The 144,179-nt window shown below is 45.4% G+C and overlaps 1 protein-coding gene across 1 annotated transcript; it reads right to left on the bottom strand.

The window, feature by feature from the left end:
* Nucleotides 1-35,030: 35,030 nt before the first annotated feature.
* Nucleotides 35,031-138,319, bottom strand: ERG (ETS transcription factor ERG). The gene is made up of 11 exons (XM_044253102.1): nucleotides 138,193-138,319; nucleotides 91,324-91,541; nucleotides 75,127-75,189; nucleotides 56,817-56,896; nucleotides 56,031-56,234; nucleotides 55,108-55,188; nucleotides 53,102-53,173; nucleotides 46,225-46,293; nucleotides 45,503-45,559; nucleotides 44,747-44,794; nucleotides 35,031-37,813 (listed from the first exon to the last, which is right to left on the bottom strand). The coding sequence occupies exons 1-11, from the start codon at nucleotides 138,208-138,210 to the stop codon at nucleotides 37,293-37,295; spliced, it is 1,431 nt and encodes a 476-aa protein (XP_044109037.1). The 5' UTR covers nucleotides 138,211-138,319; the 3' UTR covers nucleotides 35,031-37,292.
* Between the last annotated feature and the right edge of the window lie 5,860 nt (nucleotides 138,320-144,179).

Raw genomic sequence — 144,179 nt, 5'->3', positions numbered from 1 at the left:
TCATTTTCATTCTCCCACCTCAGAATCCTCATTTCCCCAAAATGATCATGAAATAGAATTTAGGATTAAAAGGTCTCTGTGAAGCACCAGGCCATCTACCATGATACATTGTCATCAGATTTATTTATAATCACACTTATAACTATAGAGTACCAGCCTTGTATTTTCTGCAGAGATGCTGACCTCATAAATCTCCCCAAACCATTATAGAAGGTTTTTCAAGAATGGCCGGAATTGTATGAAGAGTCAAGAATCAGCCCCTTTAATGTGACAGTGTTGGTAGCTTAGACTGTGAAACAGTCCTCCTGTTCACTCTTTCCCGCTTCATAGCTCCTTCCTCAACCTCAGTGAATTCAAACACAACAGCTGTACACAGTGAAAGAGGCCACAGTTGACCAGGGTGAGAAATGCCCTTTCCCACCTGTGAAAACGGCCCCACAGTGTGTGGAAGCTCTGGTGAGATCTTCGCCTGCCATAAGTGATCCCAGAACAGTTATTTCTGCTGACGCTGCCATCACTCTCTCTCCCCAGGACACTTCCTCTGTTATCAAGTAGAGCAAAGCCAGGAAAAAGTAAGTGAATCAAGTGTTTACTTGGCTGTTGAGTGTTGATAAAATGTTGGCCTTTGTGTGGTTCTGGACGAGGCATGCACTCCACGACCCAGCCAGCCCCAGGGTACAAAGAGAGCCACGGAGCAGGTGATGGTCCTTAAACAATGCCCAGTTCCGGGTTTCCAGCCCATGTTTGTTCACTTACCCCAGAAACTTGTCTCAGGAGGGGCCGTGTTGATGCTGAGTCCGTCTCAGGGTCACTCTAGCTGAGTGTCCACGGGTGCAGGTCCCCTAGCCAGAGACCGAGTCCTAATGCCAAGCGAGATTAGGAGCCTGCTGGCAGGAAAGAACAGGGAGGGACAAAAAGAGCAGTCCCAAGTCACAGGAGCTGCCAGCTTGCTAAGCTGTTGTGAGCTTGTATGTACTTGTGGAAAATTAAAATCAGTCTTTAGCCCGGTTGAAGTAATCGTCAGACTGTCTGAAAACATAGACCAGGGAATGGATTTATAGACATCTTTTCAGATTGGGAGTGTAGAAGAGTAGACAGTAAGTGAGACAAAATAAGAAAATAAGAGCCAACTTAATGCTTTACTCAGCTGAAACTAGAGCCCGTCTTTCCATAAAGGCAAAAAGAAAAAAAAAAATCATGATTACTAGTATTACTATAATTATTGTTATTATTATAATGATTTAATGATCATACATTAATAAACATCCACTGAGCTGTTTGCTCACTTCTGCTGGTGTCTACATTTTCTGGCTTCCTTGAGATTCACTGGTGCGATGTGCCAAAAACGGGGCCCTTCTGAACACCAGAAGAAAAAAAAATTCTTCCAAGTTTAAAACCTGAGTAATCTAATCGGACAATAAAAGAAATCTAGATATTTGCACAAAAAGTAAACTATCACACAAAAGGATATTACCCCTGTGACTGACCTCGCTCCCCCTAAAAAGCAGAAGAGTGAAAAGCTCTGAGTGTTGAGAAACCCACTGTTTTCCTCCTGTCTCTGTTGTGAGTTGGCGCCATGGTCTTCAGCATGGTACCGGCTTCTGTATGTCCTCTCAAGTTCAGGGAGGGTTTGACATTTTCTGTGCTTGCCTTGATATGAGAAATCGAGCACACACGGAAGCCCTCTGAGAAGGGCAAGGGGCCAAATAGTAGCAAGGTCCAAGGGGCATGGGTCCTCTCACAGCTGGGCTTTTTGCAAGGATACGCATTATGTAATTATTCAGCTTTGTGGAAATTACCCTCGTAAGCATATGAATTATGGCTGGAATATAAAGCCTCAAATGGAAAAGGACAAGTAAGTTCCTTTTGCTTTTGTTCTTTCTTTGGTTTTAATTCCTTAGGCTCAGCAATAATTCCAGTGTCAGGTACCATAGATCAAAATCCCACGCACTCAGACACATAGCCACCCCAGGATCGTAGGCTCGTATCACTAAAGACTCATGCAGGAAAATTCCTTCAAGACTGATGACTGACTGAATGCAGGGAAAGAGTAGGGGAACAGGCAAAACCACAAATCAGGCAGAAAAAAAAAAAAACAGGAAGTAGGGGCTAGCTAAGTAGACATGATGATGTTCTGCCCAGGTTCCTCTTCAATGGAAGATATATGCCCCAGCTGCCAGGATGGTTACAAGCCCTCCCTGCATGGCCTCAATCACAGAGCGATGGTCCACAACCAGTGACAGATGGAGGAGGGAGTATAAAGGCCCAGCATTTGGCTCTTTTAGCTCCCAGGCTCCCCACAGGGTCAGCTGGAGTTGCCTGTCCTGCACCACCACTCAGCTTCTCCTCCAGCCCACCCATGATTTCCTTCCTTTCCCTTCCTCAGGTGTCCATCCCAAGTTCATGCTTTCACAAACATCTTCTACCCTAAACGCCATCTCAGAGTGTGCCCCCAGGTAACCCAACTTGTGACAACTAGGAAATAAAAAGGATAGACTTCTCCAAGACAAAGAGGAGAATGAGGAGGACAAGGGGCAGACCTCCTTCCGTTGTACCGTTGTCACCTATCCTTGTCTGGTCTCCTAGGGTGTCTATATCACCCTAGCTCTGTCACTAGCTAGCTGTATAATCCTGGACAGATCAACCTCTTGGGGCCTCTGTTTACCCACTGGCAAGTTGGGAGACTCATGATCCCACCTGCCAGTTGAGTCTTTGTGAGGGTCTACTAGGGTAATGATGAGAATGAGTACAGGGAACCATCATGCTCCACCTACTAGTGATCATTTCTCTCCCCTCCAACCAAAGCTTGGAAAGCCAGTAGGAACTTGAAAACAATCACCTAAAAGGAAGTGTTTTTACTCTGCCCTTCAATTCCTAAGCTGGCAAGGTGATTACAGGAACAGTTGGAGGCTGGAAGTGATGGGAAGTGGGGGGCATTGTTGTCCCATTAAACTCTCACACAATAAGGTAAGCTTGAGTCCCTGCTACCCACCAGGCATCAGGCCAGTCCCTCATACTCTGCATATGGGGGGTCATGGACATTAAGAATCTAACACACAAATAAAAACCTCCCGCATGGAAATGAGCCAAGTACCAGAAGTCACAGAAGACCTCCCTGAAGAAGTGGCACTTGAACTAAGAAAAAAATGATGGGAAGGAGTTACGTTGACAAAGAAGGGAGGGAAGGTGATTCCCAATCTGAGAAAATGCAAGTGCAAAGGAATTTCCATGAAGAAGAGAGCAGTGAGCCCAAGATCTGGAAGCAGGAGGGTGAAGCCTGGAGAAGAAGTAGGGGAGTGAGTTGTGCGGCAGGACCCGAGAAGTAGGTGAGAACCATATGGAACAACCCCTGGTAGGTGGGTTGAAGACTTTTATCTGTATCCTAAGTGCAAGGAGAAGCCATACAATGGCTTTACATAGAGCATTCGAGTAAGTATTCTGGGTACACAGGGAAGAACAGATGAGAGGCCAGAGTGGATAGTATTAATGACAACTAGTACTAATTGATTTAGTTTGCATCTGGCACACTCATAAGTGTTTAAATGAGGTGCCTGATGAAGCAGTACTATTATGATCCTTATTTTAGTTGTGAAGAAATTAAAACGCAGAGAATAAATAGCCAGTATTCCTAGCCAGGCTAGGAATAATATAAATCAGTAGCCAGGCTATCTGGCTGCAAAGCCACACACTTAACAACTACACAGCACTATGCTATGGGTAGACTAGATGGATGGCTTTCAGTCATCTAAGTTGGGTGGAGCATTGTAGCAGGGGAGAAGTAGATATATTCTGAAGATATGTAGGACATTAAAAGAAAAAAAAAACACAGAGGTATTAAGAGTATACTTGTGATGAGCAGAGAGCAATGTATAGAATTGTCAAATCAGGGATGCCTGGGTGGCTTCAGCCTTCAGCTCAGGTCATGATTCCAGTGTCCTGGGATCGAGTCCTGCATCAGGCTCCCTGCTCCCTGCTCAGCAGGGAGCTTGCTTCTCCCTCTGCCTCTTTCTCTCTCATGAATAAATAAATTAATTTAAAAAAAATAAGGAGTACCTGGGTGGCTCAGTCAGTTAAGTGCCTGCCTTCAGCTCAGGTCATGATCCCAGAGTCCTGGGATCAAGTCCCGCAGCAGGCTCCCTGCTCAGAGGGGAGCCTGCATCTCCCTCTCCCTCTGCCTGCTGCTCTGCATGCTTGTGCTCTCTCTTTCTCTGTCAAATATATAAATAAAATCTTTAAAAAAAATAAGAATTGTCAAATCATTATATTATACGCCTGCAAAGAATAAAACACTGTCTGTTGTTTATACTTTAACAAAAACTTAAAGGAAGAGAGAGAAAGAAAAGAAAGAGATCAGAATTCAGTTACAGATGGGTCAGAGAGATGGGAAGGAGATGGTCTCAAGGTTAGGGCTAAGGTGGAATTGGACGGTGCTACTCACTGAGATGTGGAGCATGGAGAGAGAACCAGGGTTGTGCTGTTTTGGCACAAGGGAAGGAGGTAGGGGACAGCAAGAGTCCCCTTGGACCTGCAGAGCACTGAGGTGCCTTGTGGATGTATCTGATAGAACTGAATTCTCAAAGGAGACATGGTCCTGTCCTCTCCCAGGATTCCAGCGCTTTCTGCTAGCTTATGATCCATTTGATCTGGCACGTTCATTTGTTAATATAACTAGTGTGCTCACAGGGGAACAGGCCACTATCAGCCTTCAAGTTTCATTCTTGGGGCAAGAGAATTCCTGTCGACATCGGATATCAGAGCTAAGTTATCCCATCAAGCACAAAAGTCCCTACGATGCAATGAGGGGACAGCTGAACACAGGGATGGTTAAGAGTAGAGAGTCAGGCTCTGTGTTAGTCTGCTCAGGCTGCCGTAACAAATACCACAGACAGGATGGCTTAAACATGAAGCGTTTGTTTTCTCACGGCTCTGAAGGCTGGAAGTCCAAGACCAAAAGTGTCTTCATGGTTTATTTCTGGCAACTGTCTCTTTGGGGCTTGTAGATGGCTGCCTTCTCAATATGTCCTCACACGGATTCCCCCCATGTGTTTGGAAGAGGGAAGGTCCCCTGGTGTCTCTTCCTCATCAAAGGATACCAGTCCTGGAGCGCCTGGGCGGCTCAGTCAGTTAAGTATTTGCCTTTGGACAGGTCATGATCCCGGGGTCCTGGGGGGGTCCTGCGATAGAGCTCCACATCAGGTTCCCTGCTCAGGTCAGTGGGGAGTCTGCTGGTCCCTCTGCCCTCCCCCTCACTAGTGCACTCGGACTTTCTCTCTCTGTCAAATAATTAAATAAAGTCTTAAGTAAAAAAGGATACCAGTCCTATTGGATTAGGCCAATTCCCACCCTACGGCTTCATTTAATTTTAATTACCTCCTTAAAGTCTCTGTGTCTGGGTACGATCACAATGGGGGTTTGGACTTCAACATACAAATTTGGGGGGAGGGACATAATTCGGTCCATAACAGATTCTAAGCCCCTCACTTATGACTTGTGAAATTACATCCTTGTACAATGTATGTATCTTTCTAAATCTCAGTTTTTCTATCTGTAAATGTAGCTACTGAGAAGACACAGTGAGATAATACACATAAGACGCCGGTAGCCTGGAGCCTGGCAGGCAGTAGTCAATCACTGACGGAAATTATTTTCTCTAGCAGACGTTACTCTCTGATTGTTCTGTATTTCAGAGCTTAGATCCCTGGACCACAGCAATCCCCTTCAATGACCTCTTGTTCTTATTCTTTTAATCCTGTGGTCTGACTTGCAAAAATAGTGACCGTGTGCTTTGAGGACAGTCCTGAGGTATCTGCCCTGCCAGGCAGGCTCATCATCGCAAAGATGGTTTGTCCCTGTTTAGGCACAGCCCTATGTGGCATTTGCTGCCTTGCATGAACACAGGCTTCACCTAGGACGTTTGCTCAATGAGAGTTCAGGGCAGAGGGGGACGGAATTTACTTGAAAAGCATCTCCCAAACTGACGTGAATTATGCGTAGAGCAATCCCCTGTGTAGGGACTCCCTCTTTCCTCACGGCAGGCTCCCAGGAGAAGACGGCCATACTGTCTGTGACCCATGATGAGTCTTTCCTTGGGAAAGAGGCAGCAGTGCTGTCTTGTTTTTGTTCAGAGTTTCCTTTGCTGAGGCCCCCAAAATGTATCTGCTGTGAGAAGGTGGTGGGTCCCATGGGCAGTGGCCCCTCATTGGGGGGTGATGACAAAACAGGCAAGTGAGTCACCCATTTTCTTGTCACCCAGGACACAGGAGATCTCTCACTTGGATGGTAGGATAGGAAATGAGACAGCTCAGACCCTTGGACCCTGGTTTCACAGTCCAATGGTCTGAATGAAAGAGGGATTCCTAGATACCCCAGATCCTGGGAGAGAAAATGTCCCTGCTTAGGAAACCATGGGGAGCACGACCATGTGTGATTTGGGGACAAGAATTCATAGGGAAGGGAAGACAGGCAGGCCCTCCCCTTCTCTGCAGTCCACGGCACCAGCAACTCCCAGGGAAGCCTCTTATGTCTGCTGAGATGCCTCAAGATTCTACCACTGTTTGCATTAGAAGCAAGCAGCTAAGTTTTCCAGTAATTCTCACCATCTGCACCGAAGAGGGAGCAAGAACTCATGTGAGTACAGTTTTTAATAGTTTCTTTCTTTCTTTTTTTTTTTTTAAACAATGACTTTCTCAAGAGAAAGGGGTTGGGGAGACTGAACTTCTACTTTTCTGCGTACTAGAAGAAAAGGAGGGAAAACAAGGACAGCAACCACGCACCTGGCCCCTTGCTACCCTTCCTCAGGATGGGAGGTTCATGTCTGGACCCTCGCAAGCTAGGGCTTCACAAGGCACCCCTGCATCCCTGTTTCCTGGAATCTGCTAAAAGAAAATGGCAAACCGGCCAAGCTATTTGACTGAGGTTTGCTAAGAAAACATAGTCTCCGTTTGGGTTGTTTTCTGAGGGGAGGGTCGGAGATGTGGTTTAAGTAAGAAAATTGCTCGTGGACAGTTATGGAAATAATGACTCTCTTCACTGCCCTGCCTGTCTCTGGCTAGAGTTACAGGAAGCAAAGTGGAACAGTGTTTTCAAATTACCTGGGGAACGCGGGCAGGGGGAACAACCGAGTGAGAAGACCAGAGCCAAGGAAACATCATTCTGTGTCAGAGATCAGGGTAATTCCGCAGCCGGAGCATGTGGTTAGTTACTCTTAAGTGGGAGGTGGGAAGGTTCTGGTTTCTGGAGCCTGGCTAGACTTTGAAATGAAAGGAGAGAGTCTACTTCTTCTGACTTGTTGCCCGCACTCCCTAGAGAAGAACGTAGCTCAGGTCTCTGATGTCTACCCACCATGAACCGCAGAGGACCTAATATCCTGCTCTTTTAATAAGGTTCACCTACTACACGTCAACCAGACTGTTAGACTTGCAGATGGTTCGAGGTAGCGACAGCGTGTAGCATAAAGGCATGAACGGTTTCTGTCGCTCTGGATCAACCCATGGAGTAATCAAAATGACTGGAAAATGTGGATAATGTTAGTTGTTTGATCATTAGAATTAGTTTTTTTGTTTTTTGCTTTTTCCCTCTGGTGGATTGTTGTGGTTACCTGTGTGATGTTCTGTGTCTCTTACCCTCTATCAATTTGGAGGGAAAAAAAAAAAAAACAGTTTTTTTTAGGGGAAAATCCTAAATCTCCGGAGATCTTGAAGCTCCAGTGGTCAGGGTGGTTCATTCACACTAACACAGTCGTTCACCAGTCTTTCTGCATTCTATACTCGCAGAACGCCTGGTGCTGGGCTAGACTTTGGGCCTGGCAAGGTGTGTCCAACCCCTGCCCTGGATACAGAGCGCTTTCCAGCCGCAGGATCTATGGCACCATGGGAAGTTAGGGGAGGAGCAGCAGCTCCTTCGGCAAGCTTCCTGAGACCCTGGACGCAAGACAGCTTGACTAGTTTGGAAAGAGACACTTGCAGAGCTGGACATGACCTCAGAGGAGGAGGCTCTCAGAGGCAGGCTTAGGTCCGAATCACCTGGGCAGAATCACAAGAGATGGAGCGGCCGGGACCCACCCCTGGAGGTTTAGGTGCAGTCTGGGGCTGCCTTTCTCCCTGCACAACACTTGGTGGAACCCTCATCGCCCATCCCGAGTGTTGTTCATCCTCCTCAGATGTGTGGAGTTGAAGCCTGGCAGGTCTGAGTTGGTGTCCAGCCTGAGAGGGGCACCGCCCGCCTTCTCACACCCACCATCTAATGGGGGCCTCTCAGCAGGATGGACATCAGCCTTCCTGGCCCCCTTTCCACTCGTCTCAGCCCTTCTTCCAGAGCCTGATGAGAGCCTGTTGAGCTCAAAAGATCCCCAAGAGCCAAGCTGCAAAGCTGTAGCTTTCAGAGTAGCTGGTCTGAGGGGCACGGAGCCGGCTGTCCTGGTGCCACCAGCAGCCCTAGCTGGCCAGGCCTCACCAGAGTCAGTCAACAGCCCCTGCTCAGCCCTCACCAGAGCAAGATGGCTGGCCACGTGCATCACTTGATCCCTGATGCCTCCTCCTGCCTTTTTGCCCGAAACATCACACAGCAACAGCAGGGGCTAGGGGCTTGCTGGAGATGAGAACCTCATGCTCACCCCAGACTTGAACAAGGACCTGAAGGGATTTATTTGTGAGCACATTAAAACTGGAGAAGCTCTGGTCTTTGCCTCCTAGGCTGGCTGTAGATAGCGCTCGCCCACCTTCCCCTAGCCCAGGGTAAAGGAGGAAGGGAAGGGAGGGGCGGGAGGGAGGGAAGAGAAGGAAAGAGGAAGGAAGTGAGGGAGGAAGTTGGTAGGTGGGGAGGAGGGAGGGGGATGGAAGCCAGGAGGAGAGGGAGGGATACCAATGTCCAGACCTACTGGCTTATGTGCAAATCGCATGACACACTGTTTCTCCTTCTTTCTCTTTTTCCCCCACATAAGCTTTGATGATGCAAACTAGGACCAGAGGGTGGGGAATTTAAAGAAATTTGAAGCAAATGACCTCTTCTGTTTGCCTTCCACTTCCTAAAAAGGAAGGCCTTATTCACCATTCCTGTAAGAGATATGAAGTTGTGGGGATTAGGGTGACTCGTCACCCAGCCATTCGGAGCAGGAAGTACATCAGACCCTAGAGTGAGTCTGCATGCAGCTAACTGAAACCCTCAATTAATAGGATTGGCTTCCACCTTTCAGGGAAAAGCAAACACTGAGAAAACAAATTAGCACCTGGCATTTATCCTCTTTTTGTAACATGCAGAGTGCCCTGGGGGCTGGGCGCAGGGGCACAGTCATCTGCGCCCCAGTGCTCTGAGGCAGGGTAGGGTGGCGGGAAGGGACTTGGCATCAGGGTCCGGGTTTCCATCCTGAGCGGCCACACACACACACGGGCCCTGTCAGCTTGGCAGCTGCTTACCTCCCAGTCTTGATTTCTTGGCCCATGCACTGGGGATTAAAAACATAATAACCTATTCAGTAGAGCCATTGTTGGGAAGATGAAGGCTTTGTGGGGCTGCGATCTGGTAGACACTCCATGGGAACGAGTACCTTCCCAGCTCCTGCGTACACTTGTTGAGGTAGTGAAGATGTCAGGGTTCAGAGCCCATGGCCAAGAAAGAATTCTTGAGATGTCTTTGGTGCGTGTGGGTGGTTTTTGTAAAGCCCCGGGACAGGACCCGTGGGCAGAGAGAGCGGCACTGGGGTCGTGAGGAGTGACTGATTATATACTTTCAGGTTGAGAGGGGGCCAGGGAGAGCGTGAGTGCCTAAGGAATTTTGGAAGCAAGGTTTCCAGGATCCTGAGGATTGCATGTTGCTGGGAAAAGGTCATTTACTACTGTCTAAGAAAACTTGAGCTATGGGAACCTTCAGATGTATATCGGTGGGTCACATGCCTGGAGGATGATTGCCAACATGAATCTTGGAGAGTAGAGACAAAGAATGTTTCCAAAGGATTTGTTTTGTTTTGTTTTGTTTTAACAAATTATATTTTCTTAAAGATTTTATTTATTTGAGAGAGAGAGAGAGAGAGCCAGCACAAGCAAGGGGGGGGGGTGGAGGGAGAAGGAGAATCAGACTCCCCGCTGAGCAAGGAGACTGATGTGACGGGGTTCCATTCCGGGACCCTGGCATCATAACCCAGCCGAAGGAGACACTTAACTGACTGAGCCACGCAGGTGCCCCTCCAAAGGGATTTTTATATGTTAAAGTAGACTTACAGGATCCTGAAAGTCAGGCTAAGACTGCCTTTTGCCCTTAGCAATGTATTAACATCAAGGCAGCAGAGTTCCTAGACGCAGGTCACTCTGCCTGTTCCAAGGACTTGTCAGTGGGCTATAGGAAGTAAGGAAATTTAATTTTTCTTTTGCCTTTGTTTCCCACATCACTGTCTTTGCAGGAGGTGAAGCGCACCCTGGGCTGGCCCCAAGGCCCGAGACCTTGGCTCTGCTGAGAGAGTTTTGGTGATGGCCCTCCCCCTGACCCTGTCCAGCTGACACCTGCAGGAGGGTGTTTCCCCTCTGGGGGGCCGAGGGGAATCCCAGGAAAGGTTTTCCTGCTCTAAAGCAACAACACACAGTGTTGTTAAAGCAACAACACACAGTGCTTAGGAGACTAAGCACTTCAGGGGGCCTGGACGCGGGGCAGCCCTGGGGACCCTCCCTTTTAGGAAACACAGCGCCATCTCTTGGAGGAGAGTCGCACTGACTTGGTTCTGCTGCTGTCTCTGAGCCTCTCACCTGCGCTTCCACCCGAGAACCCCAGGGCTCCTTCCCAGAGAAACATTCTTAACTATATAAGGGTCTCAAATATCTTTGTTCCCCACCCCCTTCCAGCCAGACTTTTCCTTCTCTCTAGGTTCACTGGGTCTTCAATCATTATCTCCAAGTTTCCGTCCTGATTTTCTAAAGTCATAACTCAGTCCAAAGCGTCATAGACTAGCTCTCTAAGAGGACTACAGTTAGCCCTGTAACCCAAAGGGCTCTCCTGCTTGCATCTTATCAGGGGCATGGAACATAGCAGTTAGGATCCTGGACTTGGCTGCCGGGCTGCCTACATCATGGTCCCTCTCCTGCTGTGTGACCTTGGGCAAGTTACTTACCCTCTCTGTGCTTCCGTTTCCTGACCTTTAAACAAGCTGCTGGCAGAAAGCCCCTCAAAATCTTGTTGTAGCATTAGGGGAGTTAATAGGTAAAGCACTTAGAGGAGGTCCGTGGTGGATGGAGAGCTGCACGCATACACCATCAATGGTTTTCAGTCGCTGTCCTCTCATGCGGCACTTAGCAAGAGGGGACATGATTTCATTCGATTTATTGGGTCACCCACCAGCCCAGTGTTTCTGTGGCGCATGCCATAAAATTAGATTAGGGCCACACTCGGGAATTTTATTGTTAACACATGGATATTATTAACACACGGACATTGTTAACACACGGACTCGGTGATTTCGATACTGGAGGTCCACAGCCTCATTTGTAGAATGGCTGTTCCCCCTGGAAGCCCCCCGGGGCAGGGCCTGCCCTATCGTTCCAGCCCCCCAACACCTGCAGAGAGGGAGCACCAGGTCCCCTGGAAGGAAGTGCTTGGTTCACATTGGTTTCCTCTTCCATCTCCTTTAAGAAATGGTTTTTGAATGAACGAATGCCAGATGGACTGGCCATTATGTTAAAATAACAGGACATTTCAGGGCAACTGGGCAACTGAGCACTCTCCTCTCCTTTTTACTCCATTAAGAACACGTGTGCATACATTTTCCGTATGAGAGCTGAGCCGTTTTCACGAACTCTGTCTGAAAAGGAGATGAAATAATAAATGGGTCTTTCACAACACGAATCTATGGACGGGTTATTGGCAAGGGTGATGGGGATTCTGGCTCTGAATTTCATGATGTTTTACAACAAAGGAATGTCTCCCTGTTGCATCAACCACCACACATGGACTTGTTCTTTAAACTGAAGGACATCTGACTGAGGGACAGGGGAAGAAAACTACCCTTCACGGAGTGTGCTGGTGCCAGATTCCTAACACACGCCTAAGGGGCGGCTGGGGCACTTATAGCCGGGGACAACAGCTGCCTGCTCTCACCCACGATCCACCAAGGAGGACCCTTCTCTGTTCTTTCTTGGGAAACGTGACCATGACTACAACCCTCAGCTGATAACCCAGGGCTCTTCTTGGCACCTAACACCTCCACCCCGTGATGCAGGAGAACACAGAGCTCACACGCAGACCCACAAGGGACCACGCCTGTGTCCTGAAGTCACGGCCAGAGCAAGGTCCACAGGAGGGTCCTGGTTCCCATGCCTGCTATTCCCAAACCCCAGGGGCCATCGGGAGTCGGCTGACCCAAAGTTCCCAGCACTGGCTCTTCCCTCCCGCAGAGAGACCTGCTCCCAATTCTCCGCATCAGTCTAAACTGAGACGTTCCAGGGCGTCAGAGCTCTGGGACTGCAACCCACAACACACACAGACACACACACAGACACGCACACACACATGTGGACACACACAGAGACTGCACCACACACTGGCACACAGATTCACAACACACACTTAGAGACTCACTACACACACACCTACACACACTTACAACACACACACACACACAGCCACATAGAGACTCACGACACACAAAGACTCATGATAAATAAACACACAGAGACTCACAATACACACCTGGGCACACACAGACACAGCACACACACACACACAGGGACATTCAAAAAGAGAAGTGTGCGCCCATAGGCTTAATCTCAAGTCTCTCTCTAGGCCTGCCCAGCTTCATAGTGGGGGGCTGCACCCAGCACACTGGCCGCTCCAGATTTCGCATATTCCAAACAGCACACCCCTGAGCCCTGATTGCCAAGCTCCCTGATCCTGGTTCTGCCGTCCTCTTTTGCCAACCTCATATAAGGATGGATGAACACAGAGAGCGTGTCGGGAGGGGAGAAGGAGAGAGACAGTCTCTGTAAACAAGGGAAGAGCTTGGATGTGAATTCTTTTATAAATATTTCCTATATCCTGTGAAGCCCGGGGTTTTTCACAGGACCACTGGGGACAAGAGAGAATTCAAGGGTTCTCGGTGTCTCCCTCTCGGCAAGGAAGCTGTGAGCAGGCAGGTACAGGCACCCTGACAATGAAGGTGGGCCATGCCAGGTGAGCGGAGCTGCTGTGTACTGGAGGCCAGGGAAAGGATGGGGATTGTGTGAGGCAGAAGGCAGTCAAGGAGGGCTTAGGTGGAGAAAGTGTCCATCGGGCTGGGTCCTGTAATGTAGGCTTCTGAGAAGGGTGCCTGAACCAGGCCAGCACTGACTCCACCTGCAGAGCTGGGCCCTGCGCTGTGGGGAGCTGCACCTGTCCTGGGCGCTGGGCCAGGGGGACAGCCAGAGCAAGGCAGTGCTTCTGCTGGGATATGGGTCTCGGGTTCCTGCAAGAGGGAGGCCTTGGGGGAAGGGAATGGAGGCAGTCATGTGAGTGCCCAGTCTCACTCCCGGGTCTCTGCTTTAAGACAGGTTTGTGTGACGGGCGCCCACTTAACGCCCTACTTCCTGCCTACCCCCCCACACGACAGGTGCACAGCACCTCCCCAACCTTACACCCGCCATCTCCAGTGGCACATAATATCCAACCTTTGGAAATCAGGGCCAATACTACATTTTTTTTTCTAAAAACCTGCAGAATGTGCTTTCATCGAGGCGATCAAAATTCGATTTACATTTATAATCTGAAGCAGTGAACTGAGGCTCCTGCTCCCAGATACAGTGCTGCTGGGCCTCAGTTTAAAGGGCCATAAAATGGAGTTTTGGTGCCTAGGGAGTGCCGGAGGATGACCTAACAGGTGGCCTCTGTATTCCAGGGAGATGAGAGATGCCTTAAAAAATAAAGCGTTCCAGCCTAGGAAGGCAAACCAGGCAAGACTCGGTCTCGGGCCCCCGACAGAAGCAGCGGTGCATGCGGCTCCAGCGGCCCCTGGTGGCAGGATGAGGTTCATCCGGCCCTCCGGAGCCCAGCGGCTGAGCTCCCCTCAGGCAGGTGCCCTCCCTGCTCTTAAATACCTCTAGCAGGGGTCTACCCTGGGGCCTTATCCAGGAAAGAGGCAGAGCAATTCCAAGTTCTCCCCATCGATGTGAACTGAAAACATGTTCCAAAGGAATTAGAACTCTGACACTGTAGCCCTCAAAACACACATGGACACACAGACACACAGGCATAGGGACGCACGCAGATACATGCACACACACACAGACACGGGGACACACACACAGATACACACACATACATACACAGGGATACGCACAGACACACAGACACACACATTAACACACAGACACGTACACAGGGACAATTGAAGACACCGAGACAACACATACACACACAAAGAGAAAAGTGTGTGCCCACAGGCTGAATCCCAAATCGCCACAGCCCACCCCCCCACCCCCAAGATCATGCTCTATTCTAGAGTGGGGGAGAAACATTACACTGAGGAGCCCTAATGGCCAAGCTGCCTGATCATGATCTTTCCCTGGTTTAAAACTGAGTTTCTTCTTCTCCCAACCTCAGTTAGGGAGGAGGGTGGGCAGTCCTAGGAGGGGGAGTGATGGAACAGCCTAGGCTTCTTCAGCCCTGAGCCAGGGAGGGTGGCTGATGGTTTGCATTCACGTTCTCCGCCTGCCCAGCCCTTATCCAGGTCATGGCAGAAGGTCCCAGTGCAGGTCAATCCCCACATTCCTCTCGGGAGGCTGCTGGCCCACCAAGCTGCAGTGCTTCCTGCTGAAGCCAGTGAGATAGGGGGCTGGTAACTCCCTTTGCAGGTGAGCCATGACAGCCCACCCTTCTGACACTGGCAGACCCTGCAGGGAGCTGATGTGAAGTAAGTTACTAAGTTGCGAGAGGCCAAGGAAGGACAGGATTTAGAAATGATAAAGGAAAACAGACATCCTGACAGCTGCAGGGGAGGAAATTGGTCCCATCTGACAGGAAACCTCAGCCCCAAAGCCTGGGTATGAATCTCTTTCACTTCTGAGCTGTGTGACCTTGGATGTGCCTCTTAACCTCTCTGAGTCTCAGCTTCTTTGTCCAAAAAACGAGGATTTTGATAGGGTGCGCTCCTAATGGTGACCCAATGAGCCAGCTGTGTGTTTACTTGAGGAGACGGCAGGCTTTCCTTAGCAACACGTGCAACAGAGGAGGAACAGTGGAATCCACAGCCCTTGACAAGGAACGTGGGCTTTTCTTGTCACTTGAATGGGGCGGGGGGCAGGGGGTGGGGCGGGGGGGAGGAGGTAGAACTACGAAACACACAGCTCAACTAAATGTGTGACATAAACATTGTAAAAACCCTTCACCCATGTTTCTTGCTGAAGTCTACACAGCAGGCGGTTGTCCCCAACCTCTTCTTCCTCTCCAGTGTTCCCCCCACAAATGCTTTCCTTTCCATGCATTCTCCATCTTCCTCATACTCATGGTTCTCAGCCTTGGCTGTCCATTCAACGCATCTGAAAAAAAACTCCTAAAAGGACCCACCCTTGGGTCCCACCTCCGACGGGTGAAATTGGAATTTCTGGAAGCTGGGTCAGGGCATCACTAGTTTTTGGATGCTCCGAGGTGATGTCCTATACCTCCAGAGTTGAAATCATTGCTCTAAATATTTTTAAAGTACTCCTTTGAAACATGAATCCATTTAGCACTCTGGCTTCTGCTCCCTCTCCCCATGTACCCAAGACTACTCATCGCGGTGTTGTTAGTATAATGAAGAAGCTGGAAACAATCAGAAATCCCCTTTTTTTTTAAAGATTTTATTTATTTATTTGACAGAGAGAGATCACAAGTAGGCAGAGAGGCAGGCAGAGAGAGAGGAGGAAGCAGGCTCCCTGCTGAGCAGAGAGCCCGATGTGGGACTCGATCCCAGGACCCTGAGATCATGACCTGAGCCGAAGGCAGCGGCTTAACCCACTGAGCCACCCAGGTGCCCCAGAAATCCCTTTAATAGTGGAGAAGTCAAACAAAATATCACATGTCCAAGCACTGGAATATCATGCAGCTATGAAAACACACCAGGCAGCGTTCATGGAAGTATTGTGCAATGTCTCTGGGGTACATTTTTAAGTGGAAATGGCAAAACATACAACAGAATACAGGGGATATGGTCTGCTAAATCTCACAGGAAAAGGTGAAGGAAAATAGAGGTTTAAATTCATTTTTTTGTATATTCATTTTAAAAACTATATAAAAATACATAAGAATTGAAGAATAGTCATTAAGTGTGAGTGTGGCCTCGGAGGGTGGAGGACAGGGTGAGAAGGAAGCTTTTCACTGTATGCTATTTTATACTGCCAGGTTTTTTTTTTTTAATATTTCCTAGTGCTTGAATCATGAGAACATGTTATTTAAAAATTAACGTAGCCCTGCTGATGATGCGCTTGACCATGTGAGCTGCTTTGGCTCCAGGGACGTGAGCAGAAGCCACATCTCAGCAAGCGTCTTAAAGGCCATGGCCTGATTGGTTCTTTTCTGCAAGAATGGAAGTCACAAACTGGGGGAAAGCCGCCCTTCTTCAACCCAGGTTCTAGAACTAGCAAGCACAGGGGCCAGGCCAGGCACCGAACACCGCCACTGACATGAAGTGTGAGAGAGAAATAGGGGCTGTCAAAAGCCTGTCTGGTTTGGGGGTGTTTGTCTGCCAGCAGAACTCTCCGGTACTCAGTCTGTTGAGGCCTCACACTACAGAGATGTTGGTGAAGGCGATGTGACCTGAACTGACTCTACACACTTTCTGAAGATAGAACCCATCGGACTTGACTTGGATGCATGGCAGAATAGGGAGCCTGGTTTTGCTTGGGGGCATGCTAAGCGTGAGGTGGTCCTTGCGCACCCCAGCAGAGAGTGGAGGCCATGGAAGGGGTCAACTAGAGCTACACCTTGGGAGCCACGTATTTGAATTTACACCCTCAGCAGACCCAGATAGTACCTCAAGCCACGAGATCACGCGAGCTCATCCAGACCGAGGTAGGAAGAGAAGCGTTCTGAAGCTTCGACCTGGGCGCTCTACAACGTGTAAGGCAGAGAGGTCTGAGAGGATCCTGGAGCGAGGAAGGAGCCCTGAGCAGGTGGCTGTATGGGCGGGGCCTTCGGGAGAGGGAGCGTGCGCACAAAGATGAGCAGGAAGAGACAGTGAAGTGCGTGGTGGAAGGGTTCCGTCCCTACTCTTCTGGCCCTTCACTCTCCCGAAAGCTGACCCTCCCATCACTTATTTCCTCGTCACTCTGCGCTTCTTGGAAGCATCTCGATGAGTTCACTCTTGCTGGGCTAGTTCTCATGTACCCCAAGATTTAAGTCTCTGCCCACAGTGACGGCCAGCCTTTCTCTGTCTTGGTTCAAACACTTAGGCTTAGTCACTTCCGCTCTTATGACCTAAAGGTGGGTTCGTCTTGTCCACCCTGTTTGATCAATGTGGCCCAGCCTCACCCCCGCTTCTCCAGGAGGGAGACTGCTTTTTGTCACTGGAGTTTCTATCTTACCGTGAAAGGCATGAGATTTGCCCAAGACTCCTCTCCCGCTGTGTCAACCTTCCCTCTCTTCAAGGTCATCACTATCTGCCAATGTTCTGGCAAGAGCATCCATCTGCAAGTCCTGGTCCAAGGGCTGCTCTCTCCACTTGTGTCCAGCACTCCAGGGAGTTGATCAGCCTGCGGACCCTGTGCTGTTCCAGTCTCTCTGTCCCTGTTTCTCCCCTAAACCAGATCCTCCCCCCCACAAGTCAGAGCAATTCTTCTAAGACAGAAAAGTTGCTGCTCACATGCACTCCTGAATTTCCATCCAGTAATTCCCTCAGAGCTGCTTTCAACCTCACTGGGACCTCAAGTCCCTTGGCGCCCCATCACTCTCATGGTGTCTGGAATACTCTAGAAATATTAGGAAAATATGTCTGGTTGTTCTTGCCATTATTAGGTAGGAGAGGAATTCTATATATATCCACGAATCTCCTGTTTCCCGGGAAATTTGGGGGGTATGGAAGAGGAGCCAGGAAATGGATGGAGAGGAGGGTTGAAGAAAGAGGAAAGAAAAGGGACAAGGAGCTATGTTAGGAGGCTAAGAAAGAAGGAACAAAACCATGTGAACCACGGTCGCCAAACTATGGAAAGAACCAAGATGCCCTTCAATGGATGAATGGATAAGGAAGATGTGGTCCATATACACTATGGAGTATTATGCCTCCATCAGAAAGGATGAATACCCAACTTTTCTAGCAACATGGACGGGACTGGAAGAGATTATGCTGAGTGAAATAAGTCAAGCAGAGAGAGTCAATTATCATATGGTTTCACTTATTTGTGGAGCATAACAAATAGCATGGAGGACAAGGGGCGTTAGAGAGGAGAAGGGAATTTGGGTAAATTGGAAGGGGAGGTGAACCATGAGAGACTATGGACTCTGAAAAACAATCTGAGGGGTTTGAAGTGGCGGGGGCGTGGGAGGTTGGGGTACCAGGTGGTGGGTATTATAGAGGGCACAGCTTGCATGGAGCACTGGGTGTGGTGAAAAAATAATGAATAATGTTTTTCTGAAAATAAATAAATTGGAAAAAAAAAAACATGTAAACTGTGTGATCCAGGGACAAAATTGCCAAAGTCACAGAAGTCTTGAGAAAACTATTTATACTCTCTTTAGTGTAAGTCCTTGAGTATACACAGGGATTATGGTGAAAATCACAGCAAAGCTGCTCTTCCCAGCAAAGAGATAGCCAGACCCATTCCTCAGAGGAGGAGGCACAGAACAGGACCTACCTGGATAAAGGGCAGGCATTGGCTTTATGCCCGTCCACTCACACTGTCTCCCTTGTACCCTGTGAAGCCAACGGTGTCCAAGTGTAAAACACTCACCAAGAGGAACCAAAGACATCACCGAGCAGGACCAAGGGGCCACATGAGCTCAGCATCATAATGCAAACAGGTGGCACGTTTGCATCTGACCCCACCATGACTTCCATTTTATGGAAGTTACTACAGGGCTGTTTCTCTATATAAAAAAAATAAAATAAATACATAAATGTATGAATCCATCAAACAAACAAACAATTCTGTTGATTTAGTGCCTGCTACTGCTAGAACCACTCATCACCTGGATTTCTGTAGCCTTTCAGGAAGGAGGCTGGCTGACAGGTGTTCCTTACCCTCCTCACAGAGAACACTTGGATTTATGTAAATTAGTCATTCTATTTTCTACTATTATCATAGTCAGTTTCCCATGAGTGAGCTATGGGCCCAAACCAACAGATTTCAGGTATTTGTTTCGAACACTATTTGGTAAAGCACAATGACTCCTCCTAGGTCTGTACTCTATTTGCTATTAGAAGGTGTGAAACTCATCCTGAAGAGTGCTGTGAAATGCAGAGTTGTAGAATCAGTATATCATATGCCTGAAACTCGCATAACACTGCATGTTAACTGTCTTTCAGTTCCAAAATTTTTCAAAAAAACAAATAAATTTTACATTTGTAATTTTCATATCAATAAAGCTGTTCAAAAATATATAGGCGATCTGTTAATTTTCTCATCTGATTAAATGGGGAAAATTAGAATAGACACTTTGAGGACTTTGGGAAAAATAATCTTTTTAAAAGAAAGATTTGAAACAAGGAGTTCGGTTTCTAGAACAATAACCTTTAATGTCTCAGAGTGACGGTATATATTTGGGCATTCGATGGAAGAAATGGATCATCTCACCAGGAAAAATAAAAGCAAGGGATTTTGCTACGCAATGTAGCGAGTTTGCATTAGCCCCAGCTAAGGATCTTCCCTCTATGGATTGAAATACTGAAGGCATCTGCACTTTGCTAGAGCATGATGGCCCCCATCGCTGGGCATGAAGCAAACCCAGTGTAGACCACTGTATGTGTGGGAACAGTGAAGTGCAGTCTGCAAGAGGCTTCCTCCAGACCCCACAATAACTCTTTCCTGGTGGTTGCAGTTCTCTCACTCCCCTTTGGGTAACATCCCTCCCTACCCATCAAAGGTCTGAATGTGACCAAGCTGACCCTAATTCTAGGGCACAGACTCAGACTTGCCGGTCTGTGCATCCCCAATGTTCAGCTGCAGTGACAGGGTCAGAGGTGGCCACGTGACCTAAGTCAGGGAGTGACAGGGTCAGGGGTGGGCGTGTGACCAAAGTCAGGGACGTGGCCTCAATTCCAGTTACTCCTTGTGTAACTACTGGAAAAAAAGAAGTGCCTTTTCTTTTGGAGTGGTTACAAGGTCATGATGTAAGCCACGGAGTCTCAGCCAGGGGTGACTCTGTTTCTCGTGGGCTCCTTGGGAATATGTTTAGAGACCCTGCTGGCTGTCATGCCAAGGAGGGCGCTACTGGCATCTAGTGGGTAGAGGCCAAGGATGTTGCTGACCATCCTATGATGCATAGGACAGCCCCCACAACAAAGAAATTTTTGGACCAATACATCAACAGTACTGGAGCTGAGGGAGCGTCTGGAAGCCTGGAGTTTTGTTTTGGCAACTACCTTGCCCTGACATAAAATGAGCCTGCCCATGGCAGAGAAGGCCTACCATGGAGAGATGGAGCAGGACCAAGTCAGAAGACCCGAGACAGAAAGACCTCTGCATAGAGTCTCTGCCTGAAGGTTCCAAATCTGCATCATCTGCACATAAAAACATCCTTACTCAGTCCACCTGCCCAGTGCCAGGACTCTCCTTCCTGAAGGTTGCAACAGGCATAACGATGATGATGGAAAACCAGTGTGTAAGAGACACCACCAGTGATAAGCGCCCAGAGAACCAGCCCTGAGGCTCGGGACTGTGCTGGGAGGCCTCTTTGAAAGCAACAGGACAAGGGAGACTGCTTTGTGAAGACCTGGAAAACAAGTGCCCAGGGGAAGGAGAGGAGTCCACTAGTGTGGCGGCCTAGTCGTGGAAGAGGCCCTGGGTATGAGGAGGAGGAAGAAGGGTGTGGAGGGACAGGTGAGCCGCGAAGCTGGGGCAGGAGATAGGGCGAATCACGTAAGGCCTTGCAGACCTGGTGGGAAGTGTGAGCTCTACTCTTGGCCTGATAAGAAGGTTTCAGGATGAAGAGTCCCATACAGCTCACTTTTGAGAAGGAACTGAAAAGTGAACATCCTCCATCTGTATCCCATACAGCCCATTCCATATAAAAATATAAAGTACACAGTGCTCCGTATCTGGCTTTCTTTAAGAAGCATGATTGCAATCATGCCATCAAATCCTTTGCATATCTTCATGAAGTTCCAGTCCAGAAGTTCCAGGATTGCCCTTCACGCTGTTGGATGGGAGAGAGCATTTCTGGTCTGCAGTCAAGATGCCGGATTCTTCACCTGGTGCTCTAACCCTAGACTGGAGCACAGGACATACACCCATGACAGAGGATTTCCAGCATGTACTCCCATGTCTGTCCCAGTTTCTGAAAGGACCATGGTGTGTTTATGTTCAGCATAACCCTCCCCAGCAGGGAGGGCAGCTGGCTCTGTGGTGATGGCAAGGCCACACAGGGCCGGGCTGCCTAGGTCGAGCAGAAAGGCACACCCCCACGGGTGAGTGGAACCTCAGAGCCCGTGTTCCCACCTCCCAGCCTTGCACTCTGGCTCAGGGATGTCCTAGAGGGGAGACCCACGTCATTGTGAATTGTTGGCCCAAGGAGGTTGTCTGCCCAGGGCAAGTGCCTTCTAGTTTGCACAAAGGAGCCCTTTGTGTTGGTAGAGGCTCTGCTGGCAAAAGCCAATCTCTTCTCTTGCCCTTTCCCGGTATTAATAGAGTGATGACTGCATTCCTCAAAGCCCCTGCTGCAAGGTGCATCAGTGGGAAGCAAGCACATTCATCATGTTCTGGGTATCCCTTGTCCTCTTTATCCCTTCCTCATTAGCACTGTCTGGGCAGCAGATGCTAGTTAACCGAGGATGCATAGCCTGATCACACACACTGGGCCTCTTAGAAAGCAAGAATTGGAGAAAATTCACAGAATCAGAAGCAGAAGCATGTGCATGGGTCACCTGTTGACACTTGTTCTGTGGCAGGACCTGGAGGACAATCAGGGCCTGGCATCAGGCTGCAGGAGGGGGACTCCGACCCCGAAGGGGTTTTAAACTTGCCTCTCCCAGCAAGACTAGGAGCTAGGATGCAACAGCGATGAGGGTGGCAAGACGTCATCTCTGGTCCTGTCCCAGCAGCTCAGATTCATGCTTGGGGAGCTCTGATCCCTCCCCTGGCGAACCAGGTCTCCCGGCGCAGGCCTTGCAGATGCAGTTTCTGTGATATGGCCGAGGGGACCTGATTTGCCCCCTTGAGCACTCAGCTGTGGCTGTTTGTCATGGAGCTTTGAAAGAGACCAGCTGGTTGGAAATAGATCTTCACTAGACTTGAAGCCTGCAACTGTTACTCTTGGCAGCTATGCAAATGCCAATCCAAGTGTCACTCTGAAGGTATTTTGTAGGTGTGGTTAACATCTATAATCAGGTCACTTTAAGGAAAAGAGAATTATCCTTAATATCTGGGTGGGCCTCATCCAATCAATTGAAGGACCTTAGGAGCAAAACTGAAGAAATTCTTCCCAAGAGTTTCCAGCCAACTGGCCAGCCCAGCAGACCTTGGACCTGTCCAGCTGGATTCCACAATTACAGAAACCAATTCCTTGAAATATACACACGCACACACACACATTTATATGCTATTGGTCTGTTTCTCTGGTAGAACCCTAACCGGTCTTTAGGCCAAGTTCAACTTCTGTTTTTTCAATGAATATTTTGGAGTCAGCACATCTGTCCTTGACCAGAATAACTACACCTGGTGGAATAACAAGACAAAAATATCCTGAGATCCTGATATCATGGATGTCATGCCAGTGCTAAACCATCTACCTCTGGATTTTGACATGGAGTAGATGCAAAATTCTACCTTGAGTAAGCCATTGTTTTTCTTCATTATAGCCAAACTGAATCCTACGTGACATATATTTACTGAGTGATTATTATTTGACCAACAGATGAGGAACGAGAACTTCCAAGGGTATAATGCTATACCCAGAGTCAAACAGCCAGCCAAGGGTAGAACTCAGTGCTTGCCTGTGGGGTTTTAAAGCCACACTATTTCAACTACAATGTGCAAAACCCAGAATTTCAAAGTCCTAGGTTGTTATAATGTCCCTTTATCATTGGGCCAGAGGGTGAAGGAGAAAATATATTTTTTAAGTAATACTATTTAGTCTCAGAACACCTGAGAGCCAACACATACTTTGACAATGGAATGAGTTAAGAGACAGCTAAAGATATTTCAGAAGCAGAGGGATCATCTTGTAGATCCGAGGTCAACCCAGGCTGTAGCACCTAAGCAACTCTTTAAGTCCAAAGCAATATACTACCAGGCTGGGACCAAAGCCATCCTGAGAACAGTTATCTACCAATGTGTAACATAGTTCCCCAACATATAGCGGGGTAAAGCAAAGAACGTTTATTACCTCACAGCTTCTGTGGGTCAGGAATTCAGAAGCAGCTTAGTGGGTGGTTCTGGTTCATGTTTTCTTGGAAGATTTCAGGCAAAGTGTTGGCCAAGAGCAAGCTCATCTGAATACTTTGTTGGGACTGGAGGATTAGCGACTGGCAGGAACTCCTCACCCCTGGGACCTCTTCATAGTGGTGCTTGGGTGTCCCTATGGCATGGCAGCCAGCTTTTCCTCAGAATGAGCTATCCGAGAGACAAGGCAAGGAGAAGGTCACAATGCCTTTTATCATCTCATTTAAGAAGTCACACCCTGGCACCTCTACCACATTCTGTTTAGTTGGAGCAGGCTAGTGAGTCCATCCTACACTCAAAGGGTGGGGGATTAAGTAAGCTCTGTCTCTTGAAGGGAGGACAATCATAGGGGACTTATAGTAGGGACAGACTGAATGCTGCACAGACATTCAACAGTAACTAACCAACAGAGAGCATTTGGCAAAGGAAGTAAACCTTCCGGGGAATACCAAAACCCATTGTGCAAAAGCAAACTCTGAGCCACTGCACAGAGGAAATGTAGCATCCTCTGGGAGAACAATCAGAATGCAGCATGTTCCCCAAGGCTGCTAAACGTTGCTCTGACAGAAGCCAGCTCTTAATGGGTGTGAAATTGAACTGAGTCTGTGTTTATCCTCTTTTTGCCATAGCATTTGAACGACATTTATACTGGAAGATAATCATATGTACAGATGAGAGGATTTTTTTTTTTCCAGACAAGTGTTTAAAATGACTACGCATAGCAAATAAAGAAATCACCACCACATGGGAAATGAAACACTGTCAGGTCTTTAAGAAACCCCATCTCCTTTCTTCCTGCTCACAGGTAATCACTGTCTTGACTTTGAAATGTTCAGTCTCTTGCTTTTATTCATATTTTTAAAATGCCACTACATGATCTCTTAATAATATGTTGTTTGTCTTTGCTTGCTTTTGAAATCTAAATAAATGGAACCATATTGTGTAGGTTTTCCTGTTATTTGCTTCTTTGGCTCAATATTAAGTTTGTGAGTTTTAGTCATTATGTGTATTCCCATTATATAAATATACCACAATTGTCTTATCTAATCTAATGTGGATGGACTTTTGGGTTGTAGCCAGTTTTGATTATTACAAGCGTGCTTGTAATTGACATTGTGGTTCATGTATCTTAGTGGACTTATGGGAGATTCCTGGTTTTCTATGGAATTTCTCTAGCAGAATTTTGGGTATACACTTCATCTGTTCTACAGTGAATGCCAAAAAATGCCAAGTGTTTTCCAAGGCGATTGTATCAGTCTCTGCTCCTACTAGCAGTGCATGAGCACTCTCTTTGTTTTCCATCATCACCATTATTGCTTCTGATTGGACTTTTTAATGTTTCCAATATGGTGGGTGTAAAGGGACACCATTTTGGTTTTAATTTACATATCCTTGATTACCATGAGCTTGATCACCATCCATACATTTATTGTCCACAATGTTTCCACTCTTGAAAAGTAAGCTTTTCAATTCTTTTACATATCTACTTTTTTTTTTATTGATTTATAATGGCTGTACATTCTGGATACTAGTACTTCACAAGTTATATGGGTCACAAATAACTTCTCCCAGTGTGTCGTTTGTCTTCACTGCCACCAAGAGAATAGATGAGAAATCCATAAAAAACTCAACATATATGAATACCTGATATAATCATAAATGATAGTAAAGATCAGCACACAAAGAATGAGCTTTTAACAAATGGAGCTAGAATAATTGGAAACCATATATCAGGGAAAAAATGGACTGGAGCACCATGTAATACCACACATAAAAATCAATAACATGTGGTTAAGAAATAAAATTTAAAATGCAAAATATAAAAGTTCTCAAAGAAATTACAGGAAAACATGCTCATGACCTTGAGGTGCAAAATAATTTAATGACAAAAACTACAAAGTATAAAAGAAATATATTCAAAGTATGAAAGAAATGTAATATTGAAAATAAAATTCTCTGTATTAAAATTAATGAACTTTTTTTTCATTCAAGGGGTATCATTGAAGACAGTGAACTTTGGGGAGTTTTTGACAGAATTGCAGTGAATTTCTAGGTGATTTTGCAAATAGACATCTTTATAACACTGAATCATCAATTCCATGAACATGATCCTCCCTTTATTTCTTTAAATCTTCTTTGATGTCTCTCAAAGAAGTTTTATTATTCTTTCATAAAGATCTTGTATACATTTATTGTATTTATTCTTAGAAATTATGTATTTTATGTTATTGTGAATAATACATTTTAAGATTAATTTTCTAGTGTATGTGTTAGCATGTAGAAACTCAATTGAATTTTTATTTCAACAACTTTTCTAAACTCTTATAAATTCAAAAAACTTAACCTAAGGATTAATTTGGATTTTCTATATGCACAGCCATATTTTCTGTTAATAATGAAATAGTCATCACTTTCTTTCTAATACTTAAATTTTTCCTTTTCTTGACTTAGTATAAGTGGTTCAGTGAGAACCACTGAAACTATTTTGAATAGAAATGGTAATAGTAGGCATCTTTCTTATTCTTAAAATGAAAGAAAATGTTTTCAATTTTAAACCTTTAAGTTTTACATTTGTTGAATGTTTTCTATAGATATCTTTGGGTTTTCTATAGATATCCTTTATCAGGTTAAAGAAGTCACATTACATTCTCAGTTTGTTAATAGTTAACAATTTATGGAAGTTTTGTTATATATTTTTAAATTTTATTTATTTTTTGACAGACAGAGATCACAAGTAGGCAGAGAGGCAGGCGGTGGGGGGGTAGGGAGCGGGAAGCAGGCTCCCTGCTGAGCAGAGAGCCCAATGTGGAGCTCGATCCCAGGACCCTGGGATCATGACCTGAGCTGAAGGCAGAGGCTTTAACACTGAGCCACCCAGGCACCCCTGTTCTTGTACTAAATTTTAAAAATGGATATCTGGTTGACTATTTTTATCCACTTTTCTATTCCAATGTAAATATTAAAGACTATAAACTTCTATGTGCTGCTGTAGCTACATTCCACAAATTTTTGGTATATATTTTCATTTTATTATGTCATAAATATTTTCTAGCTTCCATTTTATCTTTTTTGAAAATACTGCTATATTTCCTGAGTATAATTTTTCTGCTTAAATTTTTTAATGGACATGTAGCATAATTACTTTGAGTCAGAGAAGGTACTTTATGATTTTAACCCTTTATACATGCTGAGATTTGCCTAATAAGCCTACAAATGGTGATTTTTATAAATGATCCATATGTGTTTGAAAACAAAGTCTATTCTTCAGTTGCTGGGAACAGCTTCTTCATTAGAGCAAGTTTGCTGATCTTAAATCTTCTTGTTTTTTCCACATGTGTTATCAATAACTGAAATAAGTATAAATAAGTATATTGATACATGAATATGAATCTAGTGGAAGAAACTACATTATTTTAAAATCAAAACAAAATTGTTCCCACCAAGAGTTGCTGAGAACTTTGAATCCTTGCGTGTCATCATCACCATGGGCACCTCCATTTCTAGGTCCTGAAATTGAAAGTTTTCTTGTGTTCAGTGTACACTCATTGTCCCAAACTATAGAGAGCCTTGCTTCAGTGTCAAGCAAGGTCCATGACGGAGATGGAATCCCCAGGACCGGGCTCCAGCTCTCTAAGGGCTCTATTCAGCCACATCTCTGAATTCCTGTCACTTTGCAGGGCCTAAACATTCATGATGGTGCAGGTCCACATTGTTTGTGAATCCCACAGAGCATAATCTCCCATTCTTTGGGTAACTCTTCCCAATCTCCCTCCCATCTTAGCACTCCTATCTCTTACATGTTGTTCTCAGTAGTTCTTCCCTCAAGAACCTTCATAAACTCAACTCCAGCTACTCCATCCTAGACCTAGTGTTGGAAGCATGAGGTTCTGAGAGTTAATATCAGGTACTTGTACTAAGTAAATAATAATAATAGGTATGCATCATTCCGCCAAAGGTCAGCACCTGTGTAAGTATACTAACAAACAGCTACCCAGCTTCATAATGTTTCTGAGTTGAGTTCTTGCAGCAGTGAGTGGTTGAAAGTGCACCTGGCAAACATCACAATGCTGTGCTCTGTCAGGCTCTACTTGTTTCTTGCCCCATGTTTTTTTGTTTTTGTTTATCTGTTTTTAAGATTTTTTAAAAAATTATTTGACAGAGAGAGCAAACATGAGCTCAGGGCAAGGGACGCAGGGAAAGAGAAGCATACTCCTGGATTGGGAGGGGGGGCATGGAGCTGGATTCAGGAACCTAAGATCATGAACCTGAGATCAAGACCTGAGCTGAAATCAGATGCCTCACCAATGGAGCCACCCAGGCACTCTACCCCATGCATTAAGAAGTGTATTAGCTTCTTAGAGTCTCTTTCACCTTCAAATGAGGACATGAATTCCATAAGACTCTGAAGTCTATGAAGCTAGGGCTTGTGTTCCATTTACTTTTGAGTCTGCTGGAAGTAAGTTCATATCTGCTCTTGTAGGTTAGACCTTTGTTTTAAATGTATGAGTTAATGAATTTCTATTTCCAAGGTAGAGAGGGTCCTTCCAGGAGACTGCTTTGCTATTATCACGTTTCTCTCATATCTCACAACAATTTGAGATAACCTCAAATATCCTTTCACTTACTCCAACCTCAAGTCTTCAGATAAGCTCTCAGTATTTGTGTATTTTTCAGAAATTGTTAATATAAACTCAGTCCAAGGAAAAGATAGGGGTCACTTGAAAAAAAAAAAAAGTCCTAGAAATGTTTTCCCAAACTGCCTATCATTTGAATACTTATATTTTAAGATGTGTGCAGAGTCCATTTTTTATTCTCTAGTGCCTCAACCCTCCTCCATGCAATAGACCATAATAGGTTATACCCATAAGCATCACTCCTCTTCAAATGTGGTCCTCACAGATTCAAGAGATGTCCTGTCTCACACCTCAAATGTCACCATTATGCACAAGAATGAACATCCTATTTGACATTTCATTATTTTATAAATCAAAATGTCCTTGATTTCTGTTTCATTTTCTTTATGACTCTCATGTTTCTTTCATGAAGGTTAATTTTCTTCTAATCCCACACTTTTGCTCAAGAAAAGAAAATCTTGCCTAGAACACAGAGTATGCATCAAAAACCTCCCCCTTCCTGAAATACCACCTCCTTTAAGAAGACTTCCCTGATCAGCCCACTTAGCAGGACCTCTCCCTCTTTGAAACACACATATGTTGTTTCCATTCCTTCCTTCTAGATTGTAATCTCTCCAAGGCCAAGAACTCTAACACTTTTCTGTATCTTACACAGTGCCGTGACACCATTACATGCTTGTTGAGTAAATGAAAGCAGACATTCTTGCTCCTCATTGGTTTATATTGAACTCTAATAATCATGGTAACATTCTTTCCACAAACCACTCCTATAAAGTCTGGTCCACTGTTGGAAGCATGTAGGAACTGGGTTGAAAGAACTAGACAAAGAAAAGGGAAAATTCTGGTGGGCTCACAAGTTGTAAACAGATAAAGCACCATGACAGGGACTTCTCAAGGCAATCAACAGAAAACGTAGTTTCCAAGAATCCTTGGAAAGATATTCTGTTGACTGGAGCTGAATATTCTGTAGCTTGGGCTCATTTGGCTTGATTTTGCATCACCCACTGATGTAATTTGTATGAAGTTCCGTAGGAAGAACAGGGTCCTTTCATGCGGGTTTGTCATGAAGCCTCTGGAGATAATCCCAGCTCAGTGTCTTGTTGGCTAGAGTCATCCTAGACAACACACACACAACTGAAGGTCACACATTCACGGTTCAGCCTCCTTCCACTTGTCTTCCTCTCCTACTAGCTTTTCCCTCCTTTACCTGCCTTTCTACCATCCCATGAATCATCATTTTTTTGCCCGTCCTAGGATGGTTGTCCATCCTATGAGGCTTCCCCTTCATTCAGCTTTCTCTGAGAGGTAGAGCAGTGCAACACCTATGCCCTGGAGTCAGAGAGTCTCATTCAAATCCCCTTTCTCCTGCTTTACAGCCATTTGAAATTGAATTAAATATCTTAACAAGGGCTCAGCTTTAATTGAGTGAATGCATCAGTGTTTTCTACTTAAATGGAATAAAGCAATTAGCTGTAAGCATGGCCTGGAGAGCATTGGTTTAAAACCCAGTGACTGGGGCGCCTGGGTGGCTCAGTGGGTTGAGCCTCTGTCCTCGGCTCAGGTCATGATCTCAGGGTCCTCGGATGGAGCCCCGCATTGGCTCTCAGCTCCGCAGGGAGCCTGCCTCCCCCTCCCCCTCTGCCTGCCTCTCTGCCTACTTGTGATCTCTCCCTTCTCGTCAAATAAATAAATAAAATCTTTAAAAAATAAAAATAAAACAATAAAACCCAGTGACTGCTGCATAACCCCACTTCGAGATGCTCTGGGCCACAGGAGCACAACCGATAAGCGGACACGCACCCAATGTCATGTCATGAAATAGGAGGGGCGCCTGGCCGGGCGGGGCGGGGGGGCGGTGCTCAGTGGGTTAAGCCTCCAACTCCTAATTTCATTTTAGAGCTTGATCTCAAGGTTCTGAGTTGAAACCCCTTGCTGGGGGCCTGGCGTCTACTTAAAAAAAAAGAAAGAAAAGAAAAAGGAGAGCAGGGATTTCTTCTACGGAAAACCATCCTACTGACCTAGCTGAGACTGGCTCCACTGTTAAAGGGGAACAATTATTCTCCACTAAACGTGTTTCTGGTGGCGGAGCAAGGGAGTGGAACCCTTCACTCTTGCTCTGCCCCACCTCTTCCGCTGGCTCCCACGGGAAGAGGCGGGACCTGCCCTGACCGGAAGTAGATGTTTCTTGCTTGGCCTGTCTTCTCTAAAGAAAGTCGTTCGTTTCCTCCCATCGCTACTTTCCACCGATGTATTGGAAGATCCTTGCCGTCTAGTTAGTATAGCTTCATAGCTTCTACCCCGAATTCTTTCTTACAGTGTAACTTCTGCCCCTACCCCTCCTTAGGCTCTTAGGAGGCAACCAGCCTTGGCTGCCGGCCTCCAGTGCCTCGAGAGGCGGGAACGTTCGTCTGGGGCCGGGCTGAGGCTCCGGGGACAGCCCGACGTGCTTCGAGCTGTGCCACTTCCAATGCTGAGCAGGCTGTGACCAGCGAACCCCACCACGGTGACTGATTCATGAAAAAGTGCTGTAGGAGGCCGGTCTTCCTTCCCAGTGAGGACCCGTGCAGGGGGAGCTCAGCGGACCCACCGACCGGCGCCTCTGGGATGCACCTGGCTCTGTGTCCCCGGCGGACAGGACGTGTTTTCACCTCTGAGCAGGGGGGTCTCCAGTCAACCCGAGGATTCAGAGCCACGGCGCGAGTGATGGGAGGATTCTAGCACCTATAGGACATCTGACTCCCAAATGCACTGGTCCCTTAGAAGGGAGGGCGTGCAAGAGGGAGGTTGCCCAGCGGTCCTGCGTCTCAGACCCCTCTTCCCTGATCTCTGTACATGCATATATGACATTTAATCACTTGGCAGAACCCAAATTGCATAGGAGTGAAAAAGTCCTAAACAGCTAAGTGGTCCACTTACCCCATGTTGCTAAACAGCTGGTAAATAGTCACGTGGTCCCTAGCGAGCACACCCGCATCCAGGAACTCCTGGGCCAAGGTTGGCCATTCCAGATGCAGCTTCTCCGTTAAGGCGTTCTTCCTTGAGTCTGGCCCATGGGCACCCCACTGAGTCCACCTTTGGTCCAGACATTACCTTTCTGAATGTTCACTCATGCACACAGCTGAAGACATTTACTGACAGCCTAATGTTGCCGTGCACCATGCTGGGTCCTGGATTGATGGACCATAAATCCATGAGCGCCACCGAACCATGCCTCCGTCATTCCTCCATGGCATGGTCTTGCATTCCTTCATTCCCCTCGTCTCTCTCCACTGGACTTGCTCTAACTGGCCTGTGTCCCTTGTCAAGTGTTATGTCCAGAAATGATATTGGAATCCGTTCAAAAATGCAATAAATAACTCCTTTTTATACATTCCATTTTAGAAAAATGCAACCTAAGTTTAGGCAGTCGTGAGGAAAAACAGATTAAGGGTAGAGGTTTAGGAGTCAGATAGTATAGGAACAAGTATCAGTTCATCTACTTATCTTGGGTAAACAAAGCAAATGGTCAAATCTGGATGTCAGCAGCTTTACTTTTAATTCATATCACCAGGGCAATTAGAAGGAGTCGTGAAAGAATGCATTTGAAGTGCTTTGTATGGTGTCCAGCCCTTAGGTCATTAAATGCTGGTTATTCTACGTGCCCACAAAACCATGCATTTCTTTTCATATGTGCTTCTGATCCCAGGTATTTTTGACATAGTGCAGGTCCTAACATCATTGAGTTCTACCAAGTTTGTTAAATTTGCCCTGTTCCTTCAGCCTGCTATTTGGAATCCTGCATTCATCATATAACCTAATGTCCTCGTGTAATCTATTCATCAAGTAACCCGTTGGGCTTGTCTTCAATGTACCTTCGATGTCCTCATCCTAGGAAAGTGTGGATAAGTAAGGTCAAGGGCAGAGGCCTGGAGTCTGTCTTTGGAAACTTCCTTACAGGTGAGTGTTACCTTTTAGTGAGTATTCTTTGGCCATGCTTATTCAGCCAGTCATGACCTTGTAAAATCTCAAAATCATTTTATGAATTCCTCCCAGATTGAAATTTGACTACCATTTTGGTATTGTTTTCTTCAGAAAAAATGCTGTGTGTCCTTGGAACATGAAAAAGTCCTCTATTTCTTTTATTCATAAAGTTCTTACATTTAACTTGCTTCTTCCGTAAGTCTGTAATTCAACATGTTCTGGCACAAATCAGAATCAAATAATATTATGGCTTGCCTCGACAGAATAATATTTTGTGAAAAACTTTTATGAGAAAATGAATGAAGCTGTTTTGCTTTCTAAAATTAGTTTAAAATAAAAAGTATGTTAGAAAAGTATTCATGTTTCCTTCTATACAGAAATAACTTGCGTTGCTTTTTAGATAGAATTAAAAAAGTATGTAAATATTGTTGAACAATTAGCATTAGCCCTTACGTTTCAACATAAAGTTTTTCAGATTGGTCAGAATAAGACCATCAGACAGGCTGAAGGAGGCCCATATTACCAGTGAGAGAGGGAGCCACGGAGCATATGGTTTCAGATATACAAGGCTACTGAGGTGTGGCTGGTCTACAGGGCAATTTTAAGCAGATTTGATTGACCAGAGGTACTTAAAACAAGTTAGAAGACAGGCCATATATCCATGGTGTGCAGGCAGAATTCTAATTTGGTCCCCAAGATCCCCATCCCCTGGTGTACATGCCCTTCCCAAACCTCTCTACTGGAGTGTGAGCAGGACATGTGAATATTTTGGGTAATTTTGTGTTGATTTTTAAAAAGAGGTTATTCTGGGTGGGCCTGGTCTAATCAGGGGATCCTTTTTAAAAACGTCCAAGAGATTCAACATGAAAGAGAGTCTCCTGCTGGCCTTGAAAAAGCAACTTCCTTGCTGTGGAAAGGGCCATACAGTGAGGACTCCAAGTGGCCTCAAAGAGTTGAGAGTGACAGCCAGTAAGGAAATGAGACCTCAGCCCTATAAGTGCAAGACCTGAGATCTGCCACATCCAGTGAGCTAGGAAAAGGATCCCAGCCTCAGATAAGATCACTGTCCTATCTGACTCCTTGATTTCAGCCTGGTGAGACCCTGAGCAAAGGACCCAGTTACCTTGTGTCTGGACCCCTGACCACAGAAAGTGTGAGATGATAGATGTGCATTGTTTCCAACTGCTGGATTCATGGTCATGTGTTCCTGGGTGGTAGATAACTAATACACATGGGGACGAATTAACAGTAGGGAGGAGAGCTGCTCAGAGGGCCCATAACTCAGGAGGACACGTCCAGAGTCAACTAGCTTCCTTGATGGTGGGTTTTCATGTGGCCACAGGAAAACCTATACAGGACTGATATTTCCCACTGAACATTGCAAATGGAGACATAGGTTCTCTTTCCCTCCGCTGCAATGGTTCTCTGACCTCAGCGTGCATCAGAATCACCCAAAGTCTTGTTAGAATGCGTGGCAAGGCTCTACCCACAGAGTTTCTGGTTCAGGAGGTCTGAGCTGGGGCCTGGGAATCTGCATGTCTATTACATTCCCAAGTGAAGTTGATGCTACTGGCCCTGGGACCCTACTTTGAGAACCACAGCTCTCTGATAAATAAAGAGGTCCTATTTCCCTTTAATATTTGAATTCTATACCCAACCTTTTCCTCATTGGATATAAAAACATTTTAACACATTCTGAGAACCAAGGTTAAGATAAAGAGAAGGAACAGAAATCACTGTAACTTTGAGTAGTCCAAAGTGTTGTTTTCTTCTCTGAGTAGCCATCCCAGAACTCGTAATCAGGTGTAGTGATGAGAGACCAATTAAACAAGGCTTTTTAAAATGCTGTGTTGTGTCCCCAGTTAAAGGCCCACTCGGGGGCCTGTGGGACATTGGTGTTTTCCCTCTTTGCCATCACTGCCCACCTCCAGAGCATCAGGGGTCTCAGCCACACCCCCATCCTAGGCAAGGCCCCTCTGGGCCCTTGTTCCCAGGTGACAGGTGCTTGGGACAGGCAATGACTCCTCTGAATGCATTAGTCCTGATAGGTGTCTTTGCCATCAACCTTGTGAGACTTGGCAAAGGCATTAGAGTGGGAGCAAAAATGAAGTCTTGCCTGAGATTTGGGAAGAGCAGAGAGGCCACCAAGGCTATGGCAGGGATCCCACTAATGACAAAGCCCCGGAGTCCACAGAAGACAAGCATGGACAAAGCTCCTGCCAGGAGCGTGCAACTGTGTAGCTACTGCACAGGGACAGGGAGCGTCCATGAAGGCCAACCCAGAGACGGGAGAAGCAGAGGGAGAGAAGTTTCATATTCGATTATGGATATGAACTGAAGATGCTCTGCAGTCGGACTGAGACAGGAGCAGAGAGCTAATGTTATTTTGATATGTGATGTAAGTAGTATGTATTTGGGAGAACATAGCATTATCATGTTATCCGAAATTATCCCTGTGGCGTACACTTGCCATAAAGCTTGCTAATAACCTGGGTTGGGGAGGGGTGTGTTGGAGGACCTAACTGAAAACATCTGCTAAGATTGAATATGATAATCAGGTCTTCTTTTTATTATTTTGCTCATGATATAATCTTGGAGGAGTGGAGCTGAGTGATTATCCCAGTAAACTTGTATTTACATGCAGACTGTAGGTGTCCTTGACTTTGCATTGCAAAATAAAGATGACCGATCTTTTCCGTTAGAAAGGTTTGGGTCACCCCAGCTGCCAGCTTTTAAGCTTTTTTTTTTTTTCTTTTCCTCCCTAAGGAGATACAGGCGCTTTATGGACCTTTCCCAAGCTGCTGCAAAATGATTGATGGTTGGCCTTCTTTTAATCCAAGTAATGCAGAGTGTCTGAAGCTTTGGTAATCGGATCCTACTGACTTGAAGGACCACTGCCAAAATATCCATAGCACAGAGGTTTGGCAACTCGATTTAATCATAGCAAAAGGATTACAAAGTGCAAAACAAGCCCCACAACAGCTATGAAATGGGCCAATTCAGAAACTGACTCAGGCTAAGAAGTTGTTCAGTGTTGCTGTCTCTCACTTGCTTTGTATCCCCTGCTCAAACTGCCTTCACTTTGGCCAAGGTTGGAGGCACCTGTGACACACAGAAGAGAAAAGATGTCAAGGGAAATCGACACGAGATCATAGACACCGTGTCTGGTGACATGTCAGGCTCAGGGCCCGTGAATTCCCAACAGCAACTCCTAGGTCCTCCTGGTGCAGAAAGACCTGGCGAGGTCCTCTGAAAGGGAGACCACATGGCAAATTTAGACGCTATCCCTCGTTTCTTTAGAGCGAGAAATTGTGGCTCTCTGTGATGCTGGATTTACCAACAAGAATACAGTTTGCTCTGAGAGCCGTGACTTGTTTGCCCTTCAGCAAACGTATTAGGATCACAGGAGAAATTAAGAGAGAGTTTCTGACCAGACATTTACGTGGACTTTGTCCGAGCCCCGGCTTCAGAGGCCTTTTTCCGTTCTGGGCACAAATACGGAGGTTCCAGTGTGAAACCTTCGGTCCTCTGCTCCAGGAGAGGCTAGGGATAAGAGAATGTCAGCAAGAAGGGCCTGGAGAGGCCAGCTCCGTCTGGGCACCTAACACCCTATTTTCTTGGCTCTCACTTGCATGAGTTCCTGGACAAAACAAAATTCTAACGCAAAACCCAGAAGTTCAGCACACGTCTCTACTAGGCAACTTTAGTCGCTAAAAAAAAAAAAAAAAAAAAAAAAAGTGCAAATGCAGGCTCCTGCGTAAATCTGATTTGCCGTGCTAGGCCAAGCTTGTTTTATTACATACATTCTGCATCCTAAGAACTAATAACTTCATATTGTAAACATTAAGCATACAGAGTTAAAAGTCAAGGCCACATTCTATCGTTGATTGTCTCTTTTGTCGTGTATCTTTGGCTGGCCGAGATCAACTCGTAGTGTATAAATGCATAAGTTATATAATTATTATATAAAAAGGAAAAAAACAAAACAAAACATTGACTTGTATACTTCATTCTGACAAACGCACAGCGTTCGCGACTCGACAGGGAAACCGGAGCCTCTGCCTAACCCAAATGCCTCGGTGGTTTCAGATGGCAACATCCAAGGAGGCCAGCTCTTACCTGACCCTGTGGGGACCGGAACCCCCACATTGCGATGAGGTCCCGAATGTTTCTTTTAAATATCAGACAATTCCAGTTAAAATTTTCTTTTGACAAACAAACAAACAAACAAAAAAGAGAGATGCATATTTTTGTTTCGGGAATCCTACGTCTTCCCCCTTCCTCCGCTGTGCGGGGCTCTTAATACTGCGTTTGGTAGAACACTGACCGATTAACCCACAAGTCTCCTCCATTTGCTTCTCCAAGTGTCTGTACTGTCCTAAGTCCAGTCTCTCTGCTCAACTCGTGTCTCTCCCAGCCCCATGGCCTCCTCCTCCTCCTCCGCTACCTCCTCTTCCACCTCCTCCAGCCCTCCGTCTACACCCGCACGCTCACTGTCCGCACACACGTTCTCAGCCCCGCTGCCCCGCCGGGCTCACAGTCCCCACAACACTGTCCAGGATAAAGCTGGCAGCCTTGGGTCGTCTTCAGGGGTTGGCAAGAGCTGGTGGCTCTCCACCCAATGGCAAGAATCTGATTTCCCACCAAAACAGCCCGTGTCGCTGATTCCATGTGGTCGTTGGTTCATGGGCCGCAGTCTCTTTTCTTTCTCTTTTTTATTTTTGGTATGTTTCTATTTTTAAATACAGGTAGTTTTCCTTACAATGACATTCCATTGGTGTGTTAGGTCAAGACTGCGTTACCCCTGTCCCTTTACTCTCATCCCCCCTTGGCACCAGCAGAACCCCAACTCTCCTGGGAAGTTTGTACACTTCTCAAGAACACTTTCTTTGGCACTTTGTCCTTGTGACATCATACTTCTACTTACAATGTCTTTTACAGGTTTGGTCCACACATGGTATGTCTGTATACATTACATTTGTAGCATCTTCTTTCTTCCTGTAGAAATATTCTAGTAATTCCCTCCTCCCAAGAGTCTTTGGATCTCTTCCCTGGCTTCCTTCCCCAGCGCCACCCAAGCTGCTTCACTCCTCTTGAGGCACTTTTGATTCACGTTCTCCAATAGAGTTTGTGGCAATTTCTTGGTGATCGTATGCTGTTGGGAAAGGCCTCCCTCCCGGCTCTAGTAGTAAGTGCCCAGATGTGAGGGCATGTGGCCGGCCGGAAGCCTCGTGTTGGGGTATATACCTCCAGTTGGCGAATTCCAGTAAGGGTTTGGGGTGGCGAAGAAACTGGACGATGTCACAGGGAGGGCCGGAGGGTGGGGGGCCACAAAGTTCATCTTCTGAGGGTGGGCGTGATAGGAGCCCATGTAAGGGAGGTCCGAGGGGTACTTGTACAGAGATGATTCTGGAGGGTGGGGCTGTAGGGCCTGGGCGATCCCATGGAAGTCAAACTTGTAGGCGTAGCGCTTCCCGTGGACTTTGGTCATGATATTTTTGTCATAGTAGTAGCGGAGGGCACGGCTGAGTTTATCGTAGTTCATATTGGGTTTGCTTTTCCGTTCTCCCCAGCGCCGGGCAACCTCATCAGGATCGGTCATCTTGAACTCCCCATTGGTGCCTTCCCAGGTGATGCAGTTGGAGTTTGAGCTGTCTGACAGGAGCTCCAGGAGAAACTGCCAGAGCTGGATCTGTCCACTCCCTAGCGAGGTGGGAAAAGGAAACGGGACAGGCGTGAGAACAGGCTCCGAGCAGAAGGCATTGTTTCTTCGGTGACAGAAGTGGGTGCTAGGGGTGTTCCACGTAAATCCCTTAACCCGCCCGTGCACCCATCCCTCAGCTGCTGGGCGGGGGGGCTCAGCTCTCGTCCCGCAGCCTTCCTCCCTCTTCTCCAGAAAACGACCCTTGGCTGGACATGAGTTGTTTCACCCACCCCAGGGAGCCCACAGACGGAGAGGCCGACACCATGGGTGAGAAGCCGATCTCCTTGCCCCAGGGAGGGGCCCACTGTGCGAGCTGCTCGTATTCCGGATCTCCCCACGGGATCAGACCATGGCAAGGTTCTGGGTAAAGCCACTAGCCCCCCACAGCCTGACCCCTGCCCTCTCCACTTCATCATCGCCTCTCTCCCAGAAACACACACCTTACTGATCACTTCCACAAGTATATCCTTATCCCAAGCCCTGTGACTAGGGAACCTGACCCAAGGCCAGGATCCCTGGTGACTCTCAGGCAGATCCGCAGATCCGCAGATCCGAGTCCTTTCCAGAATGCAAAGAATTCCTATGGGGCCAAGTTTAGGTTGGTCCCATCCATTTCTGACTTCCTTAGAAGACCAGCCAAGTCCACTTTGCATTTCAGGGGTGAAAGGGCTTATTTTTCCTATTTTGTGAAGCAGAAAGTGCCATTATGTCGATGGCAATAATGACTTAATACCATTTATATTGGCAAGGTCAAGCGAAATAATAAAAGTCAGATTTAGGAAATGAACTTCTAAAAGTTTATGGAAAAACCTAGAGAATGGAAGTAAACACCGTTATTTCTAACATAACATTTTGCTGGCACCCAGAAAGCAACTCTGTCAAAACTTTTCCTAGAACAGAATTAACCCACTCAGAATGAGGAAGTTTAGAAAAAGGTTGGCTCTTTTTCAAACCAGATCACCTATTTCCAGTACTTGGGCGACTGCATCGTAACGGAAATCCACGTGTTGCCCCCGCATTGCGACACCAGTCGTGTTCAGGAGAGTTTCCCGAAGAAGAACGGTGCGTGGCTGCGAGCCTTTGGGGGGCCAAATGAGACTCCAGCTTTACCTGAGATCTCATGTAGTTTGGGGCTGGAGGGGCATGGCCAGAATTTTTTTTATCCCACTGGAGACGTGTGGATGTGGCTTTTAGGTTTTAATAAATTCCGAGAGACATCTGGGCACGTCGTTCTAGCCACCATGTTATACCCCTGTAAGATGATTCACGGTTCCCCACAGGAGAAAAGCATGTAAATATCGACAGCAGTATTGAGCACGGGGAGAAGCTAAGATGTGCTGAACAGAGTTGAGAAGCTTTGCAAGCAAATAAGAGGCACGTCTTTCCACGGAAACTCCAGCTACAGCATTGCCTTGGGCTTATACCAAAAAGATTACTCTTTATTACACGTTCAGTAAATATCAATAGATGTGATAAAATGATTAAAGCAATTTTAACTGGCAACTCTTCAGGGAACTGACGTTGTGCAAAAATCAATTATAAATTTGCTTTTTCCTAATTCCTCCCCCCTCCTTAGCTCCCTATATAAGCTGTCCAACTCGTAAATCCTTGTTTCCACGTTGACTACATGGAAATGGACATGTTTGTGAATTCATCCATACAATAGCATCGTGAGAAAGGTCAGCCTTTTCTGAATGTGTTCTGGAAAATTATCATTTTCAGTCTTGCAACACATTTGAAATATATTAACAGCTTGTCGTTCATCTAAATGGAAGCCTATGCTTTTTCCGAACCACATATTCAAACTGTTCCCAATCAAGTTCTGTTGCCCCCAACATCTCATTAACATGCATTTAAAAAAAATACAAAGAATGGTATGAGAAAACCATATGGTTTTAGTATATAAATTGTAACCAAAGGATTACTACTTGAAAAAAATTCCATATCGGACCTGGGAATAGGGAAAAACATGGATTTTTTTTTATTTTTTTATTTAACATTCCAACTTATGCTTCAACATAAACACATAGAGTTGTCTGAAAATAAATATTCACTGTCAGCCTCCTCCCACAGAGAGATTAATTCCACAGATCTTGCATAAATACACAGAACTTCCTAAATTGCCAGAAAAATACTTGGTATTTATTCAAACCTTGGCATTGCTCTTAAGAATCTGTCCCTTGCCCATTTCCTTTGTAAATGTGTATAGGAGAGAGTCCGTGGACAAAACTGGTTTCCTATCTCTCCTGCTCCTGAAATAGAAAATCAGGGACCTAAATTCATGGCTGAAAATTCAAAGATGAGCAATTTCTTACTAGACCATTTTACCCAGACACAGGGTTCAGGCCTCTGAGCATTTCAAGGGTCTACGGCAATCAGAGATCTTTAAACAAAATTCGTCAGCTTCCAAACCCAAGCACAAAAGCAAAAATGGAAAACCAATTCCTGTTTAAGTAAATGTTACAAAATGCAACCCAACGTCAAGTTCATTCGTTGCTAAATTTAATATTCCTAACAAAATCCGTTGTATTCCCAGTATAGGGCAGGTTTTCTCACTGTGAAAGAACTGTCAAGGATGCATGTGGCTGCTGAAAGCTCAGCCAGTGCTAGCTTAACTGAGATCCTTGTGGCCACAAATTTCAGAGCAATTAAAAAAGTAACATTTGATGCACGATAAAGGTGCATTTTAGAACATACAACAGGGAATCCAAAACAAGGATACCTAAGGTTTAGGAAGCCTTAGAGGGGTCTGGGTTGCTCACTGGCCAAGACAGAAAGTGGAAGAGAAGCTCTTACATTTGGGATCTGCCCCCCGGGAGCCCTGCCACCTCCCCCCTGGTCCATCACCTTCCTTCTGGAAAACGCTTCACATCTGTTTTCTTGCCCTGTCTTGGTAACAGCCTTGGTTTTGTCTAGGATAATTAACCAAATAGCCAGGACTGGTGGGAAAAACAAAGACCTCTCAGCTGTCCACCCACAGGAGAGCCCAGTGGGATGAAAGGGGGAGGGTGCAGCCTGATAGAATGAATGAAAGGCAATCCTTTAATTTCTAAAAGGAAAGTGGTCTCTTAATGCAATTAAAGGAAAGAAGAGAAATAACAGTAGCAAAGAGGGTTGACTGAGCAGAAAAGGGCAAAACATCTAAAAGGCTTACAAAACACACCGAAAAGCAGAGCTGGGAATGACTCAGCAGCTGTGGGTCCGGTAGGAGAGGTGTCCCCAAAGCGGGGCACCACGACCACCACCTGATGGAGTGGCAGAGCAGGGGTGCCCAGAGCACAGGGTGGTAGCCCATTAGAGCCACTTTCTACCACAGCAGGCTATGCAGCAAAGAAACCCCTGTGCACGGCCTGGCCCCTCCACCATGTTAGGCTCCAGGCAGCAGGTGCGTCCCAGGGGGAAAACTTTGCCCCAGGCTCTGTGTGGCTCCGGCAGGACTTGGTAGAGGACAGGGCAGTATGGTGGCTGCAAGCACCACTTTAGAATCATCACTGCCTCTGAGGACTCCTGGCACTGGCACATGCAGGACCTTGGACAACTCACCCAGCTCTCCATGCCTCAGTGCCCTCCTCTGTAAAATGGGGGTGATGGTAATGGTACTATCCTGCTGGGTCACAATAAGGATATATTCAGTACATGAATGTTTGAGCTGAAAATCAAGAGTTTAAAGAGAGGGGCGCCTAGGTGGCTCAGTGGTTTAAGCCTTTGCCTTCGGCTCGGGTCATGATCTCAGGGTCCTGGGATCGAGCCCCACATCGGGCTCTCTGCTCGGCAGGGAGCCTGCTTCCCCCTCTCTCTCTGCCTGCCCCTCTGCCTACTTGTGATCTCTACCTATCAAATAAATAAATAAAAATCTTAAAAAAAAAAAGAGTTTAAAGAGAGGCACATACCTTGCCTAGAGCTATAAGATGCCAAAAGGAAGCCAAGGGCCCCCCAGCTTGTGCACACATTTCCCTGCACACAGTCCCCCGCCCCCGGCCCCCTTTGGCCACGAAGAACAGCAAACAGTATTTTCAGGGCTGACTGATGGTCACTGAAACCCTACTATGCACCAGGCACTGTTCTGAATACTTTATATTTATATGTCTTTTTAATCCCCCCCAATCATGTGAGATCCCATTGTGGAGGTGAGGACATTAGAGCCTAGAGAGGTAGAGTGACTTATCCCACCCAAGGTCAGCAGGGGTTGGAACCCAGACTCCAAGCCTACATCCAAATCACGGCACAAACCATTGCTTTTGGGCCTCGCTTTCTGCCACATCTCCACACTCCTTACCCCTCTCCAGGTTGTCCCTTCCCTGGGCCCGCAGCTTGGGAAGTCCCCAGTGGAAGACCAGACACTCCCACCTCCAAATAGATGGCAAAAACATCCCTAACACCAGTGTCCAGGTGCACGTGACGCTGGATACGCTTCATGCCCACCACTGAAGAGTATCCTGTTAGCATCAGGGGAGCCATCCAAGAAAGCACGTTCACAGAAAAGTCAACTTCAGTTCGTTAGAGAGGCCACCTTAAATGTGCAGCGTTCTAATGGGACATAAAGCTGCTGCGTGGCTTATACATGACCCATCACATAATTCTGCAGGGACACACCTCTCAGCAGGAGAAATACAGCCCATCAAATGCACATCAAATGAGTATCTGGGACAGAGACACTGGGATGCTCTCATTATCCTGCCCACGTATGCACCATGATGTCACTTTTCCATTTAAAACGATTAAATAGAGTTTGCACTGTACAAAGAGCAAAGGCAGCAATTTTAAGTGATAAAGGATTTATTTATCAGAGAATAGGAAAATAGAATCAAACAGGAAGAGGCATTCTCATTCACAGGAAGATGAAAGACATTCCGGGTTTGGGGTCAGAAGGCCACATGAACACAACTGACAGGCAGCCCAAGGAGAGATGGAGAGAAGGCCTAATTCATTATAAGTGGGGTAAAATAAATCTTTATCCTCCAGCCCTGAGTGGGGATGTTGGCGCCTTCCCCAGGCCCAGGGAGGATGGTTTTGTGACACAATGTGCGGTCTTCACCCCCAGTGCAGACCTGCCAACCTGCCCACCTGCCAGGCACTGAGGCATTTTCCCAGTGTCTGAACAGTCGTAGAACTAGATGGAAATCCTTCCTTTCTAGTCTCTTGGCCTTCATTCTCCAAGCCCTCCTTCCTCCCTCGTGCTTACTCACGGGCAGCGTAGGATGAGAAAATAAAACCAGACTTGGGTGACAGTCAGGGCTCAAATTTCACCTCCCTTCTTATTGGCTGTGTGACTCCAGGAAAGTTACCTAATGTTGCTGGATCCCTGAGTCCTCTCCTGCAGAAGGCTGTCACTTGGCGGCCCCAGCAACATGAGAGCCTGCCCGGGCATTACGCAGGGTGAGGGGTATTTGTTATTTCACATGATTCTATTAACATCCCCAGAGTGCTTCTGCTTCCATTCCTTTCCTCGTTCTTATCTATCCTGAACAACGCGGCCAGATCAGTCTTCCTGAAGCACGACTGATAACAGTCATCTCAAAACATGGTAATCATTTTTAGCTGAACAGTTATGGAGATGTCATACGTGAGCACAGGTATGAGGGGGGGCCAGAGACCCAGGAACCTTGGCCACCAGTTGGATGCTCACTGAAGGGAACAGAGCCCGTGGCTCCGTGGACAGAGGTTGTAACCACCTGTGTTCATTTGTCCACCAGAACGTCAGGTCCGTGAGGGTCAAGGACAGTGTCTCCTTATTCCCCGCATTCATTTATTCAACAAATAATTATCAAGTGCCTGGTCCAGTTCCCAGGGTGGAGTAGGAAATGAAACAGTCCCTTAGTTCAAATGCCTAAACACATTTGCTGAACTAGTGAACGTTACCTAAAACCGAATGTTAAAACTTCAGACACTCAGTAATGATGATATTTCATGTTCTCAAAATATAGATTCCCTTGCGGGGATGCATGCTGATTGAATCTGGACTTTTCCATTCCCAATCCGATTTTGGCCTCAGTGTTTAGGAAATATACATTCCAGCTTGTCCTTGCAATATGCCTGTGTCATCTTGGCATCTGAATGTGCTGTTGAGAATACTAAGCATATGCCGTGAATTTCTGAAGCTGAGGCCAGCACAGCTGGCTTTAATCTGAGTACAAACAAATAAAACAGTTTGGTGGGCACTGAAATGTGATGACAGGTGACGATCCTTGGCAAGGTACGGGTCACAAGGGAGCCAGTTAAGAATGCGCACTTTCTCCTAGCCTTTAAGTTCAAAATCAGGCAGTGCATTGATGGTAATCCTAGATCTGAAGCCTTACAGTGGAAATTAAGGTTCTCCTTTTCAAGATATTACTTAATTGGTTTGTGCGATGGGTTTGGTTGTGTCCCCCAAAAATGCCTATGTTGGAATCCTAACCTCCAGGATCTCAGAATGTGACCTTATTTGGCAATAGGATCTTTATAGAGGTGACCAAGTGGAAGTAATGTCAAAGTAGGTTCTAATCCAATATGACTGGGGCCCTTATAAAGGAAAATTTGGACACAGACAGACACACACACTCAGAGAAGACAAGTAAAGAGACACACAGAGAAGATAGCTATCTACACGCCAAGGAGAGAGATCTGGAACAGATCTTTCTTCTTGGCCCTCACTTGACACTTGACACTTGGACTTGAGACATCTGGCCTTCAGCCTGTGAGGCAATAAATGTCTGTTGTCGGAGACTCAAGGGAAGTGATATAGCTTACATTAGCTGATACTGCTCTTTGCTGAAGCTAATGTCTTAATTCCTAATATGATCCATTTCTTCCCACTTAGGCAGATAATCCAATGAGATCTAAACTCAACTTTGTTCAGGTGAAGGGATTTCTCACCAATGCAAATTAATCTTACAAAACAGCCACAGCCCAAAAGGGTAACTTAGTTAGGAGCAAAACCAGCAGCGTGATCTCACCTGGGTTTGCAAGGCGGCTACTTGTTGGTCCAAGAATCTGATAAGGATCTACAGAAAAAAAAAGAGGAAGTAGTCAAATCCCAAAGACAAAGACCGCATCAAGACTCGATATCATGTTGCTGCCGGCATAATGCTGACCCACTTGTGTTTCCAGATTCCAGAGTTGAATGTACCTGCCCCATCCCCCATATACACCAAAGTCACCTAGAACCACATCCTATATAGTAGGATGTCACATGGAACGTGAGAGAAATTTCTTGCTAAGGCCCTCTTAGCTGGCTGCCAAGTGCAGGTTTGGCTCAGCATTCCCAACACCCAGCTCTCTAAGTCCCTGGACAGAAATTGGGCAAACGAGATAAGTCCCCACGTGGCCCCGGCGCCATGCTGGCCATATTGCTCGGCATATTGGCAATATGACCCTCCAAAGCCCTCCACACTGGACCTGGCAAAATGCCGGCATGCAGCACGTGGCCTGAAGGAGAAATGAGAACTCATCTGTCACAGTTGACAGTTGCAGCCTGCGTGCAACAGAATGTTTTCTCTGTATTCACTACATAAACTTTGGAAATGTTTTAGCAAAATCTCAAGCTATCCCCATTGAATAGACCAATGATTTGGTCCCCACTTTATATATGGAGCCATGATAAAGAAGATAAAATCTCATTAACTTCATGTAGGATGTGACACATTTTAGAAATATGTGCACTAAATCTACTTCTTTTTTGATGGCCAGCAAGACGCTCCCTGAAAACATACCTAGCTGAGGACGCTGGTCTTCAGTTTTGGGCACTGCGGAAGGAGACGGCTGAGCAGCTGAAAATCCAAAAACAAAGGACAGAGTAGCTGTAACTTCTGTTTGAACCATAAGTCTTTGATGGTGTTATAGCACCATTCCAACAATTATCTTAGTTATTAACATGTCGTCTTACTGTTATACTAAGTCGCATTTAATGGCAAGAAATTTCCTTTCTAATGAAACCAAATGTATAAATTGTAGCAAAGAGAGAGAGAGAGGGCACTTTAAATTATTTTTTAAAAATTATTTATACAACACTGTTTCCAAAACCAGAAAAAAAAAAGAATTTGAGAAACAGATTAAAATGAATCATAGTCTAAACGAAACAGAAAAGGGGAAATCAGCAGGAAAATAAAGTTACAAATACTTTCAAACATGGCCAAGATTAGGAAATCACCCAGTATTTAATCTGTGCCCAGACATCTCATGAGACTTGCCTTTGTCCTTGTTGAAATACATTACATCATTTGTTTCTTTTTGTTATGGAAGTATGGAAGTAGGCATAACCCCAGCAGGGAAAGAATCATTGCATTTAAAGATCAGTTGCACTTTGTTGCCAATGGAACAAACACTCTATGCATTGAAAAAGCATAGATTTGCTGCAGAAATTGTTATGTGTTCCATCAATGGTTATCTACTGCCTTGTGACATGCAGACTCAAGCAGCTAGGCCAACACTGTACCTTTTGACTGGGGGGTGGGGTGGCCGTGACTAGTCCAGGCTGATCTCCTGGGTGGGTCATAAGGTAAATCTGCAAAGACAAACAAATCAACTAAAAGATCAATAATGTAATTTATAATAGATATATTCTGTGTTTTTTGTGATTGCCATAATTTTTGTGTTTATTAGAATAAATACTGTGGATGGAAATCCAGTAATCCATAGAAATACCAAACCTATATTCCATTAGGTTTGGAGTTTACTTCGAAATTATCATTTTGTTTAGTCTGTTGATCTAACATTTTCACCCACTGATCTGACAACTCTGACAGATTCTTGCAGTTTGCTGAGTCTTCCAAAAAATCTTCCTACAATCATCATAGCTCAAGACCATATTGAGTTTCTCACAATCTACGTGGACCTGCTTCTACCTACAACTGACCTGAATTCACCCCTTTGTTATCTTCACGACTCATGCATGAAGTGCTCACAAATTTGTAATCCAGCAGTTCTTGCTCGAGGCCTGCCCCTAAGTCCACCAAACCACACTCATGTCCTTTCTCTTCTTCTTCCCTGGAAACGAGCATGCCCACTTATCCTCTTACTGGCCACCTGCCTCTCTCCGTGACCCCTCATTTTCTCTTTAGTAATCTCACCCAGTTATATTAAATCAGTCCTATTCTTTTTCTATGTAAATATCTCTTCCTCTAAATGAAATTAGAATTTCTCTAAAAGAACTGCATGAAATCAATCACAAGACAAATAATATTGCATGTTAACAATGAGCATAGGAGCTGAAGCCTAGGGGCGCCTGGGTGGCTCAGTCAGTTGAGTGTCTGTCATTGGCTCAGGTCATGATCCCAGAATCCTGGGATGGAGCCCTGCATTGGGCTCCCTGCTCAGTGGGGAGTACGCTTCTCTGTCTGTCCCTCACTCTGCTCATGCTCTCTCTCTCTCTCTCAAGTAAATAACTAAATGTTTAAAAAAAAAAAAAAAGCTGAAGCATAAGCCAGTAATTCCTTTGTATTTCCAATGCATTATCATTTGTCTCCTAAATCATCATTGCACTTCGCAATGCAAATTTAACTATACTTCTGTAACCTCAGCACAAGTTCTATTAATGATTATGAAGATTTTAAGTCATTTCAAGGTTCTTTCAAAAATATACTCCAGAACATTACCATGCATATTCTTACTAACTGTGCATACATAAAGTGATTTCTACACAAAATCCCATTAGAGATCCACTTCAAAACTATTTCTTCTTGGATTGATGGGGACTCAGTTCAATGCCATGTGTCATTCTGAGCCAACTGAAGGCCACAGTCAGATACTTCAGCACACCTGGATATTGCTCCAAAATCTCACTCAGAGGGCAGGGCAAGTCAATGAGTTTAAAGCCTCTCTTTATGAGACTGATGCACTGCCTACTGCGCTAAGGAGGCACCTTAAAGCCTCTCTTTAAACAGATGAGTTGACCCTATTTTAGATTGGGAATCTGGTGAGTCCATCTTCAAAAACTTTGACTGTGTTGCTAAGATGCATCTCTCCTTATTTTCAAATCCCTAAGAGAATACCACTGAAATGCAACGTGAAATTCAACCCAGAGTTGCCTTAATTTATTTGGTCTGTCTGGCTACAAGCAACTCGACCAGTGTGGTCTCTGAAATCCTACCCTCTATAGCGCTGGTTAAGTAAGATGATTTTTTCTTTTTAAACTGCTATTGCTCACCCCTCCTTCTCTGCTGGCATTTTTGCAGTTTGGACCAGAATCTTTTCCCACTCAGATCCTCAGAGTCTCACTTTTTTGGTGCTGGGATTGCACATGGGAATTAAATCTGCAGCCGCTATCAATTTACAACTGAATTTCAACTTAAGTCTCTGGGAGCCCTTTGCACACAGACCCTCGTCCAGTTGCATTTTGTCTTAAAAACACTGGTCAGCCAGGGTTTCAGTGTCAGAACGTCTCAGAAGGAGACCAGTCTACTTGTCTCCTATAGTCAAGTCCATATATAGTCTACTATGTATAGTTAAGTCTACTATAACAGCATTGAGGTGAACTCAGGAGGTGACAGGCACATCTTGACAAGGGGCTTCTGCTGACCAAATGAAAAAGCAAGACAATACCGAAACATGTTCTAGATCCTAGATCTCAAAGTGTGATCCGCAAGCCATCAATGTTGGCAACATCTGGGAGCTTGGGAGAAAGGCAAAATCTCAGTCCAGAGCTACTGAATCAGAATCTGCATTTTGACAAGATCCCAGGTGACACACTGAATGTGTTTGAGCAAACATGTTCTAGACAATTTCCAGTACTTGTTTCTAGGCGGGAATCTGTGTTCCTACAGATAGGGATCTCAGAACTACTATCTGAGTGTGTCAGTACAAGTGAACAGAAGCATGCAAAGAGCTCTACTTTGGGTCTTTTTTACTGGAGAGAATGCAAGAGAATGAACAGCAAATGTCAGCAGGCTGGTCCCGTCCCACCCTGAACATAAAAGCGTTGCTCATGAAATTGTGACTGGAAAAAATTAAACACCCAACAACCAAGAGAAAAATATTTTGAAACCCCTTTTTCATAAATCCTTCTTAGGATATATAACCATGTTCCATCCTCCCTTGAAAATAAGTCAGGACCTAAATAACACCAAGTCTGATTTTTAGCCAAGAATTTGTGATGTTTATATGAACGATGATTAACATGTTCATAAACATATTGCCATGGAAGATAAGTAGGCTTTTGTTTTCGTTCATGAAATTCTGGTCCTGTGCTTCCTTATCAGCTACCGCTCACGCGCTGTGGGCATTAAGCCTCCCTCCAGTGGGAGGGGACACTGGGCAGGACTGAATGGAGCCACACTGGGACAGGAGGCCACGGCGGGGACCCTTCCAGCCACACCACCCCGCAGCATGGCTGCTGCTGGGCAGCTCTCCTCTTGGGCTGCTTGCGAAATTAGGACTCCACGAGCATTTGCCATGTGTCCCTTACTAACAGTAGGACACAGAACTTCTACTAAGAACAGATTTTACATTTAATTTTTGGCATTCGGTTCAACACATTCTCCATCTCTCTTGAACTGTGTGATCTTTTAGGTAATTAACTCATACACTTGGCAGAAGGTCCCGTGTCAGAGAAGGGCTGCTTTCTGGCATTGGGTCTGTTATCTTTTCTGTAACAGGCTGTTATTTAGAAACCAAAATTTATAAAAAAGTGTTTGGGAGCAGCTTAGAGTTACCATAGAAGCGTGTTTTATGCCATGATCCAGATCAAAAAGCACAAAACTGAAAAACGGAGTTTGACCGGCATTGGGTCCCTCCATACCAGCACTTTGATTTATCTCTTGGGAGCTGGGATCAGTTTCTGCTCCTCCACACCCACTCCCTTCCCTGGGCATCACTGAATCAAGAAAACATGCATATTCTACTCTCCTTCCTACAGGGTTAAGTCCACCAAGTTTTGTATTCTGTTTTCATCAAGCTTAAAGATGAACATCCTCTAGCCCTCAGGATGTCCACCCGCCCACTTTATTTTTAATGGACCAGAACTTGGACCACAGGAGAGCTCGTCTGCATTCTGCAGGATCCATGCCATGTTTGCAAAGCAGAGCTGAAGGGCCCTAGCTGGGCTGGGGGAGGGAGGGAAGGATGAGATCTGCCTGCTGTCAATGAATCTAGATGCTAATGAGAAGACAGAAAGGCAGCCAGCTATTGCCCAGCACCAGCCAATAAACCCCTATTCAAGGCAGAGAAGTTTTGGAGTCAACCCTAATGTGATTAAGTCACTCTCCCTTGTTTTCCTCCAGACCATCTCCAGGCTTCTAAAATCCTCTATCAAAGACATGGAGATCTGGGAACATCTTGTATTCCTTTGCCTCCTAGCTGTGTAGGTTGCTCTGTTAGGTCTAGCCAGGGAGAACACAAAGAGTACATTTTTAGCCATGAGCTGGGCTATAGGCTTTGCATAGCACCTGATGTAGGAGAATGTACATTAGCTGCATTGTTTTTCCACTCGACTGGTGACACCAAACGTCACCAAGTTGTGAACTCCAACCACAAGTCATTTAAGAACCTGAGAAACTCCTGAAGATCACCAGCTGAAAAGTCAAAGTCAAGGCTGCATTTGCTGGTTCAGCCCTCCAGTCTCTTTTGAGCACATCCTAGATGCGTGTCATGATACGTGGACTGTGTGCAGATGGAAGGGGACAGATGGGAATTTCACAATGTCCCTGTTGGCAGACACCAGAGCTTTCCTATAAACTGCCCATAAGACGCCAGGTGGGGTGACACATCACGAGGTCAAAAACCAGGATGCATGGTTTGATGAGTCGGACCTGTCTCTTTTATGTCACTTGAGAACCCAAGGGGCCATGGCTCCAAGAGGCATGTGTTCAGCAAGGAAGGAGGTACTTACAAGGGTACTTACAAGAGAGGTGGAGAAAGGGCTTCTGGTAGTTCTGACACAACTCAAGAAACATGAAACACCATGTAATTATGACCATGAAAACTAGAACGTAAAATGATACATCTGTGTGCTAACACTTTAAAGGAGTAGGGGAGAAAAGGCTCTGCATGTTAACTGAGCAACGGGATCATGAAAGAGGGTGCATTTTGAATCAGGAACGTGTGGACAAAGCAAATAGGAGCAAGCCTGGGAAGAGAAGGGAGAGGCATGAACAAAGCAGTGAAACGTCCATGTGTGCATTCATTCAAGGTCGAACCCTGCCTCCGCCTATTAGAGAAGTCACTCTTTTCTCCAAGGTTAAACCCCTGAATCGGCCTTTCAGCAAACAGTGTTGGGTCTGATTCAAACTCTTTATAGTCATATCCCAATATGTGTGTATCTCCCCTGACGTTCACAGTAGCAGTCATCCAGACAGAAAATTTTGATAGAAACTGAGTCTCAGAAACCTACTTTACTGGTACGGAGATACGGACCTGTGATCTCTCCCAGGTCACGAACCATGGCCCCAAGGCAGCGCCTTATCAGAGCTATGCAAGGTGCATCTGACTTTGCTGCCTGTCCACCCCCTGACAAAGCACAGAGGGGTGTCCCCGCCATCACCTCCCAGCCTCCCCTTCTCCATATACCTGGGAGGCCGTATCTCCCTAATATACTATATCCTAAAATACGAAAAGGATACACTGTCCTTTGTAGCAATGAGCAACCAGCTAGCTGGTCTGACCATTGGGCTGCACCAGTGGACTTGGCCAGTGTTGTGATCTTTTGACAAATCTCCAACACTAGCTCACAATCCCTGGATTTTGCACCTCAGTCAGGGGCACCTATGAGGCAGCTTCAAGCAAACAAGGAAGCAAGCAAACAAGCCCTGAACCCCCATTTTAGAAAGCTTCTATTTTTTTTAAGTTTGGATAGAAATGTTTTTTAAATGCTCACAAAACCATTGTGATTTCCCTACACTTCCATTTTCCCAAAGATGCCTTTATTAGAGGTAAATGGTGGGGTTCTTCATGGTCTAGTTCACTCTAGACCCTGGGTCTTGTCCTCACTTAAATGGCCTGGGAAGTCTCTACCAGGACAGAGATAACCAAGCACTCTGGCCAAGCCTTTCCACCGTGTTCCCCAGGAGAAGAGCACCAAAGCCCTCCTCCGAGGTTTGAGGAAAAGATAGTCAGCAGCCTGATGGCACTAAGGTGGTACAGGGCAGTGCTGGGGTAGGAGAGACTCCGAGAAGCTTCGTAGCTCACTGGTCCCCAGTCTTTCTCACTGGAAACACACGGTGGTGCTAAGCTTAGCGCCCTGGATATATTCAAAACGAGTCATGTGCAGCCTGGATGTGAGCCAGAGGTCAAAGGGTGACAGCTTGGGTCTAGGAAAACATGAGTCTCAGATCCATGAATGGCTATGGAAAAACCAGCCCACTGTCCTGAATGACCATGTTATCATTGCAAGTCCCAGTGAAGGGACAGAGGTTACGCCATGCACGTGCTCCCTCTACTTGTCCATCTGCAAACATCTAGTCCTTCACTGGCATGAGGCCCCTCCCTGCAGAGCGTCCTTTTCCTTCTACGGGAGGTACCTTTGCAAGCCCTGCTGCTCCTACAGTCTCTGCCATTAGAAGTAGCTCATGTGGTGTGTCTGTCTCTGGCTCCATGATGCTAGCTAGCCCTTAGGGTTAACTACTCATGTGTGTGAGTCCATCTCTGGCTCTAGGTGACTATATTGAAACATTGAGAAGTTTGGGCAAAACATGTACATGAGACTGTGAGCTGGGTCATTTCCACCTCTGTGGCCGGCACGCAGGAGGCGCTCCCCAGACATCTGTGGAGTAAAGAGCCCAGGTTTCTGAAGACAGGATGCTTTCTGAAGTCTGACCCACAGAATGTAACAGTGTGCTTGTCACTACTAAGCCTTGGATAATACTTATTTTTTCATGAATGATATGTAAATCAATTACCTACAGAAATCCTCATGAAAGACATAAAGTAAGAGTCTGATGTAGATTTTATCTCTTACATGGTTCTGCCCTGAAGGATGGGCTCCTGTGACATCTGGGGATCCATGCCTAGTGCTAAGGGCATGCCTCCTGCTTTGTGTGCTCCCCCAGGGACAGAAATCCTTCCATGACCCCGAAAGCAGAGGAACTCCTTACTGCGAGGCATCTGAGGACCATCTTTGCCCATCTGTCTTTTAAAGTATCTCGTGAAGGGGCTGATCTGCTTTGAATTCTGCAGTCAAGGACCTTTGGTGTGCTCTTTGAATGAGAGGGTCTGACCGAATTTAGGCTCCTAATCCACAGAGGAAGAATGAGACTGCTCAGGACTCTCTTCAAGACCCAGGAATATCCGCTCCCTCTGACTCACGTGACTTAGGTCACGGATCTCACGGGCCATCCTGGGATGTCTTTCAAGGAACAGATCACACAGGGGGGTTTTCGTACCTGGCCTAGTTGTAATTCTTTGCGTGGCTTCAGGATATACTGAAGTATTTGGGAATATAAAAGCTGCACCCCCTGCAGACAAAAGGAAAGACAAAACATGTGAAGGTCTGTTGTGGTTGTTGATCTCAGCAACCGTGCCAAATCGACTTTGCCCTATGACACCAAAGGAAGGCGTCCCCCTCGAGCCTGCTGTTCCAGACTTTGGGGAGGAAGGGACAGACACAAGGGGCAGAAACTGATTCTGACTACAGAAGTGGGTGGCAAGCTGTCCTGTGCCCCATTTGTGATAAAGTGTCTCGTGTTTTGATCTTACGGCTTTTTGCTGAAGCCCATCTGGGCGTCCTCCTCCCCCGCCAACAATCTCATTTTATTTAAAAAAAAAAAAATTCTGTGGTGCGTATTTTCATTTTTAAATTGCATAAAAAATCCACAAAACATTTGACAGAGCCCTTAGAAAGTCATACCAAAAGATTATAAATATGTTTTCAAAGACTATATGGATCTTATTAAAAATGATTCCCCATCTCTATTCAAATGCATGCTTCCCCATCTCTCTCTCAATCAATGCCCCTGTCGTTAGCAGAAAAAAATTCCCTTTCTGTAGTCTGGTCCATTTGGAATTGGTTGTCCTTTTCTTCAATTGTTCAATGTTTCACAGTCAAGAAAGTAAGGAAAACAGAGCCTTCTTGAAACTTTCCCTCAGTGTTATGCATTTTTTAAAACAACTGCAAAATTATCAGAAAGTGTGTATAGCTCAAAGGTGTTTCCTAAGAGAAGGAAATTACTTTGTCTAAGTTATTTGTTATTTCTGGCCACAAGGTCATTAATAGGCTGATGTGTGTAACCTCCGCTGAAAAAGCACAAGACAGACTCGAAGCATTTTTTTTCTTACTTCACATCAAAACCACAATGTTCTGAATGTTGAGGACCAAGATTAAGTAGCAAATTCATTTTAACACTCAGACCTAGACTCACACACAAGACACATTTTAAAGTAAACTGGCGAATGGTTGGAACACGGCTGTACTTCCACGTGAGTCTGGCCATGAACTGGTTTCTTTGTTTACAAGCCAGTGACCCACACCTTGCCAGAACACGCAGGTTTTTCCCCTAGCCTGGGTGGTGGCAGAGGGTTCCCACAGGCTGGTACAGTGGGGTGAGCAGCCTGTGGCCATGCTTCTACACTGGTCTTTATCAAGAGGGAGACAATGGAGGCCAGCCAAGAGCACATTCATCTGCAGAAAGCCAGGTTCTACTATAAGGGGAGGCAAGGGTGGAGGGGAAGGTTAGCAGGGACAAAGCATCCTGTTAAAGTCTATCAGGCTCAGGCAATACACAAAGAGAATGCAGAATCTGTGGTTAGAGATAGAATAGCAGGCATTGGGTTAGCCACTAATTTCATAACCTCCAAAATTATTATAGCTTCCCTTTCAACAAAAGTTCACCAAAAGTAACACATGAGCATTTCTTTCTACTACTGCCTTTTGCAAATGTCCGAAGTCTGTGCAATAAGACTAAAGCCAAGACAAGTTAAATATCCTAAAACGTTTCCTAAATGAGAAAAATAAAACTTCTGCTTGTCCTAGTACACATTTCTTGAAGAATAAAAAAAGGAAAAAAAGAAAAAAGAAAAAAGAAAATAAAGAATACTAAGGGTCCCTTCATATCAAACATGCTTTTAGTCTCTATAGTCAGCACAGCACGTATTTGGGGAATAATAGCAGCAGATTATAATCCAGCAAACTTGAGCTAAGGCTATGGCTAAAGGCTAATTCTGCAAATCTCAAGTCCTTTGATCGTCCTAGGGAATGGGCAGAGCTCAGAAACCAGAGGGCGCCCCCTGCCTGTAGGCTCTGGTACCTCCCGCACGAGCCTCCTGCCTTCAACCATCCTCTGGGTTCTGCCTTCCTGATGAGCTGCCCATCCCGCCTGCCATCTTGAAAGCATGCAGCCTGTGGACAAGAGCCTGCGTTCGTCCTGTGGGCAAGGGGCAGGGCCAGCATTACCTGTGTTTCTAGCATGCATTAACCGTGGAGAGTTTTGTAAGGCTTTATCAACATCATCTGAAGTCAAATGTGGAAGAGGAGCTACAAAACAAAACAGAAGCAACATCAAAATGAAAAAAAAAAAAAAGAGAGAGAGAGAGAATTACCTTCCTTTAAAAAAATAAGAAAGAAGGAAGAAAAACACCTCCCCACTCCCACCCTCATATCCAGGGATGCTTGGAAATCTCTCCATGGCCCTGCTGCTAGTTAGCGTGTTAAACCCTAGGTGGGCCCATATTCCATTCAGGGAGTAAGTGATCAGGATGCCAGGCAAAGCATTTACACCAGAGTTCACACCGTCCCCGCCACCGCACCACCCCCGTCTCCTGCTAACCATGCTTGACATCTGACAAATTAAAGCATGCAGCAAACTTGGTGAATTCATGCCCTCAATCGCCAATATGCCATTCCCATTCTGTCAGGTGAAGCCACATCTCATGATCCCAAATGGAAACTTCCCTCCTTTTGTGTGCAGGTGGGATCGGGAGGGGACTTGGTTTAGCTTTAGGGAGGATAAACCCCGTAATTCCCATGTGGTAGGAGCCTTTCTGTTTCTGTTTCAGTGTGGGGCACCATGAAGGTTCAATCATGTGTGACCAGATAAAGCTTTGGTTCCCTTTGCCACGTGATCTGCTCAATGGAGGGGACCGTGGTGGAGAGAGCTGAAGGCTAACATGAATTTTTGGCTTCTGGGAAAAGCACTGGCTGCTTCTCACCATGTTCACCTACATCATGGCCTTGTAAGCAATTGGTTGTCTCAGACCCTAAATGAGAATGGGTGAGGGCAGGAAGAAGCTGTTCACAGACTGTTGTGAACTTTCTCGGCTCAGGCTCGCCAGAACCAGCACGCCAGTGATCTCGGCCCCAAGCGGGGACCATCTTACTCTCTCTGAGGTAGTGCAGGTGCGAGAGAAGGATGTCAGCATTGTAGCTCGGGGTGAGCCTCTGGAAGTCGTCCTTGGTCATCTTGCACAGTTCCTTCCCATCAATGTTCTGGAACAGCAAGATGTCGACGTCTGGGAGGCTGTATTCTTTCACTGCCCACTCCAGCCACTGCCGGACATGGTCTGTACTCCACAGCGTAGGGTCTGGAAGGGGATGGAACATAACAGATCAACTCCCGAAGACATATTTCTAGGGCAGAGCTACCTCCCAGGTGGGATCCCCAGCAGCTGCAGATTTCCAGAACAGCCCCTTTTCCCACTATTTCAGAAGAATGGCCTCCAGCTCAGCTCAGTGACCTGTCAAAAGAAGGTGATATGGGGGAAAGACGAAAAAAAAACAAAACAAACAAACAAAAAAACGCCAACTGACTCACACGCAGTGATCATTGCCTTTAAAGTGAATTGTTCTGGAATTCTAGGATTATTCACACCATTGCCCCTCTGGTTGTTCGGAAAATCTAAAGTTTAATGTGGGGACAGGTTGTTGTTTTTTTTAAATTATTTATTTTTTTCCACTTTTTTCACTCTTATTTATTGATTTAAAAAAAATATGGCAACATTTTTTCCTTATTAAACCATGGGCATCTTTATATGAAAATAAAAAGTTCAAGATACAAATCAGGAAAATGTTTACTGTCACACAAAAAAAATGTATTTGTACAAAACACTGGAAAAAAATAGCCATAAAATTGTTAATAGAGTGGAGGTAAACCAAAACCCCAGCACCTCCGATGAGCTCGTATTTCTGAGAGCTGTCAGTTCCTTGCTTTTCTCTCAGAGAATTTGGTTTTGCACCTACCTGGCACCTGCAGGGGAGGGGACAGCCTGGGGGACTTTTACACCTCACAACATGCTGGCAATGTCATCACATTCCACTGCTATGTGTTGGGGGGATCTGGGTGGGGTCCCAGAGGGCACAGCCTTAAGGACACAGAGCAGGCAATCCTTGATGGAAATACACCTGGGACTGTCCCACATGGACACGCTGGGTGGAGGGATATTTAAGGCCCCCAAATGCTGGTAGACGGGAGACACCCAGGCAGGAAGTAGAGTTCAGAGTTTATTTTATTTTTTTTAAGATTTTATTTATTTATTGACAGGCAGAGAGAGAGGAAGAAGCAGGCTCCCTACTGAGCAGAGAGCCCAACTCAGGGCTCCATCCCAAGACCCTGAGACCACGATCTGAGGTAGAAGCTTTAACCCACTGAGCCACCCAGGTGCCCCAGGAGCCCAGAGTTTAAACCCCAGGGTCTCTCAACTTTCTGCAACCTCCAGAGACTGCTTCTCCTTTCTATATCTGTTTTACATGTAAGAGGAGAGCCTTGACCTTCGTTCTCTGGACAGGCCCTTTAGAGATCGGGCATGCCAAGATGCTCTGATCATAATGAGTGAGAATTTGGTGTAAGGTAAGTCATCCTTTCAAACTACTTCATAGCGAATAGCTCTAGAACCTTGTTTCATCTTACTGATGTTTCAGGCTACCCAAGAATGGGACATGTGTGCCATTGGAATATTTCAAGTTTGCAAAAGTAAATAGCAGTTATAGTGAGAAACAGCCAGAGAGTCACACCACCAGAGTTCTCACCTCTTCCCTCCCTTCCTTCCTTTTCCCTTCTGTCTCCCCTAATGCTTCATATCTATTTTAATTGAAAGAAATAACTTCAAATCCAATGGAATCCATCTCCTTGCTCTCCCCTCCTGAACACTCCAGAAAAAAACACCATTCTGAACTTGATACAGTCATCATCCCTATGTACATTTGAATACTGTTGCCATATCAACTATGTGTACTGTCTGTGCTTTTAACTTAACATGAATGATATCTGAGTTTTCAAAATGTGTCTAAGTTCATCAATGTAGGACTATTCAATCAGGTAAGCAGCTCTTGGGCCCCCAATTTACTGACCAGTGAACATCTGAGTGTCCATCTCTCCATGCACATGTGAAGGCATCTGCATTGGTCCACACTGAGTCTACACTGGGATCACAGGGAGAGGGAAGAGCTGAGCCTGGTCTCATCCTGGGAGATCAGAACTATTAAAAGCTCCCCAGGTAATTCTTATGTGCAGGCAAGTTTAGACCATCACCCCAAGGCCTCACTGCTCCAAGTGTGGTTCTGGGATCTTGCAGCATCAACATCATCTGGGACCTGCTTTGAAATGCAGAATCTCAGGTGCCACTCCAGACCCGCATTTTCATCAGATCCTCAGATGACACACTTGCAAGCATGGGGCAGTGCTGGCCTGAAGAGAGGACCTAGATGTGGAATTGTTGGGGTGTAGCGAATGTACCGGTTCAATTTTTCTGGTTAGGATGGGATGTCCACTGATTTTGTGACACTCACACTCTCAACAAGCAATCAGTGTATAGAAGCTGAAAACCAAGGAGAGTGCTGGTTCTGTGCCATCTGCAAAACCTGAAATGGCCATGTTGACAGGAAGGTGTGCACATTCCTGTGTAATTCAAACATACGGAACGCTTTGTTAGTCTGTGAAAATGGAGTGTGTATACCGAAGGTTAACTTGTTCACCATTGAGTTCAGATGGATGTTTGCCATTGGGTCAGGATTTAACCTTGGGGGATAAAATGGTCAAAACTCCAGACGGTTTTTATAGAAGGTCTTCTCTCTTCTCTCTTCTTTTTCTCACAACCTGTCATAATTCCTCATTATACAGATACAGATCATATTTAATGATCCCCAATTCAAGACTTCATGCCCCTTGGTTCTGTGTGGAGGACAATCATGGCCTCTCAGACAGAGGATCCTCTTATCCGCCATGCTCCCCAGGTCATTTTTCTTAAATCCCACCACCATCAGCCAAACCTTTCATGATTTTGTTTTGTTTTTGCCTTTAACAATGTAGAAGGACTATTTTTTTGGTGGGGAGGGGGAGCTGGTACCTACCTCCTAGAAATCAGTTCATTCTTGGAATGCATTTTCTTCTCTTAATGGTTGAACTAGATATTCTAAAAATGATATATAAACATCTTCCCGAAAGTCATGGGCTTCATGTTCAAATGGTAAAATGACATATTAGGAAGACAGCCAAAAAAAGAAGTTTAATCTCTCTTTGGTCCCTTAGTGTGCTACTAATTGGTTTCCTTTGCTAAGCCTAGGGCTGTCACGGCTCATTCAATTTTCCTTTTAGGGACTCATGGGTGAGACCCCAGGGACCAATTCCTGACCTGCATTGTTCTTATTACAAACATTCTTGCTTTGGGTTCATGAAACAGCCATTCTCCTGTACTGCTGGCATAACTATAAATTCCTGCCACCTTTCCAATGAACAATTCAGCAATACATTTGAAACGTCTTTCCAAAAAGATGTGTGCATCGTTTCTGAACTAAAAATTCCACTTCTAGAAATTTATCGTAAGGAAATAATAGAGGATGTGCGCAATGATTTATTTTCAAGGATGTTCTTTGTAGTGGTGTTTATAGTAGCATAACATTGGAAACACCCTAAATGTCCAACCAAAGAGAACTAGTTAAGTTGTGGCACATTTAGGGATGTTCCTGTGATACTGAGAAACTAAAATTATACCATTGAATATATTGATAGGAAAAAATGCTCAAAGTGGATAAAATTAAAAAGTTTGAAAACATTATTGAAGCATAATTAAACTTTGCTAAGAAATGTAAATATATCCATGGAAAGAATTTTGGAGGGCCCGGCAATAAGAGGTCAGCTGTCATCTCTGGAGAGAAGATGATGGAGATTTTTAGATTTTTTTCTTTATCACTAAAATTTCACTAAACTGTATTTCCTGTTTTTCTCTCCAAAAACATGTAGTACTTAGGCTAAAAATTGTTTATAAAAATGTATTCTGCTCCATTTCAAAATCGAAACAAGATCATACAAAGGGTTTAAATACACGCACACACACACACACACACACACACACGGAGGGTACATGATGTGATGAGCCCTGGGTGTTATACACAACTGACAAATTATTGAACACTATCTCTGAAACTAATGATGTACTATATGTTGGCTAATTAAATTTAAATTATATTATGTGTGTGTGTGTGTGTGTGTAAATATTTTTATAAAATTTTCAAGGGTATAAAATTTTAATCTCTTTCTTATGTGGTTTATTAATGGGGATTGCTTCATTTGAAAAGAATAAAGTTACTTGAAGTTGTGTTACTCCTGTTATCTTTTTGGGAATGGATCCCTACATCCCCACCCTATAGGGATCCCCACCCTATAAGCAAAGAATATGAAAAACAAATGATGTCCATATGATAAAGAAGGTATGATAGAGTAAAGAAGGATGTTCCTTTCTGATCTATCCATGGGGTGCCATTATTCTAGACCTACTCTGGAGGTGTCATAACAGAGAATACTTTTCAAGAGACAAGCCCAATCTCCCCCACATGAAGCACAGGACCCCGAGTTTGCCAGACCCCACTGTCTTCATAGGTGTCATTCCCAACCGGTCCCCATCCCCTCATCCTACAGCCACACACAACTGCCTGCCCTCTCCTGAATCAATACCCCATGCCTGTCCCCAAACACCATCCGTTGCTTGTGGGATTAGCCCCTTCTTATCCCCTCACTTTTGCTTACCACCTCCTTTGGGTGTCTGTCCTCAATGTTCCTGAGAGCTAAGCACTTCTAAGGACCCTCTGGAGCCGCACCAATGACAGGCCCAGAGTAAGCCTCACAATCCCCAGTACCTGGGCCCAGCACAGATGCCACAGCCATAGGTAGCGTTTTGTGGAGTTCAGGTCAGTGTTGAGTCCCAGCTGAGTGTCAGCTCTCCCTTCAGCTCCACAGAGAGCCCAGTAGAGTCTCTCCAGTCTCCTCCATGGCCCATTGTATGTCAGCAAAGTCGTCTTCTTCTGCCCCATGCTGCCATCACAGAAGGGGGCTCACAAGGTCCCGCAAGATTCAACAGAGCTCACCTCCTTCCCCGACCCCTAACTATGCATGGGAAGGAGAAAGGAGACAAGGCCACAGAATGAACCCCAGCCAAGCACCACCTTTGGCTATGTTAAAGGCATGCCATCCCATACCTTCGGCCTCCAGAGAGCAGTGTGACTCAGGACCTACCAGATCTCATGACGGATTGCTTTCAAGGACCTAAAGAATGACTCCCATAGGAGAAGGACTAAGATTCCTTTGACTCAAGTAAGAATTGCTGAGAATTTACTGTATATACAAATACTATGGGAGATTCAGAGGTGGCCAGGAAAGAGAGAGATGCCAAGGAAAAGGGTAAAGTTTTCACCGGAAGGGCTCGGCTCGAGCCTGCGTCAAGGAAAAGTATTTGACAGAATTTGGGTGAAAGGAGCATGGAGAAGTGCTTTAGCTTAGGCAAACAGCAGGAGCCCAGCTTCATACCCGCTGAGGCGTGAAACCTCTGTGGTGCTGAGGGAGAAGGAAGAAATCAGGTGTGGCTGGAGTAGAGGGATGGAGAGGGAACACACAGACATAGAAGGACGGAGACGAAAGTTGGGCAGCCTTAAATATCTTGCTAAGAAGCCTGGACTTTACAAACCAGGGATTTCAGAGTCACTAAAAATGTTTGAGGAATCAAATTACAATTACATCAAGCACAGCAAACTTGGTGGTAAAATAAAAGGCTTTATTGGGAGCCAGAATACCAATATTTGGGTTCTGGTTCAACCATTTACTAGATGTAAACCTTAAACTTTCTGGAAATTGTTTTCTTTTTCTGTAGGTAATTAAGTAAAATGTTAGGGGAATAGAAAAGTAAATGAGATAATGTATGTGAAAGCACTCTGCCAACCATAACATCGCCAAGAAATAATGCGTCCGCACAGTGGATCTCACACGGCAAAGTCCATGGAGATGAAATAAACAATCTCCTATCGTAGGACCAGCCTCTTCCTCTAAAAACAAAAGTCTGATTTACACTTTATTTTTGAGAAGCTTTTGGAGGTGCTTCTGTCAGATGAATCACAAACCGCTGAAGATAAGTTGTTTTGTTTTCAGCCTCCAGGCCAATTGTTTGGAAAACAGCTGTGTCATCAGCCCACATTTCATGGACATCAAAATGGTAAACCCCTGAAGTCCAAGGGAAAAGGGAAAAAGAAGTCATCTGTCTCTGAAGCCTCTTACTTGTATCTTTGATTCCATGGTTAATAGCCACAAGTTTTAGGAAGGTTGTTTCAATAAAGTTGAAATGAAAAGAAAAATAATAAAAGCAAAGCTGAGAATTCAAGAGTTGCACCGTTGAAATTACCATGGGGGTGGGGGTGGCAAGCAGCGCATGGGTGGAGGGTTGGAATTATTTTTACATTTCCCTGAAACTGTTTTCTGACCTAGTAGCATCCCACTGCTGCCAGGAAAGTATTAAGTAGATATTTAAATCAGGCAAAAGGTCATTGCATTGCCAAAGACATAAGGAATCTTCACGAAACAGAATACTTCATGCAGGCAAACATCCTGTTTCAGAGACACCCCCCCACCCACCCCAGAGTAATGAATTAAAGTCAGGTTAAGCAAGAGTCAAACCGGTGAGAATATCAGCCCAAGTGCCACTTTTCTTGAACAGTATCCCCGTAGAATATTGTCTTCCAGATCAAAAACTCACTCTTGTTTAAGAGAAAAATACCAGTAGAAAATGTACCTCTAAGACATATCACAACCCTATGAAGTCTTTGTTTATAAAACCAGGCCCTGGGCAAGTCTGCCAATCTGCTGTCCAAGATACTCAAAAGCCTGCAAAAATAAGATTTAACATTTTGTCTCCTTGCAGGGAAAGACTTTACATTTACAAATCAGGTTCAGCAGAGAGAACTGGCTTCACTTTGGGCATCCCTTGACCACAAACTGAAATCTGAACTCAAAAAGCCTATACTCGAGGCTGTTTCTGAGCCTTTTAATTCTTAATTTATAGATGAGGTTCAATTATCATTTGGATAGTTATTGATTTCTAATTTTTTGGAGTTGGTGAATTAGGGAATGAGGTCCATATGAGACTGATTTTCTTTTATGCTAGCTGTTCTATTTTTTTTTTTTTTTTTTTTTTTTTTTTGGTGGCCTCCTGTATGGTCAGTTTCTGCAAATGCCCTTTGAGAGTTTCAAAAGAGTGCCTATTCTCTAACTGTCAGGTGCAGCTTTCTACAAATAACCATTGGATCAAAATTGGCGACTTACACTTGATTTTTAGGTCATTGATCTATCAACTGCTGACAAAGGCAAATTGAAATCTCTCACCTGAAGTGGATTTGCCTTTTTCTCCTTACAATCCTTTATGTATTTTGGGGCTATGTTATTATGTACATACAAATTCATCACTCATATAGTTTTCATGAATGGAACCTTTTTTATTGTGTATTAACCCTCAGTTACCTCCAATAGTGCTTCCTGATTTCTCTTTCCACTGTTGTCAGGTTTGTTTTGATTTTTGACAAGTATATCTTACTCCATCTGCTTGCTGTCATTCTTTACAGTGTTTTTGTGAGCAGTGCTTAATTGACTTTTGAGTATTTTTTTTTTTTTTTTAGATCTAGTCTACTGCTCCATCTTTAACCACAACTTTGGCCTACTTACATATATTGTTACTGATCTGATTTCTGCCACCTTGTTGTGTTTATTTGCCTTGCTTTGTATGTTCCGTGTTTGTCCTTTCCAAGTGTCTTACTAAATTGATCTATTTTTCCTCATTTCTTTTTTTTTCCTTTCTTTACTGGTTTAGCTATTTAATATTCTAGATCTATTTCTTTACTTGTTAATCTTTAAACAAAATCCAAATTTAATCACCGAATATATCCTTTTTCCAAAGAAAGCAAGGAATTTGGAAGCGCTTATCGCCCATCCTTCATCTTATACGATATTATCCAACGTTTTTATTTTACCCTATTGTTATGTTCCCTACTTAGGAGGCTATGGTTCTTACTCTAGCCATTTCTCTTGAGATCTATTCTTCTTTTTTTTTTTTTCAATTTATTTATTTTCAGAAAAACATTATTCATTATTTTTCCACCACACCCAGTGCTCCATGCAAGCCGTACCCACCACCTGGTACCCCAACCTCCCACCCCCCCGCCCCTTCAAACCCCTCAGATTGTTTTTCAGAGTCCATAGTCTCTCATGGTTCACCTCCCCTTCCAATTTACCCAAATTCCCTTCTCCTCTCTAACGCCCCTTGAGATCTATTCTTATTATCAACCATTTTCATTGCTCCCATTTCCTTCTTACCTCACTCCTTTCTTCTAGGATCCATTTTCTTTGTTTATTAAATCTTTCATGGTTTCCTGAAGTGAGGGTCTGTTAGCAACAACTCTGACCCTGTGTTTGAAAACATCTACTTCCCCCACAATTTACAGAATGAATTACAATGCACCCATAATGAAGTTTTTCATCACATCCCCTGAAGTTTATTTTAAAGGACACATTGAAAAAATAATTAATTAATTAATTAAAAATAAAAATAAAAAAATAAATAAAAATAAAGGACACATTGGTTTCACCAAGCAACTGAATGAGTCTGTGACAAGGGAAAAAAAAAAAAAAAAAAAAGTTAAGAGCCCAGAAGAGAGCTAGAATTGTGTCTGTTTCTCCAAGCTCACTGAAGATTTTCTTCTCTTGCCTTCAGTATTCCATGTCATTGTTGAGAAGCTTGCAGTCCCTATAACTGTCATGTTTCTAGATAGTCCTTTTGCTTTGCTGGTTCTTAAGTACTTTGTCTTTAGTGTTCTGTGGTCTTGCCAGAATGTGGTTACTGTGGACTTATTCTTAATTTTCTTTCTCTGTCTGATGCTTCCTGAATTTGGAAAATGGTCTTGTTCATCAATTTTGAAAAAGTAGGATTTTATCTTTTTGAATATTTCTTCTTGCACATTCTCTTGATTCCCTCCTTTCTGGAACTTCTGTTAGATCTACATGGCACATTATCATGAGCCCCTTATCCTTGACCTTCACTCATACTCCATCTCTTTGTCACTGTCCTGCACCCTGAAAACAATTCCAAGTCTACTTTCCTTAATTCACTCTTCAGCTTTTTCAAATCAACTGTTTTACCCATCTTTTGAGTTTCTGATACTTTTGAATCCTTTTCTGTAGTTCTAGGAGTTCTACTGCTTCTTCTTCAAAATTATCTATTCTTTTCCATAATGTCTTGCTTCTCTCTTTCTGGTTCCTTCTGTTGTGTGTTTAACCACTTTTAAATCTACTTTCCTTATATTCCCAATCCCATGCTTCAATTATCTAACACTCTTGAGGGCTTAATCATATTATGTGTTGTTTATGCTGAATCTTGGTCTAGGTAGATTGTTTCTTTCTGTTTTTGTAATTTGGAGTTACAGAGTCATCTTCAAGGAACCTTATATGCAGGAACTCTATAAAGTTTAGACTGAAGACCAGTCTATCCAGGAAGATCTACTATGTCCTTCTACCAGGTTTCTGAGGTTGTCCTCAGCCCATGACCACTTTGCGATGCTTAATTTCTCAGCCTGGAGTTGCTGTGAGAAACACAGTTATGTGCATGTGTGCATAGGAAGAGATCAGGTCCAACTCCATGCTTTGTGCAAGATCAAGACCTCATCTCTTTCCCCTTTAAAACCCAAATCTGTGTATTATAGACACTAGTATCCCCCCCATCCATGCCACCTGTGACAAGGAGGAGACAACAGGAGGGAGAATATACTCTGTTCTCAGTTCCTCCCTTGTTTTGAGTGACAAAGGAACTCACTAACTTTCTTCCCACAGCTAGACATATCAAAGGGTGTTAGACTCCATGCTACATTTCCAGGGGCTCTGCAAGAGGGATGCCTTAAGTTCCTTTTAAGCTCAACATTTTACTAGGACCAAGAGTCTTCTCAGCATATTTTTTACCTATTTATTTTAAAACTTCCTCATTTCCAGTGCATGTGGTCAACCAAGCTCATGCGATGCTCTGTTTCATGCACTTATTACTTAATCAACTGTCAAAAAATTAATTGTACATATTAGTCATGCAATACCCTACAAAAGAGACAGACATTGCAAGAAAATATGCCTGTCCTCAGCCTGCTTGAGATTCAACAATTTAAGTATTCTATTAAAAAAATACATGATTAAATTATTTTTGCTGGGATCTAAACACATTTTTGACATTGCGACATACCAAACTATTTCACTAGATGGAGTCATTCTCAACTCTTCTAGAGCGGATTATCTAGCGTTTGGATTTTATTTTCCTTCATTTCTTCCCCCTGGTGCATCTCCTTGGTTGTACCATGACAACACAGCTTATGCTCATGATGCCTTACATGCAATGACCTGTCCCACTTTAAAGTTTCTCCCTGCTTGGCTTCTCTTTGCACCTCTTTAGATGTTGGTGTCCTCGGAGTTTTGTCCATGTTCCTCACTCCATAGATCTCCCTGGACTTCCTGTCTACACTCGTGACTAGTTATAACACGCATACCATATTAGTTTCCAAGCATGGCCGTAACAGCATACCACAAGCTAAATGACTTAAAACAACAGAAATAGGTTGTCTGAGGCTTGTGGAGGTCAGCAATCTGAGAGCAAGCCTCAGCGGAGCCCTGATCCTTCCAGGGCTGTGGGTAGAATCCTTCCCTTGACTCCTCTCCCTTCTGGTGGTGGTCAGCCATCCTTGGTACTCCTTGGCCTACAACTGCACCAGTTCAGTCTCTGCCTCCATTATTAGAAGACCTTTTTCCTTTCTCTGTGTCTGTGTCCAAAGTTTCCCTTTTTATAAGGACACCACTCATTTTATTAGATGCATCCTCATGACCTCATCTTGACTTGATGCACTCTAAAAAAACTTTATTTCCAAATGAAGTCAAGTCCTCAAGCACTAGGAGTTAAGACTTCAATGTACCTTTTTGTGGGGCCACAATTCAACCCACACCATATGCATATGTCTACAGATCTCCCTCTTTGAGTCTAGGGATTTCTCCCAAATGCTTGACCGGAATGTGAAAAGAAAAGCTATAGTTTTTGAAGGTCTTACTATGTCCTTGGCATTGTTTATGCACTTCACATGTATTTTCTTATTTAATCTGTACAGTGTCATACAAGGTAAGCATTACCATCCTCCTTATTTTGGTGCAGCTGCAGGCCAAAGAACACCAAAATTAAATGACTTTCCAGATCCCAGAGCTAGAAGATGGCAGAGTTTGGGATCCAGGTGTGGTAACCCCTGATAAATGACTCTTTTTTTTTTTTTTTTAATTTGACAGAGAGAGATCACAAGTAGACAGAGAGGCAGGCAGAGAGAGAGAGAGAGAGAGGGAAGCAGGCTCCCTGCCGAGCAGAGAGCTCGATGCGGGACTCGATCCCAGGACCCTGAGATCATGACCCGAGCTGAAGGCAGCGGCTTAACCCACTGAGCCACCCAGGCGTCCCTGATAGATGACTCTTAACCCTAAGCTCTACATGGACCCCAGACTGCCTTGTGGGTGGGTGTCCCATGGGTAACTTAAACATGAAATAAACTGAACCAATTCATCGATCTAATTTTTTTCTATATTCATTAACATCCATCCAGCCACTCAAGCTAAATCTAAGCCATTTTCAATCACATCCCAAAATGTAAATTTACGTGCTGAGCAACACGATACTCTATTTTGAACATCTTTTCTAGTCTGTCTTTCTTTCTTCCTCTCATCTCCTTTGAAAAGCCCATTTCAAAATCTCTGAACAATTTAACAACCGCTTCCCATTATTCTGTGTCCTTCTATTTCTCCCTGGGTAATTTTGATAGGGTAGCACAGGAACAAGAACTCAGACGCTGGAGTCAGACAGAACTGGGCTCGAATCCTGGATTTCCTAAATTATAGGCTGGAACATCCTGAGCCATGATCTTGGCTTCTCTAGTTTTAGTTTCTTTATCCATAAAGTAAGAATAATAAATAATATCTACACCATAAGGTGCTTGTGGGATTTCAATGAGATAATACTTTTTCTATAAAGTGGATGGCCCAGTACCTGACAACAGTGTGCGCTCAACAGATGGAAACTCTACAATCTTTCTGTGTTTTTGGCTTCAGTCACACATAAAACCCCAGGGCACGTTCCTCAATCACTATTCAGCTTATCGCTTAGGAATGTAATTCATTTTGACTTTAGGATTTCAGCTTTAGCTGGTTTGTTGTCTGGTTGCTTGATTTGGTGCACAGAAGCAATTTAAACAGAAGCTTACAGAAGCACACTCCATGATGCAGACATAGTGGGAGAGGTGCTTGGGAGCGTTTAGTGGTGGAATGAAGTAAAATGAAGACATGTTGTCTTACCAACAAGTTCTGTAGGTAGACATGAGCTCATGCTCTGGTCTTACCTACCTGTGCAAGCACCCCTGGGAGAGGTGTGTCCCTTCCTTTGAGGGCTCCATGTTCTCATGTGTAAAAGAAGAGGTTTGTGATGGTTTACTATGTCAGCCTGACTGGGTCATAGGACGTCCAGACATTTAGTTAAACGTTATTTCTGTGTGTGTCTGTACGGGTGTTTCCAAAAGAAATCAGCATTTGAATTGGACAACTGAGTAGAGCAGTCTGCCCTGCCCTGTGTGGGCGGGTGACATCAACTAACCCCCCAGGGACCTGAATGGGGGAAAAAAAAAAGTGGAGAAAGAAGGGAAGGATTTTCTCCCTTTGCCTGGCTTCTGAGCTGGGACATCCATCTCCTGTGTTCAGGTCTCTGGCTTTCACGCTTTAAGACTCAGACTGAAATCTACACCATTGGCTGTCTTGGGTTCCCAGTTTGTAGACAGCAGACTGTGGGCTGTGGGACTTCTCAGCCTCCATAATCACATGGGCTAATTCCTCATAATATATAAATAAATGGGGAAAGAGAGATATAGAGATTGGTTCTGTTTCTCTGAAGAATGCTGACTAATACAGAATTGAACTAAGATCATCAAGAGTCTCGTACCTCCAACTCCTGTGACTCCATGATTCTTGCTAACTAAATCTGGATTACCATTAACTCAGTAAGTGCATGTTGACTGACCTCTGCACACAGGCCACAGCTTCCTGCTGCCTCGTCTGGTGATTAAGAATTCAAAAGACATAATCTCCAACTTGCAACCTAATAGAATAGATGGTTCATAAATAACTAACTCTAATAAAGATTCAAACATAATAGGTTTACCATCTGAGCTTGGGCAGTAAGTATATTCTTCTATCACTTGTTGTTCATCTGCTGTCAAAGCCCAGCTTGGAGATATTTAGGTAGAATCATGAGAAGGCCATATGAGCCTTGTGTCACTCCAAGAACTCAAAATCTTGACTTTACAGTAAGCCAAACCAGGAAAGACTCACATTGGGGATATGGCCTCTGTCTGCATAAAGCCGTTCTCTAATGTAATTCACCCTGTTTATAAAGGATATTCACAAGAAACACACTGGTGAAATGGAGCTCTATAATCATGGCAGAATGACGGTCATCTCTACAGCATCGGTGGACCCCAAGGTAAAGTCCAGGGATCCTACATGTAAGGTTCAGAATTGAGGAAAACATCACCTTCCCCGTGAAACTTCCTTGCAAAAACAAGGATTATGTCCCCACATGACTTTTTATTTTGGCTGCCAGGAAGCTAACAGCCATACTGGAAGCATGGCTACAATATCTTGGCCAAGCTTGTGGTCAAATGTGGCCAAAATGGCTGCATTCTTCTCTCATGTGATTTTGGTTTTCCATTAATATTTTTAATTTCTTCAGGACTGATTCCTAATTTCTTTTTGATCAGTAGTTTGGTTCGCATGTTTATCAGTAGTCTAGTTCACAAGGCATCTCAAATTCTCCATGGGACTAAATAGTATATGTGTATTTAAGTAAGAATGGAATGTATTCTAGAATATAATGTGAAATGAAATAAAGCATGGTAATAAAAGAATTGGTAAGATGTCTTATGAGAAGCAATTATGTTGCCAAAAAATCAAGGTTGGCTTCCTAGACAGGGGAGTTTGCCCTGAAGAAAGATTTTTGAGCAGAGAAAAGAGGGCTGAGGGCAGGGGGTGGGCAGGATGTGGCAGAGAGAAATGGCGGCAGGTGCAAAAGTATTTGGGAATCGTATCACAAATGGTACCAAGGAAGTATCTCTTGACCTGGCATGTTTATTGTCATCTACTGCATCCGATATTTTGAAACATTGTCTGAATCAGTCATTTGAGCTCTTAATCTCACACTCTTCGGTCAGGAGCTACTGACTTCATGTGGATGGGTCTAATCTATTTCTGACCAGCTCTGGGTAATTCCTCTGTGATGGGCCTAAGAGTAGCAAGTCTTCACTGAGTTGCTCATCAATTGTGAAGGGACCCAGTGAGGAGGGTCTGAAGAAGACGCAATACCAGGAATTCCAGCCATGGGTGTTGTGGGAGTAGGAATAGGGTGTCTTAAATCATATAAGAACTTTTATTGCTGGTGACTGAAACACAGTAACACTCAGTGAATGAATGAATGAATGAATGAGTGAATGAGTGAGTAAGTGAATGAATGAAGCAAACAAGCGAGTGTGGGAACTCTTTATCTCTGAGACTTCTGATTGCCAGGACCGCTCATGCTCAAGGTGGATATTTAGAAAATAAAAGTAGAAATGTTTGACTGAAGAATCATTCAATTACCTCTGAAACTAAAAATACACTATATGTTAATTAACTGAATTTAAATTTTTTAAAAAGAGGGAAAAAAAGTAGAAACATTTGAAAAGCCCAACACTTTTGCACCCATTTTAGGGAATAAAAACAGAGCAAAGAAAAAAAAATCTTTCAAAATGATGTAAGCTGCTAAAACCCGATGTCCTATTGCATTTTGGTCAGCATTTTGCAACTTTTACAAAAAGTGGTTGAAGACTATGCCTTCCTCTTTGTTAGCCCTGTTGGTTAGCACATCACCAAGAGCATTGTTAATACGGAAAAAGCTACAGGGACCGCCAGAGCTACAGCTGGTACCAGAGGGACAGCATCCCTGATGGCACATGCTTCATGAGATGTTGTGAAACCGAGGTGCTTCAGAATACCAGCCCCACAGTGCAGTGGAGACCATCTGTCTCTCAACAGTGATCTCTGTTCACAGATTGATGTGAGGCAGATGTCGGAACACCCGGAAGTCAGATGCTTACAACGTGCCCAAGTCGTCTTGGCTGTTGATAGGAATGCAGCCCAGTGCCTACGGGCCTCATACTTTGCTTAGTCCAGACTGTCAGAATGGAGCCTGGGGAGCCATTCTCACACTGCCTTCTATGCCTTTAACTGTCCTGGATTTTCCTGTGGATGCCTTGATGCATGGTCTCTGCATATTTTATTTTATTTTATTTTATCTTATTCTATTCTATTCTATTGATTTTATTTTATTTTTCTTTTTTATTTGAGTATATTTGTCACATCATGTTACATTAGTGTGCTACCAATGATAGGTCTCAAAAATACATCCTCAAGGAGAAGTTTTAGGAAGACAAAATTCCTTCCCACCAAATGGGTGACTCTTCATTTTTGAAATTATTTGGGACATCAATGTGAAATTGTTGGTTAGTTCCTATCTTCCTGGCCACTCCCACTTCTAAAAGTAACCCTGCTTGCATTGGTAAAAACGGATAAGGTATATTCATGTAAAATTTATTTGGTGCCTTCTATTTAGAATAGAGCATCTCAAGCCATAGTATGCATGGAATCACCTGGAAAGTGTGTCAGCGATGTGGGATCCTTGACCCTCCCCACATCCAGATTAAGATTGGATTGGAAGTGTGCCCTTTCAAATCACAAGTCTCCCCTGATGCAAGTGGTTCTGATCATATATGGAGAAACATTTTTCAGTCGACAACCAAGTCCAGTTGAGCCAACCAACAAAATGCCATTTCACCAGGCCACACGTCTTGTAAAACTGATTCCACTTAATGACATTCTGATCTACAACCATGTCAGGAAAATCTCAATCCCATGAGATGTAGACTTAGACATACAGATGTATACCAAATAGATAGGTAAATAAAAAAGTACAAATGTGATTTGTTGGCCAACCAGTGAACTTTGAGAGGGGGAGGCATAATCTACAATTTTTCCAGGACAATAGGCATAAGCCAGGGCTTTCTGGAAAGTCCACTGTTCTCACTGATTGAATGTTTTTCTCATGACTTCCCTGCTCCTCTTCTACAACAAACCGAAGAATACATTTTCCTCCAGACTCAGAAGGCATAAATGGGCCATCTTTCCCATATTATTTTCCTTTTGATCCTATGAATGCTTAATCATGTACTGAATGAGGCATCCCCTTCTCACTGCCTGCTGAAGCCCTGGAGCCAAATGACACCCACCTTTTGCAACTGTGCAAGATTTAAAGGTCTGCATTTTAAAAGCAGATGCTTAGACATAAATAATTTTTTCAGCTCTCTTTATGATTAGCACTTCTGAGTGTCCATTGATGTGTTTAACTAGTAGGAACTCTATGGGCCAGGTAGAACCAGGTTTGGAGAATTCCATCTGTGTGTGCAGAGTACTCTCTGGCCAAGATGTGCCTGCAGGAGGTAGCTGGGTCCTGGGTCTTGGAGCTAGGGCTAAAGGTACAGATCCAGCAGCTGACAGAGCTGCCCCCAGGGCTTGCAATCTCATGGCCCCATTGGGGAATTATGTGAATTGTGCACATAATAGCTGTGTGTGTGTGTGTGTGTGTGTGTGTGTGTGTGGCAGGTGGGTGGATGGGTGTGGGTGGATGGGTGGGTGTGTGGTGTGTGTTCATCTGTGTGCCTCTGAGCACACACACGTAAGCTTGGCCAATAACTGAAAGAGTCACAACTTGCAAAACCAGCCACAGCCAACTCTCTTACAAACACTATTAACTGACTAACTGCCTGCATGGGCGTGAAGCAACCAAAGGAGGGAACAGCTGAAAGAGAACTTTCTTCAGGGGATGAAACCAGCCTTTACACAAAACCTTAAGTGTGAGCCAATCTGCATGACCACCGTTCCACCCACCCAACTGATGTTTAATGAGCACCTACTGTACAATATCAGGAATGGCGGAAGCTCTGACTTGATTAAACTGAGATATAAATATCTCTCCTGTTTTCTCAACATTTTACTTAAGGTAGAAAGCCTCAAGTCTGTCCCTGTTGGAAATGATACTGATGACTTCAAAGCACATTGACCACAGGAGAGAAATATGACCTCAGGAGTAAACAGGGTGAGGGTCACCACGCATTACCTCCAGGGTCTGTGATTCTATGAGGAACAAAGACAAGACTCTCCTCAGACTGGTTCTCCTGTCTTAAAGAATGAAAAACATTGTTTTGTCTGAACTGCAGAAATGACACTCTTAAGAAACAAGGCTAAGGGAGAGACAGGTATGGGTGGGCACCCTTTGGGTTCCTACCTCAACCTGCTCGTATCCATACAGCATCTGAGGTAACAGCATCCCTCTCCTCCATTCCTCCCCAGGAACACCCATGCTCCCTCAGCCTTTTTTCAGGAACCACACAGCCAGGGCGCGTGCCTCGGACACTTGCTCCATATTTTTCCCCATCAGTAGGAAGTACCTTCTGTTCTATGACCCAGAAGCAAGTCACAGGTTTCTGGTAAGTAGCTCAGCTGTGGTGACAAACCAAATACAGGGCTTCCACATGAAAATCAACTGCCTTTCAGTCAACATCAAAACCTGTTTTGTCCCTGTCATCAGGTGCACATGAGCCTTCACCTTTGCTGTCCTCAGTAAAAGTCTCACAAAATGCCTCGAGAGAGAACCCCAAGAGCAATGCCCTTCATATCAACCACACCAAATCACCTCCATGCAGTTTACTGAAGACCACCACCTACCCCCACCCTGCCAGTGACAATCCTGCAATAACACTCAGGCCATGAGCCCAAGCCGGATGTTCAGCCACATTCTCCGTGCACTGTGATCTATGTGGAAGGTGACAGAAGTCCATGAATGTGATTGAGCACAGACTAAGGGGCAGCGGGATGGGAATCACACCATGGAGGGGATTGGAGCCCGCTCACCATCACACTTTGCACAGATGAATTTGGGTGACCCCTGGAGCAAGGCTTAGTCAAGTTTGCGCAAACCTCACACACACACACACACACACACACACACACAGGTATCCTTTCATCCAATCCCCCCTCAGTTAATGCTCTTTGAGTACCTCCTGCATGTCAGGCCCTATGCTTGGCCAAGAACGTTGGGCCTTTGTGGGGCTGAGGTTGTATAGAGGGAGGAAGCAAACGGTCACAAGGATGTGCAGTATAATGACAGATGAGAGGGAACACTGTAAAGACAAACAAGGTAGGTGGGGGCTGAGGTTCATGGGTGGATTCATGAATGGCTCTAGGTGGGCGGGATGGGGGAGGGTGCTCAGGAAAGTCCTCTCTGAGGAGACATTTGCACCAAGCCCTGATGAAGGATGGAACTACCCTGAATCAGGGGTTTCAGGCTGAAGGGACAGTATGTTCAGGCCCCTGAGGCAGAGCCAGAAGGTGACCAGATGGCTGGCCACAAGGAGTGACAGAGGGGAGCCCACAGGGGCTGTATCAGGAATCAGGACTGAATCCAGCCCCTCCAGGAAGAGAACAAAGTCACCAGGAAGGCCTTTCTGAACTCTAACTGTATCTCTTATTAATGGTAGGCCCTGGGAAAAGTTAGTTGACCTCTGGGAACTCCATTTTCTTTATCAGGGAAATCATGATAGGGATTCTTATTTCCCAAGATTTCCTGAGATGGTGTCTCTAAACTGCTTACCAAAATCCTGACATCAACTAAGGACTCACGAAGTTGTCACTGTGGTCCTGGTATTTTGGGGTTTATGTGGCATATTTTCTCTGAGGAGCTATATGTAAGCCATTTCTCCTATTTCTCTTCAGTTTTTGCTCAACAAGTAAGTTCCCGGCATTCTCCTCAAATTCAGAGCTATTGCTTTGGTTGGAGTTTAGAATTACCTCTGCGGCAAAGAATTACTCCGGTTCTCGGAATCTGCATTGTAGTCCAGGGATAGCTGGAATTTTGACTTTGCGAACAAGCAATACACTGCTCCCAGCTTTTTATTTTGCCAGATAAGGTTTTCTTTTCAAAAGTTTACCATCTAGTAAGACTAACACTTCATTAAAAAAAAAATACCTAACACCAAATAATCTCAGAGAAAGGGCATTTCCCGCCTTTTGCCATGCTGCATTCATCCGGGGAGTTCCTGAAGGGGAACACGATAAATACTTCCATTATTGCTGCCACCAAAAAGCCTGCCTCCCAGGCTTCTTGTGATACGCAGAGAGAAGCAAGGAAGGACAAGGTGGGGAGGCTGATGAAGGAGGAGGACAGAGCTGTCAGAGGCACATATGGTGTCTGCTCCAGACTGAATGACCGTGTCCCCCCCCCCACCAAGAACTCTTTTCTTCAAGCCCTGACACCCAATGTAATGGTATTTGGAAGTGAGGCCTTTGGGAGGCAAGGAGGGTCCCCCTGAGGTCATGAAGATGAGGGCCCCTATGATGGGATTAGTGTCCTTACAAGAAGCAAAAGAGACCAGAGGACTCTCCCTCTCTGTCTCTGCCTCTGAGGATATACCATGAAGGTGGCCGTCCACAGCCCAAGGAGAGAGCTCTCCTCAGGCCCCAACCCTGCCAGCACGTTGGTCTTGACTTCCCGCCTCCAGACCTGTGAGAAATAAATTAATTAGTTCCTGTTGGATAAGCCCCCCGCAGGCTGCGTTGTTTTGTTCTGGCAGCTGGAGCTGTGTTAATATGGTGCCCGTGCTTGGTGGAAAGACGGGGCGGGCACAGGGGAAGTAGAGCTAACACCTGGCTTCTGTTTCTTAAACCAGCTCCTTCTGAAACTGTCATGTCAAAACTCCCTTGGTGACAGCTGTTTGGAAACACTTGCAGGGAAGAGCGAACTGCCATTGCCCTCTCTCTGTGACTTGAAACAGGCTGGGTACACAGATGCTCGGAGGCGACCCCAGCTTGGAAGATGCTCTGCCAGGCTTATCCTAGAATGACATCCCTCTTGCAAACCTCAGAACGAAATCCTTGTGTCCAATTTCAAATCCCTACAGCCAATCTTGGGAGCTTTGAAGGCTTGCTGTGTCCCCAGCTGAGGTGCGGGCAGGCAAAGCAGAAAAGGAAGCAGGCCTGGTGCCCTGGGAGGAGCTGGGAGATAGGACTCAGCAGCCCTGAGGCTGAGATGGGTGCGAAGCCAGCTCTGAGCATGCAGAAGGGGGTCAGGATGGCAACCGGGAACTGTTCACAGAGCTGCTGTTACTAAGGCAGTCACAGTCATCTGAATAAAGACAAACCTGCCTTTTTTTTTTTTCTAGAAATAAATCTAGTTAGTGAGATTTGAAGGCTATAAGATATGATGAAATATTTAATAGGGAAACCCCAAATAGAAAATCCAGCTTAACCAGAAAACAGGAAAATACATCGATGCTGATTAGAAGGTGAACCCACAGATCGTCAACTCAAGATCACTGTATCTGAGGGGCTTTGACAATCGGGTTACATCTTCTAAGGTGGATTTCTGGCAATTGCCTCTCAGGTTCTACCCAACAGAGGACTTTCATGCTTTTGGGAATCTCCAAATTGTCGTTGGATATTGGATTTCCCTCCCAGTGTCTAAGGCCTTGAGGTTGTGGGCTCCACTCCAAGGAGCTTTTCTTCAACTTTACCACACCTCACTAGCTGGAGCTCTGCAGCCAACTGGTGGAATCATGAAACTATGGGCCTGGCATGGGCCTGACCTTCAAATTTGAGAAGACCAAAACCACTGGAGGCAAAAGAGCACTCTTGGGTGGGATGGGGCTGGGGTGGGATGGAGAAGTTCATTTGAGAGCCAAAGATGTGGACAGAAAGGTCAGCCTGAGGGGCAGTGCCCTGGGAAGAGTTCATTCAGCATCTTCAGAACTCCGAAAAATCAAGGTTTCTTCCCAGCTTCGCTTGCACATGTGCCTGGTCCTGATGGAGGGAGTTTAGGGCTGAAGTGGAGGAAGGAGCAGGTAAGTCTATGGGAGAAAATCGTGGTCAGGGTCAGAGGATGAGGGCCTTCCCACAGGCCTGGAAATACATGGTCCTGCTTCATGGCATCCCCACAGCTGTGCTAACATGAAGGAAATTTAAAAACAAAAACAGTCTGAGTTCCCATGGTGTGGATTCTCTATATTTCCACTGTGGCCTACACATGCATTATTTCCTGCTGATGCTACTTTTCCTGGCTTCAAACACTTATCTCTAGAAGTGCCATCCTAATATCACAACTGGAATGTCTTCACTTGAGACTTCGTTTCCTGTCCCTTTGGAAAATTCCATCCGTTGAGTGGAGGGTGCGTGTTTCGCTCTATTTGCCTCAAGGAGAGGAGTTACTAGGGACTAGAGGACAGAGTCTAAAAGATTCGGTTCTTTCAGGAAAACGCTTTAGATGCTGCTCAGCAGATGAACATGACTCCAGCTACAACGGAAAAGTCTAGGTGAGCACTGTAGATTCCTTCCTCTGCTCATCCGTTCAGACCACTTTGAGTGCCTGCTGTATACCAGGCACCATAAATCCTCTGTTCTCCAGCAAGACAGGTTAGCCTTCCCATTCAGCTTTCATTATTTAAAAAAAAAAAAAGGCCACATTCCCCCCCTCTCCAGACCCAATTTTCAAAAGCTTCTCCTTCAGAACATCGTACTCTGTTTTAGCTTCGGAGGAAGATAGAACGGAACTGTGTTCTTGATCATGTCAAGTAGTTTTTGTAAAAACTCTAAGGGAACTCCAGTCCCAGAGAAGGGAGAGTGTCACCCCACAGGCTTCCGACATGCTAGTCCCAAGCAGGTAATCAAGGCCCAGGGGCCCCGGTGTGATGTTCTCGCTTCTCAGCTATGTCCCCTTGTTTATTCTCTTGGGAATTTTAACAGCCCAGTGAGGAGCAAAATCTCAGGTGGGACCTGTCCTGAGAGCCAAACCATTATCGTTCCTTCCACAGCCTGAGACAGCAAGAGTGGGCACCATCTCTATTTTTTGGAGGTATAAACCAAGTACACAAAAGAGAAGGGGCTTGTTCAGACCCCAGAGCCAGGAGGGGTAAGAACTAAGACTTGAAGCTGGATAGCCTCACCTGTCCATGCTTCTAGCCCCTGCACAGAGCCCCTCCACCAAGGAAAGGGAAGATGCTGTCCTTCCAAGGTAAAATAGGGCTTAATTTCAGAAAGGTATCGAGACTTCCCTGCCCACGTGTTACTCTGGCTTAAGGCATGCATTGTCCCACATGCACGATTGCTTTTTTTTTTTTGAAGATGTTATTTGACAGAGAGTTGCACAAACAGAGGGAGCATCAGAGAGAGAGAGGGAGAAGCAGACTCCCCACTGAACAGGGAGCCCGAAGCGGGACTCCATCCCGGGACCCTGAGATCATGACCCAAGCCGAATGCAGATGCTTCACCGATTAAGCCCCCCAGGCACCCACACCATTTCTAACCCAGGACATTGTTGTAGCCCCCATTCATTACCCGGGTGTGGGACACACCAGGACATGTCTAAAAAAAAAAACCTAAGCAAAAGGTAGAGACAATTCCTGGAGTAGAAAAAAAATTTTTTTTTTATTTTCCTGAGGCATCTATTTAGACACCAATTTATTTAAGAAACACACACACACACACACACACACACACAAAACTTAACATGATTCAGAAAACAAGTGTCTATTTAAAAGTCTCCCAATAAAAAGATGTTCAGTTCGTGGCCCAGGTGTGATGAGGAAAGCCCCAGGCTGTGGAAATCCGCCTCCTGGCTTACGCCCTGCAGCTGCACAGACGCTGGGCATTCTGAGGTTTGCAAGTCAGCAGGGAGAAGCTTCCCAGGAACAGTCTGGTTGGTATTCCACCAGCAGCAAGCCCTGCCTGGGAGAGAGGGTCATGTGGTCTGTACTCCACCGTGATAAGGATTTGGGCCTTCAATGCAGTGTTTTTGAAATGCACATAGCAAAGTGCATCCCTTTTAATATTGTATTCTTAGTACTGGCATATGTTTTCCAGCAGTTTCTGAGAAAGTTTCTAAAGTAATTCATTAGATGCTTGTTAAATGGGCAATTAATTTGGTGAATGCGAAATGTTTCTTATTTTGGGGGGGATGAATTTTTTTTTTTGCAAATAAGTATCACTCAGGTTATCTCTCTCAATGACTCTTTCTTTTGGGGGCATACAGAAATTATTATGCAAAGCAAAATTATAATGAGAGATCACCCCACACCTGTCAGGATGGCTAGCACAAAAACCAAAAAATAATAAATGTTGGCTAGGATGTAGAGAAACTGGAGCCCTTGCACGCTGTTGGTGCGGCTGCAAAATGGCATGGCTGCAATGGGACAGAGAGTGGAGGTTCCTTGAAAGTCTTTAGAAAAGATAACCATATGACCCAGCGATCTCATTTACACGTATTTATCTGAAAGAATGGAAATCCAAATCTCAAAGAGATACTTGCACTCCTACGTTCATTACAGCACTATTCACAATGGTCAAGGTGCAGAAACAATGTAACTGTCCACCGTGGGTGAATGGACAAAGAAAATGTGATGTATACAACAGTGGAATGCAAGTCTTCTCTAAAAGACGGAAATCCTGCAATTTCTGAGGGTGCACGAAGCTTGAGGATATTATGCTGAGTGACATAAGCCAGTCACAAAGGACAAATACTTCAGACAAATACTCCACTTCACAGGAGGTGTCTAATATGGTTAAATCCAGGGGATTAATTGATGTGGTTTCCATTATTCCACAGAAGCAGAGGTTTCTCTCATGGCTTCTCCTGAAGAGAACTGGGTGATATAGCAAGCAATAGCCTTCCCAAGATCTGACCACAGATCCAGAGCATTCCACACAGCAGCAGGGGGGGGGCTGGTAACAAAACAGAGTACTCCAAGCACACAGATCTCTGCTGCTTTGGTTACAGAAATCAAGAGACTACACATGTTCAGCTAGTCCTCCAAACTTGCCATTTCTTGACACTCTGCAAAGAATTGGCCAACCCAGGAGATCAGGGAAGGGATATCAAGAATAATGAAAATAATGGAAAGAGAGAGATCTTGAGAGAGGGAAGGCTATAGATGCCAGTTTCCACAATCTTCTATTTCTGTGTTTTAAACTCATATTGACCTCCGAGAATGCTAAAGGCACTGCAGACAAATATTTATAGACCATACTTGATTTGAACCTAGGCTGTTGGGGTCCTGAATCCAAGTACTTTGCCACCATACTCTAGGACCTCACATAGTAAGGCCCTATGTGATCTGTAAGTTATGTCTCCTGGATGGGAGACATAACTGAACAGACCCTCAGAAAACTCCGTTTCGTTACTGTTGAGTATTTTCAGAAGGATATCCTGGGAGTGGCCCCGAAGGCAGTTATGGGGAGATTCACAGATGTGAGCTGTTCAGGAGCGGCCACATGCAAACAAAGGCAAGGTCTCCAGGGAGAAGCCAAAGATGGTGTGTTGATGTGGACGTATGTATGAATTTTGATTAGTCTAGTTTTTTAAAAAATGTTGATTATCTCAATTTCCAGTTGAATATCAAGTGCTCCCCCTACAAGACTTCCTTGAGGTCTCTGCAGAGACGATGGGCTTACACTGGTGAGCATGGCAGGAAATCCAATGAGAGGTCGCCATGCTGAGAGGCACAGCAGGAAGGAATCTGATCCAGAATGTGGCCCCAAGAACTGAGAAACAACCAGCACAGAAGCTGGCTCATCGGGAAAAGAGTGGGTCTAAGGTTTTAAGGTCAAATGGAACGCAGCCAGAGACAAAAGCTTCATTTAGCTGTTGCTATACATAATGCCTTATTTTTAAAAAGGGTAATGCACCTGTGAAAATGTACTGGGAAATTAAAGTCGGGCCTTTGTTTTTGAAAAACAAAATAAATGTGGCATCTGACATTGGTTTTCTCCCATCAGAGACTACTTACAGCAGGGGAGATTCCATCATGGAAAGAGCCCACAATGAATGGCACAGATGTGGGCATTAGCTTGGCCAGAATGGAGCCTCAGCCCTGCGCTGTCATTTGTGCTGTGTGAATGGACCTCATTTATCCAAGAATGTCACCAAACACAGCCCTAGGCGACAACCCTGAGCTCACTAGCCCCATTAACTCTGTGATTCTCCCTTACTTCACAACACTTAGCCTCCACTCACTGTTAATTGGGGCCTTAGAAAAAGTCCAAGGCAAGTCAAAATCAAATCTGGAACATCAGTATACTTCTAGAAGTGGATAGAGACAAACCCACAATCTACCTATTTTATCTATTCTATAAAATAGAATCTATCTATTTTTTTCAAGACCCATCCTTCTTCTTATCCCTGAATTCCTTTTGCCCTTAGGAGACGACTGTCACTGCCTTGTTCTCCACCACGGGCTTTACTTCCAGATTGATCTTCCCCAAATACAAATCCTCACTGGCTATGTGCAGCCTAAGCCCTTTGTTGGGCCATAGCTCCTTTGGATAAACCCACACTCCCTAGATTCTCCCCAGCCATGGGTCTTCTCGATTCATTCACTCCTTTAACCAGTATTTATGGTGCAAGTCTGCAGGCCTTGCCCCAGGTGCTAGGGATACCCCGGCATCCCTGTTCTCCTGGTGTCTGCATTTGAGTGAAGGAAGCCCCTCTCCCTGAGTTGACCTACGTTTGCCCTTGAAGATCACATTCTCCATCCTCCCAGCTGTTATGTGGATAAGCAAGCTGACCTTACTCTCAGGCAGTCTTCAGTTCATCACCTTTTACTAGAATGTCACCATCTCCCGAATGTTCTTTTTAGTTTATTGGGTGATGAAGCTTCTTAAGAGAAATATGAAGGTTTTCTCTGGCGGCTCTGCCCTAAAACTGACCCAAAGAGGCCAGTTCCGAGAGAGGGCCCTCCGTGGGAGGCTGGCCCGGGCACGCATTCCCTGCCTGTCTCAAACCAAAAACCACCTTCTCAGGTGGTTTTCTTCCTAAGAACCCTAAAAGCACATACTTAGACCTAATCGACCGAACAAACTCCTAATCGAGTTTCATAGCGTGAATTGAGGTAAGTCACCACAAAAGGTATTTTCAGGACCCCAGACAAGGAGGGGATTGTCTGGAGAGTGCCGGGGTAATTTGTGGGTCTGTTTTATTTCTGAATCAGAAGCAGTGGAAAAGCTGCTTCAGACCCCATGGCCTGAGCAGCGGGTGGGGCTCAGCAGTGATTCATGGAGGGCTCCCTGCTCAGACTGAAACTGTAGATGTTTGTCTTCGCAGCTGTGTGTTATTTTTACCCTTACTAAATACGCTCTCTTACACCTGGAATCCCAGTCTCTTCCCTCCAGTCCGGTCCCCTTCCCCTTCTCCAGAGCAGCTGAAGACTCGGTTAATTAAAAGTCACCACCAACACACCAACAGTTAGTTCTTTGTCCCTGAAAGGGGTCTGAAGTTTCCCTGAGTTTCCTTATTGAAGTTTTTAATTTCTTTTTACAGCTGAAAATGGGTATTGGCGAGATCTTCAAATATGGGGAGAATTGCATCCTTTTGGGATTCATCATTTGGAAATAAAATATTCTATAGAGTAAGATCTCTAGTTGCATGCTCAGGATGAAATGTGGCATATTTTCTACCTTGGGAGTTGTCTTTTTTTTTTTTTTTTCTTCTTCACTTAAAACACTTTCATTTCTCAGAGAGGAAAGATTTAACCCCAATAGCCACCAAGGTGCTTCAGTTTTTTTATTTTCATAACAGGCTATGTAAATTCTGGTTGACCAAAATGATTTCATGTTCAAGATTGAAAATGCCAGAGTGGGCCCCATGTCTCTCTGCCAATACCCACAGTGAGCCCATGGGATTCCCATGTGTCATAATGGGGAGCCGGACTCTCAGGCTCTCTTGCTTTCCAAAATGGCACCCATCCACTTGACATCCCAAGAGATGGCAAAGACAGTGACGAGTGGCTGCAGAGGAAAGGGGTTGAGGAGAGGTCTGCCCCAGATAGAGAAGCAGGGGCAGAGTCTTTGTCTCCCTCCTGACTCTTCTCTGAGTAAGGCTCTCAGTCTGTGTCTCATTTTTGCAGCCCAATGAACCGACATCTGTAAAGATTCAAGGTCTGTTATGAGTAGGACAAGCTATTACTAACTGACCTCACTATCACCGTTCGGAAAATTCACTAGCTTGCAAGTCTCCAGCACTGTGCCACCCACACCTTGGAAGATGGCCGAGCTTAATTAGGAAGCATCTTGTATGCCAGTCTGATTCAGAATGCTGAGGCAGAAAGGAGCAAATGCGATTGTCGCTGTGGATTTCACTGTCCTGACATGATACATGAAGCCTTATAGAAATTGTAGGAAAATACACATTAAGTCAAATCTCCAGAGTCAAAGTAGAAAGGCACGGAGAGAGAAGAGTCCAAGAAAACCATGTTCAAGTATAAAATATTGAGTGTTGCACATAAAATGAGGGAAGGTGGCATCAAAAGATCTTCAGCCGATAGTCCCTTCTGTAGGGAGCTGCTGGGCACAGCTCAACACAGACGACACGCAGGGCCCGGAACCATCCCCATCCTAACCCTGAGAACTTTTTTATTCTTAATGTCACCCCAGCGTGTATTTACTGAGAGCCACCGATAGGCTTGGACGGCAAGTCCCTTCATCGTGCTGACAGTTTTTAACAAGCAGTTTTATTTGGAGACATCTGACAAAGGTAACGTGAAGGCGAGGGCAGGTACACTGACCGGCTGTGACAGATTCAAATGAGGGGCAAGTAAATGGTTTTTAAATGTGTACTATCCGTAAGAAGTCAAAATGGTCAGGGTTTGGATGTCATGCCTCTGAGACAAGTGAAAGCAGGGTGAGCTCGTCTGTCCCGTGGAGGAAGCTGTGCTCTGCAGCTGAAGGAAGCAGCCAGAGGCAGGGGAGAGGAGCCAGGCCTGGTGTCCAAGGCCTGTGACAGGTGGACATGAGCAAGTTATGAAAACGTTTGGAAACTCAATGGTTTTCATTGGGGAAAAAGGGTAGAATCATAATGCCATTTCATAGATTTAGTGAAGAAATTGGAAGACGTACTGTGTATTAAAATCTATGAATAAATCACGGTGCGATGTGGAGATATTGATGAATGCTGCTGTCTTGGACACTTTCCTTCCTGCCCAGGAGGACTGGGCCACACCCTGACACCTGCTACGGCTGGGCCTTAAACATCCCTCGGTTCTGGACTTGTCACTCGATCCCACAGGAGCTTCCTCACCTTTGATGGATCATGAGCTTCTCTCTCTCTTTTTTTGTTTAAAGATTTTATTTATTTATTGGACAGACAGAGATCACAAGTGGGCAGAGAGGCAGGCCGAGGGGGAGGGGAAGCAGGCTCCCCGCTAAGCAGGGAGCCCAATGTGGGGCTCGATCCCAGGACCCTGAGACCATGACCTGAGCCGAAGGCAGAGGCTTTAACCCACTGAGCCACCCAGGCTCCCCCACGAGCTTCTCGTCACCTGTCTTCATAGCAGCTAACACAGTGCACGATGCAAACACCAGTTAAATGTTAATGTTTGGCAGGTTTTCTCAGTTTTGACGCTATTGACATGCGGGGCCAGACCATTCTTTTAGAGGTGGAAGAAGAGGGATCCTCTCTGGTATGCTGTGCGATGCTGAGCAGCGTCTCTGGCCTCCAGCCATGATTCCCAGGAACACCCTCCGGTCGTGGCAATCAGTAATGTCTGCAGACACTGCCAAATGTCTCCTGAGGCGCAGTCACTGTGGTCGGCAACTGCCAGTTTCATGAATTAAGATCCACTGAACTCAGGCAAGGAGGCAAGAGCCCCTCCCTTTTGGCCTGGTGTTTACGGGCACTCAGTGCATGGCCCCAACACATAGACGGCTACTTAGAGGGGCCCAGGCTCTAACTCAGGAGGATTCACAGTGTGGGTTGTCCATACCTCATTTGGGGTATGTCCCAAAACCCTGGGTTCATCCTCACTTCCCTCTTTCTCACTGCGTAGTCTGACCCATCAGCAAAGCGCATCAGTTCTACCTTCGAAATACATCCAGAATGCCATCACCTCTCCCTCACGTGCCGGCCCTACCACGCTCACCCAGGCCCTAGCATCCCTTACCCTAATTCCTGCAGAGGCCTCCTCACAGGTTTCAGCTTCAACACAGGAGTCAGGGAGGCCCTGCTAAATCCAAATAACATCAAACCCCAACTTCGCCTGCAGCCCCCCCGACGGTCCCCTCCTCACTCAGAGTGAAGCCCACAGTCACTTTACCTCAGTGCCTGTTTGTGCCTTTGGTCACTAAATGTCAGTCACAGTTGTCCCCTAATGCTTCAGGCTGACATCAGGGCCTTTGCATTTACTACTACTTTTTTCCTGGAATAGTCTGCTTTTTAACCAGGGGGCATTCTCCCTTACTACCTTTGGCACTTTACTCAAATGTCGTTTTCTTAGAGGTAATGCTCTCAGGCCATCCTACCTACAGCAGCTACCCCCTTTCTGGCTTTATTTTTCTCCTTCACATTTACCATGATCTAATCGGCTCTGTATTTTAATTAATTATCTGAATCAGTGGCCATCTTCCCCACCAGAAAGTGAATAGAGCAGGGCAGAATTTTTGTGAGTTTTATAACTCTATGTCAAGTACATACAATAGGGACTGTACACAGTAGGCACTCAATGAATACTTGTTGGATGGATGAATGGCTACATGCATAACCAATAGGTCTGAGGCCAAGATGGACCAATCATGTGACTTCATTTTCTGTCATCGTTACTAAACCGCAGGTGGCACGCTTATTAAATACTATGTTAAAAGCCCTTGCTACCTGGTGCTAGGCTGGAATTACCCATCCAGCAAAACTTCTTCCCAGACCACATAGAGGGGTGAGACCCAGTCTTCCCCCGCAAGGGTCAGCCAGGCAAAACCCCGCTACGGTGTGAGGTGAGGGAGGCACTCCTCGGCCAGGGAGCAGACCGTCCTCCGCACGTTGTTTTCTCCCAGACCCTCCACTCTCCGGGCCACTCAGTTTTCATCTCCCTGGACCCTGCAACAGAGCAGTGGTTCTCAGTCCCGTGAGCATGGGAATCCCCAGAGGGCTCATTAGAACACAGAGTGCTGGGCTCCATCCCAGAGTCTTGTCTGATTCAGCAGGTGTGGGTCAGCCCCAAGGATCTGCCCGCCTAACAGCTCCCAGCTGGTGCTGAAGCTGCGGATCCTGGGGCTTGACTTGGAGAGTCCCCAAGCCGGGGAACCCGCCCCTAACTGCCTCAGGTGAGAAGTTAATGAACCCAGGTGGTCTGGGAACGGAGCTGGGGCAAGATCCACAGCATGGCATGCAGATTCGCTATGTTCCAGCTGTGATGAAATTCCAGGTGGGCCTGCATGGGATTTTCATTGCCTGTGGAAGGATGCAGGAGATACCCCATGCATCATGCCTGAGATCCAGCTCACTCTGAGTCAGAGACACTTAGATCCTCTAAAACAGCTGTTCTGCATACAGTGCTACTTGCCTGCTCATGAAAGGCAATTTTGTTGTGGACACGTGTGTGTGCATGTGTGCGTGTGTGTGTGTGTGTGTGTGTGTGTGTGTGTGTGTATGTGAGATTTCTTAGCCTGTCTTTCCTGTCTACAGTTGTTTCAGCTTAGCAACCTCACAGCAAATGAAGGCCATCAGCAGGGGACTCACTTAGAGGCCAGGTGAGCAGCGAGCCCCCTCCCCCCACCCGCAGGGCCCTCTGACTGTGCACGGACGCTTCTCTGCTGTGTGAACACGTGGGGGCTTCTAGCACGTAAGGCTGGAGTGAAGGAAGGGGGAAGGTGGGGTGTTCTTGGACTACTGAGGCTGGGAAATGATGTCCTGTGTCTACACAGCATCCAAAGAGATTAATGTCCGCAAGAACCGTGTGCTCTGGTACAGCAGCAGCCAAGCCAAACCCGCAATTACTTCCCTGTTGGCTCACAAAGCAGTGGTTCCTTTCTCTCTTGTTTTCCTTTTATTATTTTTTATAGAGCGCTATTATAACGGCAACAGATCTCATTTCATCACTTGTATTTCATTTCAGGAGCTTGTGAGCACATAAGGGCTGAGGTTTTGCAGAATTCCATAGTTCGGAGAAGAATGAAGTTCCTCCCTCCTCCCAAAGCACTTGGTCTTTTCCTCCTACAGGTATTGGATAGATAGGGACAGACAGGTCCATTCTCTATGCAGAGAATGTGGTACTCTATGCAGAAGGAGCTGGGTCAGGTTCAAGACTTGGGTCTTGACAAGACCCAAGCTACTGGGTGCTCCTGTCCTGGGGGATCTTTGCAGTGAGGAAGAGCAACGAGGGGCTGCAAAGGGAACAGCTCACGTATTGCAACCAAATCCCAGTTTTTTACTTGGGTGAATTCTCCTTGAACTTGACTCTAAGAGGTGTATGTGCCGCATAAAAGTCTACCACATGGAAGCTCTCAGCAAGGACAGTTAGAAGAGGCTGCTGAGCTGGGGGCCAGGAGGTAGCCCTCTCTTCTTGCTTCTGTCTCTAACTCCATGGTACACCTGGCCCGAGGCTTCTGGGTCAGGAGAGCTGGTGGGAAGGTGGCAGCTGTCTCTGCAAAGATGCTGGGAGATGGAGTGTTACACCCTTGTCCCTGGGGCTCATGCCTTCCCCCACAGTGTCTCTGCCACAAAGCCTGCAGGATAGGACCTCTGTCTCCATGACTCTGCCTCTGCCCCTGACAATTCAGGTAGGGCTGATGCAGTCAGGTGCCCAGTCAAGGTCTCCAGAATGAAAGCAGAGTGAATGCAAGTCCAGGGCCTCTTGTCTGGAGCTGGAACTGATGTGTGTAAGTATCACGCAGTGAGCCAGCAAACCCTGCAGGTCTGAGCCATAGCCATCTTCTATCTGCTAGTCGGGCCTCTAGAGGGAACAAGCCTTAGCTACACTGATGGATTTTGAGTATTCTCTTCCCCCATGCCCTTCAGGCAGCCTGCTGTGCTCTGAAGAGCAGACTCAGCCTGGCCACCCACCTCTCGGTATTCTGCTAGATCCCAGTGAACCACGGATCGGATGTACCACCCCCTCTACGACTTCCCATCCAGCCAGGCTGAGTCCCTTAGTGACAAGGAAATGATTAACCCAGGGGAAACTTGGTTTGGAGGTCCGAAAGGAATGGCTCTACCAACCACTGACCTGCACAATGTCTGGGAGCACCAGGTATGGCCAAATTTCCTGTGTCCACCTGGCCAAGGCATCACACCCAGTGACTAATCCAACACTAACCAAGGCATTGCTGTGAGGATATTGCACAGATGCTGTTAATGTCTATCACCCACTGACATTAAATAAATGCAATCATCCTTAGTAAGGTGGGTGGGCCTCATCCAATCCGCTGAAGGTCTAAAGAGCAAACACTGAGTTCTGCCTAAGGAAGAGAAAGACTGTAGCCTCAATTTCTGCCTCAGTTTTCAGCCTACCAGCCTACCTTGCAGATCTCAGATGTGACAGTCCATAAAACTGAAAGAGCCAATTCCTTAAAACAAGCGTTAGACTATCCATTGTTTCTCCGGAACTCAATGCACCAGGCCAGGCCCATACAACTCCAGCAGACACATGGAGCTCTGGCAAGACTGGGCAGCACATTTGTCTCTACTACCGAGAGGATCCATGGATGTCACCTCCTGGATTTTGGGGATGGGTAACGATGACACTGGTGACCAGCTGACCTCTGGATCAGAGCTAAACTCTACAAAGCCTCGGGGTTTCTGGAGCCCCTCCCTCCCCATTTCACACCAGATCTGCCATTTTCCCTCAAGGAAACATATGGCTCTTGATCAAAGGTAGATGGAATCAGCCATGCTCTCTTCATGGAAGGCACCTGCCAAACATACCACCGTGGATCGGGGAGGAAGACCAGGATTACGAGGCTGACTTCCCTCAGTGTCCACCACCAGAACAATCATGGTCTTCTTCAAAATCTGGGACTCTCTTTAAAACTCCTGTGATGGGAACATTTGGAACAATCCTAGGATTTGGGAAGGGCCTAAGAGAGAAAGGCAGCAAAGTTTCCATTGTTTCCTCACAAGAAAACTCATCAGTTCCTCCAAAAATGATCACATTTCCCAGGAGAGAGACCCACCTCTGCACCTGAGAGGAACCACCAATGGGCCTGTCCCCATCAGTCAGGCTGAGGAATGTGGGAGAAGCTTCCTGGGAGCCCCATCCTTCTTGGGGACCCAGCTCGTAGGCCAGGCTCAATGTTCCCATCCCGAGGGGAAGCACAAGCCCACCTCAAAGGAAATGGTGTCCACTTCCCCTGCAAGACAGGAATCTTCTCCTATTTACATGTCCTATTAGATTCAGGAAGAGCCACATGGAAACAGGAGAAGGTTTTCTTTCCTCATCTCCTTGCTCCGTCTCCCTCTGAGGCTGGTAGGTGCAGGTTAGCAGTTCCTAGAGCTGGTGGGAGGCCGGCCTCTGGAAACAAGGGCTGGGGTCCAGCTCACTCTGCTCATGGCCCAGTGGAAATCACCTCAGCGCCCTTTGTCCAAAGTGTTCTCTCCCGCTCTCTCCCACACGCAAGGTCCCCCTAACACACACACACACACACACACACACACACAGATGTATTCCCTGCAACTAGCTCACAGCGCGATGACCAGTTAACAAGCCGTGGAAACGTTCTATGGGATGCACAGATTTACCTGTGAAATATGGACATGAAACCATCAACTGGCCAGGACTCGGCTATTCTAGACCCTTGGACAGCATTTTCTACCGAGGTCCTTCCACCCTCTCAGGACTCTGGGAAGTACTGCCTTGCTGGCCTGCCTCGGCTTGAATCCCATTTAAAAGGACGCGCGTTGTAGCAAGATTCGACACCAAAGGTACCACTGCCGTTTCCCAGAGCGGCCAGATGCAGCGAGGGCACAGGCTTCGCTTCTCGGGGCTGGGGAAGGCCCTGACATCTGCCGCCTCCCTGTTTGGCACGTCAGCCTCACCTCAACATCCCCACTAAGGGACTGTGACTTGTCACCTTCATCAACTGCAAGTTGACGCAATGGTTTTCGGAGCTTATAAAACATGACAGTTACAGAAAGCACATTTAGCATTAGATACGTATGTAGCAAAAGGGGCCTATTAGAGTTGAAACAGAGTGGAAAATACACTGGGGGGTGGAGTCAAACACCCCTGGTTGGAACCCAGTGGCTTTAAGCTGTGATCTCGAGTTAGCCAGAAAATTCCTGAGCCTCAGTTTCCTCTTCCATCGAATGGAGAGGAGCATTCCTCCCAGGGCTGCTTGCAAGACTGACAGTTCACTAGCTATAAAAGGGCGTTGTGCCTAATTCGGCATTAGCAAGAGCGAGCGCTTCATAAGACTCCCACATCAGACTGTGCAACATCTAAAAGACATTATCCTGAGGCGCCCGGGTGGCTCTGTCGATTATGCATCCGACTTCTGATTTTGGCTCAGGTCATGATCTCAGGGTCCTGGGATTGAGCTCCACCTTGGGCTCTGCTCTCAGGGGGGAGTTAACTTGAGATTCTCTCTTTCCTTTTTCCCCTCCTCCACGCCCTGCTCAGGATTCCTTTCTCTCTCTCTCTCTAAAATGAATAAATACATCTTAAAAAAAAAAAAAAAAAAGACAGACATCCTTTTTTTTTTTTTTTTTTTGGTCCTGAGATTTTATATTCTTTCTGAATATCTGGAATATTATATCATAATTGAAATCAACTTTACTTTTCAAACCTATAGCTGACGAAATGCTTTCGAGTGTCAAGGACTATTCCACATTTGATAACACACTCTGGGTGACAGCGGCGGTATCTTGACAAACGCAGGAAAGTTAATACTTAGGCACGCCATCAGAGCAGGGTTTTAAGCATAAAAAAAGACGAGAAGAAACAGCGTGGTGTGTTAAATGAAGGGGACAGAGGAGGGAGGGATGGAGGGGACGGCAGCCACATGAAGTCGATTCATTAGCCAAGTCATATGGTTTGGACTTAGGCTGCACTGCCTGGCCACTAGCGGACACTCTCCCTCCATAAAAATACAAGACAGCATTATTTTCCAGGCAATAAAAACCTCAGAGATGAATTCTGCCATATGTGGTCACGGCCCCCCTCCCACAGAGCCCTCGTGCCTGGGAAACAGAATTGAATACCACATCTTCAAAGAGAGTTCTCCGTAAATATACTACCGGTTTTACAACCTCTATCCACAATGCAAACCACTGGAGAACACATTTTCTCAGCATCGCCCCATGTTACCGTTCCATGGCCTCGCTTTCTGAAACTGTCTTTGGAGGAGCGTAACTAATTTCCATTTGGCCTTCTCAAGGGATAGGGAAAACTGAAGTCCGGGAGAACAGGAGCCAGGGGCCTCCTTACCTTGAGCCGTTCACCTGGTTAGGGTTACATTCCATCTTGATGGTGACCCTGGCTGGGGGTTGAGACAGCCAGTCCTGCTGAGGGACACGTGGGCTCATCTTGGATGTCTGTCCATAGTCGCCGGAGGAGGATGCGGTCATGTCCGTCTTAGCCAGGTGTGGCGTCCCGTAGGCACACTCAAACAAAGACTGGTCCTCGCTCACAACCGATAATGCTTCCTGAATGCCCAAAGAAACACACATTCAGGACACGCCGAAGGACAGTCATGGTTCAAAGAGATGTTGACTTTAGAGTCATTTCTAACCGGGGGCCACAGGTTAGGGAACTTTCATGGTATCCAGGTCTACGTCTGAGAAGAAAAAAGTAGCTAGTTTTCTTTTCTCTAACTGTTGCAACCGGCCAGCCCAGGAAAACTTTCCTGCGGGTCTCAGAGCATCCCCAGTTTGACTGCAGCAGCGTAGATAATACCCACTTTAATCTCAACTCAAGGAAGTTGAATTTCAAAGGTCTTAGAAGACATCCAATTGCATGTGTCATTATTTGACAAATGCAATCTATAATTCAAGCAGACAGTGTACAGAATGGTCACGGAGATTAAAAAAAGAAATGGGACGGGTAACACCTAAGCATCTGGCAAAATTGCCACATGCCCAGGCGATTTTAAAGAAGACACACTTAGAAAAGAGTAAGGGGACGTGGAGCCCCAGAGGACAAACGTACAAAGATAAGAATTTTTCCACTTCGAAGTTATTAGCTGAAACAGAGTTTCAAGCAGTGCTTCCATGATGGCGAACATCTGGATGGTAAATGAACCAGAAAAAAAGAAAAAAAAAAAAAAAGAAAAGAAAGCTGTGAATGATCCAGATGCCTCCAAATACCAGGATGTTTAAAATATCTGGATCCCTGACTAGCTCTTCTTCTCCTTTATTTTCTGTTCATATCTTTGGTCCTTCGCATGATGGGGTGAAAAGAAAACAGGGATTCCTCCTTGTTGGGTCATAATTCTTCTGGGGCTTGAAGTCCCACAAGTGACTAGCTCATGGCTACAAGTACATATTCTATGGCCAAATCAGCAAAGGCAAATCAGATTCGGAAATCTCAGTGACTTGAATGATCGTCCAGTGTAGCCGAAGAACCATAAGATGACCCAATTTTGGTCTCTATCACAGGAAAAAAAAAAAAAATCCGTCTGAAAGCTCATTTTTATTTTAGTCCTCTAGCATCCTTAGTAGCAGGATCCTTAGGAAACACATGCCACTTCACAGACCACCTGTCTGAACCCAGTATGTCCTCTGCTACTCGGTCCCCCACCCAGCCAAGGACTAACTTCACAAGTGCGTGAACTTCATTGTCAGATGCACGGCTCTAGGAATCCGTGAGTAGGAAGAACCACAATGCACAAACCCGGCTCTGGCGCCCAGAGTGGGGGCCAGGTGCCTGTGGGTACGTAACACCCCACCACCCCCAACTTCTTAAAAATCCCTCGAATCACAGTGTGGAACACTTGAGACACTGGCTGTTGAAACAGTAACACAAAACATGCAGAAGGACAGGTTGTGCCAGCCAGCCAGCCAGAACCAGACACAAGGAACGAAAAAAAAAATTTTTTTAAAAAAGGTAACTTTGAATACAGGGCAAAACCAACACAGCAACCACAGACGACAGCCATATGAGGCAGCAGCCCGAGGCTCAGTGTGTAGCAATGGGCACAGGAGGTTTCAGGGCAACGGGAAGACGTGGCTCTCCGCCTGGTCACAAGGGGAGGGAAGGAATCTGAGGCATCTCAACTTCCAGACATGGGTGTAGAAGGGAAATCAGTGTCATTGCAGGGACTTACTGTAGGTGAGTGTCTTTAATAAAGATGTAAACCAAAGCTTCTTACAGAATGCTTGCAGAACGCAATCTCCCTTCCCATAGCGGCGAGGGACAGAAAGGTTTCGCACGTTCAGAACAGCATACAAGGCTGGCAGCCACCCCCCACGCACGCTCCCGCCTGGTCCTGCAGACTCCCAGCCCAGCTCCAAGGGGAATAACACACTACGTCATGTTAGCATCGGCTTGCCCGTGAAGAGAAATATGAATAAATGTGCGATTTATCTCAGAACTTGTCAGAAACAGGTGAGGTGTAATGGTTAGCCTCAGTTTTAAATTACAAGTGAAAAAGAAAAAGATTTTCGCAACAGGAAGAGTCTCAATGTCAGAATATTAGCAGACTTCCTAGGTAAAGCTGGGTCATCTTGCAAAGCTTCCCAATGACCAGATTAATGGAGCACGAGGCTGAAAAAGTGGACCGAAGTTGTAGAACTCAGACAAGGCTCCAGTGTGAGTTTGGACGGGGGGAGGAACCCATTCTCACATCTGGCAAAACATTATTTCAGCACATGGTTTTCTAAAGAAAGAAATCAAAGTTAATTGAGATCGATTTGGGGGTGGGGACCGTGCAAAGCTAAAGATAAGGGAGATACACATCTTTTCTTCACAGCTTAAAATTCTCCTCAAAGTTCACATTGCTTAAAAAAATGAGAAAGTTGATGTGATCCAGAATGTTCAAGGTTGCTTTTGTTCACTAGAGGAGAGAGATCACAAAGTGAGGGATTTTCAGGATAAACAAGAAGAGTGAAATAACCCCCCCCCAACATTCTGGAAAGATGAAGCAATTATTATTAAAAAAAAAAATCACATTCCAGAGTGATTATAACCAATCAAGAATGCTGAATGCCTAGAATTAAGGTACAGGTCAGGAAAACGGAACATTCAAAATCTCTCTCTCTCTCTCTCTCTCTCTCACACACACACACACACACACACACGCCCATGTGGCACATTTTAACAATTCGGGGAGCAAAAAGAGGCCTGAGGGTCATTTTCCGAGACCTGCTTCAACAGGATAATCACTAGAACTAACTGCTGCTCGTCAGAAGGACACAAGCAGCAAACGCTATAGATGGGCAGCATCTGTTTTTTCATCCGTTAGACTCAGTCACATTATGAGGCACGGGCTTCACCATCCCTTTGGTTCTATATGAATGACAAAGGCTATGGCATAGGATTCTGCCTCCTCGGCAGCTCTGGGACTTCAAAGAGGCAGAGGATCTCGCCCAGTAGGATTAAAACCAGAACGGAGCTCTGAACACAGGCTGGTAACCAGGAACACATGAATCCCTCAACTCCAGCTCGGCAAGGGGACGGAAGCCTTCCCTGCTTCCCTGCCTGCCACCTGCCTTCCCTCCTGGTCTGTGGCCACCTCACCTACCTACGCGCCTACCTGCCAGGGTGTCGGCAGATGCCTTAGTTAACATGTATAGATTATGATCTCAGAACCTTCGGCCAGGTGCAGGACTGGGGAGCTGGCTTTGGATGCTTTATAGCAAAGAACTCAAAAAAAAAAAAAAAAAGTCAAAACCTGGCAGAAACGTGGCATCATAATTTAATATGCTTGCCTCTATGTTACTATAAAAAGACCTGAACTTTAGATTGGTGTGTGCTAGTATGGGGGGGGGGTGTTTTCTCTGTAGCTCCTGGAAAGTTGGGATAGTCTGATGTGGCAAGTGGCAGCCTACCAAGGTCATTTTTTATGAACTTGAGACACACATAAATTCTAAGCAAATTTCCCCCAAACTAAAGGTGCTTCTATGTTAGTGCTAGTGTGTTTATTATTTCATACGAATACTGAAAACACCAGTAACATACAAGGACCATTCCTTTGGATCTTGGTCATGGGACAACTGTCAACGGATAGTTCAGAAAGTGGGGGAGTTCTCAACTAGATGATATTTCATAGTGTTAGACTAAAATTTAATTTATTTTCAAGGAACTAGATGTGGGTACAGCAAAGGATCCAAACAAGGAGATTTAAAAAGACAGTAATAAAAAGTCAAATGCACTTTGTAAGTGCACTGATATTTTCGGCAAAAGATGTCAGGGATCCTGAAGCAGATCAATTCCTTCCTGAAGCAGATGGATATTTGTGAAAGCCTCCTATATTTCAAGAAAAAGAATTAGGAAATAGGGTCTGGGCTCCTATTTGCTTCTAATTCATGGTCCCCCATGGTTAAAAGTACTATATTGCAAATCTAGAAAACCTAATGTGCTTAGATTTCCCTGAAATCCTGGCTTGGCATGGAAGCGAGTTTCAGAATGATCAGCTTTCTTTCCCAGCTGAAGCCAGTTGAAGTCCACAGAGGGACATGGTCCTTCCATGGTTTTCAAAAATTCAGAAGACAGCCAGAACTCAGTGTCCACGGGACTGGATTCCCAAACCCATTTCCAGCTTCAAGTGTCATGTGCCTCCAATCGTTAGGAAAAACAAGCGGAAAAACTAAATGGAACAAGCACGCTGAGTAAGATGAGGGTCACACTTTAGAAAACATTCTTAAAGAAGTCCTCGTTGTCACAACACAGTGTCCACTTCAGCAAGTCCGTGTCATCTGAAATCAGGAGCCTGCCTCTTCCCCTGGGCTGAGAAGCCCATTATGGCCCCCCACAAAACTTCCTTAAACTTGTCCCATGCAGAGCCAAGGGGAGTAACCCCATACCCTGCCATGAGTAAGAGATCTTTCACCCACTTTCTCTGGACTCACAAATAGCTGGTCCATCACAGAATACGCAGGTTGCCCCGTTAATGAAGCACTTTGCATGCGTATCTTTTGAAAGCCTATGTCACTGACTTTATGATACACCATTTTCCACAGTTTCCCAGCTCTGAAATCTGGATGCATCTTATGGTCGATGGTGTGCCATTGTTTATGGGCTTCCTTGTGGGTGCCAGATGAAATCATGGTTCATTTTATAACCAGTGGCATCTTAAATCTACAAAATACGGTCATTTGGTTCTGACAACAGTCCGATAGAGTCAGTCGTCACTGCTGGATGAGAAAGCAGGCCTGAGAAGAAGAGTGATGTCAATCGTGCAGACCAGGTAGAAGCTGGGTCTGGGGCTCTGCATGGCATCCCTCCCTAAGGCTTCACCCTCACCCCTGCCTGGACCTTCTGAGAAGGAAAGAGATCTTCCTGACTTGGTCTTTTCAGGGCCATAGAAGAGCAGAGCTGTTATCATAGACAAGAGATGGAACCATCTAGAAAGAAAGGCTATAGAAGGAAGAAGTGCGAAAAGGTGATATATAATAAATATAATATAAAATATATATTTATATAAATTTTATATAAATATATATAAAAATATATATAAATATAATAAATGCCCTGAATCCCAGGATTTAGGATGGAATTGAGGTATCAGCAGAAGATGGAAATTAACCCTGTAAGGCCAACAGACTCATCCATGAACTTAAAAGCTATGCAGATATTAGGCCCCAGATACATTTCAGTATTTCTTACATAGGCAACAAGGCTGTTCTTTTCTTTGGTCAATCAGATTATTCAGACTCAAACTGATGGTCACGTATGGGGATGTGTTCATCATGGGTGGACCCCTGACTTCTCTCCATGAATAATACATGAGAAAAATACAGCAAATGGGAACACCACTTATATATATATGCTAGAGCCCGTGCCACTGGTGGCCGTAAATAGATGATTGCAGACCTAATAATATTGGGAAACAATTTATTAGGTTGTCTGAAGCTCAGTTGTTTATAGGCTGTCTTCGAGCCAGACCCCATGCAATGGATGCTTCTGGAGAGTCACCTCCAACTCACATTTGGGAGAGAAAAAAGCAACACAAACAGAACAGAACATGCACCTAGGGAAGACCCCCTTCACCCCCCCACCATTCATCCAAAAACCACATATCAACTGCTCAGGAGTTTTTATTCTAAACGTGTGTGTTTTTGCATTCAGATACAGCCAACATCTCATGTAATAAGAAACTTCATCTGACCAGTGTGTCTTTTCATTATGACACACACACACACACACAAAAAGAAAAGAAAAAGAAACAAAACAAAACAAAAACAAAGGTTAAGTCACACAGGACTTGTCAACTGGGCGTGAATCACTGTTGCCCTTTCTTGGTATTCTTTTCTTTTTAACTCTTCAAAGCGGGAAACATTAAAATCATAGATTAAATACAGCATCTAGCTCTGTGTCACGTTTTTCTCATTTAACACGTTGCTATTTCAGTCCTTCAAAAAATATAAAAAATCTTGGAGTAGCCTCAAAGGAAAAAATGCACGTAGGCAAATGAAGTCCATTTAAAGAGCGTATTTCTCCAATATGGTAGTGTTGCAGTCTCAGACAAGATGATAACACACAATGCCAGCTCTGTGCTAGGAGAATGGGACACAGGACTGGAGCAGAGATCAGGAGACACATCCAGATGTGCGGATACACCCTGACGCACACAGACAGATGCTCACCTCTCTGTCTACGATACATCTATCCATTTACCTATCGTCATCTTTACCCATAGAGCCCTTGAGAGGACCTTCACATATTCCCCATCTTCTGGCACACTCACTGGGACACATGTTGCCTGTAATCATGCAGAGAACTTAAATTCCCTCCTTTCCATCTTTCCTCATGTCTTCCTTTCTCATCCTAGAAGGTCCTTTCCCTCCATTCAGTATATCCCTTTGGAAAACAGAGATGCAGACAGACCCCCTGATGACTTCCTGTCCAGTTTCTCTGGTCTGAACTCACTGGGTGTCTCCTTGGCTCTGGGCAGGCCAAGGTGGCCCCTGGAATTCTCTTTGTTCACCTACTTCTCCCCCAACTCCTGGATTTATTAAAATAGAAACACTTTGAGGGCAGGACCCTTTGTGCCTATGTTACTAGCATCAAAAGAGCTTCTCAACACCACATGTTTGGGCATGTTCCTAGTAACCCTTAAAGTCAAGAAATCCTATTACAGCTCCGACATAAAGCAATAAGTGGGGTCTAAAAATATCTATCCCATCACAACAAAAGATCCATTCTTAGGAGATCATTGGGTTTTGCAGCCAGTGACCAGGAACCCATGGGCTATGTCCCTGGTAATACGTCCATAGTCATGCTCATGGAGCACATGACCAGAACAGGGTCTTTTCTTAAATCTGTGTAGGCCTAAACTGGGGACTCTACGTAGTGAGGAACATAGAAATAAAATAAGGCTTCCTGGAAAATAAGAATTCTAAACCAAAGAAGAAGCATTCGTTGGGGAGCAAGTCATCCTGGAAATACTGTGGAAGCCTAGGGCCTTACAGAAACATTTCCAAGAAAGAGTAGTTCTATCTCACACAACGAAAATGAGATTTTAATGCACCTTGAGCAATTAGAAAGCCAGCAAACATAATTTTAAAACGACTTCTGTTTACTGGCTTGGTGAGGCACAGATGCCCTCTCTAGCCTTTGGAAGGAGAGTGAAGGGGACTATTTCTCCCAGCAATGAAAGGGTGCACAGCTTCTGATGTGCAAGAGGAGTGTGTGTCCCAGAGACCAACCATGCAGCCTGGGGCCATTAAGCACACCGCGCTCTTGACTTGAACACTGGCTACAAGGGTGCATCCTATGTTAAGCGTTCTTATCACGCACACAGCAAGAGATAAATAAGGAGGGAGGAAGGAAACTTGTTGGGGTGATGGATGTGTTTGTGGCCTGGATTGCGGTGGTGGCTTCATGGGTGGATACTCACCTCAGAATCATTAAGTTGTATGCATTAAATACATACCACTTTTTGTGTTCAATCAGGCCTCAGTAAAATGGTTAAAAAAAAAAAAACTAACTAAAAAAACAACACATAAGTGATATTCATAGCTTCTTTGTTCTCCTGCAAAGAAATGTATTTCTTCTCCCCCCACAGGCTCCTTTCCTTCTTTAGAGATGAACAAAAAGTGTGAAAACATGTGTGGAAGCATCCTGTTTGTAAGTTTTAGGTGGGAGGGAAGGCAAACAATACTGCCTCCCATAGACCCTCGGGAGCCCTTGGCCTCATGTGTGGCTGGCGTTCCACGTGTGGTTTTGTTTTCCAAATCACTGCCATCAGAGAACACTCAGAGATCATTGTTCAAAAGCCCCCATCTTCTTTTGATCCAGTTTTTATTTTTAAGAAATTCATTTGAGATGAGCACATTTTCTTTTCACTTTTTAAATATATTTTTTAAAGATTATTTATTTGAGAGAGAGAGAGGAGGGGCAGAGGGAGAGAAGGAGAGAAGCAGACTCTCCACTGAGCGTGAAGCCCGATGTGAGGCTCTATCCTAAGGCCCATGAGATTATGACCTGAGCTGAAATCAAAAGTCGGATGCTTAACAAACTGAGCCACCCAGGTGCCTCTCTTTTCACTTTTTATAACCAAATTTAGGACGAGCATAGAGATGACTACAAAGTAGGAAACAACACGGTAGAGCATAGGAGTATTGGATCTGGGGTCAGAAGACCCGAGTTTGAAGCCGGATTCTGCCCTTGCTCTCTGTGCCACCTCAGGAGCTTTGGGGGCCTCTTTCTGTTCCAGGTCCCAAAAGGAGCTTGCTGGGAGCTTGTTGGAGATGCAGATTCTGGTCACCAGCCCTGTTAGGTCCTCCCATGTGCACTGGAGATACTGCATACTTGCTTATTCAAGTGCAAAGAGAGCTGCCTTACCCTTGAGGGAGTCTCAATTTCTTCAACAACAAAGACAGTGTTGATAACAGCTGCCCAGCTCCCACCCAGGGATGTTAAATGGATCAAATAAGCCAGCATATGAAAAATTTTTTTAAACCTTAATGTTGTATTTCAGTTATTATCACATTATGATAGAAATTGGTGCACCTGACCTAAATTCTCCACGTGGTTCAAGCAGTGGTTTGAACTACCCATTTCTCGTCATGCTGTTCGAGGAAGCCAGATGCCAGGAAAGTATGACTCTCCTACGTGCAGTCACTTATCTTTGTACGTACTACATTTAAAAGCCAAGTACCTTTATTTAACATGGGCCAGAGAATAAGCGAGCACCTCTGCTTTTATTGTAGTTCCTGATCAGTGCTTGTAGGGCTTAGGTTGCAATTCTACGTGAGTTTGTTCGATATCAATTACATGTAAGTTTCATGTGAGAAAGGATGTGGATCCTCTGGGCAAAACTGTAGCTTCAACTACTGGTACATCCCTTGGCATGCTGTTGGTATTCTCTAAATGACTAAATGGATGGATGGATTGATGGATGGTTGGATGGATGACAGATGGTGGACAGATGAATGGATGGTTGATGGATGATGGATGGACAGCTGGATGGATAGATGGATGGATGATGGGTGGATGGATGGATGGATGGACAGATGGATGGATGGAGATACCATGTTCTTAGAACATAATTCCTCTTTTTTCCCTAGACTAGCCCATGGCACACAGTTGATATCCCTTTAGCTCCCAAAAATGTCTTCTCTTCCAACATGTAGGATCCCTGATGCTCTCTATTTTAACTTTCCCTAAAACCTCAAAGGTCTTTAATAAACATATACAAGGACATGTTTCTACAGCAGCTTGGCTGGGAAACTCATGGGACCACGCTATCCTCATTTTTGAAGCTTTTCCAGGTTGGAATGCAGGTGATTCAGGCTTCAAGAGGCGCAGAGGATCCTCAGAACAGCACCCCAGGCCCACAGTCTTTCACAGTTTTCGTCTGTTGGAACAGTCCATTTCTGAACACAAAGGGCGGGACGGCCTCTCATACATCTGATCTTCAGAAGGAGCTCCATGAAAAACAGGCAGCTCTAGGCTTGGCCTTTTCAAAACACACATGTATCTGCTAAAAATACAGTGCCCTGGACATCTGGAATTGGTCTCATCCATGAATCTCTGACACATGGATTCATTGTTTTCGATAAAATTCCAAGAATTTTATTCATGAGAAAGTTCTGGCACAATGGGAAACCCTGGCAAGAGCAAGCTAGGAGCAGCAGATGTCCCGGCCTCCGCCCACACCATTGCTGGCTCCGCTCTTTTCATCAGGCTTCTCTCGTGCTTTCAAACTCCCAATCCAAACTCCCCTGTGAAAGGGAGCAGCACAGCAGCCTTTACTTTAAAAACAAAATGGAGGCAGTTCCTCCCCGATGGGCGTGTGAGGGCAGATTCGACATGCCCGGGTCAGGAGGGGTGCGTGAGGGTGTAAAAACGCCAGCAAGAGCACAGGGTCGCTGGTTCCCGATGCAGCTGCTCCCTCGCACCGCTCAGGCCTCGGCTGGGACTCTCTATCTCCAGAATCTGCTCTCCTGAGCTTTCCTAAGGTCCCTTCTTGCACCAAAATGAAATCCGTTTTACTTACTGAGTGACATACTCTTCCTGCCAGGTCCAAACTGCAAGCCCCTGTTCTCTGTCTCTGAGCAGAGGTGGAGACGTGGCTGTGGGGGAGCCTTGGGCAGGGCCAGGAGTCTACTCCCCTGTGCTGCGGGTGCCCAAAAGGTTTTACAAGTTCATCTTTGAGGTTAACTCCAGGCTCTGTCCCTGCTGTCCCGGATTGTGATTTCCCGTGTTCTATGAATATCCTCTTCCTTGCTCACCATGAGAAGGTAGGCAAGACCCTGAGAGCTCATTTCTTGCCTTCGGGTGTGGTTAGGACATAATCTCCAGGGCGGCATGGCACAGAAAGCCCAGCAGTGATAGTAAAGTGTGGTTCCACTGACCAAAGTCTGCAGAAGCCGGGCGATCAGGTGAGGGAGGAGACACAAGTATGAGCACACGTGGGCGCCCCCAACACTCACGAGGTCCACAGACCTTCTTGCTTTCCCTTCCGTCCCCATCCCCGAATAATCACTGGCACCGACTGCATACCAAATAAAGCAGAGTCGGACACGGACACTTTCTCTCTCTTAGCCACCGACTCCCGCTGTGGACAGAGCCGAGCGCTCACCCACCGTGAAGGCTCCTTCCCTGCCAAACTCCTGCTTCGGCCCTGTGAGTGATGACGCCGTCCTCCCTGGGGCCGAGAGGTGAAGCCTGTGCTTTGCAGAAGATTTTCCAGGACATAAATCTGTCCATGTTGCTGCCCAGAAAGAGACCAAGTAGCCAGTGTATCGTAACCTTTGTCCGTGCTCTGGGCTGAGCTCATTCTTCTCTCGTGGTGTAGCATCAAGCACCAGGGAGTACGCTGTCATGGGGACACTTTTCATGCACCAACAAGCTAGTTGCCAACAAGACTTGACTTTTACGACTCTGAGAGTATTGATCTCAAAACCTAATACACTTGCATTTTTCACTGTAAACCCATCCAACAATTTCAACCGACGCATACATATATCATAACTAACAGTGCTCTCTTAGAACCTAGCTTGAACACCTCTGTGAATTGGTCTACTTAGGAAGTCAAAGTCACTCTTTAAAACATTGCAGAACAGCAGGCGGCCTAAAAATTTTAATGAGGTCTACCAAAGGATCTAAACCCTCAGCTTTTGGATTGCGTCCTCATTTGGGACCTCTTTACTTACTGCACTGAGCACTCATGGAGAAACATGGAGAAAGCAGAACCACGCATGGCCATGTGTACCCATCTTTTCCACGTGAGAGAAGACGTTTCCAGAGGTACAGGCCCACGCTGCACAAAGATACCTGCTCGGTGGGTGACGGGTGGGCTCTGCCTGCTAAGCCCTGTGGCCCGTGCAGAGCTGGCTCCTGTCGGAGGGGTGGGGTTTGCTGTTACTCACCCACGTGTTTTGTAGAATGAGCCTATGCATCTGTCACACGTGGCTCGTTCTACTTAAAGAGGGCGACTGACCTAGAAGAAAAGACAAACTGCCTTCCCTGTCTGCTAACCCAGTAGAATTGAACTGGTCACGACTGTAAGCACAGGCACTTTAAGTTAATTTAAAAATTAAAATGACAAATGCGCTCCGCGTAGCTGTGAGTTACGAAGCCAAGTCTGCCCCTGTTGAGTCTTAAGCCACGAGCTCCGGACGTAAAAGCAAGCAGACTGGCACCCCTCTCAAGTCCCGGTCAAGACAGGCTCCCACGGGCCCTGACATCCAAGGCTGGCTTGTTCCTAACGCAGCTGACGCTGATGCCCACAATCACAATCATCACAATCACAATCACAGTCACAATCCCAACCCACTCCCACAGAATTCAGCCTTGTGCCGGGGTCTCACTAACTAAATCTCACTGGATTTTCACTCCTGTTCATGCCTTCAATTTTGCTTCCAAGCAAAAGAGTATATGTGTGTCCATGTGCCTCTTGGCAGGTGGGGGTGACCAAACACAACCATCCCTACCTAAGTATTTGACAACTGTTTAAGGAATTCTCCTCCAACCCTGCAGTCAGGACAGATGCTGCCCTACCAGGTAATGAGGTCTCTGTAGGGACATCAAATCTCTACGTCCAGCTTTCCCTTCATTACCCATTCAAGTGCAGGCAATAGAGAAACCTTAAAATTCAAATTAAAGGGGTGCTTGGGTGGCTTATCTGGTCAAGCATCTGCCTTCGGCTCTGTTCATGATCCTGAGGGTCCTGGGTTCAAGCCCTGCATCAGGCTGTCTGCTCCCCAGGAAGTCTGCTTCTTTCTCTACCTCTGTGCCTCCTCCCTGCTTATGCTCTCTTGCTCTCTCTCTCTCAAATAAATAACATCTTTAAAATAAAATAAAATTGAAAATAAATAATAAGGTATTTGTAGAGTGAATAAGAACCATGCTATTCAAAGTCCAGCGCTGGGACCAGCACATCAACATCCCCTGGGACCCTGTTGTACATATAGAATCCAAGCCCCGTCCCCGAGCTACGGAGCCCAGATCCCAACAGACAAGATTACTAAGGTGAACTGCGCTCACAAGAAGTTCTGGGAACTGGGTTAAAATGTGGTAAGGGATCTGAAAAGAAGGAAAAGGCAGAGCGGAATGAGGAGGGCCAGAAGGAGAGGACAGACCACTGTTTTTAATAGAGTGGTCAGTAAGATTCTCGTGGGGAAGATGAGGCCTGAGCAAACTTAAGAAATGAGAGAGGGATCCCAGTGGACTCTCAGGAATTGAGACTCCCGGGTCACGGAGGCAGCAAAGCCAAAATCAGAGGAGGTCGTTGGGGTTTGAGGTGGGCCAGGGATCAGGAGCAGCCTGGGAGGAAGTGCTGTCATGCGGAGGGAGAGTGTGACTACTGGCTGAGAAGGAGGGGGTCCCGGGGAGCCTGAGGCTGGGCAGAGCCATGGGCAGGACCTGGTGTCCTGAGAGTGGAGGGGAACCAGGAAAATGTCTTCTTTCCTGAGATGCACTAAGGGTTTTCACCTTGTAAGTGTTCTGCAAAGAAAATTTGTTCTATCTTTTAAGTTGCATTATTTTTTAAACTAAATGTGGTCATAATACATGTGTTGTGCATGCCGTGTGGACACCAAGAGCCACACTAACAAGACATGAGCCATCCTTTGCCCCCAATGCAATGGGAACCTCAAGCATCATGACGTACAGAAGCTCCAGGTGGTTAGAACGCGTGCTTTTCATTCAGATAGCCAGTATGTGGCCATGAACACTTTTGTGTAATTTTGCATATATAGGAAATACCTCATTGAGGCTTCCCTCCCAGAAAGGGCAGCCCTTGGGGAAACCAACCACGGAGAGTCAAAATGAACAGCATCACCAAAGTGCTTTCCGGTCCGCAAGTCAGAGCTAGCCCCGGGGGCAGACGGTGTGGGGTGTGCGGGTTTAACAGCTCTAGACACGAGTGGCAGGCGATAGGTCTCACTTCCATTCTCCTCACCTCACACCCCTGAGAAGCATCAGAAGGGATTCGGAGGAACAGCTATTGCCTCTTGAAATAAAAGGATAAAATTGCTTTAGGGCAGAGGCATTCAGAAGAATCGTTTCTACTGTGCTTGCCTTTCAAGAACCCTGAATTCTCAGAGCTTTATCAGTGGAACGTGCCTCCTCGTTGATCAAGGGAGATACCCCTCTTGCTAAGGAATCTGAATCCCAGGTCAAAATTCAGTGCATCGTCTGCGTACTCGTTTCCTAAGGCTTCAAAATGGAGGACCCCAGATTTCTTTAGACAACAGAAATCTCTTCCCTCACAGCTCTGGAGAATAGAAGTCCAAAGTCAAAGTACCGACAGTGTTGGTTCCTTCCCAGGGCCGTGAGGGAGGGATCTGCTCCCGGCCTCTCCCCTTGGCTTGTACATGGCTGTCTTCTCCCTGTGGCTTCACAGAGGGGACAACTGCCCGTTTCCCTCTTTATAAGGACACTGGCCATATAGGATCGGGGCCACCTGATGACTTCATCTTTACCTGATAACCCCTGTGAAGACCGGCTGTCTGAATAAGGTCATGTTCTGAGGTCTGGGGATTAGGACTCTAACATGAGAATGTGGGGGTACAGTTCAGCCTGCAGCAGGCTAGAAGTTCCCGGAGAGAAGAGAATACGTCCATCTGCTTCATGGTGGTCCCCACCTGCCTAGCACAGTGTGAAGTACCAGACTCGGCACTATAGGTCTGTGGTTCTCAAAGTGTGTTCCAGGAACCTCCTGGGGTCCCAGCACCCTTCCAGGGAATCTGTTGCCCCACGCTGTTTTCGTAATACACGAAGATGTTACCTGCCTTTTCCATGCTGAGCCTCTCACACGAGGGCAGTGACGTTCTCCAGAGGCGACGGGCCCCGTGATAGCAGAGAAGACTGAACACACAAGCAGACACAGCATCCAGCTGTGTTCTACTAAGCCAGACATTAAAGAGATTTGCGAAAACACAGAACAATGCCGCTCATCTCACTAAGTACGTTTTTGGGAAATATAGTTATTTTTCACAGGAATGTGCTCTTTACATTAACACATAATGAGTCTGTTACTCTTATTTTTAAGTAAATTCACAAATAAATGTCTCAGAAACACCTCGTTTTTGTTTCTAATTCAGTAAATATCAGTAGATAGAATCCTTATAAACAACGGCTTCTCAGCAACATCAGTCATTTTTAATGGTGTAACAGAGTCCTGAAGCCCCAAGTTTGGGAACCACTGCTGCAGGGATCGGAACGGGCTGGGACACAGCCCATCTTCTCTGAAGTAACCCACAGTCTTAATGGCAATAATGTACTCTATGAAGGAAATATTTTTAGTGGCTAAATACTGCAAGAAGAAGAAGCCACTGCCTATTGGTCATTCCCATACGTTAACAAAAGGCACTTCTTATTGTTATTTAAAAAAAAAAAAGCCAATCTTGAGTCTCTGAAGACAGCACTTAGTGATGTGTTACATTTGGAACTTACGCACTGGAGAAACCAAGAGTCGGGGAGACTGGCATTTTCCTGCACCCCAACTGTGGAGCGCTGGGCCCCAGACTCTCCAACGCTGGACAGAGTGTGCTAAAGAAGCAGGCCGCCCCTCCCCTCCTAGCGACAAACTACCTACCCACATCGTTTCCAGCTGAGACTTCTGGAAAACACTGTGTCCTTTGGCAAAATGGGTTGAGGTCTGTTGAGGAACCATGGACCAGCAGGAAATGAGCAGAGGCTACAAACCACCTTACCCGCTGCCAAGCTGACCGTGGTTCTGGGGCCGAGCCCACTGGAGAAAGTGGCCCCAGGGCCATGGGCCTGCAGAACTCAGGCACAGATGCCCTGCCTGTCCTCTAGCATGTCCATCTTGGTGCCCTTGGGGCATCTGTGGATTGGGAAGTGGCGCTCTCCAGTTAGGGCTAAGGACCATTAATGACCAGGATATTTTAAGTTCTAAACTCCACTGACTTTGGAAGAGCCTCCCTGTTTATTTCCTTGCTAAAGATTGTACGTCATGTCTCATTTTAAAACAGATTCTCAATAAAATAAGATAAGATAAAATAAGATAAAATAAAACATAAAAACAGGTTCTCTATGGCATTCAATTCAAATAACCACTAGTAGGACACCCACTACCACCAAAACAACCCGGCAGGCACAGGTGGTGCTGACAGAAAGCTGGATTGTCCTCAAAACGGATTGTTCTAGACAGTCTGGAATCACTTGAGTAGAAGGATAAAATACCGAAGAGACAAGAAGAGCAGATTCGTCAGGACCAGGGGACTGCAGGCTTTGTGAGAGCAAGGGTTTCCTTCTTTCGGTGATTTTTTCACCAGTGCCTGGAAAAGTGCCTCCACAAGGAACTCTTGTGGGGATTATCTGTCATGGACATTTGCAGTATGTGGGGGCTAAATGTAATGCTGGTGGGCAGGAAGCTCAGATTGGATCCACAGGCTAGTCCTCATTTCAGAGGGCCCTGGATGCCCCATCCAGAGTCTTTCTTTCATTCCGCACAAAACATGGGCTTCTTACTTCCATGTTTCCGTGACCTCTCCATCCTGATCACCACTGTCTCACAGCCTTTCCAACCACGATATGATCACCTCATCTAGTTTGAGATTATATCCCTCCTATTTAGGTGAGTCACAGACCTGGTTATGATTTAGATTAATTTTAGAATGTAATTCATTTGTTCTGCATTAGCCTCTCATGGACTCACAATCCTGGAAGACCCTTCCCTGAGGGGAGGGGATATACACTGGAAGCAAAAAAAAAAAAAAAAAATCAGCAATTTAAAGAAAGCCTAGTTTGGAAAATTCTATCTAAGGACAGGCAATTCTCCATATGGTAAAATGGCACTGACAACCCAAGCAGGCACACAGTCTATGGAGAATCAGCTCATATCTGAGCCACGACTTGCATTAGCCAACTTCACAGACAGTTAATTTCAGTGGTTTGAGACTATGGTCTCTTCTGAAGGTGGGACAACTCCCAACAAATCACGAGGTCAGGCGTAGACTGAAAAGCAAAGGCTCCTTTACAGGAATAAACATCACACTGTGTCTCCCCACGGCCCCAGAATAAAGTCCCACTTCCCAGTGTGTCCTGCCCCTAGAAACCCTGAACTCCTGTTGCAAAGACAGGTCTTGAGCTTGCTAATCTTAATGAGTACTCTTGCATTCACTTGCCAGTGATCTGAGCAATGAAAGTAATTCCTGATCAACCGGAAGAGGCAGGTTAACTTGGCAAGGGATGACTGACACCATTTGACTTTCCAGGAAGATCTTCCTCTTCTACTAATTCAGAAAACATGTATGCATGCTGCTGAAAATCAGGATCTGGTTCTTGCAGTTCTAGTCACTGAGCTAAGGACCCTGCTCCTTCTCTGGATGATGTGGCCCCTTGAATTTCAGAGAGAGATCAGGCACCCCACAAAGGCCATAAGCAAGAGGCACATCAATGTCAAAGCCTGTGCTATCAATGTTTCCAAGGGACCAGGTATGTTCAGAAGAGGGAATGAGCTGATAACTTGCCCTGTTGCCCCTAAACCAGTCTCTTCCCATCTACCTGGCCCCAAGACTTCTATACATTATATGGTTTCTCAAGAAGGAGTCAGATACTGGACTGAAATCAGAAACATATTTTCAAGCAACAAGTGCATGATGCTAGCAAATTGGGAGCAGTGGAGGCAGGTGTGTTGGTGGGGATGGAAGAGGGGGTGAGGAGGGAGGTCAGGAGGAAGTCTGTGGGACACCTAGCAGACCTGCTGCAAAGGGTCTTTAGATTGCCAATGTGTTTTCATAAGATTGCCAGATTCAAAGCATCTGAGGCCAGAGAGGGATCTGCTAATTTGCATCTTGACTTTAGGGTTTCCAAGAATTTGTGCTTCTTTCTCAGTGCCCAAACAACAGAAAAGCAGGACATATACAAGGCACACAGTTTGTTGGTTAATTCCAAGGAAAAGCTGCATACCAAAACAAAGTGTATACTTTTCTGGCATAGGAGGGAAGTGAGCCAAATTAGCAAAATGCACAAGCACAGTAGCAGTGTACGTCGCCCTGTGTGTCGACACGTGGCATCCACGCACATGGGCTCCGTGCACAGCCAACTTAGGGTCATTCAGACTGTGGCCTGTTACCCACTCTAGGAGTCACTCAAGCCTTTGTCTTGCTCCCTCCAGCTTCCTGCCTTCTTAAAGCACTCCCTGGCCATCAGCCAATGGAGGGGAATGTGAAACTCCCCTCAGTCCCCGTGGTGACTTATCAGTGCTTCCAGGAAAAGGCCTGTGGTGGAGAGCCAGGGAAGTGAGATCTGTGTTCCATGCAGATCTGCGCCTTCCTCACGACCCGGTCAATCAATAATTCTTATCTCCCGACGGGCATGGTGCTGCCTGGCTTCTTACTCTCTCCTGCTGGGCTGCCATAGGGCCCTGCTGAGCTTTGGTGAAGCTGGACGCAAAGGGAAAAATGTGTGCTTTTTTGAACGTGGAGCGGAAAACCGAGGTAAATGTGGGATAGACCCTAGGAGCTCAATTCTTCTCTAACAACAAAAATCACACTTGAGGGGCACCTGAGTGGCTCAGTGGGTTAAGCCTCTGCCTTCGGCTCAGGTCATGATCCCGGGGTCCTGGGATCGAGCCCCATATCGGGCTCTCTGCTCAGCAGGGAGCCTGCTTCCTCCTCTCTCTCTGCCTGCCTCTCTGCCTACTTGTGATCTCTCTCTCTGTCAAATAAATAAATAAATATCTTAAAAAAAAAAAAATCACACTTAAGACAAACAAAGATTTCCCAAATTCCTTTAGCGCCAGCCTCAGTTCCTAAAGATCTCTTCCTCGTCAAGGACTATTGGGGTGACTTTGGAGCTCCGGATGCCCTCATGAGCGCATTTAATGACATTAAAAAGGAATGTCACGATAGAGGCAAGAATGGAACAGTCTGAATTCCCTTTTGGCAACTGCCACCCAAGAGGAGTTTGGGCGGGGGTGGGGGGGGGGTCTTCAGTTCACCTAATACCCCGTGAAGCCACCCCAAATAAACATGCGCTCTCAGCCAAAAAAGCGGTGTGTTCACTCTGAAAATGTGACTGGAACTAGAACGCAAACCCGAGGTCCCCATGGAACTGAAGGGATCACTGCGGGGGGCCCCGGCCAGTTTCCACCACAGACGCATTTCTAAGAACAATTTCAGTCACAGAAGCCAAGAAACGCGTGCCAATGTTCAACCTCATCTTCAGACTCCGGCCACACTTATATTTCACATGAAGTCTCCCCATCTATGAACCCATTAATTCACTTACCAAACATTTATTGACTCGTGATTCTAGGCCATGCACTGGGACACAACTTCAGGTCCTCTCACAAGAGGACCCCAGGGTTCCATCTACCTGCTAATTGTACATCATTATCATAAAAACATTCCCCTCTCTCTGGATGTCATTTCATAAAAATTCAGCCACCGAAGCTAATGAATGTGATACATGGGAGCTGGGCTCTAAAGCTTCAAGAAGATCCAGGCTTCTCGGAAAAGTCACTGAGTACATATGGATATAATTATCAGCATTCTGCTTTCCCCCAGAATCATTGTATTTATCGCTGTGAGCAATTTTCTTTCTTCCCTTTTAGGAAATATTGTGAAATATTTCCTTTTCTTTTAGGCAATATTAATTGGTAAGAAATGAGTTTTATGATAGAAGTGACTTCTCATACGGAGGTTTGAACAAACTGAGGAGTATGAAACTAAATTTCCAGGCAGATCGTAAGCATGACTTGCTTTTCCTTTAGAAAGGAAATAAATGTACGGGCTTATTGTCAATGTTAATGAGGTGATGTTGGAGTAGGAATTATAACCCCTCATATTCCCCCCTGTTGTGCTGCATAGAGTATGTTTACGCACACCAACTCACTTGGACTTAATAATAATTATCTTTACACACTATAAGTATTAACACCTGCCACAGTGTTACAATGATTTCCCTTGGAATTAGTCTTTGTAAGACTAACATTTGTGTCGCAGATGGATGCTTACAATATATGTACAACTTTGTTGCATCTCCTGGTTTCTCTGCCTGTCTCAGGCCATTAAACTGTGAGCTCCTGGAGGGCAGAGACATCTCTGATTCACCTTTGGGTCTTCAGTCACTAAACGCATTCACTTAGTGCAACCTTGCTTCATGGCTTGACACCACAGAGCTACAGAGAGGGTGTCTGTGGTATGCGGACAGCAATGGCACCCAACTGTCTTACCTGCTCTATAAAACAATTACTACTACAGTGTTGGGCACTGCAGTAGTCACCATTAGTACTGCTGCTGCTCTTGTTATTTTTTTAAAGATAAGATTTACTTATTTATTTGAGAGAGAGCGAGAGAGATAGTGCAGAGAGAGGTGAGAGGGAGAAGCAGGCTCCCTGCTGAGGGGAGAGCCTGACGTGGGGCTCGATCCCAAGGACCCCAGGATCACGACCTGAGCCGAAAGGCAGACGCTTCACCGACGGAGCCACCGGGTGCCCCTGTGGTTGTTACTTATGCTGAACTGAAGTTCGTGAAAGTAAGCTAACTTGTACAGAACGATGTGGGAGAAATGAAGGAATATCAGGGATTCTGTGTCCTGGTCTGTAGCATTAACTAATCTACTAAACAAAGTCATAGGTTTTTGTTTGTTTGTTTTCAAAATCATTTCCATTAATACAATTTTTAAAATCATTTACTTGTAAGGGTTTCCTGTGTATCTTTTCTTGCCATGACAGGCTCTACCTTAATAAATACATACTGGACATCTACACACTGCAGAGCTGAGGAGACAGAAAGAGGAAACCCTGGCCTCTGTGTACAGTGACATCTCTTCTCCTCAACATTTTACATCTTATAATTAGAATTACATCTGTCATGCTCTTTCATCAACGTAGCCCCGTACCGGGAGCCAAGTAAAAATAATCCAGCTCTAGAAAGAGGAATATCAGAAGTACAGTCAAAATTGGCACCATTATATTCTCTTTATATCTGTTTCTAAGTGTCTGTTAACATTACTGTACTATTAGTAGAAGAATCATTTGAGCACGGGATTGGGTGAGCTCATGTTCAGGACACACAAGAGGCCACCACAGAAGATGACACGAGAGGGGCTGGGTTTCCAGGAAGGATCTGTTAGGAGCCTGTTAGTTCTGAGGGGCTTTTGAGATCCTGAAAAAATATGAAAGGGGTTTGCTTTCCCAGGGCCGATCCTTATTTTCCACAACAGGTTTATTTAACACCAACAGATGGGACTTTGAAAATATTAACATTTTTTGGCCAGTGAATTCTTGGACTTTTGATCTTATTGTTCAATTCAGGAAAGAGGGGGATTAAATCGATTAAGCAAGGAGGCTAAACTCATTTTTATCACTTGCAGAAAGCTAATTATAGTTTGGTCACTGAGTAATTTGATTATCTGCCTAGGATCTTTAATTAGGTTTGATGTTCACTAGGAAGTGTGGCAGATTTCCTTGGCGAAGTGGGCTAAGGAAGAACATAAATGTTCAGGGTCATTGAATATGTTCAGAAGAATGAGACATTGGTCTTTTTTAATTATTCTAACAATTCATCATTCCCTCATGAGCTCCACAGACGTAGCCATTCTCAGCAGGAGGAACTGGTAGACTTCTGGGTGGATGGTCTTCTTCGCACATTTCAGGCATCCCTGGCTTGGTCTGCAGATGGCCAGAGCTCCCCTCCAGGATCACGGCAGCCCGAACACCCACATGTTCCCTGAGCACCCTCCCATGCGGCAGGCAAGAGGCAGCTGCCTCCATCTGAGAACCACGGTGCGGTCATTATCCTGCCAGCTTTCTTCTTTTTCCTCAGTTTAATATTTAAATCAAGCGATAGAACTATGGACCTGGTTTCATCACTGAACTCCATAATCTCATTGTGGTCTTCTTACAAATTAACATAATTTTTTAAAAGTCTCTAGTGTTTATGTATCACTCACTGGCATCTACAACAGCAAAACGAGCTCTAATAAATCAATAAACCAGAGAGGTGAGGTGGCACAGGGCCCGGGGCACGGAGAAACCCAGCATCCCTTCCCGCAGGTTTGCCACGGCACCGAGGCAACTTGACCTTCCCTAGCTCGTAGTCCAGTCTTACGGGTGTGGGTTGGTCCTGTGCGGTATGGGCTATGGCTGAGCGTCACACTCTGACAGTCTCCCTGAAGTCCTCATATAATAGATGGTGTCCTGGTGCTCCCTGAAATGGTATTAGATTAGCCATTATGCAGAGTCATTTACTGCACTATGAGCTGAGCACTTGACAGTTTCATGAACACCTTTCAACTACTGCCTTATGTGATCTTTTAACACCCCTGTAGAGACCTAGAATAGATTTTATGATGGTCGCTTATAAAGATATGGGTTGTGTTCCCAAAGTTGGACTGTGGGCCTGTTACTTGTAACTTCTAACTCTCAGACTGTCCCATAGAGACACATTGGGTGAGGCTTCCATATAAGGGGCTCGAGTCTGCTGCCACCACAGAGCTGAGCACCCAGTGCAGTACTCCTCAGAGAGCCCGAGGCCCGGCATGAGGAAATGGAGCTCTGAGAGTCAGGAGGGAAAGGAAAGAAAGCAAGCCTTTTGAAAAAGACAGTCCTAAACTGCAATGCCAGGGGGAGGAAAGAAGTCATGAATGCAGCTTCCCCCTCTCATGATCTCAGGAGGAAGAAGCCGTACGTGGGCCAACTCTGTGCTCAGACCTGCAAGGCTAAGCTTGTCGGCCGTGTCTAGGTGTCCACGGAGCTCACCTCTCCTGTTTTCCCATTTTGAGGAGCCCCAGCAAGTACCAAAGGAAATGAGCTTTGTAGCCCCATCTGCACACTTGAACTTGCATAGCTGGCGTGAGGCAGGGCAGCAGCCCCCAAGGACAGGCTGCCCAGGACCTGCAGACCTCCTCGAGGTCAACTTCCTTCTGAGCTGGGGCTTTGAGGCATGGGCTGTTGTCAGAATACAGAATGGCCTACCAAAAACGTACTTAAAAATCAAACGGAGGAAGTGTTTAAAAAATATAAAAGAGAGAGAAAGAGAGAAAACAAAACAAAACAAAAAGTCAGAGATTCATCAAAAGCACGCAGACACCAACCGGAGAGAGAGTTCCCGATGCAGCCGTCAGAGCTGGAAAAGGCTACATCACAAAATAAACCACAGGAGTATTGGCTCACAACCCACAGTGCGAACTAAAGATCCAAGTACCTCTCCTGATGTGGGCAAATAATGGAATCAAGTAGCTAAACGGGGAGAAGACACAACTCTTCTCGAGGGAAAATTCCCAAGTAATAAATGTAGAGGGAATGGGGGAGAAAGGAAATCAGCATCAGAAGCCCACAGTCCAAACTACTGGAGGTGAGATGCAGGGACAACTAGCAGCCAGCACTTTAAGGAGAAACAGGGTATTTGCAAGAATCTCCTGCAACATAAGTAATGACCACTGTTGTTATGCTGACACACATACACAGCCCCCAAAATCTTTGATACTTCCCCTTCTGGAGATGGCGCTTAATTACCCTCCCGGTGAGTACAGGCTACACTTAGTAACCAACTTCAGTTAATGGGACAGACAAAGAATGAGGTATAGCAAGAGGAAAAGCAGTAACGTTCTGGTGGAGAAAACCAGCAGACACAACCTCTGCCAATGATTCAGGTCAACATCACCAGCAGGAAGGCAAACTGACATCACGTAGCCACATGACTGGATGCGGTGAGATGGGCACATCAACTCCTAGGTGTTTTCCAAAGTTCCTACAAGCTCTGCCTACCTGGGACAAACCCCAAGTTAGGCACATTCTAGAACATGCCTGAGCAGTGCTTTTCACAGCCATCAGGGTCATGAAAGACAAGGAAGAACAGGGCACTGTCCCAGAGCGGAGGAAGCGAATGCAATGTGGCATCCTGTTTCAGAAAAAGGACATCAGTGGAAAACTGAGGGGATTTCAATCAAGTGTGTAGTTGCTTTAAAAGGAGGAGGTAGGGATGCCTGGGTGGCTCAGTGGGTTAAAGCCTCTGCCTTCGGCTCAGGTTATGATCCCAGGGTCCTGGGATCGAGCCCCGCATCGGGCTCTCTGCTCAGCAGGGAGCCTGCTTCCCTCTCTGTCTCTCTGCCTGCCTCTCTGCCTACCTGTGATCTCTGTCTGTCAAATAAATAAATAAAATCTTAAAAAAATAAAAAATAAAAGGAGGAGGTAGCACTGTTTTCTATAAGAAATGAGTGGTAAATTTTTTTGGCTTTGTTGTCTCCTTTGAAACCTCAGTGTGAAAGTGGTAAAACACGACACGTAAGGGGCGCCTGGGTGGCTCAGTGGGTTAAAGCCTCTGCCTTCGGCTCAGGTCATGATCTCAAGGTCCTGGGATTGAGCCCGACATCGGGCTCTCTGCTCAGCGGGAAGCATGCTTCCCCCTCTCTCTCTGCCTGCCTCTCTGCCTACTTGTGATCTCTATCAAATAAAAATTTTATTTATTTATTTGACAGATCACAAGTCGACAGAGAGAAGGAAGCAGGCTCCCCGCTGAGCAGAGAGCCCGATGTGGGGCTGGATCCCAGGACCCTGAGATCATGACCTGAGCTGAAGGCAGAGGCTTTAATCCACTGAGCCACCCAGGCGCCCCAATAAATAAAATCTTAAAAGAAAAAAACTACTCATAAGAGGTGGGTGTGGCTGAATTCCAATAAAACCTTATATACAAAGAAAAAGCTCTGAGCTGGATTTGGTGCGTGAGCCGTGCTTCCTGACTCCTGGACAGTAACACTGTATCAACGTCAATTTCTCAGCTTTGACAAAGGTACCCTATTACGAAAGACAATAACACAAGGGGAAACTAGGTAAAGGGATGTGGGAACTCTCTGTGCTATCTTTACAACTCTTCCATAAACTTAAAGTTATTTCAACAAAAAAAAAGTCTTGAAACGAAGTAGAAATAATTGGGGGAGATATGTGCCATTTTTGGGTGGCCTTTGTTACCCCTTCTCTGAACTTTCTTCCCCCAGTAACTATATTCAAGATTTGGTCTTATGCATGGATCACATCCCACAATCATGGCCAATTACATGTTTTCTTTCTGTTCTCTGCACAGAGTAAGTGGTACCAGGCTCATTACAGGAGACGAACATGGGAACAGGTTGCAAGACAGGCTTCCTGAGGATGAAGAAGTCTCAACCTCAGACTGGGTCCCCAAATGGGACTAAGAGGAGTGCCTTTGGACAGTGGTGGCCTCACTGTGCCTCTGCTCATAAAAATGGCTGGACAGATCTCACTAGAACGTAGGTCATGTGTCGTTTTCAAGAACCAGAGTAGCAAAATCAAATGTACTCCCCATCTTCTACTCCAGACCCTTCCGAGGAAAGATGAGCTCCACTCTGCCACAGCCAGTGGGTAGAATGACCTGGGCTGCAATTCCTATCTCTGCATCCCCATTCTTCTGTAACGGTGCCATTAGAACCACCCTACAGTCACAGACCCCTTCCACCAAGCACATTCTTAGGCAGGAATTCAGTGTAGAAAGCAAGCAGCCTCACATAGAAGTGACCCGGCTGCTAGGCTTAGAGGATTAGAAGGGCTTTGTGAGCACACATGAGCAAAGCAGAAAGTGCCCACCATACTGGGGAATCCCAGTGGGATGCCAGGGTCACAGAGTGTCCTTGATCTGAGAATCAGATGACCTCACCTGCACACTGAGCAGTCAGTTAACATGATGGGGACCCAGAAAAGGTTTTCCTGCAGGGGAACGTCACACCAAAGTTGTGATCCACAGAAGGGAGGTAACGTGCTCATGAACCAAGAGCATGAGCTGGCTCCAGGAGCAGGCATGTGGCCTGGAGAATACAGCTGGTTCTCTCGCCCGGGGCAGGAGAGAAGGGCCTGGACTTTCTCAGTGAAGGACCAACGTCCTGATCTGGAAGTTTTAATTGCATTTCTGCAGGCATTTCTGAGCCTGAAGCCTGACAGCCAGGAAGATGAATCTTCTCCCTTTGGTAACTCCCTGGGCTGCTCAAGTTGAGTAGGGACCTGCTAATTACCTCTTGAAAGTACATTTGTGACTCACATCCCATAACTGAGAACATTGCGTAGACACTGCACACTCTGTACTGAACCGAGCCCCTGCAAACGTCTTCCTAAATTTGATTTCCAATCCCTCCAAACCCGCTTTACTGTCAACCACACTCAGTCCAGGCAGGTGAAGGCTCGATGAAATCATTCATCTTTAGTATAAACTCCTTCATTTGACTTATTTAGCTTTACATTGTTCTTTGGGAGGCTGAGCTCCCCCCTCTTTTTTATATTAACATGATCCTACATTCAATTCTCTCTATAAAACCATTTTCTCTCTCTCTCTTTTTTTGAAAAATGCTTTAACAAGGAAATATTTATTTTAGATACCAGTGAGTGACGAAATAGGATTGATTCAAACTTAATCTTGGCTTGACGTATGAGAAACTGACTCAAATTTGGGAGTGTCAGAAATCAAAAACAGTTTACAAATACCCAGGAAGAAATATCCTTTAACTTTGGGGCCACAGAGTAAAGAGTCCAGGTGGGGGGTCACAGGAAAGACGGAGTTTGGGGATGTTGTCATTTTATGAAATGAAGCTGTATTTAAAGACATGAAATCACCAATATTTTAAAGTTCACTTAAACTCTACCTATGTGAAGTGGGTGAGTTTGGAACTAAACGGGTATACATTTTAAAAACAGATAGATGAGACAAAGACAGATAGATATGTAACCTCAAAGAAGGAAGTTGGGTAAATGAGCCCAATGACTCTTTCTCGGATGGCATCAGAGTGGGGGTAGGCTACAGAAGAATGGCTAGAAGTCTACTCATGAGCAAATCTGTATTTAAGGAGTGTTTCCTTCCCATAAGCAGGGAAATGTGGGAGGGCAATTCTTGCCGATGTGTGACTCAGTCACCAACTGAGTCACTGTGAGAGGCAAGCCCCATTGTTGGTCCCGGAATCCACTGACAAAAACGGTCATGCCTGAGAATTCCCTGTCACTTCTCTCAAACTGATGGTCCCCAAAGCACACATGCCTTGTGTATTCCTTAGAAGGACACTTCTGGGCAGCAGTGAGTGTCTCCAGAGGAAAGCTAAGAAATGAGAACCCACTGGGCGCCATCTTCCCAGGTGTTCAGATGTCCCATTGTCTGCACACTGGCCTAGTGTCTTGGGCTATAAGGTCTTCTAACCACAGGTACTCTAGGGTCTCAGAGCCTTGCTGGGTCCCCAGGTGGGAGCTGTGCTCTGCACTCAATGCCACGATCCATCCAAGGCCCAGGACAGATTCTACACCACTGATTCCAACTCTCATCCTGCCTCTCTTCTCCTTTTCAGCTTTTTGCCCTGAAAACCATGGGCATCTTGAGAGTTTAAAAAAATCTCATCAGGTCATGAGATAAAACACCTGTTCTTACAAGGCACAGAAAAAGTAAGACAGTCCTGTCTGTGTAGAAGGTGGTGACTGTCTTTTTTTCCACGCAAAGAAGCAGAGTGAAAGGGGCCAGAATGGGGGATGGGAAGGATGGGTGAAGCAGGGTGCAGGCCTCCAGCTATGGGGTAAGTCATGCAGTGAGAGGTGCAACAGAGAGAACAGGGATAACCAGATTGTAACAGTGTGGGGACACATGCGCAGCTGAATGACGCTGAGCAGGACGGAGCAGAACAGGGAAATGGAAAACTTAGCTTACTCAGTTTTATTTGGAGAACATGTAATAAGTCTCTAACCAAAAAAAATTATCTCCAGGCTTAATGATAATTTAACCTCAGGGAGATGGATGAGTCTAGGTAAAAGAAACATTATGAACACCATAGGACTTCGTGACAATAACCACTGTAGACAACATGATCACAGCATCGCAGGCTCCCTAAGCGCCTGGGTGAACTCATGCGTGAGACCCACGCACCGGCCTCACAAAAGGACGAGACACTAACACACCCACTGTAGGGATGGGGAAACTGAGCCTTTGCAAATTGACTGAGTTGCCTAGAGCATATTGTGAGGAAGCCCCAGCATCCTAACCCAGCTGCCTGCTTCCCAAGGGGGTGTCCAACCACTGAGCACACCACACCAAATGGCCTGGGACTGAAGTGGCTGCAGAGCGGTTTTGAGACATGGGAGACTGGAGGATGTGGGAAACTAGCCCCGTCCGTGGACAGAGACAATTCATAACACATAAGATGGAAGAAGGAGGGACGGCCACCTTACTAGTTGACGTTTTTCTCCACGCTTTTAACTCTAGGCCCCTGAAAAGGGCATCCTTCTCCCTTTCACTGGTACCGCATGGCCAAGGCATTCACCAGTCCTGTCACACCTCATGGAAGGTTGCACCTGACCCCACCTGACACAGATGAACTCTTTGTTAGCGAGGAGGTTCTTCACACTGTTGCCTCTGAGGAATGAGGTAACAGGAGGCCACGATGCCTCTTGTGTATTCAGCACCTCTCCCCACGGACCACACAAGTACAGTTGCTGTTCTCAGCCTCCCAAGCCGGTCTCTGCCTCAGGGCCTTTGCCCTTGCTGTTCCGCTCAGTGCATGGCTTTCTCCCATGGGATAGGCAACCCCGGTTCTCACATTTCCTTTTTGTCTTTGCCTGACAGCCTTCCCCAGTCACCTTATCTACACTGGAGCCCCGGTACCCCCCTCCCGCCCTGTGTATCTCCCACACTTCTTACTGCCGATAGATTCTCTCATCACTCTCCCACTGGGTCCTATTTGCCTGTCACACCTCACATCCCTGGATCGAGAGCACTGCCTGAGGCCATCTATCCTGCTTCACATGCCCCTGCACCAACGGTCACCGTGGGTGTCCAACACATCATTAGTAAATAAATGAATGAGTTGATTCCCACGTGCTAAATCCCGAAGAGATAATATGGTACTACTCATCTGCCATGCTCCTGGAAGGATTTCTTGAGACGAACCTTAGACATGAAGCTGCCTGTCATCAAATAAAGAAAAATCTCCCTACTACCTTTAGGCAAATATGGGACGAGCTCTCCGAAATTAAACCGAAGCCTGAAATGGGCAGAGGAATTAAACGAAGCAGCCTCCGTGCAGGTTCCTGCTGCCACAGAAACTCAGTGTGGACGCAGCAACCCAAACTCCCCACTGCTTAGGTTGAGGGACCTCAAAAAGAAGATCTGCTCAGAAGACAATTTTTTAAAAAATCTTCAACAGGGAACAAACCCTCTAAGGGGTGAGTCTCTGTTCCAAGAGCAGGGTCCTGGCCATAGAGAGGCAATTGCTTTTGCCTTGGGCTTTGTCGCGGGAGTGTGGGTTTAAGTGGCCCGATTGTCCTGGCTGTTTATGAGCCCGAGCCTCCGTAACACCCCTGCGATGTGTCCTCCTAAAGATGTTCCCTGAGATATGACAGCGCTCGGCATTGTTTCCCTGCATACCACATTCATATCCCAGAGTAATCCGCCCTTCTTTTAACGGCTGATGACAGCTCCAATGGCTGGGCGAAAATCAGTTGAAGGAAAGGGAAGTCTTGTCGGAAATGAGATTAATCTTGTAACGAGTGTTCGGCTCTGATAACCCATCTGGGCACACAACTGCTTAAACCGGAGAGCAATTAACCTTCACCCGACAAGCTCTGTCCAACCGTTATAAACATTAAAGAGACAGAATCTTCCCCTCCTCCTTGTAGACTAAACAACCAGATTTGAATTCCACGTAAACGGCCTCTTGCTGCAGATGTGCGCCCATGACAAAGGCCGGGGGAGAGGTGGGTCACGGCTCTGCTCCGGACTCAGGTAACCCGGACCTCAGCGGGAGCCCCTGGAAGTGGTTAGCATGAAAAGTCACTCAGGGCAGTTTTAAAAGAAAATTGCTAGTTTTAGGGGAGTTGGGCTCAGTTGCTTTCAGGCACGAACACGTCTGCTAACAGCAGCACAGCTTGAGTGGGTTTTTTTCTCCCTCTTCTTTTTCTTTTGTCCAACAATAGGAACATCTGCCCAGAGCTGACCCCTCACTTGCATTGGGTTCCTCTCTTCCAACCATGCAGGCCACCCCATGAGTAAATGCATCTTGTGGTCACAGAAAGGAGATTTTTTTTTAAATCTCTGAGAAGTTATTAGCTTTCATGGAGAGCAAACCTGTGATCTTGCCTTTATCAGCACATGCTGTAACCAACGGGGCTAACCAAGGAGGCCGCGTACAACAACGCCTGTGAAAATAACTTTCACAACACTGAGAAGAAACCTCTGACGTCACTTAACTTACCACTCAGGCAAAAGCTTTCTGCGGCACTCTTTAAAGATTTATTTCTTTATTTACTTGACACAGAGAGAGAGAGGGAGCATGAGAAACAGGGGGAGGCGCAGAGGGAGAGGGAGACAGAGTCTTAAGCAGACTCCTTATTAAGCACGGAGCCTGACGCAGGGTTCCATCTCACGACATTGAGATCGTGACCAGAGCTGCAACCAAGAGTCGGATGCTCAGATGATTGGGTCACCCAGGGGCCTCTGGAGCATTCTTTCATATGGGGCCACTGGCTTGTGTTTGCGGACACGGTCTTAACAACAGACAGATAAAGGATTAGGCCCCTGTGCCTGAGAGGGGACCACAAACCGAGGCGGGTACCTAAACCACCCCACAGAACAGGGGAGCAGGAACACGTGAGCACACATACAGTGATGTGGAGGGCAGCTGTGCTACAAAACCAGCCTGTCTGCTCGTGGGCCTCCCCTCAGATTCTAAAAAATAAACAAATAATAAAAGGGGGAAAATGAGAACATTCCCTTAGTGTGTTCTAAAATTTCTCTCTCCCAAGGTTTCAATCCAGGCTTCACGATGGCCAAAGTCGGCTCCCACAACACTCCAGGCTAACGTTCGATTTCATCTTATCCCTTGAACCCCGTTTCTTTTTCCAGTGAGTAAGTCTTGACATTCGAGGCCTCCGGGCTGGGTGTGTACCCGGCGGGGCTGGGCTTCCACCGCCTGCTCACTCCCGCGGGCCTCTAGGGACCGAAGGAGACAGGAGCATGGGAGAAGGACAAGCCCTCTGTGGGCAGCATTACTGCCCTGGGGACACACTCCCAGGGACACGGCCGGGGACCGTGCTCCGCGTGCTCCACTGCCCTTCCCGCCACTCTTGGGCAAGAGTCGTGAAGGACACCCCGAGGGACTGACCCCTGCCTCACAGGGCTTTCCACCGCCTCTGGCCTGCAGCCACGTAAGACGCAAGCAGAGCGTTCCATGGGCCTGGTTCTCGCAGTCGCCCTGGGAGCTTTCCCGTGTCTCAGCCGCAGGCAAGGTGGCAACAGGCTGTCCAAAGTTTTATCCAGGAGAGACCACCGTGTGCCCTCCAAGTCGACAAGGGCACGCACAAACAACATAACGAGAGCTCCCACCTGGCCCTTGATTTAAATTTGCATGTCTCTCCCAAGAAAACCTTGCAGAGCCTTCACGGTCAGGGCTGAGATGAAGTTCACCTCTTTGTTGAGCGACTGATTCATGTCACAAGATGTGACACTGGCAGATATCAAAGCCAGAAGATAGAAATGAAACCCTGGGGCCTGACAATAACACAGGACACGATGCTACCTTATGAACTTAGTCTGAGGGCCGTGGAGGTTCAGCCTGAGGACTTCTGTGAAAAAAGCCACAAGGAATCACTTTTTTTTTTTTTTTTTTTAAAGTAAGACATAAACAGCCACTCACCCATGAGTCTACACTGGGTCGATGGGGAGAGTGATCGGCTACCGGCAAAGCCAGGCCCCCCCATGACACTGACGAGCCCTGCAGGGGGCCCCAACCTCCCTGTACTTCTTGACATCCACTAAGTAAAGCTGTGAGATAAGGAAAAACCACAGCCTCACACCCAGTATCTTGTGAAACGGAGACAGCGGCGGGGGGGACGCCTGCTTACAGTGATTTGTGATGTGGATCCTCACGTGGATTTCACACGCGTGCCGCCCCGCTGGACGTGCTTCCCTGGGAAACCGACCGCGTTCGCAGATTCCCAAATGGTACTTACATGCGAGCATCCTGCCGGCATCCCGGCATCTGCACGCAGCCGTGAGGATCATCTTCCAAAACCCGAGAGAAGCTGCCGACCTCGAGGCCCTGAATTGCGCACCTCCGCACCCCCCCCCCAACACACCTTCCATGTCCACCCGGATGTGAGCTTATTTGGAAGTAGGGTCTCTGCAGAAGTAATTATGGCAAGGATTGGGGGATGATCATCCTAGAGGAAGGCAGACCCTACATCCAACAAGAGCTCCCCCTGAAGGGACCAGAGAGGACTGAACATCCAGACATGTGGAGAGCGCAATGGGAGGACAGAGGCGGGGTTCAGGGGATGTGGTGACAAGCCGAGGACTGCAGGCGGCCAGCGGAAGCTGGGAGAGGCGAGGGACCCGCTCCCCCTCACAGTCTGCAGAAACCCGTGACGCAGCGGGCACCTTGATTTTGGACTTCCCGCTTCCTAAACTGCAAGAGAATACATTCCTGCTGTGGTAAGCCGCCCAGTTCGCCGTTATTTAGTACGACGGCCCCAGGAATCTAATTCGCTACCTGTGGACCCTGTTTGTAACAAAATATTTACCACTTGGGGGCATGATAGGGCCCAATGTTTGCCTAAGAGAATTAGCCCACGTTCCAAAAGTGCTTGAGTTTACGCCAAGAATTAGGTAAATCTCTGGTTGCAGCAACCAGAAAGCCTGAAATTTTCAGAATAATGCTAAATTTGACAAACTTTCCATATCAACTCCTTTGTCTGACAATGCCCAGCTTCTTGTGTTTAGGAACTTTCCTGCTTATACCACTGGAGGAATAAATGTCTGGTTCACATTCTAATGAAAGTCATTATCATGTGGGAAGTTGACTTCACAAAGATCTTTACATGTCTCAAAATTTTATTTGTCTGAAAATAATTTTAGAAGTTAAAAAAAAAAAAGCTAATAGAAATTAAAAGTTAATTTTTTTAGTGTTTTTTCCAAGCCAACATTTGTGGGCACATTAGGCAAATTATGATTGTTTCATGTATATTGTCTCCCTCAACAAAATCTTAGTTCTCTTAAGAATTCCTTTCGGGACGCCTGGGTGGCTCACTGGGTTAAAGCCTCTGCCTTTGGTTCTGGTCATGATCTCAGGGTCCTGGGATCAAGCCCCACATCAAGCTCTCTGCTTAGCAGAAAGCCTGCTTCCTCCTCTCTCTCTCTGACGGCCTCTCTGCCTACTTGTGATCTCTGTCTGTCAAATAAATAATAAAATCGTTAAAAAAAAAAAAAGAATTCCTTTCAATTATCCTAAGAACAATTAGGAATGTAAAGATCTGAAGTATAATTGGGTTGAGAAACACTGGACCCTCCATGGTCAATCTAAATTTCCTCTAAGTTTTGGACTCCGAAATAAAAGTTGTGGGTTTTTTGTTATTGTTGTTGTTGTTTGGTTTGTTTTTTTTTTTGTTTGTTTGTTTGTCTTTTCTTGGACTCCTTAAAAACTAGATTGCAGTTTTAAACTGCACTGCAGTTTTAAAACTTAAAAACTTCATTGCAGAGGAACCAAGTCAGATTTCTCTTATTCACATATTGCTGCTGAAGACATGTTCCACTTAGGGAATGATTTCTATACCAATTTGGTCACTTGTTCATGTTTTTGTTCACTCAGCAAACATTTGCGGAGAACCACATCACATGCCAGGCACTGTGCTAGGCGCAGGACAAGTGATGAACCAACTTTGTAAATCATTACATTGAAAAACAGTTCAGAGAAAAAAAAATCTTACCAACAAAACAGAATACATTAGGTTTTATGAAAGATCACATTTTCTTTGGCTTACCTAGAATGCCTTAACCAGCAAAGCTCGCTAAGTTAAATCATATGTTTGGTAAACTTAAAATTTCAATAGGAAATCAAGTTTTATTATCTGGCTTAGATAAGCTGGTTGTTAACTGCTATTAAAGTTCATCTTTATTATAAAACAGATTGTCCTATAATCGAATACAAAGAACTTAGTTATTTATGAAGATGTCTCACTACATCATACCCATGGCATGTGTCATTTACATAATAATTATCGTATTCAGATTTCACTTGCATACTAATTACCATAGAGTAAGGGCCACCTGATTCACCAGTGATAATGGAAGCCCTCGGTGTGGACCAGTACATCGGATACCAGCATATGTTTTAAGAAATTAAGTTGCAGCTTCCCTGAAATTTCAAAAGAGTGGCTACAGTCACAAAGAAAGAGAAACAAACAGTGCCCACCATAGTGCATTAAACACTACACTGCATTTCTGTAGAGTTGTGAATTTTTGCATCATGGACTATAACAGCTGAACACGGGCATGACCCAAGGCAAATCTTGGACATGTGAACACTGGTAGGTATTGCCACTTGGCAAAAGTGAAAGCATTGCTTGATTTTGCCCCATCCCAACAGGTGTTGTGGAACAGAACATAGGCTCCCAGAGCTGTATTTCTGCTTCTAGTTTTCACTGGACAGCATCTCCCATGTGGCCTGGCAGAGAGATACGCCCTTGTTGGGTGCACCCTCATAAACGTTCCAATCACAAATTCTGGACAGCCCGTGATCATCCCCCCTTCCCTAACATGGGCAGGTTCTTTAGGACACACATGCTTATGTCTAACATTAGGCATTCACAGGTAACATGGGGGCATTCAAGACACTGTCTTCTGATTGAAAAGCACAACTTTCCTCATAACCCCTGGGGCATCTAATACAATGCTGTGCAGATAATAAGAAGTCAATAATTGCTCAGTGAATTAAATGAATGAATTCTGCATAGCATGTGAGCAAAGTGCCACTGCACTAATTACTGCTCTCGGTCATACATTTATCACCCAGATGTCTTAGTAGACATCTAAGGAAGGTCTGCCGCTCACTAGGCATGTTCATCAGGAACAAAAGATGACGTGATGCCAGCCGTGTAACGTTAAGACACAGAATCCTGACTTTTAACCATCAGTGTTTGGAGAGTTTCTGGTCTTCAAGGAAATTCCACAGAGCCTTAATCATGGCCATTACTTGGCAATATGAGAATTCGATAGATGCTTCCTCCATCCTCCTCTAAAGAATGTACCAGCTGTAGAGTCTGGCTCAAACCAGCACTTGACTTCCATTCTAGGGCCCCTCCAGAGACCAATGGTGACTGCGCATTTCAGGGATGCACTCATTCATTCACAGAAAAGGCAAGGCAGGTGACAGTGAACACCTCACCGTCCTCCACCTTGGTTTTTCTATGGATCCTCAAAATTGTTGGTTTTCTTGGCTCATGAAAATGCAGCTGAGTTCAGCAGCTAAAATTGTAAGTCCCATGTTGCTTGAACCATTGAATGGACCCCCAGTGGGGACTCTATAATGGAGCTCCCTCAAAGAAAGAGCCTGAGAAAGAAGCAAATGATATATAGGGAATGATCCTCATCTCTTTGGATGAAATAGGTCAATGTCTCTTAAGACAAATATCCAAAACATTGGAGGATACCTTTCAAAAGTCAAACACTGAAATAAACATAGTCCAGGATGGATTACTTCAGAAAAAGCAATGAAGGTGAAAGAGTAAATTAAATACCAGGAACAAGATTAGGGTGAGTCACCAAAGAGTTCCCAACAACAAACACTGTTTGCACATGATTACATGTGGGCCAAATGAGTGAATGACCAGGATGCAGGCCCTATTCTCATTCCTCATTCCATTCTACAGATGAGCAGATGAGGCACGGGAAAGTGAAGTCACCTGGCCAGGATGTGGGGGAGCTAGGACCTGCCCCGGGCAGGCTGGTTCTGCTCCACAAGACAGAATATGGGGCCTTAACCTCTAAAGGGGATCACAAGAAATTCAGCCCTTACTCCTCTTTTCTTTTCCATCCTGGAAAAAGGGAAGTGAGTAGAAAAGAACTCTTAAAATGAGTTTAATTTCTCAAATGTTATTATTCTTTCTAAAGAATATGTCTCTGTGCATGGAAAAAAGACGAAAAAAAAAAAAAATCCAAAAAGTGCCAAGTCTTCCTAGGCCCTTCATGGTATAATATCAATTATTCTAATTTCCTTTTCTAAATGCTTATTTTCTAAATCCTACAACAATTGTTTCTGGAATGGGGGAAAAGAACAAAGGTTTTATTATTGCTGCTGTTGTTTGAACAATATGCCATTCAACGGATATATGGAACGTGTATCCACTCCCGACTGAAGAAAATAAGACAAAACAAAGCCAACCACAAAGACCAGTCAAGTGGTGGGGATTTTCAGGGAGGAGACCATTAGGGGTGTTTCTCTATCCTACATCAAAGTCAAGTCTATCTGCTGTACAGCCTTGCACCAGCACCCCAGAACCAGGATTCCAAGGGCACTCAAACCAAGGTAGACTCAGGAGATCAGAGAGGTCAGTTTGCAACAAAACGGAGGTAGCAGAAGGTAGCCTCTGGAAGGAGGCGTGTTGGGCAATGCCTCTGGGAGTTTGGGCAAAACCTAACAAACCTGCACAATCAAGGTCCAAGGGAGGAAAGCAGTCTTCACTCCCACAGGAGGATCCTAAGATTTTAGTGTCTTCCAAAAACACAGGCAAAAGTACATCAACAAATGAGAATACCTCTTTGGGCAATTCCATGTCAATGCAACCTAAAGCTGTGTCCTGAGTGACTGTAGATAAAATCATCAGGATAAACTCATGCATTAGCCTCTTCAAGAGACAGGACTACCTCTACCATATCTGGCAGCTTCTCGGGGTCAAGTACAATCCGCCTCCCCACAGGCAGCCATTAACACCTGTAGACTAGGTTGGGGGTGGGGGAAGGAGCCCTACCAGACACTGTGCTCTTGACTTTGCAAAGCAAGGCTCCCAGGCACCTTCTGATCATCAAAGGAGGTGCTCTGCCATGATGTGACCCAGCAACTAAAGGCAGCTCGGTTTTCTGATTATTTTCAGGACCCGTAGGAGATGCGGGCGGAGGCGGAGGTTTCCGTGTTTGGAGTATGTAAACATGAGTCTTTGGAGTTCTGCCAGTGCTTGACTTGAGTGGTTTTCAGGTGCTGTTTATTTTGTTTAGTTTATTGTGAAGTGTTACTGTTTGTTGACTTGGTATATTATTTTCCCTTACAAAAGGGCCAGTCGGTAAGGACACATCCTGTAGATGGATAATTGATGATGCCCCATTGTTCAGTGTTTGTGTGTTGTGGTTTTATGTGCTTTGGTTCAAAGGACCCAAACAATGCATTTATTGGAACTTAATAGCCGGTGTAAAATCAGCACAGAGAACAATCTGTGTACTGAGATTTTTGTACCCAAATCCAGAGATCTCTGCTTGCCTGGAGAAAGCAAAATGTAACATGACCTTCACTCTAAATAACCCCAGGGAAAGGGGGGGTGGGGGGGACCTGCACTTGAATCTCCAAGAGGCTTATTTTCTCCCAACGACAAAGGCAGACTCATGCATCAATCACAGTGATTCACAGGAGACTGAGGGGCGTCCAGGACACCCCTCTTACTCACAGACACGACGGTCTGGTTACACTGTGCCAACAACAGCAAGCAGACAAGAGCAAGGATGGCAACGAGGGACCAAAGCCATGACCTTAGAGACACTGGATTTTCCACTGCTCCGAGATAGAGGATCCTGCCAGAAGATCTGTAGCAACAGGTCTATTCCCCTTGGAGAGGAGATAGTGAATGGCGGGCCACACATGCGCGGGGGAAGTTTCCAGTGGGAGCCCTTCCTGCCGCGGTGTGCCTCTGACTGGCCTGGCTATCTGCATAGGAAGTGAGCGCAGGAAGTATCTGTCTACAAACCCTTTATCCTCAAGGCAATTGCTGCAGCAGCATTTTACTGTTTACCAAAGCAGTAAACATGTGATCTAAAAAAAGATGTTTTCCATCTCCAAAGAACAAGGCTTCACCAAAATATATGTGTGCTTATTTCATAAGCAGCCTCTTATCAAAATTCTTTGCGGTACAATTGTGCTTCCCATAGAAGTGAGTCAACGGGAATGGCTTTTTAAGGAGGACAGAAGGTACAAACGGTGTTTTTCCTCACAGGGATGCTTCTCTGGGGAAGTAAATTTTATTCCTCCTCTAAAGCTTAGCACAGGCTTACTGGAGCTTATGGTCTCTGATTCAAAGGTAAAGTCAAGGGGGTATAGCTCAGTGGTAGAGCATTTGACTGCAAAGGTAAAGTCAACAAGACTATCCTCATGAACTCTCATGGGTGGGATGGATAATTCCCAAGTCAGATAATTCATAAAGTCATGCGTATTTGACCTTGGACAATATTACTTCACATGGGATTCTACATGCACTTCTAATTCTAAAAGTTCACATGCAGTGAAGTAAAAGATAGAACTCAAATGTCAATGTATGGCTAGGGGTTTTGACAACATTTACCAGGCAAAGAGGAACCTCCTGACCAGTCTTCCCAGTACGTCTTTATCCCAGACTGAAGGCCTGCGAGCCTGACCCATCCCAGATCCCTGGGAAGAGAGAGGTCCTGGAGAATCTGGGCGACCCAGTGTGATGTGAAAGGGGGCAGGTCCTAGAGGAACCTCTGAGCACCCTCGAGGGTCAGACGGGTCCTTCCTCTTCGGGGCTGTTGTCCCTTATGGTTTTGAGTCCTCCACTGGATTGTGTGCTATGGCAAAGAGGGAGAAAGAGGAGGGAAGGAACACCAAGGTGAGAAGTGGAGCGGAGCAGGGAGTGACCAAGCATCGAGGGTCTTCTCCAGGAGAGGCTATGAATGGAACTCGGCTGCCAGTCACCCTCAGGGTAAATAAAGCCCTGAGTAACAGAGAACTCACTGTCTTGTAAGAGTTTTTACTTCATAATAAAGGAAAAAGAACATGTTAGAGGAAAAATGGCTACTTGAAAAAAAAAAAAAAAAACCAAACCCTCAATTCACAAACTGTTGTGGAAATTGAGGAGGGAGATAAAAAAAGCTTTTATGGATTTTCTGATTCTAGCCCTAGGAGAAAAATTTATTTGACTTGAGTGAATAGTAAAATTAGCTAACACTTATTAAGTACTTCATATGCACTCAGAAACTTGCAGTTGATCTCTGGAGGTAGGGACTATTGTTATTCCCCTTTCACAGACAGAAAAACCCAGATATTGTGAGGTTAAGTACCTGACAAGAGTGAAAAGCAGGAAGACCTTTTCCATCACTCCCTCCCCCGCCCCACCAACCCCAGGAGGTGCTAAGACCCTGCAGATGTGAATTCACCTGCCAGCTCCCACATCATCAAGCTCCTGCCACCTTGTCCCAGGCCAGCCCCTTCCCCCCTCCCCTCCCTTCCTCTGCAAGCCAGATAAGACCAATCCTTCCCCCACAGAGGCTATTTTAAGGACGCTGTGAAGACACAGAGGGTATCAGTGTACCCCTGGGTGTGAGATAAACACAGGCTGTGCTTGCGCTACGTCACCTCCAGCTTCCGTGGCCCTTTGGAACACCAGGGAATGCCCACATTCAACATGGGTCCAAGAAACGCTTGGCAATATTAAACCACACATGCTTTTTTTTTCTTTTTTCTTTTTTAACTTGGAGCAACGTCTTGGGAAATCTGCCTCAAATTGAGACACAAACTAATTGTGTTGAAAAATTCTGAAGTGTTGTTTCAACAGTTTCCTCTTTCTCAAAGGTGAGCATCCCATGCCTACGGTTAAGTTGCAAAGTATCACTCAGTACAGGGCCCAGTGGGACCCAAAGGGGATGGGATGCTCAACTCGCTACCAGCCCTGCAGGAACGTGCTTACGAGGGTGGGGGTGTTTTCTCTCCAGGACAGACTCTGGGTCCAGGGGAGAAAAGCAAAAGAAACAAACAAAAAAATCAATCTGCTCTTCTGTAATTTTATAAGGGGAAGACCAGCTGTTCAATCACCAAGGTGGGATGATTTAAAGGTGGCTCTGTGAAATGCAAGAGTGTGGCATTTTTGCCTGATACGTTATAAACGTGCTTGACTACGTTCTCCGGGACGTGACATGCATTGTCTTGAACAGAGGCATGGGAAGTAGCAACCCTGACGTCCGTGTTATGACTGGATTATGATGTGGCTTTAAAAATAAATAATTCTGCTTGCCCTTGGCATTTCTTTTTTACGTGTCTCAACACGTATCTGTGCACAACAGAAGGTCACCGTTCTCCCCAGCGTTGAATCCCACGAGCCTGCGCCGCTGAAAGACTCGTAAGGCCTGATGGAAAACGGGGCTGCATTTTCGTCACTGAAGCCAAGGCGAGAGCAAGGAAGTGGATACTTGGGTTGAGGAAATTTAAATCAGCAGCTGATTTGGAATCTGGAACCACTGCCCCTTGGATATTGCCAAATATGGGAAAGAATTCGTGTCACCGAGCAAATACAGATGGGTGCTGGAGTTTTAGCTCTCAAATTTTCTGGCATTTTATCATGATTAGTCACCAAAAGTAGAATAATGGTTGCCTATGGAGTTTTTCACACAAGAGTAGCAACAAAATTAGCCAGTTATAATAATTGCCATTATTCAGTTACTTAATGTATCACTATACCTTTTGATACATCATTTTTTTCTACTCAGCCTATTTAATACTTGAGGTGAGGGCAAAGAGCAGGACAAAGAGATCATAGGATGATAAATTGAGGGGAGACAAATGGATGTATGTTACCTAAGCAAGTTCCTCAGCCTCTCTAATCTTCTATCCTCCTGTGCACAAAAAGCAACAGTATCTAGGGGGCATGCGTATCATTTGAGATAGCGTGAGCGCCTAACCCATAGCTTGGCCTTTATGTAGTTATGAGGATGATGTTAATTTGGATTAGGAACTCAAGATATAACGGCTACCTCTTAAAAATGTTTCTCTAAACTCTTTCAAACATCCATTTAATTCCATATAATTGATTTTTATTTAACTAGGAGAAGTACCTCTATAAAGAAATACAACTTCTATTTAAAAATCTACAATAATGATTAATTACTCTGACAGCTTAATTTTCTCTTTATGAGTTCAAAGGATTTTAATTTTAAAAAGATTAACAAAAATATTTTAAATTTTAACATATATCCATGGAGCCCCTACCCTTTGCCAGTTGCTGTTGAGGACACAAAAGAGGTGGACAGACCATCCGTAAGGACGAGTTCAAGGCTCGCGTAGGTCTGTATATGAGAAGTATTCACAGCGTATCCACACCCGCAAACACAAGGAGAGCTGGGAGTATGTGCTGACAAGAGACAATGAAGCGTGAGAGAATGGACAGAATGAAGAATGATCTTAGACTTAGAAAACATGCCTCAGCCAAGTTCAATAAGAGGAATGTGTGGGAAATAAGTTGGATCAAACAGAACGAAGGCATGAATAAGAAATAGATCTGGAGGTCACAGTGGCCACCGGTTGAAATAGGTTCACGAAAAAAAAAAAAGGGAATGAAAGAGTATAAATAAGGAAACACAAATAAAAGTGAGATGCCGGTTTTGCTTGTCAGAATGGCGAAGATTTAGAGGGTAAAATGTGCACAGTTGTCTTGAGTGCACGCAACTGACTTCCTTCGTGGCTCGAGGTGGGGACGGGTACAGTCCTTCCGAAGAATCAAGTGGCAATTTTTTTTAATTGGCAAATACTTCAATTTGCCAGTTAAAAATATGATTTTAAAATACGTATGCCAGGGCACCTGGTTGACTCAATGGGTTAAAGCCTCTGCCTTTGGTTCAGGTCATGATCCCAGGATCCTGGGATCGAGTCCCACATCGAGCTCCCTGCTCAGCAGGGAACCTGCTTCCCCCTCTCTCTCTGCCTGCCTCTCTGCCTGCTTGTGATCTCTGTCTGTCAAATAAATAAATAAAATCTTAAAAAAAAATGTATGTCCAAATGGGCGCCTGGGTGGCTCAGTGGGTTAAGCCGCTGCCTTCGGCTCAGGTCATGATCTCAGGGTCCTGGGATCGAGTCCCGCATCAGGCTCTCTGCTCGGCAGGGAGCCTGCTTCCTCCTCTCTCTCTCTCTGCCTGCCTCTCTGCCTACTTGTGATCTCTCTCTGTCAAATAAATAAATAAAATCTTTAAAAAAAAAAATGTATGTCCATTGACCAAACAATGTCTTTTGTAAGCACTAATAGTAACAAAACGAATTAAAAAAAGAGATATAGAATATATTGCAATGCAAGTACTGAAAAATCGAAAGCAATATTATTTACTGTAACAGGATATTGGTTACATAAATGATAATACTTATTTTAGATGGAATATAATGAAGCCTAAAAATTCTGCTTGTGGAAAATGTCTAGTGACATGTGGAAATTCATCTAAAACAACATTAATTGAGAAAAAGTAGATGGATCATCAGGTGGATAAAAAGACAGAAACATACAGTAAAAAGACACACACCAAATGTTCATAATTTTCCCTGGCTGCTTGGGATCGAGAGCAACCTGTATCAACTTTGTAGTGATTTTTTTTTTTCATTTTCTCTATGATGAGGATGTTTTATTACTACAATGTGTGCAAAACAACAAGATGTATTTTTCAAAATTAACGAGAAAACAGAACAGTGGCGATATTCCAAGATTCCTATTCTTGCCCTAATCAGGAGCAAGATAGACCGCAGGCCGCCTGCCCGCCTTCAACAAAGCAGCAGCCTCTGCCCTCCCAGCAGAGCTAAATCAATCTTCTGACCCGTCGCACCCCAGCATGCTTTACTTGTCTGTGTGTTTGGTACCTGCCTTGCTGTACCCTAACCCAAGGACCCCCATAAACTCCTCCTCCTCCTGTAGCTTGGTGCCTCCCAGACACAGGTGTGACCTGCTCTCAGTGGGAGACCATGGTACTGACACGCAGAAGTGACCCTGTTCTTTTTGAAAAGCAGCGGGAGAGAGACTGTGTGTCTCGGGGCTTCAAAACCGAAGCAGGACAAGGAAAGGCTCAATCCACTGGGATGGTCCGATGGCATCTGCCGTGTCTGGAAAACATACCAGAGGCTCTACAGACTTCACCTCCTACCCACACAAAACAGGATAGCCATTGGAATCCCATTTCACAGGGGAGGAAACTGAGGTCAGACAGGTGAAGTCCCACAGGGTCACCTGACTAGCCAGGCTCAAAATGCAGGTATGTCTAGCCATCACCGGATGTAAGAAACGAAGACTGGGCGGCCATGCTACAGAATCCCCAGGGCAGAGACGAGCTGTCCTCTACCCTGTTGGGACAAAAGGAGTGAGGTGGGTCCTGGGGCTTCTGAGGTGTTTCCTAGCCCCAAAGTGAAGCCACCAAACAGGAGGGCCTGGAGACTGCCTCTGTCACTCTTCTCAGAAGAGCTTAGACCTCAGAGAAACTCCTAGTCCGGGCTTTCCCACAGCCTCCTGTATAGCAATTCCTTTCTGAATCAGCCATTAAATCAGTAGATCTGCCAAGTTGTTGGGATGTCACGGTGGAGTTTTCTGCTTTGGGTCAATACTTCTAGAGGGAATCTTACTCTGAAGTTCTAAACACAGAAGTAATATTTTCCTGAAGGTGTTGTCAACGGTTGTTTTATTTTTTTTATTTTTAGGTATGCTTTTCAAGAGACCTAAATAAGCATAAGTATGTGTATGTGTGTGTGTGTGTGTTTTAAATAAAGGACAATTTTTCAAAATAATAATAATAATAATAATGAGATAATCACTTTAAAGAAAATGTAGATAATTCAGAAATGATTCAGGCTTTCAGAATATTCTCTGAGTGGAGTACAATCCTGCATAAGAGTATTTAATGGAAAAAGAATCCAAAAATTTCACTGTTCCCTGTTCTCCCTTCTGTGGTCACTGAGTCAGGGCCCTGAGTGCACAGGTGCACACACACTCAGGGAGCTAGGGAGACACGTGTTGGTATCAGGGAACTGCCCACAAAAGAAAGCAGCAAGGCTTTAAGGTAATAGCCTGGACTCCCATTCTCAGGCAAGGACAGAGATCAGGGCCTGCTCTGGGGACATGACTTTTACATAGCAAGACAGCAGCATTTTATATCTGACATTCCTTCCATTGCCACTGAGCACCCCTACTCCCAAACCCTGCCAAAGTTACGAGGGTTGCAACAATTCTCATTCCACATAAGCAAATGGGCTGATAAAAATCTCGTGCCTAGAGCTATTCAACTCATTAATCACATCCACCAAAACCCTAGGAGATGAACTTTCTTTCATATAACCCTGAGCTTTTTACTAACTTTTCCTTCACACATGATGGCAAATATTCAGAGTGGCTGCTATGTACAAAGCATGAAACATATAACATAAGCAATACGTTTTTAAATTAACACCACGTTTCAATCATCATCAAACCCTCCAACCTCTGTTAAATCAAAGTAGCTTCTTTAAACAACTAATTGAAACCGTAATAGTATGCTCCCTCATCCAGCCTTGTAACTTTCCACATCCTGTCTGTTTCCTGAGATGCTTCCCACTGGTTCTGCTCTCTCCTTGTCCTTCAATGTCAGATCACCCTGATAACGGAAAATCCCCACATTCCCATTTTAAAGACTAAGGATCTTGAAACTCTAGGATCAGGAGTTGTAACATGGGATTCACGGGCCACCGGAGGAGTCCAAGAGTTGAATTGTACTTGGACAGAATTCCCTTGCTTTATCATTATAAGTATTACATTATATGAACCTAAAAGCATTTATCCCGAGATGGGATCATAGGCTTCATTAGACTTGCCAAGTGATCCAGGGCATAATGAAAGGGTCAGGGAACTGTCTGGGAGATTGGATTAAAAGTCCTAACCAAAGCATAACGAAAGTCCCTAGACTAATAACTAGCTCCTTGGAGCCTGGAAGCAGCACCGTGCTGTTCCATGCAGAAGGAGGGAGACGGAGTATTAAGCACCCCTCGGTATTGTCAGATGATGGAAAAAGCAAAAAGCAGATGGAAATAACAAAACGGATCCATGAACTACCTATGGGACATCACCCTTGAGGCTTACATGTTTTTACGAGAACTCTTATAATCTGATCTTAAAATCCATGGACTCTTAGAGATTAATGGGCACTCCCAGATAAGGCCCCCAAATTCCTTAACTTCTTTCAACGGAAACTTTCTGTCCCCAGTTCCAGGCACCAAGAGAAAATGATGACGAGAGTCGTTCAGACGGGATAAAAACACCCAACTTCCCTAGTAAGGCACTAGCCTTACGATGTATTATAAATATTAATGCAGAAAAAAAAAAGTCCACTCCAATGGGGAGTACCAAATTCAGTGACTCTGATGCTTAATCGACTAATTAATTTATTTACTGAAACAACAACAGAGTGCATTTGAGACTAGAAATTGCCTGTATGACAGACTGTTTCCTAATTCTAATGGACAGCCGTAATTCTCCCTATGCTAATTTGAGCTTTGCACTCACATAATGAAAACTGCAGTCAACAGACTTAGGCCCTCTTTTTCCAGTCTATAAACAAGTCTGTAAAATCATCTCATTACTTTACCCAGGAACCCAACAGATCATGTCTTACAGGAAGTTACCTATAAAGAGGGTCTATTTTACTTGACCAGAGGATTAAAAAGAATCCACTTGAAGTCATTTTAAAGTTCAACTGAGACACATACAGAACACACATAACCAGTGCCTTCAAATGTTAAGGCAAACATAGTATCCTGGACAAGTATCAACTATGACCCAAAATTTATTCTAGAATCACAAAACACTCTAGCTTTAAAATAACGTCATATCTTCAGAAACGTATGCTTCAAATGAAACAGTATTACACACTCATATGTTTCACAAACCAGACTCCCCTAGGCCAAAGGACAGGCTGTTATTCAGTGTCCTTCAATACACTGATTTTTTTTTTTTTTTGGAAACACACAATTGTACTCAAGCTATTCAAAATTCACAAAGAACATCTGATTTAATTGTTATGAAATATGGACGCAATTAGGAGTGAAAACAGGAATAAAAAGGGTAGCATTTTGCACTATAAAATCAAATAATTTCTGCTCATCAAGCTGAAAGAGAGGCACGTCAACCTCCAATTTTAAAATTCTTTTCCTGAGATAGTTACATGTCAACAGACTCCAATCCTTGAAGCCCACAGGAAAAACAACCTCTGTAAGGTTAGTCTTTGATGCATGATTATTTCGTGTATATTACTGAACGTTCCACGAAAAATAAAGAGAAGTAAAAATTGAACAAAACTTCTAAGACACAGTTCATGCCGTGGGTATTCGTCATACCCTCTAATACAAACCTTTCAGATGTCAAACCAAGGAGGGCTTTTGAAAATGCTTTGGCCCAATTCTGGGCCAAACTTCCATATACATGAGCTTTCAAATTAACCAAGACCCTTGACAAAAACACAACCGAATACCTCCTGCCTACCTATGCAGCAAAACGAAAGACACACAACTACCAGAGCTTTCTCTTTTTTCCTTTCAGTTATGTGTTCGCTGCTGATTTTTCTCCTTTCTACAAATGTCACCAAGGCAAGGTGGCCTTGAAAAATATTTCAACAGCCCACACTTCCCAGACACCATTCCGCAGCCTTGCACTAACTATCTGACCGGCTTGGCTTACAGGAATTAGGCCATGTTTAGGCTCCCAGGCAGGTGGATTCATCTCCCCATTAATTTCTCTATGCTATTTACTAGAGACATTTGCAAGAAAAACACATCAGAACCCACACCCCAGAGCGGTCAGCCACTGCTCTCCTATTCCCACAAACCAACCAAGACGGGCAAGAACGTATACTCACAGCGCACAGAGGAGTAGTATTTTATTAAAGATAAACATGTCACCCAACACACCGAGTTACCACCATTTGGGTTATGAGACCAGTCCACTCTCAGCACGAAGGATCCGAAAACCAAGTCAACACTGGCGTGTCCCGTGACCAGCCGCCACTTGCCAGGTATCTCTTCATTTCCCCCGGGGCTGGCTGGCACCCCTGAGGCTAAGGAGTCATTCAAGAGCATCCAGAAGTTCAACATTTACCAGCCCATCTTTTTCTCCGACCCTACCCTCCAACCTCTCCGAGTCCATTGCCTTCCAGCAGATCACACATCCGCGCACCGCTCGGGATCGTTAAAGAATACGAAAATTCAAACGCGCTCCAAAAAGCCTTTGCAAAAGTCATCCACGGCCCTCAACAGTGAATTTAGAAACCCCAATTTTTTTCTGAGTTTGAAGTTTTTAAGCCTTGCGGATGGTTGGAGTAGGAAAAAGGAAATTTACTAGGCAGTGCAGAGGAAATCTTGTTGTCCTCTATTGTGGTAGTGGGGGTGTTGCCCAATCCTGACTTATCTGCCTTGATAAAGGAAACCAAAGAAAAGAGTAACAAGCACAAGATTTTGTCAAACGAAAAGGAACCCTTTCCTTACCTTAATAGTGCTGGCCATAATGCAATCACGTTTATTGATCGTTAATAAATGTTAATAATAATTATTGCTTCTCTCTGACCAGAAAGTAGTTTTGATGAGGTTGTTTAGAGCGGATGAGATTGTGCTAAGTCTGGGAAATGAAGTCAGCCAATGGCAGGAAGAGGTTTCTATTGGTCCTGGAGGCCCAGCCCGAAGAAACAGGATATTTGGGAGTGGAGAGATAAGGGACCCTGAAAACAATGTTGTTTTTCTTGATGATATGCAGCCAGGAGATTTTTTTTTTTTTTTAATTTAAAAAAAAAAGGCATCAATTGCCTGGGACAAGACTGCCACAGCAGGTGTGACTTGGTGTGCCGCCGCCGTGTGACTCGCTGCCCCGGGCAGGATGCAGATGTGGCGAGACTCCGCATGGCTTCACCCAGGCTGTGAGCACCTCAGAATGAGGCGCGGAGGGCCCTCTACAGCCAGGTGCCAGGCCTTCGGGGTCCCCAGCGCCTTGGACCTGCCCCAGGACTGGGACACAGGACTTGAGCCCCTTCCTCCCCACACACTCCTGCCCCTTTCTCCCAAAAGGAAACTCTGCGGGTAGAACTTAATTCTCATTAATGGAATAATACATTCGCTTGCGGACGTTTAACGGCCTCCTTTTATTCAACATCTCACGTGAGTCTTCCAGAAGTTTCATTTTCTCTTTCCAAACACAGGCGATTTTTACTTGTTTCACAAGAAACCTGCTGAAAACAGCAAGACTCGAGAACCGACAAGGTAAGCGAGTCAAGTGAAGGGAGATATAACCGCATCAAATCCTCATGTTTAAATACGGATTTAAACTCCAAAGAGCTAACGATAAATAGATACATAAGTAAAACCCAAATAAGTGAAATTATACGACTAACCGTCGTACATAAGGTCGTTTATAAGGTGAGCGAGCTGGTCCCGCTCTGAGAACCGTCGGTGCCGCAGACCACAGACCCCGAGAGAGGGCCAGGCTCGGCACAGATGCCCCGTGAAGACCTCATTAAGTGTTTGAAATTCCGAGCTGCCAGTTCAGGGCCGTACATTTGTTTTCCACTCAAGGAAATACGGCTAATGGAGGCCTGGACATTCCTTAGAGGACTTCAGGCCTTTAATTACTCATTTTCAGGAAATTACTTGTTCTCTGGAAGAAACAACATTTTGCTTTGAATCTCGCTACACGAAAGTGGGACCGGGGAAGAGGTGTGGTCCCCAGAGGGGACCCCACAGAACAGGAGAGACCAACGTCTGAGTCATTCCGCAACACTCGGGTCCAGGGTTTGGACGGGCCGGAGAACGGATTTCACTCAGACCTCAGGCCGGCGCTGTCTGAGTCCTGCAAATGAATCCGGGTTCCCGCACCTTTCATGGTCCCCTGACTCACCCCCTTGTGTTAGGAGAGAAGGAGGAGGTGGAGGGAGACAGAGACAAACCAAGAAACAAAGAAAGACAACAAAGGAGAAAGAGAAAATAAAAGAAATCCTGTTCTGGGTCAAAATCAGAACCTTCAAGTTCTCAGCATTTACACTTGGAGGGGGGTTGATTTCCCCTCTTTTCATCTCTGAACAATGAATGAGATGGCAGGCTGATTAAAATTTTGTTTCCCTGAACATTTCAAAGTACTGAGATGTTTTATCTGGGCAGCGTCCACCAGGATTCAGGAGCGCTGAGAAAAACGCACTCGGCTCCACCAGGACTGCTTGCTTCTGCTGTCCCGAGGAGCACCGGCTTTCAAGGTTCACCGCAGTACCCCAGTGAGCAGTGCTCCTGTGGCTTCCCCAAGGAACAGCCTGAACCAGGATGACCACTTTGCTAACAAAAGAGCCTGGGACAAAGTGTTGCCTGCTCCTACCTCCCCCTAGTTTCCTGGGTCCCGGCCCACCCCCCTCCCGCCACATCTACCCTCAGAGATCTCATTCCTCACGGAGCTTTTGGTTACTGCTTACTCCAGCTCTGTAAACAGTGAAATCTCTTAAATCTTTATGCAGAAATAAATTCCCAATGTACAGAAACAAGATAACACAAAGGACTCTTAGTACCCTTCACCCAGTGACTCCTACTGCTGGTAATTCGCATGATTGGCTTTCCTTCCTTTCTCTCTTTTTCTCTCTAATATTTACATGTATAATGCCAATATGTGTATACTCATATATACCCTTTAGTCTTTAATTAATAAAGATATTGTTTTAGCAGAGACTAATTTCTTTGCTTGGATACTTAGAAACAGAAAACCAAACATTACTATTTTATCTATGTCCTGATGATTCTATCCATAAATTTCATTTGTGTTGAATTTTGAAAAATCCACACAAATCTAGAGAGTAGTCTTTATTAGATCGTTCAGGAGTTATAATTCCCGCCACAAATGTTTAGAAATTCACATCTTCCACCTTTCTAACATCAAGATGTTCAATTGATTCTTAGCATCTTTAAAGACAGTAATCCCTGACATCTAGAATGACAGCATAGCATCCAAGTCCGGTATTCTCTGATTATTTAATGCAAAGTTATTTTTTAAACTTGGGCTATTCATAGTATAAGGCATAGTTATTCATTAGAATATAGTAGTACAGAAACCATTTCCTAAGACAAGCATTATCCTGGGGAATCAACCAAACATAAAGATACAGTTTATCCTCCCCTTCATCCCCTACCTCAACTCTGTATCTACAGCTGGCCTCAGCACCAGGTCACTCACCAGCCTAAGGACTGGGACCTTCTGACCCGACACCCCCGTCCTGGGAGAAGGCCACCCTTCAGGTAACCAGGCAGACCCATGTCAAGGGCAGTCTAGCAGTGGGGTACTGCCTGGGGGCTATCCTGTCATAAGCTTACAGAACAGGGTCCTTCTCCACCCTCCCTGGAATGCAGTAAACACCATGCTGGACCAGTATGGCTCCCCAGGGTCTGTGGACATCAGAGCCCATGACTAAATTCTGCATTTCCTTTTTTACTTACCTATCGTGGACCTATTACCCACAACTTTAGAAAAACCTTTGTAAACCTAGTCCTGTTTTTGGTTCAAATGAAAAAAAGGAAATCCTACAAAATGAACCCTATATTTACTGTAACAATAAAAGGGACCCTGTCATCTACGGGCCTTAAAACCCCGTCTTCCCATTTTCTAAAGAGTCTGCAAATTCTCACCCTCATTCTGTTAGTAACTTCTCTAGGGTGGAGTACACTGAGGAAGGCCAAGAGTTGAGACACTTTGGATGAGCGCACTATTGTTCTAAAAATGATGTAGGAGCACAGCAAAGACATAATGAACCCCAATTTTAACTGGAGACACAAAAGAAGGTTTGCTTCCGAATGATGGATCCCTTTCTTAACTATCCATTCACTGAGATGCTCTTTATCATTGAAAACATACAGGAAGAGTATGTAGGTCTATACTCAGTGATATGGAAAATTGTTATAAGACTACACCCAGTACATTAAGAACCCAATGATAAAGGAGACTTATATCCCAGACCCATTTTCTAAAAGGAAAAAGGCAAGACAGAAATACTAAGAGGCTCCATACTATGGACTAATGGTAGAGAAGCTTCCTTTTCTTGTTTGTTCTCCCTCCTCCATCCTTTGGTTCACCTAGATTTCCCAACATTTACAGTAAATTGAAATTGAAGTTTAATGTAAAAGTTCTATGAGGGACATGTAAAGTGCTATGTTTTTACAACAATCTGTGTAATCCGCAGCTTGCAACACCCGCACCTCTCGGGCTTCCGTGTGTGTGTGTGTGTGTGTGTGTGTGTGTGTGTACCCAAACTCAGGCTCCTTGTTAAATGTCTACACAAAGAAGAGAGTGGTTCATTTTTTTTTTTTTTTTAATTAATTCCAGTGACGAAACCCAGAAGACACTCGAGTGTTTTGTCACGGTCATCTACCCAACATTAACCCATCCCGTGGGGATTCATAAAGTGTCTTTTTCATGACAGGACGAAGCCAGGATGACAGGGCTCTGTCCAGCCGCTGGGTGTCCAAGCATTCAGGAAGTCTGTGTTTGTTTACTTACATTCCGCCCACATAAAACTGCAGAGCCTGGAGGCGACCCATGAAATGCAAACTTTTGAAGGGTCGAACAATAGGACAAAGTGCTCCATATTGTCCCTAAAATGACACATGAATCTTAAAATGCATAATGTTTGGATTATTCATGAAAGCGCTGTGAGAAGGGTGTCCCAAGGATTCTTGCCAGGGACATGCCTGAGATTATAGATAAGGATCCAGCATCTACAGCTTCCCCCACAATGGAAAACTACATCCCTCTGTGGAACTTTTCCGTCTGTGTCAACTGGAGGATTCGCCTGAGAACACAGGCAGCGTAGGCCCTCTTAGCCCCCAAGGTCACTCATTACATGCCAGTTACAGATCGTTTTTCCATTCAAAGCATACTTTGTGAGTACAGTTTCACTCCCCTGGGTAAGACTGTGTGTGTGTGTGTGTGTGTGTGTGTGTGTGTGTGTGTGATGCCCTCCAGCAACACATTAAGAAATAATCCAATTACAATTTAAATAACTATTGTTTCAACACCTTCGCTGAGTGGTTAATATATTCTTCAGCATCTTGGGTGATTTGAACTCATCTAAACTGGGGAAATTCTTATCACATACTAAATCCTCAACTTCTCAACACCAAGTTGCAATTTCCTTAATTTTGAAGCATGTGTCAGTTCAGTTCTATGGGAGCCAATGGAGCAATGACTTCGATGAGCACCATTTCATAAGCATCAGATATGTTCTCAAATTCTGACAACTCTGCTCTTCCCTAATTCCTTATGTCTCTAAAAATGCAGGAGTCTTAAAACCACCATTAGGAACCTTAAGTATGTCCACTTATTATTCAGGACTAAAAAGAAAATCCTAAGAACAATTAATTCGTACAATAGTTTAAAGGAACTTAAATTTCCTGCTTCAATGATCATGATCCCACATACAATGTGTGAACCATTCAATGCATCTCAACATCTTCATCCATACAACTGGGTAGAGATAAGCAGAGATGCCACAGTCTTCAGATTGCACTGGTCACCTTGAGCGTGGTCTACCCACAGGGCAGTCCAGCCCCCACACCATGCAACTGGAGGGAACACAAAGGAATGGGGTCCTCCAACCCAGAGGCAGACATGCTCCTCTGCCCCTGCTCAGATCTCTAGTACTATGTCCCACTGACTTCCTCAGCAATCACCCTGGCCACCCTGAGAAGTTATTTTGGGCTGTTTAAATTAACTTAGATTTTGATCTAGTTACATTTTCAGGTTATTTATTTTTTTTTAAGTGTACCAGTCTCACTTATTAGGTACTAGTATTCAGCTTTTACTTTTGTCTTGATATTCATAAATTATTTTGTAAAGAAACTATATGCTACTTTTTAAAGAAAGATAAATTGCACGAGAATGCATCCCCCTTCCCCCGCATAATGGAAATTTACAGAGGCGCCTGCGTTAGACAATTGCTCTCCCTGCTTTTATAAAGTCTGCTTTGAGTCAGATTCAGGGGGCCTTTCTTTCTATATCGCTTAATATGTTTCCATATTTGCTAATTTATTTATATCACAAATGGAATCAGAAACGAAGCCAAGGAACAGAACATTTGTCATAAATAATGCGTTTACGTTTGCAAGAGTGTGAAGCAGGCAACCTACCAACTGAAGGGAGCTGTACGCCTACACTGCAGGCAGGTGTGTACAAAAGCAGCCGTGCTACACCCTCTCCTCCGCGCCCTGCACCCACCCCGGCATTTACCCACCGTGCATGGCACCCACCCTCTGCCCTGTGTCCTCTCCCTGCAAAGTGACGTGGAGGCTCCTTCCCCTTGCGGATACAGCCGGATGTTCAAACGGACGCAGCCAGTCCTGTCCCAGGTGAGCTTTACGGAAATGTGTTTATTCTGTTTAAATGCACTGAACCAAACATGATGTAGGTTCATTCATCATCTTCACTGGATCCCAAGGCAAATCTCAGCATGCATTTT

This window comes from Neovison vison, chromosome 6, assembly GCF_020171115.1.
Source record: "Neovison vison isolate M4711 chromosome 6, ASM_NN_V1, whole genome shotgun sequence".
Taxonomy (NCBI): Eukaryota; Metazoa; Chordata; class Mammalia; order Carnivora; family Mustelidae; genus Neogale; species Neogale vison.
This window is presented reverse-complemented; position numbering and strand designations above follow the sequence as displayed.

Bases quoted from the DNA above. Each gene is read 5' to 3' on its own strand.
- ERG (XM_044253102.1), bottom strand. The intron at 53,174-55,107 runs GTAATGCTGGCC...TTTTGTCTGCAG, and splicing joins AATGCATGCTAGAAACACAG to GGGGTGCAGCTTTTATATTC. The intron at 46,294-53,101 runs GTACGAAAACCC...TTGTCTTTGCAG, and splicing joins AAGAATTACAACTAGGCCAG to ATTTACCTTATGACCCACCC.